Below are 144,179 nucleotides of genomic sequence, written 5' to 3'. Positions count from 1 at the left end.
CTCTATATTTCAAAACTGTATTTATGCTTATCGGGTCCGGGTGAGAAAGCCGCAGGTCCATTTCGGAAGACCTCTACCTGACTGGTTGGATCCATTTGGAATTACACATCACTTAGCAAGCCAGAATAATGTGACTCTCAGGCCTTATGTGACCAGAAGTTATGGCTTAACTATACCCTCAAAGAAAGGCCTTTTGATATACTGTATGTAATGTATTGTATAAAGAGTATAATTAGAAATGCTAATAAGGCTGGTGGAACCGTTCATAGAGACTTCTAGGGAGAACCATTATAGAGGATAAAAGGGTTATTGGTGGAACATTTGTGGGTTCTAGGCAGAATCCTTCATATAGGGTTCTAGGTATAACCATTTACAGGAGGTTCTATGAAGAACCCTTCATAAAGGTTTTTTTGTAGAACCCTCTGCAAAGGGTTCTACATTAATACCAAAAAAGGTTGCCCTATGGTGACAAACAAAAGAACCCTTCATAGTTCTACTTAGTACCTTTTTTCTAGGAGTGTAAGGGATCTTGAAGACTCATTATCCATAGATGTCCATCAGTACCAAATTGACTGCTGGAATGAGTATTTCTCTCTCTCTTACAGACTACAACCTCATTCTTCCTCTGTATTGGTAAAAAGAAATGGGAGCACAGCTAAATTATGCACAATGGGGATATCTATTTTCCTGTTTTCTTGCGAGATAACGGCTTGTTGTTCCATCCTTTGTTATCTATGGTGTTTGCCCATGGGATGATTAGTATAACAAAGGACGGGAGAATACAAACCTGCTTGTAGTTCAAAACAAGTTCTCCATCCTTTTGAAGATGCTTACTCACTCCAGGCAAAAGTGGGCTTGGAAATGGAGATATCTTGACACACACCAGAACAAGGTACTTATTAACCTGTGACCGTTTTGATCCGCAACGTGGTTTTTGCAACACACACGCAATTAGAGCACGCTTGAAAGGAAAAGTGCCTAAAGGTAAAGGTTATGAGAACAATGTTTTGTGAAGATATTTGATCCATTATACATTGTTTGTGTCTGCGCTGGCACAATGAGAATGATAAATGTTGTATTAGCTCTGCGTCCTCTATTTCAGTCTCCTAGACAAGTTCACAAGGTTCTCGACAAGGGAGCCAGGGATACTCCTGCGGCTTCTTCACGTTCTCTTCAGTTTCAATTTCTCCTCATCAGAGAGATCAGTCAGTAAACGCCTAACGTTAACGTGCGACATGTGCACCTTCAGGGAACACTTGCTTTTTTCATATGACCAATAAGCAAAATAGATAAAAAAGTATTTCAAATGGATCACAAGTTTGTTACCTCTCAAGGCATTGCAATTTGAAACAAAGGTGACACTTTAGATGACGTGTTGCTACTACTGTTTACATAATAATAATTACATTGTTAGGTACAGCGTAATCACAGTGTAAGAAAAGCTTGTTATGGTTTTTCGTGACAACTATGGTTGTCACGAATATCACCGAAGATGGCGGCTCCCCTTCCTGTTCGGGTGGCGCTCGCCGGTCTACTAGCTGCCACCGATCCCTTTTTCCCTTTTCGTTTGGTTTTGTCTAATTGTTTTCACCTGTTCCTTGTTGGGGTTTTTGGGTTGGTGTTATTTAAGTTCGATTAGCCCGCTTGTGTTTGTGCGGGCTTGTTGCTGTGTATGTAAGAGGTGTATTGTTTATTGTTGGGTTTTCGCTGTCCGGGTATTACCAGTGGTCCTTGGGTTGTGTTTGCGCCTGTGTTTTGGCTTCACCCATTTGTACGTGTTCCTAGTTTTTCCCTCGAATCTTCTGCTCTCTGCGCCTGACTCCACACCTATCACTCTTCAAGCGTTACAATGGTGAACAATATGCAACACTTTGATTTTTCTAAAAACGTTTAAAATTGAAACCTCAAATTAAAGAAGTAAAATTATTGTTCATGATAATGCATTAAGGTGCCAGTGGGATTGATATGAGTTTACTTAGATAATGAGATTTGGAGGAGTTTAGTGGATTGTGTGACTTTATATTGGATATCCACTCGTGCATCACATGATTGGGTTATGAGTTTAACCCTTGCTAGGTTAGTTAACTGATCATGTGCAGAACAACTCTGAGGGAAATCTGTTGGTATTTTAGTTGAGCTCTTGTTTTATGCATCTGCACTTACAATGTACTATATCATCAATAACTCACTTACTGAAATGAATTGACAATTTTGACAAATAAGCAAATATTTGAAAATGAAATGATCTATTTGCCACTTCATAGTTTTTTTCTTTCCGTGCATTGGCCCAAAGCGTAAAGGGTCATGTTCAAGGTGCAATATATCCAAGAGAAATCCTGAAACCTGGTATTTACACATAATCCTTGACTACATAAGATAAGTAAAATGTAATTTCCCTGTGCAAATATGTGTGAAATTAAATACACAGAAAATGACAGCTCTACAGTACCACACTTGATTCTGACTAGATGTGCTTTATTGCATGTTCAGTTAAAGAGAGAGAAATATGGCAAGTAGGTTTATGACATTTCATATGTGGGTGATATCACGTTTCTGTGTCAAAGCAGCTATGTGAGAGATTCTGCATACTGGAGTCCAGTTTTGACAGCGTCATACTTCTCTATCACTTGGTTAGAGAAGGGTTATGATCTCAACATCTGACAAATCATACTTTTATTTGTTATTTCTTTATTTGGATCACCATTAGCTTTTGCAGAAGCATCAGCTACTCTTCTTGGGGTCCACACAAAACACAGAACATGACAAGTAACAAAACACTGATACACTGATAGACAAGGAAGTCACACAAAAAGCCACTCAAATGTTGTTTGCTCAGGTGAAAATACACTTTATATACAAAAGTATGTCGACACCCCTTCAAATTAGTGGATTTGGCTATTTCAGCCATACCCCGGTTGTTGACAGGTGTATAAAAATCGAGCACACAGCCATGTGATCTCTATAGACAAACGTTGGCAGTAAAATGGCCTTACTGAAGAGCTGAGTGACTTTCAATGTGACACCGTCATAGGATGCCACCATTCCAACAAGTCAGTTTGTCAAATTTCTGCCCTGCTAGAACTGCCCCGGTCAACTGTAAGTGCTGTTATTGTGAAGTGGAAACATCTCGGAGCAACAACGGCTCATCTGCGAAGTGGTAGGCCATACAAGCTCACAGAATGGGACCGCCGAAGGCTGAAGCACGTAGCACGTTAAAATCGTCTGTCCTCAATTGCAACACTCACTACTGAGTTCCAAACTACCTCTGGAAGCAAAGTCAGCACAATAACTTTTTGTCGGGAGCTTCATGAAATGGGTTTCCATAGCCGAGCAGATCACCATGCGCAATGCCAAGTGTTGGCTGGAGTGATGTAACACTCTCCGTCATAGGACTCTGGAGCAGTGGAAACGCGTTCTCTGGAGTGATGAATCAAGCTACAACATCTGGCAATATTTATGGACAAATCTGGGTTTGGCGGATGCCAGAAGAACACTACCTGCCCGAATGCATAGTGCAAAGTTTGGTGGATGAGGAATAATGGTCTGGGGCTGTTTTTCATGATTCGGGCTAGGCCCCTTAGTTCCAGTGACAAGAAATCTTAACGCTACAGCATACAATGACATTCTAGACCATTTTTTGCTACCAACGTTGTGGCAACAGTTTGGTGAAGGCACTTTCCTGTTTCAGCATGACAATGCCCCCATGCACAAAGCGAGGTCCATACAGAAATGGTTTGTTGAGATCGGTGTAGAAGAAATTGACTGGCATGCATAGAGCCCTTACATCAACCCATCGGACACCTTTGGTATGAATTGGAATGCCGACTGAGAGCCAGGACTAACCACCCACCATCAGTGTCAACCTCAATGCTCTTGTGGCTCAATAGAAGCAAGTCCCCGCATCAATGTTCCAACATCTAGTTGAAAGCCTTTCCAGAAGAGTGGAGGCTGTTATAGCAGCAAAGGGGGTACCAACCCAGATGTCCACATAATTTTGGTAATGTAGTGTATGTTGGTCAGGAGAAGGCATGCCCACTTAGACTCATGACCATGCATCACCAATTCAGTTTGTCTTCAGAATTTGTCTTCCAACATGTATTCAGACAACATATACTTTACTTTCAGTTTTCAGACACTGTAAGTGGACTAGAAAACAACATGGATTTGATTACTGTCAATAAAGCAACATTTCAAAATGACAGTGAGTGTGTGTAGCTTATGCTCATTTTCAATACCCATCCCTAGATGGGCTTTTGGGAAGATGACGAGTAGATTTCCATGGTGGATAACGGGTTGGGTGGATAAAAGCAATGCAGTGAAAATGCCCACCTTACGCAAAGCTTCTCTTGGTTTCAGACTCCTAAAAGAGCCGACAGGTGAACTACACAGGCAGACATGCAAGGCAGCTGTGCATACAGGCAGCAGTGCATACAAACATGAATCCAATTAGTAAATGTTTTATTTTATCAACAAATTTACCAGACATCATATCCCAATCAGTTAAACTGTTTCCTTACAACAGTGGTTCCCAACCATGGGTACTAGTACCCCTGGCGGTCCAACCTTCGGTACTAGTACCCCTGGGGTACTTGAGAAGACTCATGAGACCATAGGCCTGCTGGTAAAATGCACACGAGGAGGTACTTCAGGGACACTCTGGGCAGAGCAAAATTATGTTGGTGGTACATTAACTGAAAAAGGTTGAGAACCACTGCCTTACAAAGACCATTCTGGACAAAGTCTACTTATGTATCACAGTGAAGCTACAATCTCTTGGCAGTTATACTGGGAATGTATTTTATGTGAATCCAAATGCCAAAATATGAAATATGTCACAGTACACTCAATTAATAATGTTGTGTGATTATAGACCTAATTTCCGAAGGGATCTTTTTGGAATGGTGTGCTAAGTATACAATTTATGTGATTGATCAGGCCAAATGAAATGCAGAACCAATCAAACTTTAAATGATCTACTGTAATCCTTCCATACAACCTCAAAATCAATATTTCAACCAATGGGTATTCCATCTCCTGTGATATGGCAAATACCTCCTCGATGGAAGCAGCATGCTACTAGTTAACACCTATCCAAGGGGTTTGTGTGTCTAATGTGTGCACCTCGGCACACTCCTCTGGCACTGCTGTGATGTGAGGGTCAGGAGATGACGAATCCATCTCTGCCTAGAATGCCCTTTCTGTCTGACTGCACCTGCTTTAGCACATTAAACAGTTCTCACGGGTTCCTCAGGCTTCAAGCTATAGGCAATTGCATGCTGCCATACACACCAGGCTTGGGGTCCTGCTGCTGATGGAAAGGAAGGTCCAGAGTAATAAAAATGATGTATTGAGTAAAGGTTATTCCGTCTTTAAAATGCTAATTGTTCTGTCAACAGCATTCATTTGCTACGGCTCCCAAAGGGCATGCATCCATTTTGTTTGTTTCAAGCAGATGGAGGGTTTGTGTCTGTGCATGCGTGCCTTCATGCATGTGTGTGTCTGTGTACAGGTCTGCATGTGTGTGATAATAAGACACACCTTGTTTGTCAAAACTGCCAACCAAATTTACAATGGGAGATGATCGGATGAATGGCTTTCACAGCTAACAATAGACAGTCCCTTTGTCACATCAGAGCTGTCAGCAAAGGTACCTTTCCTTGTCTAGAATGTGGCAGTAATGAGGGATAATCCTGCTACTGGGTCCTGCACTGTACATTTTTAAGGTTAAATGTTATGACAGCATTTAACTAAGTGTTTTAGCCTTAAAGGTCAAATTAATATTTTATCCCTGACCATGCTGGATGTATTGACATGTTAATGTTAATGTAAATACCACTACAGCCAAAGCTGCGGGACAGCTTCAGTGAGGGAGCTTTTCCAAAAGGTCATCCAGTCCCCCTCCCACCATCTCTCATCTCCACCTTACATGGCTTATGCAACAATTGTTTGTCACTATGTTAAGGAACATGGAAACACATCTCTTGGGATCTCTTAAAAGGATCTGCCCCTTTTTTTCAATTTTCACCTAAAATTACCAAATCTAACTACCTGTAGCTCAGGAGCTGAAGCAAGGATATGCATATTCTTTATTCCATTTGAAAGGAAACACTTAATAGGAAATTAATATAGGAGAATATAACACATTAGATCTGGTAAAAGATAATACAAAGAAAAAAATATTTGAAATGCAAGAGAAGGCCATAATGTATTATTCCAGCCCAGGCACAACATATATTTTGGCCACTAGATGGCAGCAGTGAATGTGCAACGTTTTAGACTGATCCAATGAACCCTTGCATTTATTTTCGAAATTTGGTATCAAGTCTGTCCAAATGTGCCTAAATGGTTTATGAATACATTTTCAAGTTCATAACAGTGCACTCTCCTCAAACAATATCATGGTATTCTTTCACTGTAATAGCTACTGTAAATTGGACAGTGAGTTACACACCCTGATCTGTTTCACCTATCTTTGTGATAGTCTCCACCTCCCTTGACAGTTATGCATCATTATGTGTAGTATTATTTGTAGAGCATGCACCCAAAATGCCACCATGCCTTTAATAATAAAAATTGATATTTCAACACAGTTTGCAGTGAATACACCTTCTCACTACAACTTTGGAGTATGGACAAGTTTGTCTGGGTAAAGTCCTTCATCTCAAAATAGCTGATGTACCTTGATAAAGATTTGCTTTGATATAGTGTTCATCAACAAATGTGGCGCTTATCAGAGAGCTGCACCTACTCCATCTTAATGACAGGGGGGAAATAATGCCTGCTATTAATGAGACAAAGCTACAATCAATTACCTGTCGATGAAGAATGACGTTACAATAAATAGTTTTCTACCCCTGTTCCTCTAGGCTTTGTGCAGGTTTGCATGACTTGATCTCCTTTGGCTCTTGAAGAGTGGAGATGATATGGCTATGGGTAAAACAGTAGTGGATAAAAATAGTAATGACTTGTGTTTGACATTCGCATTTGTACAATAGCATTCTAATTCCTGGAAAATGCTTGTCTGTTCTCTGTCTCTGTCTCTGTCTCTCTTTCTTTCTCGCCTCGGTTATACCTGGTTGAAATATGTGTCCGGATTGTGTCCACATTTTCAGACATGGTATTAAAATGTGTCTATTTTCCATCCACTATGTCCTCATTGTGACGAGATGAGCTTTGAAAAAGATCTGAAGTGGATGGTCAAAAGACCAATTGGGCTGCCTGCATGTGTAAACGCAGCGATTTAGATCTGATTGTGACGGACCTGGACTGTGAAACCATTTCAATCATAATTATTCTGCCCTCTAAAATCATTGACAGGTGGCACCATTGACTTATGCCATCAATATGTGTCAACATAAATATTATTTTGAAAGAATATCTGTCAAATAACTTACGTAACTTGCCTGTGTAAACGCAGCCAACTTGTATTTTGATTGTCTACACCTGTCTAAAAATGTGGGCATTATCAGAATTTGGCAAAGATCAGGACAAAGGACACATGTTAGAACCAAAAATAAACAGGGCTTCTCTCTCTCTCTCTCTCTCTCTCTCTCTCTCTCTCTCTCTCTCTCTCTCTCTCTCTCTCTCTCTTTGAGTAGTGTCAGCAAATCTTCTCCTGCGCTTCCTCATGGATGCAATCCAGGCTGAAACGCCACATATGCTAGGTGGTTGGGAAAGATGCTGACGGTGGTGTAAAAGCACGGAGCCCTGTAGAGCGCATCTGTGATTTCAGACCTCTCCGAGGCCATGTCACACTGCAAAAAAGTTACCCACTTAAGACAACATGCAACTATATATGCGGTCTTTATTAGTTTGTATGCATTATCAGATACATTTATACATTTTGTTAGTAATGCTGACAGGTTTGAATTAAAATTTCTCAAAGCAAACGTTCAGTGTTAATTGGTTTCTTAATGATTTGATACATGTGTAATTAGCCTATGTATTGTATGTGTTACTTTGATTGTGATAAAGTAAGATAAATACTTGAGATAAATAGTATTATCAGGTGAACAGTGGCTTGTATTCATGAATGCCAAGGGAAGCCAGGCTTCTGCCAAAAAAATGTACCATTACAAAAAGAAAAAACATAAAATAATGTATCTTTCGTCTATTTGTGTTTCATCATTTTCCTTCAATTCGTAAGAGGCTGAATGATTGTATCTCACCAGAGAAACCATCCATACAACCGAAACAGCACCCCTCTTTCTCAGTATCTGTAGCCCGTCTATCTGATGCTGTCTGGTCTAAAAGAGTATGCCAGGGCCTCCCGGTTAGCACAGTGTTTAAGGATGCTGTACTGCAGCGCCAGCTGTGCCACCAGAGACTCTGGGTTCGCGCCCAGGCTCTGTCATAACTGGCCACGACCGGGAGGTCCGTGGGGCAACGCACAGTTGTCCGGGTTTGGGAGGCTTTGGCCGGTAGGGATATCCTTGTCTCATTGCGCACCGGTGACTCCTGTGGCGGGCTGGGCACAGTGCACGCTAACCAAGGTTGCCAGGTGCAGGTGTTTCCTCCGACACATTGGTGCGGCTGGCTTCCGGGCTGGATTCGCACTGTGTTAAGAAGCAGTGTGGCTTGGTTGGGTTGTGTATCCGAGGACGCATGACTTTCAACCTTCGCCTCTCCTGAGCCCGTACGGGAGTTGTAGCGATGAGACAAGATAGTAGCTACTAACAATTGGACACCATGAAAAAGGGGTAAAAAAAAGAGTATGCCATTGTTTGTAGCATTGAATGCAAGTAAAGCCAGTAAGCATTTGGCCTCCCTTTGTATTTTTTAAAACAATGATAGCCAATCAGCATTGAGCTAAACTGAGTGAGCTCAACTGTGAATGGCGCTGGTGCAGCCCAAAAAAAAGTGTTAAGAGAAGCCAGTTTGTATTTGGCTTCACACCAATCACATCAAAAGCAAAATCTAATTGACAGAAAAAACTTGTTGCATCTCGTTGTGTCGTTATCCTCCAGTGGTTCGCTAGCTAACATTGTCCCTTTCCTAAATCATTAATGGAAGGAGATACTGTAGGTATTTTGACTTGTAGTTTTCCTTAATTATCCATACTGGCCAATGATTATAACAGCGATTCTGATCCAACCATAAATTCCTAGATTGTGCTCCTGGCCTGAAAGGATGGAAGTTCCATATGTAGCTATATGTAGTAGGCTAATTTTGACTAGCTGCCTAATCGTTGCCCATGAAAGGAAGTTAGGCTAGCGAGCATTTTAGCCAGGTAGCCTAGGACAACAAAAACTAAAAGCGTGTACTGCTTGACAGAGTCACAGACCATTTTGGCAACATGAAAGAGAGGAGGATGGCATTGCCGTTTCTCTACAAGTAGGGAGAGTCAGCATGTTTTTCTACTTGCACGCACGCACGCACACACACACACACACACACACACTCACACACACACACACACACATACACACACACACAGATAAATCAGGACCATGGACAGCCACATCATATTTAGCTTATGTTGATTGGACTAAATAGCTTTTGGTATCTTTTAGTTGATACTGTATTAGACTAAGAATAAGTGATTTGATGATGTAGAAATGTTGAAGTTGAAATGGTGCTGGAATAGTGCAGGCAGCTCCTGTTTTCTTTGCGACTTATGGTAACTCTACGTGGTTCTAAATCAATAGGTTTTTAGTGGTCTGAAAGTTTCTGAAACATTAACTTGTTTGACCACGCTGTAGGTCATGTAACTGTCTGTTACATGCAATATGTTTTGTGGACTTCACTGGACAGATGTTGCTCTCCGGTTTTGTGATGAAACAAAGGTGTGGTTGAATTGATTCTGTCACTGTGTCCTCCTATTGTCTCGGCCTTAGGCGGCAAGGAATATTAACTAACAGGTTATAGAGCAAACAACACAATTATCACAACACAGGTTGTAGTGCTTTTTTTTCTGCCTTGGCTTCTCCAGTGATTTTACCCACTCACTGCTACTACAGGTGAATAGCCCAACATTTAAATGACACTATAAACCACAGTGGACAAAATGGACCCTGTATTTCACCTGTCTTTCTTAAAGATGCTTTGGCCGCACAGATTCAGATCAATAAGACAAATAGGGACAGTCTGGAAACAAAAAGAGAGCCGCCCGAGAACTCTATGAGCATATTTTTTAACCTGGCTCCATCAATCGAAATAATGATCCTGCAGTGAGACTGAAGCATTCCTGCAGGCTGTGATCCATATGTCTGCTAATACCAGCATGGAACCATGCATGGAAGAAAGGAACCATGCATGGAAGAAAAAAAATCTCTAGGAATGGCTTCTAGTATGATTGACAGATTATTCAGCTGTGCATCTGAATTTCAGGCTACCTTTTGTGTCTTAGAGAGCTTTGGTCAGCCAATGCTATCAGTTATATTTTCTTGAGCATTTTTTAAACTCTTTAGGAATGAGTTTCCCAATATTGATGGATCGTTGGTATTAAAATGAACGATCAACTTAATAATGAACTTGAGCAACATACAGTATGTTAGAGTTGTACAAGTGTTTACTGACAAAACTGGGATTGACATGCTAGTTAAATTCGCTGTTAGACCAACAAGGAATAGAATTGAATGAATTTGTCCAATGCCAATGCCACATGCAACTACAGCCCTTCGGTTAGAGATTTATAAGGTTAATGTTTAAATAAGTCCAATTCAAAACTATGAAGTACCTTCGATTCAAATTTAATAACAGTAGTAAAAAAAACGCACAGTGCAAATATTTCACTTATGCCAGGAGTAATGTGGTTTTTCAGGGAAGACTAAGCACTTCAATATTAACAAATTGAATAAATGTTATTTTCTTCACATCCCTATGAGGAACTAAATGCAGAACTTTTAATTTCACATGTAGCCTTTAATGTAATTGGTTCTCTGAGAGTAGATTTTATATTTACATGTATCATTTGAAATTCAGATGGGTGCATTTGGAAACATGCTGACAAAATTGAAAGATAAAAGTGCAACACAAGGCTGTTTCACCTCATTTAATTAGAGGGAGCAGACATTGAGTGCCTAAAACACATAAGAGAGTGGAAGGAAAAAGTCATACTCAGCTACTTTTTCATGGGGGGGGGGGTTATCGAAATTAAAACCAAATAAGCAGCTTTATCTCTATAATGACACTATCAATTAAGCAGTGGCAAATATCCCATGCTCGCAGTCCCGCACAATTGTGTTGAATGAACAATGCCTCAAACCTAATATAATATCATGGTAGAATGGTTACTGTGAAGGCTTTCAATGATGATTACACTATAGTTCAGTTATAGATTATCCATTTATATACATTAGTGCATAACAAGAATGACAGCAGCATTGCTACATTTGAAAGGAGATTGCCATTCTGTGAAATGTTGCAGTACTGACCATGAAGGATCATTTTTGAAGCTGGCTCACTGATTTATGTCAGTTTAGTCTTGGAAATGTGTCTGAAATTTGTCTGATCATAACTCAATAGGCCTTCAATTAAACATTCAGTTTATCCATGGATATTGAGATGAGAGTTGGTATGCATGTTCCAATATATCTGCATGCTATTACTGCCCGCTAAATCAGTCACAATCAAAATGCACATGCACAGCCAGTAACACTCATTTACTGATAGTACCAAATCGAATGGCTTAATAGTGATTTTGTTCTTTATTAATGAGGCTTTACCTTAGAGTGTGCCGAGAATTTCAGACGTCCTGCCCGCCTCTAAATTGAATTGCAGGGTGCTTGGCTTAAGTTATGTTCATTCCCTCCCTAAGACAAGTGGTCCCACTCGAATAGGGTGCAATAACACAGCACATGCCAAAGACAGACAAACACTTTGCATACTTATCTAATCAGGGGACATGCACTCCAGTTCTCCAGTTCTGTTCTACTGCCTCGTGCACCAATGTCAATTTAGCACATTCCAAAACCATCTACGTGATCAGTTAGCACTTGTGCTGTCTAACTGCCAGGGACACTTTAAGAATGAATCATTTGAGGTCACTATGAATACAATTGAAAGGGGAGAGAACTCATTCTTGAGACATGTTGTTACACTGATGCATCTAACAGTGGTTTGGCTATGCAGTATGTTTAATGTCCTGTTTTTCTTTACAAAGTAAATATACTTTTTCTGCATGCACATATGCACACAACAGACATTTATCGTCACTTTGAATTGGTCTGTCTTGAACCTTCACTATTTCTACCAGTAAATGATAACACTGACTTGTCCTTCAACGGCAGGTTCAGAGAGCAGTCAATTGTGTTTAAGTACAATTTCTGCTCAACATCTGTTTGAAAGATAACTTGCATTTGCAAAACTTTTAAGGACAGACTTCAATTGGGGCTCCCGAGTTGCGCAGTGTTCTAAGGCACCACATCTCAGTGCTAAAGGCGTCACTACAGACCCTGGTTCAATTCCAGACTGAATCACAACCGGCCATTATTGGGAGTCCCATAGGTTGGCACACAATTGGCCAAGCATCATCCGGGTTTGGCCAGGGTAGGGTGTCATTGTAAATAAGAATGTGTTCCTATCTAACTTTGCAAAAGGTTAAATAAAAAAGGTTAAATAAAAAAACAAATATATGTTATCGCAGTTAGTGGACTACTAGTCTACGTGTTGCTCAGGACCCGATAGTGTTCACTTGTTGAATATCTTCTGGGCTAGAAAGTGCAATCCCTGCTTCACCTAACGCTAACATCCATACATACATATTGGAAATCGATTCAACGTGTTCAATGACATCATACTTGAGGATTAATCCCATTGATGTGGCATTTAAGCAAAGAATTAAACCAATAAGCGAGACTAATTGGGTAAAAGAAATCGAAGTGTTAACATACATTGGAGTGGAGGTCTTTGGATGGGGACTGTAGGGAATTTGGGCATAATTGGGAGGAGTAGGTCTGTCTGCATCCGTCAGCCAGCAGCTGAAAGGAGGAGGTAGAGCTCACAGTGTCAGAGGGAAGTGCTGACGAAAGTCCCAGGGTCCCCTGGGACATAATTAGGTCTGAAAGGGCTAATCATCTGATGTAAAATACATTCTTTCTTCCTGTAATACCATGTTAACTCCCCATTCTACATTGGAACAAGGATCACTCAGTCCCACTCAGTCCAAATAATGATTTTGTTCTGAGTCTAATGGGTCTAAAAGGGAGTGCAAGAACATCCCACACCTATTTATCTCAATAAATGATTTTGTTATCCTGCATCACTCTATAAATATTGTCACATTCAAGTTTTTGGAAAGTGGTTGAAATGCTCGCACCGGAGTGAAAATGTCAACGTGAAAAAAAATTGGGATTAGGCAGGTTATTCTACTCCGAGAGCAATAACCTGCCTACGTAATGAGCGGAGGGATATGTTTGGATGTTCTTGTGCGCAAGTGTGCGTAAGTGCAGTGGGTAAACATTCGTGATATTAGCCCACTGCTGAGGCAACAGCCTGGGTTTGAACTGAAATTCTCATGCAGTTTCACAGCCTCCATTAGTGTCTGTTTACGTTGTGGGAAACCTCCCTGATATCTTTCAGTCTGACTAGCTTGGCTTGCGAGCTTGTTCTGAATGCATTTGGACTGAGATCTGACACATCTCTATTTGAGTCGTCCCTCTGCTCCAATTGAAAAGGAAGTATCAACCAATCAGCTCACAGGGGTGTCTTTGGTAAACCTCCCACTGGACATCCCACTTAAAAAATGTATTTGACGGTGAATTCGGGTTGATTAACCTTGATCTTCATCTACACACATTGTTTTAGGGAAATAAAGCTTTCAAGTTGTCAGAATTACCTGTAATGGGATGAAGAGGTACCATATAAATAAGACTTACAACACAAAATAAGTGTACAAAAAAAAAGAGGAACACCTGCTCTTTACGTGAAATAGAATGACCATGTAAATCCAGGCTATCGCTATGAGCCCTTATTGTTGTCACTCAATTGACTTTAATCAGTGTAGATGAAGGGGAGGAGACAGGTTAAGTAATTATTTTTAAACCGCGAGACAATTGAGACATGGATTGTGTATGTGTGACATTCAGAGGGTGAATGGAGAAGACAAAAGATTTAAGTCCCTTTGAACGGGGTATGGTAGTAGGTGCCAGGCACGCTGGTCTGTGTCAAGAACTGCAAAGCTGCTGGGTTTTTCACACTTAATAGTTTCCCGTGTGTATCAAGAATGGTCCACCACCCAAAAGACATCCAGCCAACTTGACATGATTATGGAAGCATTGAACATGGGTCAACATGGGTCAGCATCCCTGTGGAATGCTTTCGACACCTTGTAGATGTGGCGGTTCTGAGGATATGAAAAATGCAATATTAGGAAGGTCTTAGTAATGTTTTGTAAACTCAGTGTATATATATATATATATATATTATTATGATCTTTTGGAATCGTGTGAGAACTCTGTTTCAGCACAGCAGGGCATAAATTGAATGCACTGGCAGTTACAGCTTATTGACTTGTCAAGACACATACCCACTTTGCAATCAATTATCCCCCGCACTCTATATTCAATTCTGCACATTTTTTACTCCCTTGAATGCCAGGGCAAAATACCAACTTTACACTAATGTGAGCTATTTTTTGCAGACATCTGCATGACTTGCAGACAGCGATTAGAACGTGGGACATGTCTGCCTCAATGTCCACAATAGCAATCCTCAGGTTGTAATCTTAAATCTACAACGTGTTATCAAAAGAGAAAGGTAAATACCAGACTCTGTATATTGCCCTTCCTTTCTCTCTCTATTTCTACCTTCTCCCTCTGCCTCTCAAAATACAATATTTATCCCAGTCTGTTTGAGTTCACTCACCCTGATCATTGGGTCTACTCGCTCTGGCTCTCAGGTGGATTAGTATAGGACTCATTGACATTACATTGATCATGAAATATGCATGACCCGATCAACGGCGAGGGGGAGAGTGAGGCTGCATCTCAACAAGACCTCTCAACCCGAAGTTGATGCAACTCATTCAATAATAAAGAACTCGGAACGATGCACTACTATGGACCACACCACAATGTAGCACGATAATGACTGAGCCTTTCTAAATATCAAAAAGGTTAACACACTTTAAAAGGTATGAATTAATTACAAGTGTGGCACAATAACTATTGATTTTGTACAGGGCCTTCAGAAAGTATTCACACCCGTTGACTTTTCCACATTTTGATGAGTTACAGACTGAATTTAAAATAGATTAAAAAAAATATATATTTAACCTTTATTTAACTAGGCAAGTCAGTTAAGAACAAATTCTTATTTGCAATGGCGGCCTACCAAATGGCAAAAGGCCTCCTGCAGAGACGGGGGATTAAAAATCGAAATAAATTCAATTAAAATATAGGACAAAACACACATCACGACAAAACCCCATAATGTCAAAGTGGAATTATGTTTTTAGAAATGTTTACAAATTAATTAAACATTTCAATTAAAGCTGAAATGTCTTGAGTCAAAAGGATTTCAGCCCCTTTGTTATGGCAAGGGTAAATGAGTTCAGGAGTAAACAGTTGCTTAACAAGTCACATAATAAGTTGCATGGACTCACTCTGTGTGCAATAATAGTGTAAAACATGATTATTTAATGACTACCTCATCTCTGTACCCCACTCATACAATTCTCTGTAAGGTCTCTCAGTCGCAAAGAATGGGACCTATTGGTAGATGGGTAAAAAGATGAAATATCCCTTTGAGAGTGGTGAGGTTATTAATTACACTTTGGATGGTGTATCAATACACCCAGTCACTGCACAAACACAGGCATCTTCCTAACTCAGCTGCCGGAGAGGAAGGAAACCACTCAGGGATTTCTCCATGAGGGCGATGGTGACTAGGAGATAGGAGAAAACTGAGGATGGATCAACACCATTGTAGTTACCTAATTGACAGAGTGAAAATGAAGCCCTTACAGAATACAATTATTCCAAAACAAAGTAAAACTGCAAAAAAATGTGTAAAAAACATAATTGAGTACCACTCTTAATATTTTCAAGCATGGTGGTGGCTGCAACATGTTATGGGTATGCTTGTCATCAGCAAGGACTAGGGAGTCTTTGATGATGAAAATAAACAGAATAGAGATAAGCACAGGCAAAATCCTACGGGAAAAACTGGTTCAGTCTGCTTTCCAACAGACACTGGGAGACAAATACACCTTTCAGCAGCACCATAACCCAAAACACAAGGCCTTATTCTTATTATCTAAATTTGGGAGGTGAATTGATGTTGTGCAAGGTTGTAATGTTTTTGTTGATATTTCCTGTTTTACAGCTTCGATGCTCTAGAGCCTGGTGTTGTTGTCGCCAAGGAGCGTTCGGACTCAGTTGGGACCAGGTTTCAGCTGCTGCGCAACACTGACATCCTTCCTCCCATAGATGGTCTGCCTGTACAAGCACCACCTGGACTGGACACAGCTAGAGAAACTTATGTTTTTGAGAAGATATGGGAGTTTTGCAACGAAGAGTCTATGGACATAACATGCCCTGCACCAAAATCAAGGGCAGGACAGAAACAGGCTCTCCGAATATAGATTCACTTGTACATGCGTGGTGTCGGACGGACCAGTCATCAGCACTATCTGCAGTGCCTCTATTCACACGACTCTCTCTTAACACACGTCAAACGTTGCTGCTATTTTTTATCCTGCTGGTCAGCCACTTTACCCCTGATTGTATGCATATAACTACCTGGTCTATCACTAATATTGTTATTGATATTGTTCTTGTACATACTATATATTATTTTATTTATATTGACCACTATCTATTTCTGATATTGCTAATATGCATGTAACCGTTTGGCTGTACTGTTTACACCTTCTGTGGAGACCCATCCACTTGGCAAGATATGTCTGGGGGTTATAGTATTTCTTTCACATGACCCATCAATTTCTGTTTACCTGGAATTTTTCCATATTACAGGCTACTACTTTTACCACTTTTAGTCTTGATTTTACTACACTACTCACTGTTTAGCACATGACCTCACATGTGAATCATTAAAGAGATGGGTGGGGCTGGCTTAAGAGGTGAATGGCTGAATGGCTGTAGACAAAGGAGAGCTCTCCAGTAGTTACCAAAGCATTCAATGGTCCTTTCCTCAAAAGTGAAAGTTTATCAACTTTCAAAATATAATCACTTTCCCATTGTGCCTCAACAATGCAGAGTATGATATACCATTTTGCACCTCTGAGTCTCTACTTTTATTCAACATACAATTTCAAATTTTCTACATTAGACCGATTTGAGCCCGTCGGTCACAAATATACGCTGGAGTTGCGTACCAAGATGATATTGAATGTTACTGAGTGGCCTAATTACAACTTTGACTTAAATATTGTAAGACTTGAAAACAGCTGTCAACAACCAACTTGACAGAGCTTTGAAGATTAAAAAAAGAATAATGCGCAAATATGTACAATTCAGGTGTGCAAAGCTCTCAGAGAAAGACTTACAGCTGTTATCGCTGCCAAAGGTGATTCTAACATGTATTAACTCTGGGGTTTGAAAATGTACAGTTGAAGTCGGACGTTTTCCTACACTTCGGGTGGAGTCATTAAAGCTCATGTATCAACCACTACACAAATTTGTTGTTAACAAACTACAGTTTTGGCAAGTCAGTTAGGACATCTACTTTGTACATGAAACAAGTAATTTTTCCAATAATTGTTTACAGACAGATTGTTTCACTTATAATTCACTGTATCACAATTCCATTGGGTCAGACGTTTCCATACACTAAGTTGACCGTGCCATTGAATATTCCAGAAAATGATGTCATGGCTTAAGAAGCTTCTGATAGGCTAATTGACATGATTTGAGTCAATTGGAGGTGTACCTGTGTATGTATTTCTAGGCCTACCTTCAAACTCAGTGCCTCTTTGCTTGACATCATGGGAAAATCTAAAGAAATCAGCCAAGACCTCTGAAAAAAATACCAAGTCTGGTTCATCCTTGGGAGCAGTTCCCAAACGCATGAAAGTACCATGTTCATCTGTACTAACAATAGTATGAAGTATAAACACCATGGGACCACACAGACATCATACCGCTCAGGAAGGAGAAACGTTCTGTCTCCTAGAGATGAACGTGCTTTGGTGCAAAAAGTGCAAATCAGTCCCAGAACAACAGCAAAGGACCTTGTGAAGATGCTAGAGGAAACAGGTACAAAAGTATCTATATCCATAGTAAAATGAGTCCTATATCGACATAACCTGAAAGGCCGCTCAACAAGGAAGAAGCCACTGCTCCAAAACCACCATTAAAAATCCAGACTTCGGTTTGCAACTACACATGGGGACAAAGGTCATACTTTTTGGAGAAATGTCCTCTGGTCTGATGAAACAAAAATAGAACTGTTTGGCCATAATGACCGTTACGTTTGGAAGGAAAAGGGGGAGGATTGCAAGCCGAAGAAAATCATCCCAACCGTGAAGCACGGGGGTGGCAGAAACATGTTGTGGGGGTGCTTTGCTGCAGGAGGGACTGGTGCACTTCACAAAATAGAAAGCATGCTGAGGGAGGAAAATTATGTGGAAATGTTGAAGCAACATCTCAAGACATCAGTCAGGAAATTAAAACTTGGTCTCAAATGGGTCTTCCAAATTCACAATGACCCCAAGCATACTTGCAAAGTTGTGGCAAAATGGCTTAAGGACAACAAAGTCAAGGTATTGGAATTGCCATCACAAAGCCCTGACCTCATCCTATCGAAAATTTGTGGGCAGAACTTAAAAAGGGTGTGCAAGCAAGAAGGCCTACAAACCTGACTCAGTTACACCAGCTCTGTCAGGAGGAATGGGCCACAAATTACCCAACTTATTGTGGGAAGCTTGTGGAAGGCTACCCAAAATGGTTTACCCAAGTTAAACAATTTCAAGGCAATGCTACCAAATACTAATTGAGTGTATGTAAACTTCTGACCCACTGGGAATGTGATGAAAGAAATAAAAGCTAACTATTAACTACTCTCAACTATTATTCTGACATTTCACATTCTTAAAATAAAGTGGTGATCCTGACTGACCTACAACAGGGTTGTTTTACTAGGATTAAATGTCAGGAATTTTGAAAAACTGAGTTTAAATGTATTTGGGTAAGGTGTATGTAAACTCTGACTTCAACTGTATCTAATCAATATATTTTAGTGCTTTATTTTTCATAAACTTTTTTAAAATGTTAGAATTTTTCTTTCACTTTGACATTACAGATTATTTTGTGTAGATTGTTGACAAAACAAATCAATCAAATCCATTTTCATTGTACTTTGTAAGACAACAAAATGTGGAAAAGTCGGGGGGTGACTACTTTCTGAGGAACGGTATGTGCTTTTTACAGTAAGCTCTTTACTCCAGCACTTTGGATTTTAAATTATATAATGAGTATGAGGTTAAAGAGCAGACTTTGGGGGTATTTTCATCGATATTGGGTGAACCACTTGGAAATTACAACACTTCTTGTACATAGTTCCCCAATTTTAGGCGACCAAATGTATTGGAACAAATTCACTTATGTAGAAAAAAGTTAAGTATTTGGTCCAATATTCACAGCACGTAATGAATATATCAAGATTGTGACTCTACAAATTTTTCCGATGCAATTACTGTTTGTTTATTTCTGTTTCAGATTATTTTGTTCCTATCACGACTTCCGCCGAAGTTGGCTCCCCTGCCTGTTCGGGCGGCGCTCAGCGGTCGTCACCGGCCTAGTAGCCGCCACCAATCCCTTTTTCGTTGTCTGTTTGTTTTGTCTTATTAGTTTCACCTGTGTCCTGTTGTATGTGCTTTAATGGGCTTCCATATTTAAAGTACGTGTACCCGCCCTTGTTTTGTGCGGGATTGTATTTATGTTACGTGTGTGCGTTAGGTAGAGGTGATATTATATATTACTGGACCAGGCACTCTGTGTTGTGGGTGGTCCACATTATTGTCCGCGCCCTGTGTTTTGGGCTTGTTATTTTTTGTGCCACATTACAGTGCACCTTTTCCAGTGGAACTCTCTGCGCCTGATTCCTTCCTCACCCACCTACCTAGTCCCGCGTGACAGTTCCCAATAAAAATGAATGCTAAATAAAGTATTGTGTCAGTTTGGAGTCACTTTTATTGTAAATAAGAGTATAATATGTTTCTTAACAATTCTATATTAATGTGGATGCTACCATGGTTACGGATAATCTCAAATGAATCGTGAATAAAGATGGGTGAGAAAGTTACACACGCACAAATACCAAAAATGCTAACCTCCCCTGTTAGCGAGAGGTTAGCATGTCTTGGGATTTGTGCGTCTGGAACTTTTTCACTCATCATTATTCATGATTCATTCAGGATTATCCGTAATGGTCCCTAAAGTGGGAGGTCTGTGTGCAAAAGTGTTATAATTTCCAAACCGTTCATCCAATATGGATGAAAATACAATTTAAATTAAAGCTGACAGTCCACACTTCAATTGTATCATTTCAAATCCAGAGCCAAAACAAGAAAACGTTTGTCGCTGTCCCAATACTTTTGAAACTCACTGTATATCTGGAGAACTCTACCAGTGTACTTTGACTAGTGTCCCTAGTGTTACCTGGAATCCCATAAAGATGACATAATTCCTTGTCAACCTGTAGCTCTCCGGTGGGGTTTTGTATGATCTTTCTAGAGATAAAATAATTAAAGGTACAATGCAAAGAGAGTGTAGTATTCAATTAATGGTGTTGGATCAATGTCTCTATTGAATCACGGATGGTGTGAGGCATCTTATCGTCATCAAGTTGATAAAATACTGTGACACCAAGATGAACTAAGTTCTGTAAATGCAAAGTAGTATAATGTTCTGCGGTTTGGGCTTACGGACCCACCCTCAGTCATTTAAGGGGCTCTTGAACGGGAGTAAGTGCTGCGGTAGAAGAGCTCTGACCAGACACTATTGATTTCCAGCATACTGCTCTTGTGAAGTGGTCGAGCTATACATCTGACTTGCAGCAAGAACCAAGACTGCTTGCTTTACATTTCTCCCCATCTCTTGTAGATTCGATCAATTCGTAGTTTTGCTTAGGACCTTCCCATGTTTGAGCTAATCAAATCAAATCAAATGTATTTATATAGCCCTTCTTACATCAGCTGATATATCAAAGTGCTGTACAGACACCCAGCCTAAAGCCCCAAAAAGCAAGTAATGCAGGTGTAGAAGCACGGTGGCTAGGAAAAACTAGGAAGAAACCTAGAGAGTTTGGCCAGTCCTCTTCTGGCTCTGCCGGGTGGAGATCATAACAGAAAATAGCCAAGATGTTCAAATGTTCATAAATTACCAGCATGGCCAAATAATAATAATCACAGTAGTTGTCGAGGGTGCAACAAGTCAGCACCTCAGGAGTAAATGTCAGTTGGCTTTTCATAGCAGATCATTGAGAGTGTCTCTACCGCTCCTGCTATCTCCAGAGAGTTGAAAACAGCAGGTCTGGGACAGGTAGCACGTCCGGTGAACAGGTCAGGGTTCCAAAGCCGCAGGCAGAACAGTTGAAACTGGAGCAGCAGCACGGCCAGGTGGACTGGGGACAGCAAGGAGTCATCATGCCAGGTAGTCCTGAGGCATGGTCCTAGGGCTCAGGTTCTCAGAGAGAGAGAGAGAGAGAGAGAGAGAGAGAATTAGAGAGAGCATACTTAAATTCACACAGGACATCGGAAAAGACAGGAGAAGTACTCCAGATATAACAAACTGACCCTAGCCACCCGACACATAAACTACTGCACCATAAATACTGGAGGCTGAGACAGGAGGGGTCAGGAGACACTGTGGCCCCATCCAATGAAACCCCCGGACAGGGCCAAACAGGAAGGATATAACCCCACCCACTTTGCCAAAGCACAGCCCCCACACCACTATCTTCAACCACCAACTTACCATCCTGAGACATGGCCGAGTATAACCCAGTCTTCAATATGAGTCATCCATACATCAATTGTCTTAAATCATGTATTTATTTCTAAGTAATTCAAGCAAATGCATAAACAAAGTAAATATGGTTACAAGAAATGATAGGAGAATGTGCCCTAGTGGGCTAAAACGACATGGCAGCTTGTTAGACAAAAGGGTTGTGGGGGTCACCTGAGAAGTCACTACAGTGTTGATAATTATAACAATTGAAATACTAATCCTTTGCACATGAACGCTCACTCATTCGGGAACAATTGCAATCAATATATATATTTACGCTCAGTGTGTCGTCTTGATCACTGTTGAAAAGTTTGTTTCTTTTGTAGAATTGTCCGCCTCTCTCTCTCTCTGTCTGTCGTGGTTAGAGGGGACAGTTCAGAGCGACACTCATTCATGTTGTTGTAGAATGTATGTTTCGGCGGTTGTCATTCTTCACTTTCAATGATACCGAATTGCTAGCTGCAGACTAGTAATTAATATCAAAGACTTGTTCTTATTCTGTCGGTATCGATAGTCTAAGAGTTTAACCACGTGGTATGGTTAAAAGATTCAGCAATGGTCTGCAACCTTTGTCCCCTCGTAATGGAGAAAAACATGGTCTACTGGGAATTTCTCAAAGTTGGGGTTTTATTCGGAATTGCAGAAAAGGGCCTGTCCCAGGATGTCTGACCCTAACTGGGCTCATGGGCGGTCCTCTGATTTAGTTCAACTCAAAAGGAAATTGGTGTTTCCTTCATTAAACAGTCCAAAATCACATTACACAATTTTGCAAACAGTATCATCCTCACTCATTCATCTTATACAACAATTAGATGTAAACCTCATATCTGAGGCTATTATATAAACAGTGTTGTGATAATGTGGCCGCACCATCTCCCATGAGCTTCATTAAAATGTAACAAACGGGTTGTTCGGACCTCAAGTTCTGTGAGGTGGATGAAATTTCTTTGTTCTCTATGAAAATTCACTCTGTCTCGAAACTGTGGCCATGAGGAGATAATCTCTTCAAGGAATTTACGACCTCTCTGACCACAGCAGCCTAGTTGTAGGAGGCAGGGAGAGGCAGGGAGAGACAGGGAGAGGGGGATAGGGCTTGCTGTACCCAAAGAGGGCAACGTCATGACACACACTTGCTCCTTACGGTCACAAACTTATCTGTCATGGTTTGCAGATAGAGGTCTTGAGTACGGAGCGAGAGATTCAGTGATGAGATTTCCTCCTCTTGCTTAGAAATCAATATTTCCATCTTCATCACATGAGTTCTCTCATCATTCATTAGGTCAGCGACTTCAATGAGTTCTGCTGATTTGTCATCCAACTTTGTCATTGTGTTGATTAACTGATCGTCTTTGGTCTGCAGCATTTTGAGTAGAACCGTGTTACTTTGAGTAGTGTTCAACAAAACTGCATGCATGTTATCAAGTTGAGCGCTCTTGTTTGTAGATAACTCTTCAGATTTATCTAGTTTGGCGTGGACACCATCATATTTAGTTTTGGCTAAATCGAGATGTTCCTGTAGCATATGATTTTGTTCCTGTAGAAGACGATTTTGTTGAAGAGCTTGTGCTTGTTCATCGTCATACGTTTTTGCAAATACATTTAATTGTTCAGTTTTCAAGTGCAGTTCCATAACTAGCAGAATTTTTCCCTTTCCTGCATTTGTCATTGGTTTCCCGGTTCTCTCCACCTGTCCCTTTATGTCTACCATTACCTGCTCGTGCTTCAGCTGTGCACTGCGGTATTGGACAGATGCCAATCTCGGGTGGCAAGACATCAGGGCTAGACTGGAGAGAACCTTTACGAGGCCTGCACCCGATAGTTGATTTTGGAAAGCGTTGTTGTCTGCTTTTCCACTAATGGCGTAATTAGGGTTGGTATCGCTGCTGAGGTCAGAGATCAATCCATTTGCAGGTGGAGGTTCACTAATTAGTGGGTGAGTGGGGACTACCCCCTCTGATAGCTTGCACATTGTTAGAACATTTGAAAGAAAAAAATGTTTTTCCTAATTTTCCAAAGTTTGGTTTTGCAATATATTGGGAGCTGCAAAGACGATTTTAATCTATTTATAGATGTTTATGAATCATCAGTACTGGACAGTACTGTGGAAGTTGGACGTGAATGAATTTGCAAAAGCAAATTAAATTAATCAATGATAATGATTAATCATACCTGGATAGGCTGTCGGGAATTAAACTTGAAATTAAAGTTTTAAGGAAGTTGGGAAGTTGGTTCATCTAGGTTACTATTGCAAAGTTTAAGGTGTCTCATTTAACTGGAAGAACCTAGAAAGGTATGTTCGACAATTTAAATAAATAAATTGAATGAGACCCAAGCAATTGAGATTGCAGGATTATTTTCACGTGATCCACGTTTGGATTTCCAACACTTCTTTTAAGAGATGTACTTGCGATTCTTCACCACCAGTGATGCAGAATGCTGAAATCAAATGTAAGTACAAAGGGCGGGACTTCCGTCGAGCAAGGCGCAGGAATTTAAACGGAACACAGGAAGTGAAAGATTTTCCCTCTCTGTTAGCTTAGCATCCCGTGCAAGCTAATTCTACATTGTTCAGAAATATCACTTCTAAGCGCAAAATAGGGTCCTCTCACCATGGAAAGGGTGGGTTTACTAGTGACGTCTCACATTAAACCATTCGGCATACTTTGCTAGCGTTATGTTGACCTGAGCGACACGGTACATAAATACAGATATGCCTGTAGTCAGTCCACACTCATTTAGTATGGTAGGCGGACAAAATACTTCCACTCGAACACCGAAGATCTATCCTCTAATTCCAAACCTTACTGGCTCTCTGCCCTTGCTCTAGAAGTTAATATTGACTGACAGAAATAGTACCGTTTGGCCTAACGGACTAAATCTGGAATTTATCACTCATTGCTCTGACGCTAACGACCACTACTGGAGGCGCTCTGTAGCCTCTTCAAATGGGAATACACGCACACAACCAATTTGAATGTATACAAAGCAGTCTGTTTGTACAATTCTGTTTGCACAATTGATATATAGAATTCCACAGCAAAGTCTAATTATATTTTTGATTCCTCTTACGGGGGCGTCATATATGTCGTGTCTTTACTGTCATTAAATGAAGACATTTAGTTTTATCAAAGATTCTCTGTAATTAGTATTACGCGATTAAACTGATTAATCATGTAACTGTAATTAATTATGAAGTCGGGGCACCAAGGAAAATATTCAGATTACTAAAGTAATTTCCTAATAACTTTTCAGATATTTTATATCTGATCAATTAGTCTTCGAATTAAGGAATTATTTACTTTACCTCACGTTAGACTCATTCCAAACGTCGTAAATTGTTGGTTATCTGCACAAACCCAAATCAAAATCAAATCAAATTTATTTATATAGCCCTTCGTACATCAGCTGATATCTCAAAGTGCTGTACAGAAACCCAGCCTAAAACCCCAAATAGCAAGCATTGCAGGTGTAGAAGCATGGTGGCTAGAAAAAACTCCCTAGAAAGGCCAAAACCTAGGAAGAAACCTAGAGAGGAACCAGGCTATGAGGGGTGGCCAGTCCTCTTCTGGCTGTGCCAGGTGGAGGTTATAACAGAACATGGCCAAGACGTTCAAATGTTCATAAATGACCAGCATGGTCAAAAAATAATAATCACAGTAGTTGTGCAAAGCTGTCATCAAGGCAAAGGGTGGCTACTTTGTTAAACACTTTTTTGGTTACTACATGATTCCATATGTGTTTAAATAAGTTCAGAAAACGTATTTGTACACAAGTGCAAAGTGAACTGCCAGGACTTAAGACTTGGGGTAATTTACATTGTCGAAAGGGCACAAAGAGCAAAGAAGTTTGAAGAAACTGTACGGGTATCTTTTAAATTAAACCAGAAAGTGTGAGCACCCCAGATTCCATCATTCTTACGGTGAATGATAGGGACTCTCGAAGAGAATAGCCACTGCATCCAAAGTAGCCAGATAGTTTTCAAGCAGGTCACTGCAGCAGTGACAGCAGTGCACGGTCCAAACGGCAGGACATCCAGTTTCAGCCGTGCTATCCGCCAACAGAGGTACTAATTAATGCTAATTACACGAGTGTGTCAATTACGCACTCCACAGTGCAGGATCAGTGCCACTGTGTTACGGCATTACCAATAACCACAACCATGCTCCTAAAAATAGATTCAATCAAAACATTCAAATTAAATAATACATTAAATGAGAACATAACCAAAGGTAAAATGCTCTTAATCATATAATGACTGCCACAATTTAAACATGCAGCCACCACCTACTACAGACAGTGTATGCAGCCACCACCTACTACAGACAGTGTTGTTTGATGTTGTGAGACTGTTGATATACAGTAATCATTAATTGGCTTAACATGAAACCACATTACCGCTCTGGCCTAGGTGTCTGCTGTGACTACACTGTCTATGAATGAGCCTTTTCATATTTAGTAATAAATCCATCCTGTGATTGGATCTGTTCTCACATCCAGTGCAATCCAGTCACAGTAGACAGGATCTGCTAATATCACCTTCCTGAGTTGGGCTAGGAGGCATTTTGGTCATTATACTGCCAAGTGTAAAGAAACCAGGGATAAACAGAATGGTAGTGATGGTATTGATAATATTAGTATAAATGTGGTCTATGGACAGTCAGACAGAAGGGTCATGATAGACAGATGGATTGGTATATTTAAAAATGCAAAACACACTATCTAATTCAAACTGCAGTCTAACATATTCCAACATTTGCATGTGCTGATGTTTTTGTGATGGAGGGCAGCACTTTAGGCAATGTAATTACAGTTTCCCCACACCATCAGGTGCCACCAGACAGTATTTAAACTCAGTAGAGAACATGTACAAGGTTGTCACCAGAGGGGCACTTCCATTATGTGACAAAATAGGGAAGATAATTAGATTTGCTGTTTAGTTAAGCAGCCTCTGTCAGACCTACAGACAAAACATAATTGTGACTGCAGGAACAGACTGCATGAACTGTGACTACATGAACTGTGACTGAAGTGAGCCAGTTGGTCTGCCGGGGTCACACAGGTTGGATTCACATTTCTACGGAGTATGTCAACACTAAGAAAAACAAATCAAGGAGACAAACCTCGTTCTAAATACATTAAACCGAAATATAAACACAAAATGCAACAATTTCAAAATTTTTACTGAGTTTCAGTTCATATCAAAAAATATGTAAATTTAAATAAATTCATTAGGCCTTAATATATGGATTTCACATGACTGGGCAGGGGCACCAATCAGAATTTGTTTTTCACCACAAAATGGCTTTATTGCACAGAAAAACTCCTCAGTTTCATCAGCTGGTCTCAGACGATCATGTAGGTGAAGAAGCCGGATGTGGAGGTCCTGGGCTGGCGAGGTTACACGTGATCTGTGGTTGTGAAGCCGGTTGGATGTACTGCCAAATCCTCTATAATGACGTTAGAGGTGGCGTATGGTAGAGAAATGAACATTAAATTATCTGCAAAAGCTAGATAATCTGTGGCATTGTGTTGTGTGACAAAACTGCACATTTTACAGTGGTCTTTTATGGTCCCCAGCACAAGGTGCACCTGTGTAATGGTCATGCCGTTTAATCAGCTTCTTGATATGCCACACCTGTCAGGTGGATGGATTATCTTGGCAAAAGATAAATGCTCACTAACAAGGATGTAAAAAATGTGTACATCAAATATGAGAGCTTTTTGTGTGTACGGACATTTTCTGGGGTCATTTTATTTCAGCTCGTGAAACATGGGACCAACATTTTACATGTTGAGTTTATATTTTTGTTCAGAATAATTTGCAGTAAAGTATACTAGTATTGCAGTATTTATGTGGTTTGAGTTAGCTTCATATTTAATGGTGAACTACTACAGTATATCCACATTTTTAACCGCCTATGAAGAATATAGGATTCAAATAAACAAAGACAAAAATAAATGATCCCCCACTCTCTTTCTGTGTAACAATATATAAATTAATTCAAGCACAGTCAGTAATTGACAAGATCAAGTTATTTTGCTATTCATGAACAGTCGTTGCAATATCAGATAAGATTGAACTCTAATCTTTCAGCAGGATTAACCACGAGAGAAGCTGACGCTCAAAATAAATCTCTCTTTTTAAGAAGATGTGAGTAAAAAAGGGAAAATTGCAATGCCTCTAAGCCTCTCTTTTGTTGTTAACACAATGAGGGACAGACTATTATTACTATATAACGCAGAGTTATAAAATGGAATTCAATTTCATTAATGTAATCAAGGTCTATTCATTCCATGAGGAACCTTTTTACATGAGTAGGTAACGTTCCCGAGATGGAATGATGATGGGTTTACTTTCTTTGAAGAGAAATGAGTGGTGAGAGGGTACACATAAAGAACATCTGTTCAGTCTAATTGAAAAACATATTTGTTTAACAGACTTCACAATATTTATTTGCAGGTTGACGGGCTTTGGCAGATATCAAATTGAAGAAAATGGTCTAATGGCCTTGCATGTTCACCAAAACAGCTTTTTGAGACTGTCATTTTCATTTGAAATAATACATATTACACATATAAAATACATATTCAATTGACCTATATGAGACATGAATAGGGGCACTTACTCATAAAAGGAAATTAGTTTAGTAACCATGAGATCGCACAGAACAGACCTAAATATGTTCTGCCCTCTGTTGCTGATGGTGACAACCTTAAATATCTGTATTCATACCTGAGTAGTCCTCTACACATTGTAATGGGACATGAGACATTTTTTTCATTGTAAATAGTTGAGAACATGTTGTGCAGAACTCCATTAGTCGCTTTTCTATGTAATACCATATCTCAAGCCCTTGGAGGGATCTTTGTTATGGAAAGTTTCATGTTGTACCGTTGTTCAGAGCTGAGTTACCCAGTCTGACAATACAAAAGCTGTGAAGTTTACTTTTGGTTCCCATGTAAGTTCGTCACATTCAATAAACAAGCAAGTTATACAATGTATGTGATTTGTAAAGTTAAATCGACTTCATTCCATAATGTTAAACTGATAAAGTACTTATTTAAGACAGTATAGGTTGAGAACAATCCCAGGATCTTATGTGGATAAACACAGCATTTTTTAAAGAAAAGCTACTAGGAGCAACAAATGATAAGCAGTGACATTTCCTGTTTTTTTTCTGCCTGCCGTTTACAATTTAGGTTCACAGTCAATAATCTTGATTGTAACATACTTTACTTTACTGGCTCAAATGTCAATCTTTTTTTCTTTCCAAGCAAACAGCAAAGACAGAATTCCTGAGGAAACACAGTCAGGCCCAAAATGACCAGGATAAAGATAATCAAAATGACTGCATGAAATAAATAATAAAAATACTGAGTTATATGGTATTGTCACGTTCTGACCTTAGTTCCTTTATTATGTCGTTGTGTTAGTTTGGTCAGGGTGTGAGTTGGGGTGGGTAGTCTATGTTCTTTTTTCTATGTAGTATTTATGTGTTTGGCCTGGTATGGTTCTCAATCAGAGGCAGGTGTCGTTCGTTGTCTCTGATTGAGAATCATACTTAGGTAGCCTGTTTTCCCCATTTCAGTTGTGGCTGATTGTTTTCTGTCTCTGTGTCTTTACCAGACAGAACTGTTTCGCTTTCGTTCGTTCTCCTTGTTATTTTGTTTTTGGTGTTCAATGTTAATAAATTATCAACATGGACCACGCTGCATATTGGTCCGATCCTTCATACTCCTCGTCAGAGGAAGACGAATATCGTTACAGGTATGCATTTTTGGGGGGGTGAAAATTATATTATTTTGTACTAATATAATTGCTCAGAGAAAAAGATTCTGTATGCATTGCCAAAAAACTCTATTTTCATGTCATCCAACAAATGTAAACGCCTGGACATTGCTAAATGTCATTGGCACTTGGATTCGAAACATGTGCTGTGGACAGATGACGTGAAAATAGATATATTTGGCCAGGCACACCAGTGGTGGGTTTGGCATCGAAAGAAAGATGATTATGAAGAAAATAACCCCATGCCTACTGTATGGTGGTGCTGAAGGAGATGGCCGCCGTTTTACGATCCCGTAACCAATTGTGCTATTGTGTATGTTTTTTCAAGTTTTTTGTAACTTATTTTGTGTCACGCCTGCTTCCGATCTCCCCCCCCTGGAGCTCGAGGGCACCAGGCTGCCCAGCTTTCTGCGCTCCTGCCACTATCATTACGCACACCTACCTTCCCTCGTCATGAACAAGACTCACCTGGACTCAATCACCTGTTTATTACCTCCCCTATTTTTGTCAGCTCCCCAGCTCTGTTCCCGCTGCAGCATTGATTGTCATCTGTCTTTGTGTTTCCCAGTTCTGACGCTGTTCCTGTCTTGTTGCATGTCTTTTTCAAATTAAATGTCAACTCCCCGTACCTGCTTCTCTTCTGCAGCGTTGTTTCTTACAGAATGCAGCAGCCCTCAAATGAAGCATCGGTGAGTGCTGGCAGTTCAGTTGGTGGTGACGTCGGGTCCGGGGGGTGCCGCCGATGGAACCAGGGGTGCCTTAGCTGGATCGTCGGGCTTCCATTCCCTAGCTGGCTCGAGAGGCTTCCTTGCCCCGGTTGGCTCGGAAGGCGCCCCTCCCACGTCAGGCCCCAGCCGGACCATCAGGTTTTTAAGCCCAGACGGCTTGTCAGGCTGCTATGCCTCAGCCAGATCATCGGGCTCCCACAACCTCAGCGGGATCGACAGGCTTTCACATCTCAGCCGGATCGTCAGGCTCCTATGCCTCTGCCAGATTGCTAGGCTCCCACGCCTCTGCCGGTTCATCGTGATTTTACACCCAGCATTGCTGCCCAGCTTTTCGCATTCCTGCCACCATCATTACGCACGCCTGCCTTCCCTCGTCACGCGCATGAGCGATATTAGACTCACCTGGACTCAATCGACTGTTTATTACCTCCCCTATACTTTCCAGTTCCCCAGCTCTGTTCCCCACTGCTGCATTGATTGTCGTCTGTCTTTGTTTCCCAGTTCTGACTCTGTTCCTGTCCTGTAGCATGTCCGTTCCAAATTACAGTAACTCTCAACTCCCCATACCTGTTTCTCTTCTGCAGCATTGTTCCTTACAATTTTGTACATAATGTTTCTGCCACCGTGTCTTATGACCGAAAAGAGCTTCTTGATATCAGGGCAGCGATTACTCACCCAGTACTGGAGGAATTCCTCTTCAACGAGTCAGACGGGAAGGATTTACTCCTGACACCCGACAAGGCCCTCATCCCTGTCATTCGCAGGAGGAAAAGACAGATGTCGTGGACAACGGTCCGGGTGTCTTGTAAGGATCCGTCGCCGAGAGGGTAATCTACCTTTGCCATCGGCCTTATTAGCCAATGTACAATCAATCGATAATAAAATAGACAATTTACGAGCATGTATATCCTACCAGCGGGACATTAAAAACTGTAAAATCTTATGTTTCACAGAGTCATGACTGAACGACGACATGATTACCATACAGCTGGCAGGTTTTACGCTTTTTCGGCAGGATAGAACAGCGGCCTCTGGTAAGACAAGGGGCGGTAGCCTATATATATATATATTTGTAAACAACAGCTGGTGCACGAAATCTAAGGAATTCTCAAGATTTTGCTCGCCTGAGGTTTAGTATCTCATGATAAGCATCTATATTTTTTGTATGTGTCTATATACCACCACTCCTCAACACTGGTGCCCCTCAGGGGTGCGCGCTCAGTCCCCTCCTGTACTCCCTGTTCACTCATGACTGCATGGCCAGGCACGACTCCAACACCATCATCAAATTTGCCGATGATGCAACAGTGGTAGGCCTGATCACCGACAATGATGAGACAGCCTATAGGGAGGAGGTCAGATACCTGGTCGTGTGGTGCCAAGACAACAACCTCGCCCTCAACGTGATCAAGACAAAGAAACTACAGGAAAAGGAGGACTGAGCATGCCCCCATTCTTATCTGCAGGGCACTTTGGTTTCCACATTTTTTTTCTTAAATTAATGTTGGTTAAGGGCTTGTAAGTAAGCATTTCACAATTTGATTTGATCTTTGATGCTATTTTGCTTCCACTGCTCCCGGGGCCCTTGTTAAGCCCAACGCTATCATGGACTTTACCCAGTACCAGGACATTTTAGCCAAAAACCTGGTTGCCTCTCCAGGAGGTGGAAACTTGGCCACAAGTGAATCTTCCAGCAAGACAATAACCCTAAGCACACACCAAACTCCACAAAGAAATGGTTAATTTACCACAAAATCAACATTTTGCAATGGTCATCTCAGTCTCCCAATTAAAAACCTGTGGCTGTCCATTCCATAAGCGCAGACAAAGGATTTCAAGGATATGGGCAGATTCTGTATAGAGCATTGGTCTAAAATCCCTTCCAATGTGTTCTCCAATATCATTAAACATTTTAGAAAACATCTCAGTGCCATTATCCTCGCAAGGTGAGGTATTTAAAGGTAAAACAAAATCTCTTTCCCTGAGCAACTGTATAGTATAGAAAAGACAAAAAATACCAAATCAAATTTTCCCCCAAAAATGTGCATACAATATAGCTCAGTATTTGTATTATTTATTTTATACAATGTTTTTGGCTTATTCTATGGAAGCCCTAAAGCAACATTGTTATTTTTTGAATGACTTAGTCATTCAAACAAGATACTAAGTCATTCGAGATACTAAGTCATTCGAGATACTAAGTTCATCCTTCCGAAGCTCGCATGTTCAATCCCAGTGGAAGACACTTGTTTGATGTTTTTGTTTGAACCCTATCCCAAACCTTATCTCTTACTTTAACCATTCAGAATGAATGCCTAAACTTAAGTGTAGTTTTTTTGTTGTTGCCCTATCCAAAAATGTAAACCTTAACTTAAGCATTGAGAATTAATGAAAGATGATGCTGAGCAACTCCAAAACGTTTGGAGAAAAGTGGATAAACGTCAGAATCTGAAGTCAAATTGGTAAAACGTGGGATCTTGTTTTCCCCACTTACAGGCCCTATCAAAGAACTGTCAATGAATAATCATATCAGTGGATGGCATCAGTAAATGAATGATTGCAGCAAAGGACAAACACAACTGGCCCTGCATCACAAAATGAGGCCTAATTAGACAATAACAATTAAGTCGTTCAAATTAGATACTAACTTGTTTGAACAAGATACCAAGGGTGCCAATAATTTTGGGTCTGACTGTAGGTTTTAAAACCAGTCAGTGCATCCACTGCCAAATAAATTCTTCCTAATTATAAGATATGTGACATGTTGACATATTGATATTGGTACTTCCTGTAGCACAATGACAGACATAGATAATTCAAGTAGGAACTGTGCAAAACTCGCTTATTCCAACCATCTTAGCTGCTGAAGAAAGCCAAACTCATTCAGCAATATTTATAAAAATATATTTCACAAAGTAGGAAACAATACAGGGTATCTTAGATTACATTACAGGGAGTAAATAATTAAACATACACATTTATAAGCGTTAAAGCACAGTAGAAAATATGATCTGCATGTAAGACTATTTCATATATATTATGAAGTCTACTGAGAACTGCCATATACTGTATCAGTACAAATTGAGTATGCACGCAGCTGTAGTGCCATTTTAGATTCTCATGTGCAAGAGCTAACGTGCATAGACAAAACCTACCACCTCAATGAAAGTTGAGGACATTATCAGTAACTCTATGTACATGTATTTTTTGTATAATATCATACAGTGTAGCACAATATGCAAGAGTCTGTATTTTATTTTTATGGGTTTTGTTACCCGTGGGTCCTAAATAAAATTGAGGGGTCGAATATTCACATCAATTAAATTATCCCAGCTATTGTGCTTATATGGTTACTGGTAACTCTGTATACAGAATAATGATAAACAGTATACATTAATTGTATGTGTAAAAGTTCCCTTTCCGTCCAATATTTTACTATACAGTAATTCATGTTCTCTGTATACTATATTAACAGCAATATCCAAACAACAAGTTCAGCTGTGATGAAATAGCTTCAGTGGTGGAAAGAAAAGTTGAGAAAAGGGATCATTCTAAACTCTCACTCACTTATAACCTGTAGCACAGAAACAAACGCAAATAAGAACAGATATATAAAACAAAAACAAATCATACAACGATAATGAGGAATCAACGCGATCATTTTCAAAAAACATGTGGATACAATTGTATTTAATGCTTGCTTCTGTAAAAAGAAGGCCTCAAAGTTTCTACATTTCTCTTTTTTTGTCTTTCGCTTTAGTCTTTTATAGGCTAATAATATTTGCAAACCACACTTGGAGCGTGTAAATACAAATAGTTGTATAAAGCAAGCCGTCTGGCTCAGACAGTTTATAAATGTGGCCACCTGGTATCAAATGATATCTAAACTAATTAATTTTGAAGCCAATATTGTAGTGGTTCTCATTTCGCTTTTTCAAATCATACATACATTCAACATTGTAATGTCGATCAAATATTGCTTTTTCTTTTAGTTTCCTATTTTATCTTTGATTAGCTGGGTGGTGGGTAGAGATCTGAGATGAGGGCCAATCAGTAGTGCCATTGTTCTGTGGTTGAATCTCCACGTTGTCCAAGAAGGCTGTAGATCACACAATCCCTCTCTCTTCTTTCATCAGGCAACTACCAAGAATCCAGGTCTTTATGCTTCTGTCAGTCACAGCAAATGACAAATACCCAAAATACTGCTAGACACTCCACGACGGAATCTAAGTTACACTCCACAAGAATCATAGACCTCCTAATATAGACATTGTTAAGTTTGGCTCAACAATACAAAGCGCTTGATGTGATAGATGATGAACGTTATACTTCAATCTAAGAGTACGAAAGGTGGCCCCCTTTTTTAAACAGCTGTTTCTAAAAGCCGGCAAACCCTAGCATAATACACAAGTATGTGGACAAAATCAAAGGGTCTCTACAGATCAAAGGTCAAGTCTCCTTATCACTTTCACCCACTGAGTAGAGTTCCCCAAGTCTTCTGAAACGCGGACCCCACTCTCTGAGGTAGTCATAGTTCTGGTCTGAGTCTGAGGACGCAGTCTCGAGGGAGCTCAGAGACCCAGCAATGGAGCCCCGGCCCTCATAGCCATAGATCTGAATGGAGTCGTAGGGAGGGGCTGTGGGATCGTTGTCCGCCTCATGGAGTCTGACATTGATGAACTCATCCACGTCCACACCGTTAGGGCCACTACTCTGCCTTGGCATGAACTGCAGGTCCGGCTTGATATCCTTGCGGGGCAGGTAGCCATTGATTCCATCAGGGTTCTGCAGTGTGGCAATGTCAAAGGCCTCAGTGTCTTCTTCTCCACCCCCCTCATCGTCATAGCGGATGATGTTCTCCCTCACATCTTCGTCATCTTTGATGATAAGTGGCTTGTTCTTGTGTCTTCTGAGCGTCACAAACAGCACCACTATAACTGCCGAACAAGAGGACATGTCAAAGTCATGTGCTCACAAAGACAATGTTTGTAGAAGTTTACCAGTGTTGCACGTCTGTATTTTTCAGATGTAATCAAATGGCATAAAGTATCAGTATTATCTTACCTAAAAGTAGTATTATGCAGGCCAGAATGGCAATCAAAGCTCCCATGCTGAGGCCAATGGGTAGGACATAGGCCTCCACGTTGCATGACTGGACTATTCCCTCCCTGCTGCATCCACACACCCGGATGGTCAACGTGTTAGTGCTGCTCATTGGAGGATTTCCATTGTCAGTCACAATTATGGGCAGGAAATACATCTCCTGTTTCTGGCGCCGGAAGGTGTCATGCTTGGCTAAAACACTGATGGAGTTGTCTGTGGGGAGAGAAAGCAGTTGTAAACAAAAAAACATCTAGCAAATTAGCTTCCGTTGAGTAAGAGAGTGTATTTTTGTAGTGACAAACCAAAATGTTTTGCAATCCAGTAAAAATTTTTATTTATTTTATTTATTTGGGCAATTCCAAATTGACGATAGAAAAACAGCATGTTGCATTGGCCTGCTATTTGTTTTGTGGTCTCACGTGTATACTCTGCTGATGGCTTTCAGTCACCTTCCTCCTCACCATATTCTAATAGCAGAACTCTGTAAGCGATTGAATCCTATTCTGTCAAACCCATATTAAGATGTGGAAATGAAGAGAGGTGAGTGCGGCACTGACTTAGAAGATGGTACAAGGCAACTCCGAGAGGTGCCAGGGACTCTTTGATGACACTTCTGTGAGCTCTGTGTTCATTATCTAGCTAATAATATCCACTCACCCACATATTGTCAAACACTTTTATTCCTGTAAGAGTCTACTCAAGTTGGTGTACCGAAAAAAAAAAGCAAAAATGATTTCACGTGAAGGTTCACATTTGAAATCATGTGAAAACGTGCTTTTGGAACACATTTTCTTTTTACACGTGATCACATGTCAGCACGTGTAGTTTCATATTATCACATGTAGCCTTTACATGTTGCCAAATGTTATCACAATAACTTCATATGACATCACGTGATCACATGAGAACGTGTTTTTGGGAACACTTCACGTGTTCACATGTGAAATGAATGTGCTTTCTCCACGAGGGCAGTTCAATTGTCTACCCTCTGTCTGAGCATGCGTGACAGAGAGACGTGAAACATTAGCAATCAAGCCTGAAGGCCCACGTCGACTCCGATGCTTCCTACAGTCATGTTGGCTGGATGTCCTTTGGGTGGTGGACCATTCTTGATGCGCATGGGAAACTGTTGAGCATGAAAAACCCAGCAGCGTGACAATTCATTCGGTTGGACAACTGACTAGGTATTCCTCTTCCCCTTTCCCTTTCCTTTATTGACCCACTCAAACAGATGCATCTGGTACCCACTACCATACCCTGTTCAAAGACACTTCAGTCTTTTGGCTTGCCCATTTGCCCTCTGAATAGCACACATGCACAATCCATGTCTCAATTGTCTCTAGACTTTAAAAAATCCTTCTCCTCCCCTTCATCTACAATGATTGAAGTGGATTTAACAGGTGACCTCAATAAGGGATCATAGCTTTCACCTGGATTCACCTGTTTTGTACAATCGGTGTATGTCTCTGTTGGTAGAGCATGGCACTTGCAACGGCAGGATTGTGGGTTCGATTCCCACGGGAGACCACTACTGTAAGTTGCTTTGGATAAGAGTGCCTGGTAAAATGCTGGTTCCTATCGTGTCAATCTTAAGTGCACAGCGGTATCCCATTTATCACATTAGATACCTGAACATTTCTCTGAGGTATTGGGTTAAAGCCTGAACAGCTTGTGTGCAGTAGGATATCCTAGCTGGCTGACCCTGGCCCTGGCTAACCCTATCCTCTCCACAGCACATATCCTCTCCACAGCACATTCACTGCAATTAGAGTCACCGTCACAAACAAACCAGCACAAAGGGTCAAAGTTCAAAGGGTCTGCTACTCTTCACTGGAGTGGCTTTGCCTGCTCTGTGCAGGTGGAAATAGTCATACAAGTGCTGTGCCTATATTTCTCATTTAGAATACTGACACTCCACAACAGCTAGATGTAGACATTTTTTAAACATTTGTATTTATTTATTTATATTGTATGTATTTATTTCATTGAATATCCAAAACATACAATATACTTGCAGTGAAGCTGCTCAACAACTACATGATACCAGTCATCCAACAGACTCCCATTCAGAGCGACACACAGAAGCAATGCCCTGCTCAAGGGCACGTTGACAGATCTCCCACTAGGCCAAAAAACGTGAACACGAACCCTCCAAGATCCCCCCCCCACAGTTCCCCAATAGTTGTCCCTCAACCATTCGAGACCCCTCCCACAGCCCCCCAAGAAGAAAAATAATAAATACAAAATTTAATTAATTCCATTCCCCACCCCCTAGAACCCCCCCAATGCTCCAACAACCAAGAGAATGAGGTAAAGAGAAAAAAGAAAAAGACAGAAGAAAACAGCAAACAATGCAAAAAAAATAATCTACAAAAACATTCTAAAACAAAGGACATCAAGGACAACTAAAATCATAACAGCAATGCCAACTGTATATGTTTGTGTGCATGTCTGGCACTATTACATGTGTTCTTGTATGCGTTTATTTGAATGAGAGTGTGTGTATATGCATGTGTACAAACACCTGCATGGCATCAGCCTCAGGCAAACCGGCATTAGCTGTAAAAACACTGCTCCTCAGTGTCATTCAAACTGACTTTTTATTATGTTTTTTTAAAACAAAAAAACATAACTTTTATCTTTGACCATCATTCTATCTCCCGCACAGCAACTTCACTCCCACTTCCAATTCCACATCCCAACCCTCAGCTTCCCTCAGCCCATCCCATCTATCTCTGCTGGCCACCCACTTTGTTTTTCTACTCAACACATACCATTCAACTATGCTGTGATGTTTAACGTACAATTTCAATCTATCTAATCGAACAGAATCCACAGATTGCGAGTTGAAGATAAATACTTTTACCTTTTCAAACATCTTTCCCATAAATACAGGTATTTTATCAACCAGCACATTTGAGTTCAGCCATAATATTTGTTGTAATATTTGTTCTATCTTTTCAGATGGATGAATTTGAAATTGTAGCCAGCTCTTCAATGCTTGTTTGAAAAAGAGAGATACTTTGGAAAAAAAAGTATAATTTACAATTAATCGAAAATGAGACATGGCAATCTGCACAAAGGCAAAATGGCAATTTTTAAACAATGGATGAGATTTTCTTAGTAATCTACTTGAGAACCATTTAGGGTTTAAGTAAAACTTTTGAATGTAGACATTAACAAGAAGAGTGATTTCTTACACTATCAAATTTTTGCTGAGAAAATTTGATTAAAATGTAAAAACCTGTTTATTGTTATGGATAAGTATATATGTCTATTAGTTGTAGCAGTTGAATTAATATCATAATGCTATCTACATGTGAAAATGTTGCTTCAATGTTGCCTGTGGTTTCTTATTTATAAATTCCTCTAGATTCAACAACTTTTCCTATTTGTCTCTTAATACACCTGTTTCCATGGTGGCAGGTTTCCATTTAGATAAAGAGGCTGGTGCATTTAATGTCCTTATTCTATATTTTCATTTTACTAACAACTAGACACAGCAGTTCCTCTTGCCTGCAGCCTTCGCATCAAAACAGTTGGACAGAACCAGATGAAGATTCTTTGCCCCAAGCTCTTTGAAAACATTACGCAACAACTTCAGGATGAGCGTGGGCTCTTCAGTGAGAGTAATGGAAAAGAGAGCGGGGGACGGGGGGACGGGACGGAGGATGGACAGAAAGCCTGCTAAACCAATCACCGTATTTAGCAAACAAATGTAGTGCCATCTGCCATGCAGCAACAGCTCAAGAAGTCACCCTACAATGAGCTGCAAGACTACCCACAGACGATTTGGATTCAACTAATTTACTTCCTTTCAAAATGCACTAGGGAGTAAAGAATAGCTGATGACCAGGCTATTGCGCATCTGCTAACCACTGGGTCCGGTAATCCAACTTGATTTCATCTTCAATTGGACAAATATGCTGCAGGATATAAGACATTTTTTGTCATTCTAAGTCACATGTTCTGTCCTTACCTCCGTTGTTTTTTATCGTGAAATTAGGATTGTTTAACATCTCTGGGATGAGGCGGTATTCAAAGTAGTGTCCCTGTATTGGGTCATCCTTGTCGACAGCACTGACTGTCTGTATCACCTGTGGAAACACAGACAGAAAGAGAGGAGCCCAATACCATTAGAGAGATAGGTCATCCATTACTTTTTTTGCCATCACAAAAAGCCTGACCGTGACATTGGCTAAGAGAAAATGAAAAATATCCTCCATTCATTCCAGGAATTTGAGATTGTTATCAATGTGGTGCTGTCTCACCTGGCACACTTTTGGTTTCTGGGTTCATCTATTTACCTGCCATCATAGTTATTATCAAGCTGTATGTCTGTGATTGATTAGAAATGAGAATTCAGCTATCTCGGTCATTGGTCTTTTTTTATTTATTATTGTAGTCGTCTGAATGAATAGGATTGATGTGAAGGAGAATGCAAAGCACTTGTCCAGAATTTTGGCCAGAGATCCATTGTGCCATCTGGAGGAGGACATGAAAGACAACTCTGAATTATGATTCACTCTGATCAATTCTGACTGCTCTCATTTTCCCTCCGTCTCTATGTGCTGTGTCAGGGGAGGAGAGTGTCTCAGAGAAAAGCCACACTCCTGCCTCTGTACTTTCCCAGTGAAATAAATAGGCTATAATTCACCATGGCTGATCATTACGGAGGAGATGCAGGGGGAGACGACAATAGCAGCCTTGATGAATGCCCCCTACCTGGCCAGGTTTGCCATTTTCACAGAGGAAAGCCTCGTATTCCGTCGCAAACTCTGGGGCGTTGTCATTTATGTCCAGCACTCGGATGGCCACGGTAGCCCGTGATATCTGGCTGTGGTTTCCTGATAAACAAAAAACCCAACAACAGACAATGAATACAATGACATTGGATACTATATACAGCGGGAAATTAAATCCCAGGTAAATTCCGTGACCCAGATGTTTTTTCTCCTTCCTTTCTCCGTTATTTAAAAAAAAAATCCCCTTGGCTGATAGAAAGGCAGATGAGAAGCCACATCAATCTGAGTTTTAGCTAATATCAAGAATGCAAAACAGAAGTGGTGAGAGAGAAGAAAAAAAACACATTCAAAGTGCTTTTGAAATCCCCTGAACACGCTCATGTTTCATGCATGAGGGTTAAAAAAAATGCATATTAATGAATCAACGGCAGCAGAAGTCTAAAAAGATAATAAAGGGCAATTTAATTAGATTTGATTTTTATTGGGATTATTCATCGCCCATAATTGACAGTCCCTTTTGAGATAAATGATTGTGTTTAATAAGTGTTGCAACCACTAACTTGTAGCTAATAATTTGGTCCATGGAGCAATAGATGTCGTTCTGGCTGTTGACATCTTTCCTCTTTTTGTATGTTTGTGAGACCACATTCAAAGCTAACAGAGCTAACATTCAAAACAATGATGTGCATGATGCATGTTGTCACATAGAAAACAGAAAAACAGAAAATGGTTTTGAGATTTAACACTGCAGCAATTGGAGGATTTTACACTTAAGAATGCTTCAGGACAAAATGCCCAGTGGTGAGCATAAGAGAGGAGAGAAAGAGTGGGAAACAGAGAGAAACTAAAATAGACAGTTTGCTAGAAGGTGATAGATGGACAGAGTGGGGGAAAAAGAGAAGTGTCCACATTTTCCTTGTGCTCTGTTAAAGTGACTTTCACTCCACCGCAGCAAGAATTGCAATCTGATTAGTCAGATGTCAACTGGTGCAAGCAGTAGAACGCGACACCGTTTGGGTGGCAAATGGCAATGGAATTGGACTGGGAACACATTTCTTCCTCTTCACGCCAGAGAGGATTCCTGCTTGGCTCCAATCCACCAAGAATAGTAAACAGACATATTTATTTTGGTCAATTTCGATTAAGTGCGTTCATTGATGCTGCTGTCTTGAGTCACAGTCACTTTAGCATAAGTCATGAAAGGCACAGTGAAATGTCTAACACCAGACATGACAAAAACTAGCATGAATATCAACAGAGACGCATTGCATTTACAATAACATGCCATGAATGTATGCTCTATAGCATAACTTTGATATAAAAAACGGGGATATTTTTTATATTGCTGTGACAATTAGTGTTTCTCTTTGATTAAGAAAGGCGAGGGGAGCAAGTTACAAGTATTTTACATTTCTCATTTAAGGTGTGCACTACATTTTATAACAACATGTAGTCCCCCTGAAACAATCTGTTATGCAAATAAAGTTTTACATATGGTTTGAGTTGTTTATCGTTCTACCTCGAAGATGTTGTATAGTCAGTCAGTTTCCTGGATCACAGATGTTCCTGTATCCGTAATGGATGCTGGCTTTGGTGCAAACAACGTTGGCGTTTGTGTTTACAACTGTTAATTGGATACTTCTTAATGTACTCGCACTTCCACAAATTGACTACTGAGCTGTATCACACTCTATGGTCATCAACATGAGATAGGTTACAAGTGCAGGACTATTTTATAGAGGACTAGGAAGGCCGGTCACTCCTTTGTTGGAGGCAAGAATGAAGTTGTTCAAACTGGGTTCGTAAACAGATCTGAATGTTCACAAGCAGCTGTCTCCCCCCCCCTGAGTTGACACTCATCCTTCATCATTGCATTGATATGAAAAGGATATTGCATTTCGTTAATTATGTAGTAGACCACAAACAGTGTAACAATTTCTATTGGAAATGTTACTTACTGATTTCAGTGGCTGTTACTGTGATGTTGTGCCACATATCTGTCTCTCGGTCCAGTGGTTTGGCCAACGTGATCTTCCCATCGTCTACGTTAACATTGAACTGCCTCTCCAGATCGGTGTGGCGATCAATAAAGTACCTACACAAATAGAGAGAATCATCAGAAGTTCTACATACAGCACACAGCTAACCGTTCTCGACGATGCCTTGGGTGCACTGACTAATGGAGACGTATCCATCAAGAGGTTCCTGTGGATGAATGTAAGTGAAAAGCAGTAGGAAGTCAATAATTATAATCGAAGAATGAATTACAGGTCTCAGATTAGCAGGAGAGGACATTCAAGCCGCAATACGGTTTAGGAGGTTCTTTAAAAACTAAAGTGGACGTGAGTCCGGTTTAGTCTCCCAACAGTGGCTCCTTAATGTCCCCCTCTATACAAATATGTCATTAGTGACACTACCATCCTCCTTAACATTATCTCCTTTCCTCGTGACTTTACCTTGACCTCGGTTGAAAAACTTCACAGGGGTCATACTAAGGAGGGGTGGGAAAATCACAAGATAGACGGGGTACAATGTAATGTTGCGTTTAAATTCAAATCCAAATCAACCATCCTCGTTCACGCTGATGTCCCTGTTCTGTGGATTGAAGCAAGACAGAAGAGCATTTCAAGGGCAGCAACCTTATATATAATTCAACAACCTCACCAATAGCAACAACATGATGACACATTGACCATTAAAAAGCCTCTTAAAGGTCATATTTATGTGCATTTCCAAAATCATTGTGACTGCAGAACTGGCTTTGTCACAGTGCATTGTGGGGTGCCAATCCCTCAAACGCTTTCAGAAAGGACACCGTGCACACTTGGCATGTGAAAAACATGTTATTGGCATGGAAACGGTGTTATTATTCATGTTTATTTGAATGCATACATTCAATATTTTTTACGCATTCATTGCCACACGTGAAAAACATGCCATCAACAACTGTGAATTGCCCTAAATTAAGGCTGCCAGTTAGAAACATCAAAGTCCCCAAGAGCAACAAGGCCTTTAAGGTAAATCATATGCATGTGAATGCATACATTCAATAGTTGAATGCTCTCAATGCCACACAGAACATACATGGATATTCCTTTAAACTAAATGCCCCTCCCTCTAAACATATCTTCGTTCAAAGCAAAATCCAAGTCAAAAGTTTAGCCAATGCCTTGCTTTTTCACTAATCCAATTCCCCAATGGTCTTTGCAATCCTCCTCCACCCACCCTCCCAACCCCATCTCCCTTCACACATGACCTTGGGTCTCATCCTATTTCACTGTGGAACTGCTCATCCCTATCAGCACAGACCTGTTGACAGACATGCATTTCTGCATGAGAAAAATGGGAGAGAAAAAAACAACAATGACAAAATAATAATGAAAACAAAGAGCTTACAGGAAATGAAATAAATAAGCCATTGCCCTAGATTCCAACTGTGGGAGACGTATTGAGCCATGACATTTAAATTTTTTTGGGATGAAATGGTGTAAATCCTCAGACGGCAGGCAGGAGGTCCAGGAGGACTCCTCCACAGACGCAGAGCACTTTCAAGACAGGCAGACAGTCCAAACCACCTGGGAGAATTCTCCAGGAGACGGAGTGGATTCCAGTCAGGCTTTGACAGCTTCACGTGGAGGGAGACCGACCCTGAAATGTTCTGCCACGTGTCAATCAAACTGACAATGTGATGTGAAAAGAATTAAAGCAAACACAATTATCAGATGTTCCATGCAAGAGATGGGTGCTGACTGTCAAAGGTGTGAGGATGTGTTTGGGAGCGGATCATTGGATGTGAATAATTCAATGCCGGGAAAGGACGACATAAAATAGCACCTCATACTTTCCACTCCTTCAATACCTGACTCCAATTACATTGGGCAGCTCTCCACCTAAAAACATATTTCTTATTCAATCATATGTCATGTATAACTTTTACACACTGTGTCAATATTATTTTTTGATTTGAACACTTACATTTACTAAGCTGTCATCTGGGTCACAAAAAGGGGATGTTAGAAGTGATAGCTATAATTAGTGTTGGCTATAAGCCATAAAGCCAGTAATATGAGTGTGAGACAGAGAACAAATGCATTCATGACATTTCTGTCTTATATAAGGTCAGTAATTCTATTGGGAGGATCACAGATGTAGAACTAATTTCTCTGTCCTCCGCATGCTAACCAGCTCTTTGTAAGGACACATTTATTCCCGTTTTCCCTGAACATGTCCTGAACCTGTTTTCTACAAGAAAGCCTACTTGACATTACATTTTACATTCATTTTTCATAATCTCTTTTACATGACTCCTCGTATTAACATTTGCAACATGTCAGCTGTCAAGGTAAGTAAATGATGTAGCGGGGCCTGAAGAAAGGCAGACAAGCTTACACAGTCACCTGACAGACCTGGCTCTCATTACCCATAACCTTTTGTAGTCCTATGATCCTCTTCTAAACCCTCACCGGGTTCAGTGTTGTGTGCATGTCCCACTCAACTCCGTCAATGCGCAAATGTTTCTCTACATGGTATTTAGGGCAACTTCCTAGGTTAGCCATAACGTATTATTCAAAGGCATCATCAATACCAGGTACTGGAATGATACCCTTGATTGGCTCTTACTCTAGCCTTCAAAGCTATGGTGTAATTCCCAAAGTCTTGAGCATAATGATCATTCAAGATTAAAATCATATTCACAGAGTATGGGAGGACACTGAAGGAATTGTGTTGCATTTTATGAAGTCCACCTGAAACCTTGGTTGAATGCATAAAGTATAGCTTGAGGGTTGAGGTCTAAGTGAGGAACCAGCCCTAAGCCTTTGAGTCATCCTGGTCAGACTGAGAGACAGTGAGTCATTTCGGTGTGAGGGTGTTTACTCACCACCTGGACTTAGCGGTAGACATAACATAGTAAATATAAATCTGTCCTCCCTCCATTCAGTATGCTTTGTTACATTTCATAAGGTATGTATACATTTGTAGATGTCCATCATCCATTTCATATGATATATGAATTGAATTACAAATTGTATGATATGTTACAAATTATAATTTGTACAATATTAAGAATTTGCAATATGTTATGATATGTTACCAATTCTAATGTGTTGTTGCTAACGTTTGCTACAGTAGGTGGTTAGGTTGTTAACACGAACGTTAGCTTAGAGGATAATGTTATCTTGGCTAGGGGTTGGGGTTACGATTAGGGTTAAGGTTAGGAATTAGGTTAATGGGTTAAGGTTATGATCAGGGGAAGGGTTAGCTAACATGCTAGTAGTTGCAAAGCAGCTAAAAAAGTAGTAAGTAGTTGCAAAGTTGCTAATTAGTAAAAATGCTAAAGTTATCCGTGATGAGATTCAAACACACTAGACATTTGTGTTTACCTGGTTACATCTAGTCTTTCAGATAAAGCTAACAGTGTTCACCCTATAACCTCTGTGATGGTCACAACATTGCTTATTATCACTCCATAGAGATGCACTCTATCCAACATCATGGTATGTCAAGGATAACATTTGTCTGGCCATAAAAACAGTATGAGACTTCCATTGATTGTCTCTTCATGAGGTCTCTGAGAGACTACATACAGTTCTATGATGATGCATTATTACATATTCAAAATCACACACAAATAATATAAATAGATCCTAATTGTCAGAAATTATTATATTATTACAAGAAACTCAAGGAGATAAAATTGAAGACATTACAGAATAGAAGTTACATTTTATAAAAGTAATACAAGAAACTAAACTGTCAATGGCAATATTGTATGTCATGTCATGTGTGGTGAAAAGCAATTGCCATACAGGCACATTATATATCTGACACATTGTGAAAACATACAGGGAAAATGTCTTGACTTAAAGAAGCAGTGCAGTTTCCACACTAAGAGGTCGAAATAACATAGAAATTGTGAAAATTATGAAAATGCCCTTTTAGTGTAACAGCTCTTGAAGAAATAGAAAAAGGTCTACAATTGTACCTGTCAAATGATTTAGAACACCTACTCATTCAAGGGTTTTTATTTATTTTTATACTATTTTCTACATTATAAAATGCTAGTAAAGAATTCAACTATGAAATAGCACATATGGAATCACGTAGTAACTAAAAAAGTGTTAAACAAATCAAAATATATTTTATATTTGAGATTCTTCAATTAGCCAACCTTTGCCTTGATGACAGCTTTGGACACTCTTGGCATTCTGTCAACCAGCTTCATGAGGTAATCACACGGAATGCATTTTAATTAACATGTGTGCCTTTTTAAAAGTTCATTTGTTGAATCTCTTTCCTTCTTAATGCGTTTGAGACAATCAGCTGTGTTGTTACAAGGTAGGAGGTATACAGAAGAAAACCCTATTTGGTAAAATACCATATTATGGCAAGAACAGCGTAAATAAGCAAATAGAAATAGCAGTCCATCATTACTTTAAGACATGAAGGTCAGTCAATATGGAAAATTTCAAGAACTTTGAAAGTTTCTTCAAATGCAGTCGCAAAAACCATCAAGCACTATGATGAAACTGGCTCTCAGGAGGACCGTCACAAGAATGGAATACACAGAGTTACCTCTGCTGCAGTGGAAAAGTTCATTAGAGTTACCAGCCTCAGAAATTGCAGCCCAAATAAATGCTTCACAGAGTTAAAATAACAGACACATCTCAACATCAACTGTTCAGATGAGACTGCGTGAATCAGGCCTTCAGGGTAGAATTGCAAAAGGACACCGATAAGAAGAAGAGACTTGCTTGGGCCAAGAAACATGAGCAATGGACATTAGACCGATGGAAATTTGTCCTATGATCTGGAGTCCAAATGTGAGATTTTTGGTTCCAACCTCTGTGTCTTTGTGAGATGTAGAGTAGGTGAACGGATGATCTCTGCATGTGTGGTTCCCACCATGAAGCATGGAGGAGGAGGTGTGATGGTGTGGGGGTGCTTTGCTTGTGACACTGTCAGCAATTTATTTAGATTTCAATGCACACATCTGGTTCAGGTTTAGTGAGACTATCATTTTTTTCAACAGGACAATGACCCAACACATCTCCAGGCTGTGTAAGGGCTATTTTACCATGAAGGAGAGTGATGGAGTGCTGCATCAGATGACCTGGCCTCCACAATCCCCCGACCTCAACCAAATTGAGATGGTTAGGGTTGAGTTGGACCGCAGAGTGCAGGTAAAAAACAAGTGCTCAATATATGTGGGAACTGTTGGAAAAGCATCTCAGGTGAAGCTGGATGAGAGAATGCCAAGAGTGTGCAAAGCTGTCATCAAGGGTGGCATTTGAAGAATCTCAATTATAAAATAGATTTTTATTTTTTGGGTTACTACATGATTCCATATGTGTTATTTCATAATTTTGATGTCTTCACTATTATTCTACAAAGTAGAAAATAGTCAAAATATAGAAAAACCCTTGAATGAGTAGGTGTTCTAAATCTTTTGACCGGTTGTATATATATATATATATATATATATATATATATATATCTCAATTTAACCCATTTTAAATTCAGGTCGTAACACAACAAAATGTGGAAAAAGTCAAGGGGTGTCAATAGTTTCTAAAGGTGCTGTAGCCACAATTGGCTTAAATAGTCAAACGTAACGCAATATCTGCCTATTTATTTCCATCAATATTGATCCTGTATATCTGTTAGACATAATGGGTAGAGAGAAAGAGTTTCCCTAAAACATTCTCATGGAAATGTTATAAAGTAAACTAGAAAGTAGGCTCAATTATTAAGAATTATATAATGACTACTTGTATCAATCATGTGTCATGACATAATGCACCAGCAAAAACATCACTAGACCAGCACATTCCTCTCCTCTAAAGGGGTATTACATTCAAAAAGTATCTTCTGATGTGAATTAAGCATTGACATGGACTCACAACACCCAATTTCATTGTTTCTCTATGGATAATTGTAATATTTAGAGAGAAAAACTGAGAAAAAAAATCCCAAACCAGGTCAATTAGAAGCGAGAAAATGGATTTCGGGAGAATACCAAGAGTGCCTATTTAAAAGCTAGGAAAAATGTATGAGTAGCTTGCGACATGCTTCATAATTTAAAAGTAGCTCTCATGCTTGAAAAGGTTGAAGGCCCCTCGTCTAGACGATCCTATCTGCCAATCAGGGCTGTGTATGTACAGTACCTATATTAACATGTGTGTCAACACCACACGATCAGACTGAGAATTTTAATGACGGCTCATGGAAACAAATAATAACAAATATTTGGGGAATTATTTTCATGAAATTTCATGAAATCACACATTGTGATTTATTAGAAATTAAATAAAAAGACTGCATGGGGGCATTAAAGGTACAGTACATTCAAATCACATTTTATTTGTCACATGTGCCGAATCCAACAGGTATTCACCTTACAGTGAAATGCTTACTTACTTATTTAACCAACAATGCAGTTTTAAGAAAATACCCCCAAAAAAGTAAGATTCCATCTTGCAGCAATTTATCAGTATTGAGAAACAACACAAGATGGCATGAACATCTCAAGCTGTTTAAGAGCCATTCCCTTCCTTCCCCTAAACAGAATGGCTTTACTGTTGAATGCCTTCCTTGACATTGGCAGACATGAGAAGCAATGTGACATTAACCACTTACGTGCTGAATATAATTCATTTTTATCCGGCTCCAAACTCTTACAGCCTCTAAGTAGGTTCCGTAAAGCTTCCTTTAACTCTGATTGCTTGAAAGCTTTCGGACAGCCTTACATACACTGGCATAATATCCTTCAGCCTCAATTCACTTATCGAAATCTGTAATCTTATCCACAAAATAGTAAACACATGAAGTGCTCTTTCATTTAAAACAGAAAACAAGGAATCAGAAATATACTTTCAATGAGAAAGTCCCGAGTGGAAAAAACAACCTAATACATCATTACACTGAAAAATATTATTCCCAAATGCCAGTCTGACATGTCAATATAGTACAACGGAGTACCGTTTATGACAATTATTTTGGCCACTTGGATAGACATGTTCACATAAAAATGAAATAGGGCCGTGCTTATCACACATAGATCAACAGCATAATATAAAGCACATGTCAATAAATATGCACAGCACAGCACAGTGATAATGAAAAACGTAGTGAAAGTGCAACATAAAAGAGCATTGGGGTCACAGAAGAAGAACTAAAGAGACACACAAACATGAGAACAGGTTACGTTATCTTGGTATGCCTATTTGAATTTTTTTTAATGAAGATGGAACCAGGTTGAACTCCCCTGCTTTGGCAATAGCCAAATAATGATTACCAGCTTGCACTCTGTTCGCCATGAAATTACACAACCTGTTGAGTGTTGTCCAGGTGACGCGGCAAGTCACTGGAGAATTAATGAAATGCCAGGGTGGATGGAGAGAAATTGCCTGTATAACCTATACAAGGTGCCCTTGTGGTATTTCCAAGAATAAGTCACACAACTGAAACGCAGCAGGCAAAGTCATCACGAAGAGAAGTCTCCCTGTGCTGTGCTTTCAAGTTTACTACACTGTGGTCCTAAGGAAACCAGGGCAGCCGTCGGCTCACATTTCACCTCCAAAAGGAACATGCACAGAGCAAGTGGCAAGACTATGTTTTGAAATGCATATGATTCCATGGCGCAGTCCTTATATGGGTGTGAAAACAATAAGGTAAACAAGTGTTGGGTGAAATGAGGTTGTGAATAACATCTTGTTTCTTACCTGACCAGACTGCCAGTGACATCAGGATCGCGGGCTGTGACCGTTCCTACAACCGTGTTGATGGGGGCATTCTCGTCCACCTGCAGGACAAATGTGGGCTTGGAGAAGACAGGGGGTTCATCTGAATCTTCCACTGCAATCTTCACCGTGGCTGTATCTTTGAAGGGGGCGCCGCTGTTGGGATCAAATCGAATGTTGGCCGCCTCCACCTTCAGTGTATATGACTTTTTAGTCTCGAAGTTCAGGGGCTGTACAAAATGACAGAAACACATGCCTTTCACTGATGTCCAAAAAGCAACAGGGGAAAATGCAGCTGATGTCTGAAGCATATCTGAGTTGAAATTCAAAAGTGTGATCTCTGATGCTATCAAAACATGTAGGGAAATAAAACAAACACAGGGTGGAACAACATTTGTAATTATTAGCAATAACCACAATCTCACCTCAAGTAATCCATGTGTTGGCAATTTGTTTTGTGACATCTGCTCTAGGATAGAATACGGCTGTAAATAAAGTTAATCTAATCTGATATCACACCGATCTGGTTCAAATGTGTTAGGCAATAATGAAAATAATGTTATTTGTAGGTTTGTGCTACCTGAAAATATAATTTTGAGGACATGCATTACCATGATGATAACACTGGTATAAGATTATTGCCACAATCATTTGAAGGATAGCAATTATTGAGGCATTATCATCACTTGAATAGAAGTGGATGTGTCGTCAGGAATTCTAACACAACAATGCAATTTCCTAGGGAGAATTGCATACCTACTGTATGTGTACTTCAGTGAGAAGAAACATACCCCTTAAATAACAGTTGGTCTCATTCCTATTTCACAAGGACATTGAGAAACAGTCCAGTACTTTTTTACACATGCTCATCATTGAATATTTGCAATATGTAAAATCATCGCAATTAAGTCTCTGGCGTCTCTGTAGCCATCCTAGACACAATTGTATTTTGAATCACCTCTGGCAGCTCTTATAGTACTATTTTGAATCACCTCTGGCCTCTCTTATAATACTAGAGTAATGGGACCAAGTCACTTCCACACTCCAAAACCAGGATTTATAGGGAAATCAAAACTGGGCCTTGCCGCTTGAGGGGATTTGAGTTGGCTTTGGGAATGAGAGGGGTTCACAGAGGGATCAAAAAATGTATTCCAGCTTTTCACACAAAAAAAATTAAAGAATCCAGTGGTCCCCTAGGCTGGGTTAGGCCAGTGTTGGGGTAGTGCCGACAGCAGGCCCAGCTGTGAGAGAAAAGCAGCTGGGGACGGGGACTGACAGGGGGCTTTGAAGTCCACACGTCTGGCATCAGGGCACCCGTATGGAGAGGGCCCTGCAGCCCAGTCTTCCGCGGGTCGAGAAGCTATTTGGACCATTTTCATTATTAACCGCTCTTCCTCTCTCTCTTCTCTCCCCACCTTCTTCTCCTCCTCCTCTATGCTGAGAGGAGTGAACAGCTGGACCAAGAGCAAACATTGGTTTCAATGGATTCCAGCCTAATACCAAGTATAAAGGAGCCCAGGGCTAGAAGTGGACAGGGGTCAATTGTCCGAATTACACCACAGACAAAGGATGGAATACCACAATAGTTAAACTAACTACTCAGCACTATTTCCTGATCACCTCTATTCTGTTTTTGTATTTGATTTACAACAACAATTAACAAGTCAGACTCCTTGAATTGGCCCTCTATGCCACTCTGCCATTACTCATTGTTTTGGGGGAGTTCAATTCATGCAGCACTTGACTCTCTGTAATCCGGAGAGCAAGCACTTTGGTTTTCATATTGATGGAACATATGCTTAGTGAAAGTGTCAGACCGGCTTGTGTTGCTACAGTATGTGCATATGAAGATGGGACAGCTTTTTCACTCCATTTTCCCCCATGCTTGCCCCTTGCTGACATCCCCACCTCAGAGCCCTCCTGTGCCATGCTTCAAATTCCCGTAAATCTCAGCATAGGATCTGTATGTATACATATAGGCCATTTAGAGACATCAAAGTTCAGGGCTGGCTGGTGGAGGAAGCAGAACTTCCCACTAACATTCCCTGATAGGCCTGAGGGTTGGAAGATAAAAAGCTTAAACCCAAAACAACAAAGCCACTTCTTAGTTTGTGCTTCTGCAGTCGTGTTTAGATCAATATTTTGTAACCTTGCCGCAAAGAACCTTTAATAATTTGCACTTGGTATTTGACAGTAGTTTACAAAACTATTTTTGTTTTTGGGAGTGTCGTGGTGCTATTTGCTCCATTTAATCCGTTGTTCTTCCACATCGGCTAAGAAAAACTCCACAAGCTGGTGCAACAGGGCTCTGAAACCAAGAAAATGTTGTTCAGAGTACGGAACGGAAGCAGAAATACCAGTTCTGCTAAAGTAATCTGAACTTCACCATCTGGAGATGTGGAGGTGAGAAGAGAGTAGGCAGTTGATTTCCTGTTTTTGACATGCAATCTCATCCATCATGCTATTAGCAATGCAGGCAACAGATTCCAAGCCAAGTATACCGGAATAAAGTGATGAGGCAGAGCCACAGCGCTGCTGTCGCTGTGAAATACTAGAGGGAAGTATGTCAAAGGTCTTATTGATCATGTCTAGTTTGTTCTCAAGCTGTCTATTTTGTTTAGTAGAGTATAATCTATTCCAGGCAGATCATCAGAAAAAAATATGATTTCATTTCATCCAATAGGAAGTCACAGTGGATGTCCTAACGTAATGTCATTTAGCATCCAAATGCAGTGACATACAATCACGTTTGAATGATCTATAGCTCTAACTCCAGACATTAAACAAACCATGAGTCAAGACTTGAGCACACATCCATCAGTTATGCATACACTTCGATACTTCAGGCCTGAAGTAGCTTCTTCTTCTATCATCGCAGTTCTACGGAAAAACGGTGACACTCCATATGGTTGTGTAATCGTAAATATTTAGATTGCTGGAGGCAAACATGCCATATAATTTGTTTTCCCTTTTGTACATTTAACCATCTACTGAATCAACAGTGTTCATTTTGGTAGTTGTTTTTGATATAGTCTTACAGATCAATTCAATGGCGAAGGTGCGTTAAGGTGGAGGAATTCAGATGATGATGTCTTTGTTTGCGCACTATCCACAGACTTTTTAAACTACGGCGTGTGACATGGTTCAATGTGCCTAGAAATCAGCGCAATCACATTTTTTTATTTCTTAAAATTTCCAAATTGCTAGAATTGGGATCATGTATACTGTGCTAATGCCAACACCACTGTACAATACGGCGAACCTAGCAAATGAGGCGTTTGTGGTAAGTACAGTACATGGGGGGCCGCCATCTTTCTGCATCTTCGCCATTGAAACTGCTTTGCAGTATATATGTAGTATAACAGCATTCCCCCCCCCCCATGGTCAATCTAAATTAAATCAGTCTACATATACAGCTCTGACCTGTAGCCTGTATGAACGACATTCCTCCTTTGATACCCCATCTTGCAACCAACTATTTGGTCCTTGTTTAAGTTGAAGCTGTTAAGGATATCAAGTGGTTGTTGGTGGAACCCTAGGACAGGGCAGTTTGCGTCAGGTCCTTACCTTCTTTAGCCGAAGGATCCCCTCTTGAGTCTGGGCATCTGTAGTGATCTCGAAGACATCCCTCTCATCACCGTCAATGATGTTGTACGTTGATTTGGCGTTCTCTCCAATGTCCCTATCATTTGCCTTTACCTTGCCACCAGGTTGACCAATGGCAAGGTCCTCTGGGATCACAAACTCGTACAGACCTGAAGAATAGGACGTCATGATTATTTCACCCTAACAGTAGATGTTGTACCCTTATCTATGCATCTATATAACTAGTACAATTATGACTATTTTGAAAATTCATTAAAAAACATTAGGCGGCAAAACAACAACAAATACATTCAGATTTACCAATGATGGGTTCTAACTATAGTATATGGAGAGAGAATTGGACATTTTGTTTACTTTTTGAGAACTTCGGAGGGTTATCGTTGACATCTGTTAGTGTGACAGTAACTGTTGTTGTCCCTGACAACCCTCCCATATGACCACCCATGTCTTTTGCTTGAATGACGACCAGGTACTCCTCTCGCATCTCTCGATCCATCCCATGTAAAGCAATTTTAATGATTGCTGAAAGCAAAAGAATTAACACCAAATGTATTGTTATTGCAAAAAGTCAACATACACATAAATAAAAAAGAATGGGGTATGCAAAGGCATTCATAATGCTTGACAGGATCGCTTCATTGCCCCTTTAAGAGTGTTGCAGTATCCTTCATAACAACCTTTCTTAAACAGAGGTGGAATTTCTGACAGAACACCTGGAGAGAAGCTCTAATCCTGTGGATGGCATTGCAAATCAATGTCTTTGTTTGCTGGAGTGTCTGCAAGTAATTTGTGTTCTGATTGAATGGGAATTATGCCGTCCAGGTGCGTTATGCACCCCGAAAGTCTGAGGGGACACCAAGTACGTGAGGATGGCTGGGGGGTAGAGAATTTAGCATTTCTCAAACACCTGAAACTATTTTCTCCTGCAATCTAGAACCATAATTAATATGCTTAATTTTACGTAAAAAAATGTGTTTATTTTTCTGCATATCTAAGCATACCTCTTGAGCTGTCTGTATCAGACTGGTGGTTCTTTAAAAAAAAAAATCTAACTATGATTCTCTGCATCTCTGCTAAAATCTGGGTAAAAGATTGAAAGAAATGTGTCTTATTCAGTGCATTTAGTATTTTGCTAGCTTTTCTAAAGTCTACCAACCTTGCCAGCAGGCATGCAGGCTAAGATAGTTAGACAAGCTAGCTGCTCTAACTTGATTGTGTAAGAACCGAAGCTGATGAGGAGAAGCAGGTATGGAGAGTTGAACATGACAGGAACAGCGTCAGAACCAGGTATACAAAGACAAACAAACATTAATGCAGAAGCAGGGAACAGAGCTGGGGAACAGACAGATATAGGGGAGGTAATAACACGGGTGATTGAGTCCAGGTGAGTGTAATGAATCGCTGATGCGCGTGACGAGGGAAGCAGGTGTGTGTAATGATGGTGGCAGGAGTGCGTAATGCAGGGCAGCCCGGCGCCCTCGAGCCCCAGGGACATTGCTAAGTAGGTAGTATTATTACAGAGAAGAATAAATACACAGTTCCAGTCAAAAGTTTGGACACACCTGCTCATTCAAGGTTTTTTCTTTATGTTGACTATTTTCTACACTGTAGAATAATAATAAAGACATCAAAACTATGAAATAACACATATGGAATCATGTAGAAACCAAAAGAGTCTTAATAAACAAATCAATTTAAAAAAAATCATTTTAGATTTCTTCGAAGTAGCCACCCTTTGCCTTGATGACAGCTTTAAACACTCTTGGCATTCTGTCAGCCAAATCAAATCAAAATTATGTATTTGTCACATGCGCCGAATACAACAAGTGTAGACCTTACCTTGAAATGCTTACTTGCAAGCCCTTAACCAACAGTGCAGTTCAAGAAGAGTTAAGAAAATATTTACCAAATAAAGCTAAAGTAAAAAATTATAAAAGTAACACAATAAAATAACAATAACGAGGCTATATACAGGGGGTACCGTTACCGAGTCAATATGCGGGGGCACAGGTTAGTCGAGGTAATTTGTACATGTAGGTAAGGGTGAAGTGACTACGCATAGATAATAAAAAGCGATCAGCAGCAGTGTACAAAACAAATGGGGGGGTCAATGTAAATAGTCCGGTGGCCATTTGATTAATTGTTCAGCAGTCTTATTGCTTGGGGGTAGAAGCTGTTAAGGAGCCAATTTGTTTCTAGACTTGGTGCTCCGGTACCGCTTGTCGTGTGGTAGCAGAGGAAACAGTCTATGACTTGTGTGACTGGAGCCTCTGACAATATTTTTGGCTTCCCTCTGACACCGCCTATTATATAGGTCCTTGGATGGCAGGAACCTTGGCCCCAGTGATGTCCTGGGCCATACGCACCAACCTCTGTAGCGCCTTACGGTCAGATGCAGAGCAGCTGCCATACCAGGCGATGATGTAACTGGTCAGGATGCTCTCAATGGTGCAGCTGTAGAACTTTTTGAGGATCTGGGGGCCCATGCCAAATTTGTTCAGTCTCCTAAGTGGGAAAAGGCGTTGTCGTGCCCTCTTCACGACTTTCTTGATGTGTTTGACCAATGATAGTTTGTTGGTGATATGGACACCAAGGAACTTGAAACTCTCGACCTGTTCCATGACCGCTCCGTCGATGTTAATGTGGGCCTGTTCGGCCCTCCTTTTCCTTTAGTTCACGATCAGCTCCTTTGTCTTGCTTACATTGAGGAAGAGGTTGTTGTCCTGGCATCACACTGCTAAGTCTCTGACCTCCTTCCTACAGGTTGTCTCATCGATGTCGGTAATCAGGCCTACCACTGTTGTGTTGTCAGCAAACTTAATGATGGTGTTGGAGTTGTGTTTGGCCAGACAGTTGTGGGTGAACAGGGCGTACAGGACAGGATTATATACACACCCCTGAGGGGCCCCAGTGTTGAGGATCAGTATGGCAGACGTGTTGTTGCCTACCCTTACCACCTGAGGAGGCCCGTCAGGAGGTCCAGGATCCAGTTGCAGAGGGAAGTGTTTAGTCCCAGGGTCCTTAGCTTAGTGATGAGCTTTGTGGGCACTGTGGTGTTGAACACTGAGCTGTATTCAATTAACAGCATTCTCAAATAGGTGTTCCTTTTGTCCAGGTGGGAAAGAGCAGTGTGGAGTGCGATTGACATTGCGTTGAGATGTTGAGATGTGTCTGTTACTTGAACACTGTGAAGCATTTATTTGGGCTGCAATATGAGGTGCTGTTAATGAACTTATCCTCTGCAGCAGAGGCAATTCTGGGTCTTCCTTTCCTGTGGCAGTCCTCATGAGAGCCAGTTTCATCATAGCACTTGATGGTTTAAGAGACTGAACTAAAACGTTAAATGTTCTTGAAATTTTCCGCATTGACTGACCTTCATGTCTTAAAGTAAAGATGGACTGTTGTTTCTCTTTGCTTATTTTAGCTGTTCTTGCCATAATAAGGACTTGGTCTTTTACCAAATAGGGCTATCTTCTGTTGACCGCCCCTACCTTGTCACAACACAACTGATTGGCTCAAACGCATTAAGAAGGAAATAACTAACTAACTAACTTTTAACAAGGCACACCTGTTAATTGAAATGCTTTCCAGGTGACCATCTCATGAAGCTGGTTGAGAGAATGCCAAGAGAGTGCAAAGCTGTCATCAATGCAAAGAAACGGTGGCTTCGTTCAAGAATTCAAATATAAAATATATTTTGATTTGTTTAACACTGTTTTGGTTACTACATGATTGCATATGTGTTGTTTCATAGTTTGATGTCTTCACTATTATTCTACAAATAGTAAAAATAAAGAAAAACCCTGGATTGAATAGGTGTGTCCAAACTTTTGACTGGTACTGCATATATCGAAAATATTGTACACAGAATGAACCTTATCGACTGCAGTGGCACGGTGCAGAAAATGAAGAGCTCAGGGCAAGGATAATCCGCTCAGCAAACAGAGGCCGGCAGGATAATCAAAGAAATAATCAACACTTAATAAAGGCCTGACACCCTTGGTCATACTATGCCTGAGACAATGCACTGTTCTTACCTGTCTGAAGCAGGTAAGAACAACTCTCCCTAAAAGAAGTGCACACACAAACACACACACACACACACACACACACACACACAAACTCACATGTACTCACGCACCACACCCACAGACACACATGCACACACACTTCAGTTATCCTCTGGTACTCACTCTACTGTCATCTCTGTTGATCATCGTTAGCTATTCAAATTAATTCCTCATCACTGAAAAGGGTGGAAAGACAAACACTAATTTCCATAGATATTCGGTAGGATTTTTTTTTCTACCGTCCATTAACCAAGTGATGGATTGGAGCATGATGTTTATTTATTTATCAAATGCATTTCATTTCCTTCATGGTGTTGGAAGTGTCAAATGGATAATAATGTTTGTTTTTCCCTTACTTTTTATTTGTCATTAACATTCATTAAAACAGCTGGCTCACTTGAATGAGCCATCTGCATTTGCTCAGTAATCATGCAAAGCGTACACGCTGATCCTCAAATTGTCCTTTCATAGATTCGCTATACCTTCTCCATTTTATTGTGGTAGAGGTGAGTGATATAAAATCATAATATAGTTGAGGTGGAAACAGGGTTTCTACAGTATATGTAGAAATGTGCCTTCATATGTATTATGTACATAGGGTTTGGACGTTCTTGGAGCTTGTTTATTATATGTTGTTTTTCCAAATTGTGAGCAGTTGATTTCCATCTCATTGCTTATTAATGTAATTTCACCATTATTTAATCATGTTGCTTACAGACACACTGTTAACAAGTCGGCTGAAAATGCAATTAGGAAAACAGCAGAGTCAAGGTTGAAGAATAAGCGGACGGCAGATTGAATAAAAAAAGACGGCACTGTCTTTTAAATGTAAAGAGTCCTTGAATATCTTGTTGGGAGTTATATCCTCAAAACGGAACTATAATTTGTATGCTGAGTAATTGTCCATGTATGGATTTTATGCATTCAATCTGTACATTTCACTGAAACAACACTTGTTTTGACTGCCACCAAACCATACAGGAAGGAGTGTATCTGTTCAGGCTCAACAATGTTACATGCCATGATCCTGAATGTTACATGTATTTTGCACTGTTGAGGAAAGAGCTGCAAGTAGGCATTTCACTGTACTGTTTACACCCGCTGGATCCTGTGCATTTGATTTGCTTTAGTATTTTACCATGGCAATCCACTCACCAGTGTTGGGGTCTATGGAGAAGTATGGCTGTCCTTCCAGTATGCTGTACACAAGTTTAGCACTGTTTCCATAGACTGGGTCATCTGCGTCTGTTGCCGTCACCCTAGTGACTGAGGTACCTGTATATGAGAAAGGGCATATAATTAAAAAGAGAGTGGACTTCTGACACCCATAATAACTCCTTACAGCTAGCTTCTCCCCCTGTAATCTTCCTGGTCCCACTATAAAGCCAGGGGTACTTATTGGTAAGGTTAAAGACAACATTATTGCCAGACACATGAATGACACAGCATACTGTGCTACAACGTCCCAGCAGAGAAAACAATTGTACAGTGAAAGCTTTGAAAAATGAACAATAAAGAGCAGGGCTGATGCTGATGCCCAACTCATCATTAGTCTGTGGTTCAGGTGGGAAGAGAATAAAAGGAGGAAAGCTGTTCGCAGAGGCAGCAACTTGACAGTACAGATGGTATGGTAATTTGTTTTGTAAAATGTGTTCTCAGGTGTTCTGACAACATCGGTAAATGTTCATGGTTACAGAAGGCATCAGGCCTAGCCACAGGTATCCAGGCCTGCTGACTGCAGGAGACATAATGGGTCATAGTGGGGGACAACACTAGTTAAGGCCACCTCTGTGCCGGCCATTAGGCATGTGCCATTAATCTGGCACAAACAGAGTAATAACACCAGGCCAGTTTAACATGGTGCTTCTCAGTTTTAATATAAGGATGCTAACTCTTTTCTATTCTAGTAGATTTCTCTGCTAATTGTTGTTAGGACCATTAAAAGAAAATGTGTGGAATAAAGGTGGAGATGTTTCCCTTATGCAGCTGTTGGCAGGGAACAAACAGTCTGTTGTTCTAAACCCCTCTGTTCTGCCTTGTATCACCTGGCTTTGGGGCTTGGCAAATGGTTTTGAGGCAGAGAGCATGAGTTGTGCCTTTGTAGATACAGACAATCTGCAGTTCAGAATATGTGGTGCTCATCATCTGTTTTACAGGTACACTTCTCTGGTAGAGTTCAGTGTGTCAAATCGGAGGGCCTGTTGTCCAGACCTCTGGCAGTCTCTATGGGTGTGCCACAGGGTTAAATTATCGGGCTGACTCTCTTCTCTGTATACATCAATGATGTCGCTCTTGCTGCGGGTGATTCTCTGATCCACCTCTACGCAGATGACACCATTCTGTATACTTCTGGCCCTTCTTTGGGTACAGTGTTAACTAACCTCCAGACGAGCTTCAATGCCATACAACTCTCCTTCCGTGGCCTCCAACTGCTCTTAAATGCATAAAACTAAATGCATGTTCTTCAACCGATCGCTGCCCGCACCTGGCCGCCCGTCCAGCATCACTACTCTGGACGGTTCTGACTTAGAATATGTGCACAACTACAAATACATAGGTGTCTGGCTAGACTGTAAACTCTCCTTCCAGACACTAAGCATCTCCAATCCAAAATGAAATCTAGAATCGGCTTCCTATTTTGCAACAAAGCATCCTTCACTCATGCTGCCAAACATACCCTCGTAAAACTGATCATCCTACCAATCCTTGACTTCGGCGACGTCATCTACAAAATAGCCTCCAACACTCTACTCAACAAATTGGATGCAGTCTATCACAGTGCCATCTAGTTTGTCACCAAAGCCCCATACACTACCCACCACTGCAACCTGTACACTCTCGTTGGCTAACCCTCGCTTCATACTCGTTGCCAAACGCACTGGCTCCAGGTCATCTACAAGGTAAAGCCCCGCCTTATCTCAGCCCACTGGTCACCATAGCAGCACCCACCCGTAACACGTGCTCTAGCAGGTATATCTCACTGGTCACCCCCAAAGCCAATTCCTCATTTGGCTGCCTTTATCTTGGCCAGGTCGCAGTTGTAAATGAGAACTTATTCTCAACTTGCCTACCTGGTTAAATAAATAAAAAATAAATAAACGGTATAATATTCTCATGAGCCTGTTCATATGACATGTTACAGAATTTCAAGATTGTTTCATGAGAGAGGGTCATTAAATATTGTACATGAGGGGAATGCATTTCCTTTTTATACAGCCAAAACATGTCTAACAATGATTAATAGTAACACTGTCCTCCCTTTTACAAAAACAAACATATAGACCACCATTGCACTCTGACTAAAAACCTGCTTTGCTATTGCTACCCAATTATTTAACATAGAGAGCCTCAAGTGGCCCTTTGAGACGTGTTTGTTAGTTATTCATGTGCTGTGATGACCCTTACCGTTGCCAGGGCTTACCAAATCACTCAACAGTTTCACGTGCTGTTACAATACCAGCACTTTAGTAAACCTAGATTATTTGAAAGTGTCACAAAGTCCTCGTTTAGGGATCAGGGAATGTAGGGAAATAATACAAATGAGTTACAATTGAAGTACTATTGATGTATGCAACAATAAAAATGTGTCTATTCCTGCAACGCTGGTTGAGAATAATGTACTGTATATTGTATCTGCTATAGGTATTTGCCAATTGTCAAATGAAATTAGGACAGGACAGGAAATTGCTCCACTTTTCAGAGATAATAAGTCTTATCTGCCTAAAAGTTAAATTGCTAATACTACAGTGGCAGTGGGAAAATGGAGCCATATTTGCATTTAATTATGAAAGCACCTTCATACCTCTGATTCCTTGAAAGGTATGTCTGCAGCAAATAGCAAATCCAAACTATGTGACAATACATAGGGATTGAAGTGTGGAACAAAACAGTGGAACTAGTGGGCCATGAAATAGCCCCCTCTACCTTTTTCTTTTCAGAGGGGTATATTCTCCACTCCTCTGATAAAAAAAAGGTGAGGGATTAAAAAAGCTTCTGTTTGGCACTGTTTCAAATCAGTACAGATTAGCTTGTCCAGCCTGGATATTGTACCGAGAATTCGGGGACACTCATGACTGCAGAGTTGGATGCACCACTGGGCCCTTGGTCGAGGAAACTCAATTGTGGGAATATTGTCTCTGGTTTGATTTGATGCCTGTAGCCCACCGGTGCAATTACAAATATGTAACACCTATAAACTTCAGGTGATGAAAAATAACAATTTCTTATACAAATGAAATTCCAAAGCTGATTTGGGTCTGTGACAAAACCTCTGCAGGTTTGAGGCCTAAATCGACTGACGTGTGCAGTCACACTACTGACGTTAATTGTCAAACAAATGTCACTTACAGTATGTGGTAGTTTCTGAACTACTTTTGTGATGGATGAACGAATCCATGCTATCCCCCTGTCTAAAGACATGAGTCATGCACTTTTTATTTTGTTCCAGCTGTCCACAAACACCCAGAGATGCTACAGATTGTGTTCCTATGGTAAACCTAATGTAATCTCATTAATATTAACTAGAGTACTGTGGACTTATTGCTACACAAATTATAAAAAAACAAATGTTATGCCCGCAGGTTATGAAACTATTAGGCAAATAGGAGTTATGGTCATGGTCTTTATGGTGCAAAAGCTAGCGTTTCAAGAGCGAGGGCGGGATAAAGTTGTTGGGGTATATCCCTTTGTCTCATCAGATGAAAAACTAAGAGGGCACTTCCCATTTATTGTGTACATTCCTACAGTGATAGAAAATCAATAGGAATCTTCCTTGAAAACTGGAGGGGATAAATCCAGGCTTAGTGATGTCAGTTGGGGCACGATGGCAGTGGGAGTGGGAACTCTTTGTTAGTGCCATGGCTTTTGTTTCCCAGTGTCATAATTGTCTCTGGCTGATGCTCCAGTGTTGCCAGGGGCCCATGGGGCTAACAGGACCTCAGACGGGCTATCCTGATTGGCTCGCCACTGACAGTAAGGGAGAATGGGGCTCTGTGACCACAAAACTGACTATCCTACCGATCCTCGACTTCGGCGATGTCATCTACAAAATGGCTTCCAACACTCTACTCAGCAAACTGGATGCAGTCTATCACAGTGCCATCCGTTTTGTCACTAAAGCACCTTATACCACCCACCACTGCGACTTGTATGCTCTAGTCGGCTGGCCCTCGCTACATATTCGTCGCCAGACCCACTGGCTCCAGGTCATCTACAAGTCCATGCTAGGTAAAGCTCCGCCTTATCTCAGTTCACTGGTCACGATGGCAACACCCATCCGTAGCACGCGCTCCAGCAGGTGTATCTCACTGATCATCCCTAAAGCCAACACCTCATTTGGCCGCCTTTCGTTCCAGTACTCTGCTGCCTGTGACTGGAACGAATTGCAAAAATCGCTGAAGTTGGAGACTTTTATCTCCCTCACCAACTTCAAACATCAGCTATCTGAGCAGCTAACCGATCGCTGCAGCTGTACATAGTCTATTGGTAAATAGCCCACCCATTTTCACCTACCTCATCCCCATACTGTTTTTATTTATTTACTTTTCTGCTCTTTTGCACACCAATATCTCTACCTGTACATGACCATCTGATCATTTATCACTCCAGTGTTAATCTGCAAAATTGTAATTATTCGCCTACCTCCTCATGCCTCTTGCACACTTTGTATATAGACTCCCCCTTTGTTTTCTACTGTGTTATTGACTTGTTAATTGTTTACTCCATGTGTAACTCTGTGTTGTCTGCTCACACTGCTATGCTTTATCTTGGCCAGGTCGCAGTTGCAAATGAGAACTTGTTCTCAACTAGCCTACCTGGTTAAATAAAGGTGAAATAAAAAAATAAATAAAAAATTTAAACTCAGCAAAAAAAAGAAACGTCCTCTCACTGTCAATGCCGTTTATTTTCAGCAAACTTAACATGTGTATATATTTGTATGAACATAACACGTTTCAACAACTGAGACATAAACTGAACAAGTTCCACAGACATGAGACTCACAGAAGTGGAATAATGTGTCCCTGAACAAAAGAGGGTTCAAAATCAAAAGTAACAGTCAGTATCTGGTGTGGCCACCAGCTGCATTAAGTACTGCAGTGTATCTCATCCTCATGGACTGCACCAGATTTGCCAGTTCTTGCTGTGAGACGTTACCCCACTCTTCCACCAAGGCACCTGCAAGTTCCCGGACATTTCTAGGGGGGAATGGCACTAGCCCTCACCCTTCGATCCAACAGGTCCCAGGCTTCGCTGGCCATGGCAGAACACTGTCTTGCAGGAAATCACGCACAGAACGAGCAGTATGGCTGGTGTCATTGTCATGCTGGAGGGTCATGTCAGGATGAGCCTGCAGGAAGGGTACCACATGAGGGAGGAGGATGTCTTCCCTGTAACGAACAGCGTTGAGATTGCCTGCAATGACAACAAGCTCAGTCCAATGATGCTCTGACACACTGCCCCAGACCATGATGGACCCTCCACCTCCAAATCGATCCCACTCCAAAGTGCAGGCCGCGGTGTAACGCTCATTCCTTCGACGATAAACGAGAATCCGACCATCACCCCTGGTGAGGCAAAATCGCGACTTGTCAGTGAAGAGCACTTTTTGCCAGTCCTGTCTGGTCCAGCGACGGTGGGTTTGTGCCCATAGGCAACGTTGTTGCCGGTGATGTCTGGTGAGGACCTGCCTTACAACAGGCCTACATGCCCTCAGTCCAGCATCTCTCAGCCTTTTGCGGACAGTCTGAGCACTGATGAAGGGATTGTGCGTTCCTGGTGTAACTCGGGGAGTTGTTGTTGCCATCCTGTACCTGTCTCGCAGGTGTGATGTTCGGATGTACTAATCCTGTGCAGGTGTTGTTACACGTGGTCTGCCACTGCGAGGACGATCAGCTGTCCATTCTGTCTCCCTGTATCGCTGTCTTAGGCGTCTCATAGTACGGACATTGCAATTTATTGCCCTGGCCACATCTGCAGTCCTGGTGCCTCCTTGCAGCATGCCTAAGGTATGTTCAAGCAGATGAGCAGGGACCCTCGGCATCTTTCTTTTGGTGTTTTTCAGAGTCAGTAGAAAGGCCTCTTTAGTGTCCTAAGTTTTCATAACTGGGACCTTAATTGCCTAACATCTGTAAGCTGTTAGTGTCTTAACGACCGTTCCACTAGTGCATGTTCATTAATTGTTTATGGTTCATTGAACAAGCATGGGAAACAGTGTTTAAACCCTTTACAATGAAGATCTGTGAAGTTATTTGGATTTTTACAAGTTATCTTTGAAAGGCAGGGTCCTGAAAAGGGGATGTTTCTTTTTTTGCTGAGTTTATATATATATATGCAGTCACGTAGACATCAGGAAAGTAGTATCCAACTCTACAACCTTGGATACACCCGTGCTATTTATCTCACTGTGTCTGCACTGTGGAGTGCACATATACTATAGTGTCTGTCTCCAAGAACACCATGTTCAGTGGTTAGAATAGCAGTATTATTTACTGTATGTCTAGCCTCATCTGAGATTGCAAATAGTATACAAATAAATATTATGAAAATAATGTCCTTGAAATAATTGCTATTTTCTATCTTCACCTATTTATACTCAAATGTATTGAAAAATACCGTATGTGAATTAATTTTCAGTGACTCATCATGGTGATGAATGGATATTCCCCGGGCCCATCATCTCCTCTGGTTTCTAGGTCAAATCAAATGAGTGCCAGTCCTCAACTGGCTGACCGGTAGTGAATGGTCTATGAATGCACTAGCCTTGAGACAAGAGAATGACCACATATTAATGATCATCAGATAGATGTTGGCACTGTTATCTTTTCTGGCTGTGCCACAATAGAAAAACTGCTCATGGTCAGACTAAGAGACTCATGTGGATTGGCTTACCTTGCTGTAGTGAATGTGGCTGCTGTATGACCCTGTTGATTGAAATGCATAGACTGGGAAACACATTAAGCAAAGTCAGGACTGTGTCACATGAAAACAGCAGGCCAAAACTCTTGACCATAGAAATAGGATAAACAAGGTTCAGTAAACAACCATGTACTGTAGGTGCAATGCCATATTTGGAATGCTGCCAATGTATTCTCAGGGTTGACAACCAGGTTCCATATGGGTTACATATTAACTTTGATGAGGCAGATGGATCTGATGGAAATTCTGAAACAAATCAGTATGGAAACAACTTGAAAGAGTGAACTTTGTCATCTACCACTCAACATGGCAGTCCAATTTCACAACCAATGTTCAATCCAGTATGATTTACAACTAGCACTGTCACTGAAAATGGTGTTACATTCCATATTGCTCATGAGGAGACAAGAACATGGTGTAAAAGTCTGACGAGAAATAATAATCTGTCAGTAAAGCATTCTCTCCCTCAACAGATCACTCTTCATAACCCAGGTAATGCATACCCATGCTTAACATTGTGTGCGAGTAGGGCTACTTCAATGGATAGGAGAAAGAAATGAAAGACAGTATGGCCAGGGCAGTCTGAATCTGAGATGATCAAAATGCATGTGTTTACATCAAAGATACTTTGTGATTAACGACTCATGGTGTAATCACAACAAGATACAGGAATTCAAGTCCCTCTGCTCATCCGATCTAGAATGAATTACAATCAAGTGCCGGCCATTTTACCTACCAAGAAAATTCTTGTCATTTATAGTCATAGCTGTGTACATTCCCCGTCAAGCAGACACCAAGATGGCTATCAAGGAACTTCACTGGACTATACGCAAACTGGAAACCATACACCCTGAGGCTGCATTTATTGTAGCTGGGGATTTTAACAAAGCAAATCTGAGAACAAGTCTACCTAAATGCTTCCAGCATATTGACTGCGCAACGCGCATGTGCAACACCCTCGACCACTGCTACTCTAACTTCCGCGATGCATACAAAGCCCTCCCCCGCCCTCCCTTCGGTAAATCCAACCACGACGCCATCTTGCTCCTTCCGTCTTATAAGCAGAAACTCAAACAGGATGTACCAGTGACGAGAAACATGCCACGTTTGAAGGACTATTACGTATTACGGAAGCCACGCTTCAAAATGGTTTTGATCGGACTGGAATATGTTCCGGTCAACCTCAGAGAACAACATCGACATATCCGCTGACCCAGCGTTGGACAGACCTCAGCGTGGGAGCCTCTTGTTTTAGTTTCTGTCTGTAGGCAGGGATCAACGAAATGGAGTCGTGTTCAGCTTTTCCGAAAGGGGGGCGGGGCAGGGCCTTATATGCGTCGCGGAAGTTAGAGTAACAATGATCCAAGGTCTTTCCACCCCTGGTTGCGCAATCGATATGCTGATAAAATTTAGGGAGTCTTGTTTTCAGATTAGCCAGATTAGCCTGATTATTATTATTATTCCCTACACAGGGCAATCTAACAAGCTAAATGCCAGTACAGGGACAAGGAGGAGTCGCAATTCAATGGCTCAGACACGAGACATATGTGGCAGGGTCTACAGGAAATCACAGACTACAAAAAGAAAGCCAGCCACGTCATGGACACCGACGTCACACTTCCAGACAAACTAAACACCTTCTTTGCCCGCTTTGAGGATAATACAGTGCCACTATCGCGGCCCGCTAACAAGGACCACGCCCCCCACCCTCCTTCTCCGTGGCTGACGTGAGTAAAACATATAAAGGCGCTAACCCTCGCAAGGCTGCTGGCCCAGACAGCATCCCTAGCCGCATCCTCAAAGCATGCGCAGACCAGCTGGCTGGTGTGTTTACGAACATATTCAATCACTCCCTATCCCAGTCTGTTGTTCTCACATGCTTCAAGATGGCTACCATTGTTCCTGTACCCAAGAAGGCAAAGATAACTGAACTAAATGACTACCGCCCCGTAGCACTCACTTCTGTCATCATGAAGTTCTTTGGGAGACTAGTCAACATACTGCACACTGCCCTATCCCATCTGGACAAAAGGAATACCTATGTAAGAATGCTCAGCATTCAACACCATAGTACTCAACCCCACCCTGTGCAATTGGGTCCTGGACTTTCAGACGGGCCACCCCCAGGTGGTGAATGTAGAAAACAACATCTCCACTTCGCTGACCCTCAACACTGTGGCCCCACAAGTGTGTGTGCTGAGCCCCCACCTGTACTCCCTGTTCACCCATGACTGCATGGCCATGCACGCCTCCAACTCAATCATCAAGTTTGCAGACGACACAACAGTGGTGGGCTTGATTACCAACAACGACAAGAAAGCCTACAGGGAGGAGGTAGGGGCACTCAGAGTGTGGTGTCAGGAAAACAACCTCTTACTCAATGTCAACAAAACAAAGGAGATGATCGTGGACCTCAGGAAACGGCAGAGGGAGCACCCCCCTATCCACATTGAAGGGACATCACTGGAGAAGGTGGAAAGTTTGAAGTTCCTCGGCGTACACATCACAGACAAACTGAAATGGTCCAATCACACAGGCAATGTGGTGAAGAAGGTGCAACAGCACGTCTTCAACCTCAGGAGGCTGAAGAAATTTTGCTTGTCGCCCAAAACCCTGACAAACTTTTATAGATGCACAGGCGAGAGCATCCTGTCAGGTTGTATCACAGCCTGGTACGGCAACTGCACTGCCCTCATCCGCTAGGCTCTCCAGTGGGCGGTGCGGTCTGCACAACGCATCACTGGGGGCAAACTACCTGCCCTCCATAACACCTACAACACCCGATGTCAGAGGAAGGCCAAAAAGATCATCAAGGACAACAACCACCTGAGCCACTGCCTGTTCAAACCACTTACCATCCAGAAGGCGAGGTCAGTACAGGTGCATCAAAGCTGGGACCGAGAGATTGAAAAACAGCTTCTATCTCAAGGCCATCAGACTGCTGAACAGCAATCACTAACTCAGAGAGCCTGCTGCCTGCATTGAGACCAAATCACTGGCCACTTTAATAAATGGATCACTAGTCACTTTAAACAATGGCATTTTAAATAATGCCACTTTAATAATGTTTACAAATCTTACATTACTCATATCACATGTGTATATAGTGTATTTTATACCATCTATTGCAACCTATACCGCTCGGCCATCACTCATCCATATACTTATATGTACATATTCTCATTCACCCCTTTAGAAATGTGTGTATTAGGTAGTTGTTGGGGAATTGTTAGATTACTTGTTAGATATTACTGCACTGTCATAACTACAAGCATAAGCATTTCGCTACACTCGCATCTGCTAACCACGTGTATCTGACAAATAACATTTGATTTGATTTGAAGACCTGTTGAATATCAGATACTGTGTTCCTGCCTAGAATATCCAGAATACATAGTTGTCAGTATCACAAAAATTGCTCCCCTGAGCCATTGCTTGATCGGGGACATCAGGCATGTGAAGTGTAAGTAACTGTCACACATAACCCCTTTGTGGTCATTGTCATTTTTGCAGTACAATTCATTGCCTTTTTTAAGATACAGCATTCACTGAGAAACTGGAAGGGAATGTGTGTGTGTGTGTGTGTGTGTGTGTGTGTGTGTGTGTGTGTGTGTGTGTGTGTGTGTGTGTGTGTGTGTGTGTGTGTGTGTGTGTGTGTGTGTGTGTGTGTGTGTGCGGTGTGTGTGTGTGCGTGTGTGTGTGTCTGCATGTGTGTGTGTGTGCATGTGTGTGTGTGTGCGTGTGTGTGTGTGTGCGGTGTGTGTGTCTGCATGTGCGGGTGTGTGTGTTGCAGGAGGAGTGACAAGGAAAACTTACATAACAAGCAGGCTGTGGAGTGTGAGCCGTGACAAGCCGTTTACAGGAACCACAGGAACAAAACAATTAAGAGTGTCCTTTGTTCACCGCTGATGGCTGTGACATATGCCGCCATTTTGAAGTGTTGTGTCATTGATTCACTTTAATTAGTTCTCAGGAAATGTATGCAACATGCAGATAGTTTAGGGAAGGAAGTTAGAGACAGAATGGGACACTTCACATATTTAATTGCTCCCAGGACAGTTATAATGGCTGGGCAAAAACAAATAAAAAACATTGGTATATGCTCTTATGAATATATTCGTCCTGAGTAAGTGACCATAATGGTGTTCTTCTAATACTCTAACAGCAAGGAGTGTAAATATTTAGTACACATTATGTTTTTGAAAAACAAGTAACAATATGCTGTAGGAACTGTTCTGGAAAATGATAGTGTGGTTAAGGGTTATTCAATAGACAGAAGCTGTCCATGGTCAACAGAGACTTGAAACCAAGAATGACTGTGTTACAATAATGACCAATGCCCTACGCTGACATAGACAAATGCACTGTAGCACATTGTTTTTAACATAACTAGATTTGCATTGTACATTTTCTTTGCATTGGAAAATGTATCCAAATGACCCAAACTGCAAGACTGCAGTCAAAGGTCCCATAACCAGGGGGCAGCAGCCTGAGGGTGAAACAAGGGAAATGGGGCATAGGACTTCTGAATATCACATAGGACCAACTACCACAGGTATTACCTTTTTTTAACTAGGCAAGTCAGTTAAGAACAAATTCTTATTTACAATGACAGCCTACCCCGGCCAAACACGGACGACACTAGGCCAATTGTGCGCCGCCCTATGGAACTCCCAATCACGGCCAGATGTGATGCAGCCTGGATTCAAACCAGGTACTGCAGTGACCTAGACCACTGTGCCACTTGGGAGCCCGCTTTGACATTGGTCAGACACCTACTAGAGAACTGAATCAAAACATGCACCCTGTACTCAGAGGAAATGTGAGGGTAGGAGGGAACACCGGAGAACTTAGCTGAACTGCCATCAGATACAAGATCGTTGAGTCCAAAGGGTCAACACGATTCCCGGAGGAATCTGAAAGGTAAGACCAAATGCACTGTACGTGACTTGGGACTCAATGCATCAGTCAGGCATACCGAGAATTCCTACTCCCTCCTGACGAGCAATCCATCATTGGGAACACACAGGAGCTTGTGGTCACTTACACTATGTCCCTATAAAATTAGAGCGCACGCACGCATCTGATGGATATCACATAGAAGAAGAGAGCAAATACAATGGCTTGGGCCTCCAAACTCCAAGTCATCTCCTGCTTTGTTTATCCTCTTTGAAGTGAGTTGAAATTTTAAAGGGCCATCTCTGCACTGTGTTGCAGAGCAGATTTAGCCAATTACCCAGAAGCGCTGAAGTGACATAGTCAACCTGTTCACTGACTGCTGCTGCATAGGCTACTGTGGACACCAGCCTATGACTGTGGAGAAACCACAGACTGGTTAAATCCATACTCCGGCGTAAGGAACAATGCAACTATCAATATTTCACTAACAGTGAAACTAGAATAAGGCACTGTGCTGAAACAAAACAAGCCAAATACCAACATGAGCAGAGAGGTGAAGAAAAACACTCCTCAAAGAATAATCATCATCTACAGAACATGTAACAGGCTGAGTGCTGTTTAATGGTTTCCACACACAGGTTAGAGAAGTGGTTAGAGAAGTGTTGGAGAAAGCATGAGCAGAGGCAGTGTAACAGAGCATTGGCTTTGGTTAATGGGACAGGCATCTGTGAGGATCACAAAGGCTCCACATACAGGAGATTTACCACTTGATCTCACATTCTTATCTGTTCCTTTTTCAAATGACCTTGCTGCATGGACTTTTATGCCTTCCCTTTATTCTCTGCTGTGATTGGATGGGCCTCCTTGCTCAAGTCTCTGCCACCTTGATGAATGTTTTTCCCTCCCATTTATGTGTCTGTGTGCAATTCCCGCCACCAGCAGTGCCACATGAATCTTCTGCTGGGCCCCTTCGGGAAATGTTAGCATAGCAGTGACACTCTCATGCACAAAATAAAGCCTCATCCCTGTGTTTACTGAAGTGATACCCAGAAAGCTTTTTACTTTTGTGCGTGTGTTCTTCACTAAGGAGATGCATACTTAAGCTACTGTGGGTAGAATCATGGACCTTTTTCTTCTCTCGTAAGTATTTACTTGGTGTACTGCCTTTAGTAATTTGAAAATGCCTTTTAAAACAACTATAAAGATAACGTTTTTTTTTTTCTCTCCACAGGATGCAATCAGTGCTTTTCATTTGGGAGAGCGCGGTTGGGTGCCTGCGGGGACCAAACAACAATGGTTTGTACCTCTGACAATTAATAATGCAGACAGAGAACGATGGGAGGGCATAGGATCCCGCACTCACTGCTGAGTACTCTACAATCACCAGGAGCAAGAAGAGCACGAGCATAGACAACTGTTCCCCCAACGCATCCTCCCACACACTACAGTCCTTCAAACACACACACATAGGAAAGAGTTTGGGGGTGAAAACAAGTGAAATATAGTGAGAGAGATACACAGAGATAGTGGGGAAGAGAGGCAGGGAGTAAAAAGAGGGAGGCTTGCAGAGCAGAAGCGAGAAGGAGAGCGGCAGAGAAAAAGCCTCAACGCAACACTACATATCTGCAGCTCTCCTCCTGCATAATTAATGGGATGGAGCAAGATATTTTGAACTGAAGAATGTCTGTGAGAAAGCAACCTGGCATCCTATCAGATATGAATAAGCGTTGCCAATGCTGGGCTGCGAATTAGAACACTTCAGCATTCAGAAAACACTCCCCGCCTCGCTCTGTGCTCATTTACAGACCTCCCACCCATCATGCAGCCTTTGGGTTTCCCTGTTCACTTCCAATCAATTCATAATGGGGTTGGAAGGTATCCAGATTTTTAGACCTTTTCATACCGTTTCTGCACTATACACTGCACTATAAGGTATTACCTAATGTGCACACAAGGGGTGTTGTAAGCCTGCCACACACACTATACGATACATTTATTAAACTTAAGAATGAGTTTGAGTTTTTGTCACAACCCGGCTCATGGGAAGTGTAAAAAGAGCTCTTATAGGACCAGGGCACAAATAATAATATAATAATAATCAGTAATTTTGCTCTTTATTTAACCATCTTACATATAAAACCTTATTTGTTCATCATAAATGGTGAATAACTCACCACAGGTTAATGAGAAGGGTGTGCTTAAAAGGATGCACATAACTCTGCAATGTTGGGTTGTATTGGAGAGAGTTTCAGTCTTAAATCATTTTCCACATAATTTGTGCCTGTACTTACTTTTAATGCTAGTGAGGGCAGAGAATCCACTCTAACATAGGTACGTGGTTGCAAAGGGCATCAGCGTCTTAACAACGCAATTTGCCAAGGCAGGATACTTTGAGCGTAGCCCTATCCAGAAATCTGGCAGTGGCTTCTGATTAAATTCAATTTTCACAGAACCGCTTGATGCAATTTCGATGAGGCTCTCTTGTTCAGATATCAGTAAGTGGACTGGAGGTGGGGCATGAAAGGGATAACGAATCCAGTTGTTTGTGTCATCAATTGTGCACCCAACTCACTCAGGTGCTTCGCTATGTCATATTTTACATTGTCCGTAAGCTTAAGTTCATTTGCACATAACAAATCATATAATGATGGAAAGACCTGTGTTTTGTCCTTGTTAATGCAGACAGAGAAGAGCTCCAACTTCTTAATAATAAGCCTCAATTTTGTCCCGCACATTGAATATAGTTGTGGAGAATCCCTGTAATCCTAGATTGAGATCATTCAGGTGAGAAAAAACATCACCCAGAAAGGCCAGTCATGTGAGAAACTCGTCATCATGCAAGCGGTCAGACAGATGAAAATGATGGTCAGTAAAGAAAACTTTAAGCTCGGTCTCTCAATTAAGGATCTGCCCCTTCTCTTCAATTTTCGCCTAAAATGACATACCCAAACCTAACTGCCTGTAACTCAAGCCCTGGAGCAAGAAAATGCATATTCTTGGTACCATTTCAAAGAAAACACGTTGAAGTTTATGGAAATGTGAAGGGAATGTAGGAGAATATAACACAATAGATCTGGTAAAAGATAATACAAGACAAAAACAACTGTTATTTTGTATTTTTTTGTAGTATCATCTTTGAAATGCAAGAGAAAGGTCATAATGTATTATTCTAACCAGATGCAATATAGATTTTGGCCACTAGATGGCAACAGTGTATGTGCAACGTTTTAGACTGATCCAATGAACCATTGCATGTATGTTCAAATTTTGTATCAAGACTGCCCAAATGTGCCTAATTTGTTTATTAATAACTTTTCATGTTGAAAACTGTGCACTCTCCTCACACAATAGCATGGTATTCTTTCACTTTAATAGCTACTGTAAATTGGACAGTGCAGTTAGATTAACAAGAATTTAAACTTTCTGCCAATATCAGATATGTCTCTGTCCTGGAAAATATTACTGTTACTTACTAACCGCTAACTGCATTAGCCTACATTAGTTCAACAGTCCCGTGGAAGGGACACCGATCCCGAAGTTGTAAAAAAATAAAGTGTCAATACCTTGCCCCTTGATAACCAATGCATGCACTTCTGTATGTTGTTGAAGCGTTACATGGTCGCTGCCCATATCATTGCATAATGCAGAAAATATACGAGAGTTCAGGGGCCTTGCTTTAACAAAGTTAACCATTTTCACTCTAGTATCCAAAAAGAGCCTCTCGGTGGATGCTGCAGTGTGCCAAAGTGGCGTCGGGAGCAACTACTTGCACATGGGTTACCACTCTACTATGTCTCCCTGTCATGGCTTTTGCGCCATCAGTACAGATACCAACACATATTGACCACCAAAGTCCATTTGATGTCACAAAGCTGTCCAGTACTTAAAAAGTATCCTCTCCTGTTGTCCTGGTTTCCAGTGGTTTGCAGAAGAGAAAGTCTTCCTTAGTTGACCCCTCATAAACGTCACAGACCTATACCAGGAGCTGTGCCAGGCCCCGTGCCACATCTGTTGACTCATCCAGCTGTAATGCATAGAATTCACTGGCTTGTATGCAAAGCAGAAATAGTTTCAAAACATCTCCTGCCATGTCACTGATGCGTCATGACACAGTGCCGATGTAGTACTGCTGGTAGTAGCAGAACTACCAGTAGAGCTGGTACGTGTCTCTATGGACGCAGGCCTTACTTTTTTAAACCATTTATCAATTTTCGAGCAAACAGAATGAGCAGCAGCTACGTTTGGCTACATACTGACTGTTAGCTAAATTCCTGCGAGAGAGTAACAATTAATATGATTGGATGTTAATTATTTGACTAGGCTACCTGTATTTGACATTGTGTTGTTATTTCACTGAACACTAGATGTTTTAATTTTATTTTTGGCAGTGAAACGAGGCTACTCAGGTGAGAGAAAAAAAACATCACCCAAATGTATAGCCCTGTTGAAAAATCTAAATGGACTGTTTGAAATCACATTTTTATTTGGCGTACCCCCGACGGCATTACACGTACCCCAGTTTGGGAATATCCGCAGTAGGGGATTGAATGTCTCTGCTGTAACCAAGAACCTTGATCTTGAAATCTAGCCACTAGCTAGCAAGTTAGCAAACCAAATGCATAGCTGGAGCCCTGAGCTGGATATAATCTGAGCTGGATATAATTTATCTTAGATTTCTTATATTTATACTTAACTTAAAGTTAGATTCAATGGCTTTCTCCTAAAACCGAAAAAATGTAAACATATATACGGTTTTAAATCATACCAACAGGATTTCAAAATTCCCTGGCCGGTATACGGTACAAACGGTATATTACCCAGGCCTAAATCATAATATGCTTTATAACACTTTGCTCATGTAAAACTGCATTCTTACATAGTCATCTATTCCATGCAAATGTCCATAATGTTAATTAACACATCAATATATATATATATTAGGAAGGTGACTTGAGCACCTCACTGTGTTTTTACATGTGAGAACTGAACTACGCTTGCCACCTAAATGAAGTATGTAAAAAGCTAGGCAACATAAAGTGTAACACCCTGATCTGTTTCACCTGTCTTTGTGTTGTCTCCACCCCCCTCCAGGTGTCGCCCATCTTCCCCATTATCCCCAGTGTATTTATACCTGAGTTCTCTGTCTGTTGCCAATTTATTTTGTTTGTCAAGCATACCAGCGGTTTTCCCCTTGCTGCTGTCTTTTTCTAGTTCCTGTTTTGACCATTCTCCCTGCCCTGAGCCTGCCTGTTGTTCTTTACCTTGTTACACCACACTTGATTATTGACCTCTCCCTGCCCTGACCCAGAGTATGCCTGCTGTTTTATACCTAATGGACTCTGATCTGGATACTGACCTCTGCCTGCCCTTGACCTGTCGTTTTGCCTGCCCCCTGTTCTCGTAATCAACTTTTGTTACTTCGACACTGTCTGCATTTGGATCTTCCCCTGAAATGTGATATAAAGGTAATATCAATGTAAATCGTATGTTGGCAGCTATACACTGGGCCTTTATTAGGCTTGCAGTACCACATATAGCATGTTCCACTCTCGGGATGCTCTCCATCCCTCCCGTCTCCATCATGAAAGGGATAATGTCAGTGTCCAGCATTGTACTGGTTACCCTGTCAAAGGGGATCAGTCGCATCACTCCAGCCGACACAATGCTGCCCAGACTCATTAGCACTGGCCTTGGGTGTTTATGTACCTTCCTCTCACCACAAGAGCTGCCCAGACAAAAACACACTTCAGCTCATTCATTTCCCTGTCTTTTATCACGTTGCCTCTTATCTCTTCATTTTTTGTGGGCTTCATGGCCGCCACGAAAAGGGTGACTTTTGAAAAGAGCCAGTCGGGGGTTTTGTCCTTCGTTTCATTGAGCTCTTTACCATTCATCCGTAAGAGCCAATCTTATGCAGAACATATTGAAGGGCATCGTTACCTGGGAGCCTGTAGTTTTTGTTCTCTCTTCAAGGAAGTCCAAGCTGAGGTATTAGAGAGGGAGAGTTCAGGCTCAGCCACACAGGGGGGCAGGACAAATGACAGGCACCAGCAACCTTGGAACTGCAGAGTACAATTGTGTTAATGCACAGCTAGGTATGTTATGTGTGCCACAGAGTGCATGCTACATAGAAAGCCTACATACTGTATCCTACGAAGAATAAATGCCTCAGGAGGCTTTGAAGGATCAGAGACTGATCATATTACATGCATAATTCAGAGTTACGCCGGATAATAAATAACATGTGATGAATAAGTAATGTGTGAGTCAGTGTGTGTGTGTGTGTGTGTGTGTGTGTGTGCGTGCGTGTGCACTTTCATTATTTTGGTACAACCAGACAGATGCGTCAGCTAGGTGATTGATTAAATTGAATGATGGCAGAACCAGTCCAGACACGCCCGTTGTCTCGGCATATTCACACTGTTTGTCTGTCAAAACAACACATTCCCAAAACTTGAAATTGTTTTCTATCATCCAACAAGCCATATCAAAAGGCTGTATCGAAAGACGAATCTAGATTTGTACATAAGCATAGGCACCCATATAGAGGGAGAAATAGCGAGAGAGAGAGAGAGAGAGAGAGAGAGGACTCTCCAAATGCAGAATGAGGTGAAATAGAAGGAGCAAGTTATTTACAGCTAGGCCCAGCTTGTCTGTGAAATCTCCTCTGCCTTGGACTCCTGTCCTGTCCCTATTTAGCAGCACCGAAAGGGCTGGCTGGGCTGAGAGAGTCACATCAGGTTCACAGGCCTAACCCCTGCCTCAGCTGAGGCCATTGGCCTTCTACAGCACCGTGCCTGGCCTGCACGGCAGATGTGACTCTGCGATGGTCCAGCTGCAGACAGTGTTAAAGGCCCACAACCTCCTGCCTCCCTGCCCATCTGCCAGAACCTAGAGTCCTGAATCGGAGAGGCGAGTCGCACCAAACAGAAGCCCTCCACCAACGTTCTCCACCAAGTTGTTACAGTTGAAGACCATGGTCTAAAAATGAATGTTTTCAAAGTTAAGACGATGACCCTCAAATTAAGCTACAATGTTCCCTTTGCCACTGCTCCAAAGCCACGGTTTTGTTCAGAATTGACAGCAAGATCAGCGTTAAATTACAAAGACCATATGTTCGATGAAATCAAGGCAGTCAATGTATTGCACATCTGGCCTAAATGGAGCGTGGAAGGGTATCAAAAATAGTCCAGCTGTCCTGTAATGTGTTGAAGTATTGTGTGTAAGATCATCTCACAGGTGACTAATGTGGCCCATATCTGAGTTCACCTGCGTCCCTTTGCTTTTTTGTAAAAAACGTGTTATGTTTCACTCTGTACATGTTTAATTTATGAAGGTGTGCTAATATTAAAATGAGGGGTCTAATGTACGTATACTGTAAATTGGAAGCCCAATGGATGTCTGCATGTAGCACTCATTTCCATATGTCTCTCCTTGATCAAGTCAAAATCAATGATGACAACTCTTTACTTATTTCCCAAGCTGCCATCATTGATCAGTGCATAATCAAAAATATCATTAGAGCCACAGACCGTGCCTGTTAGTCCTGTTACCGATGTTCATAATAACTCTCAAAATGCAAATGAACTCCAGGTAATCTATTAATGTCACTTCAATTTTATGTCTGCGCTCCAATTTAGCAGATCCTGACACGTTTGCACGCCTGGTGCTTCTGTACACAGGCTCATTTTACAGGGGGGTTGAGAGCGGCCGCGCTGCGAGGAGAGGAGGGCTGAGGAGCGACATGCCATCTGTCTCTCCACCAGCTTTATTAATCGCCTTGATAATGAAGCAGGCTCAGGCAAGGCTCCCGAGGCCTCACGTTGGAGTTTGAGACGGCAAAACAACTTTCCAAGTTTATTTCTCTGTGTAGCAATTATTGTCATTCACACCCTTTCTCTGGTAGAGAGGAGGGTCGGACGACCTGATTCTCATTACCTGAGTCGTCACTTTAAGCAGACTCTGTAATTTAAACTACATCACAATCCCCTTGTTAGCTCCAGAAGGCAGGGAGCTCTATAATTCCGGCATATGGTTGAAGGACCTAGTGAGGGAATTTGCTTGCTTGTCTTGGCCTTAAAGTCAAAGACCCCATTAACAAGAGAACGGATCCAATAATCCAATGAGATTTGTCCAATCTGTGCAAATGATACATAATTCCCCTTGTAACAAACTCATTTAGAATTTAAGACCACTTTAAATATATAAATATTGTGAATATAGATACAGCATTTTCAGCTGTCCAGTATCAAGAAATGAATGGATGAGTATAGTGTATTAAATATTAATATATAATCATATAAAACCTTTAACAGGATATTTGGTGCTTGTTTGATTGTTTATTTGCCCACACTCAAAGGTTAATATGAAGATGTAAGCAATATTAATATGACAAACACCCCAACAACTTCCCATTTGAGATAATGTTGAAGAAAAAAATGTTTAATGCTCTAATGTCCTCTTAGAATGAGATCATTAAGTGTTACAGTCAGGGAATGAGATCAGAGTAAGATAAGAGGAACATCTCCTGTAGGTTGAATGCACATCACCAAGGAAGTAAGTAAAATAAATGTCATGACATGTACTCTGCACTCTTACGTCTTCAATGGAGAATGTTTATAAGGGCACAAGGCGAGATCCAAATGCAGACACAGGAGGCATGGGCGCCGATATTTATTACACCAAGAGGGGTAGGCAAAAGACAGGTCGGGGACAGGCGAGAGTTCATAAACCAGGTCAGAGTCCAAACAGTACCAGGGGATAGGCAGGCTCGAGGTCAGGACAGACAGGGGTTCAGTGAACAGGTCCGAGTCCAAACAGTACAAGGGGATAGGCAGGCTCGAAGTCAGAACAGGCAGAGTGGTCAGGCAGACGGATTCGGCGTCAGAACAGGCAAGGGTCAAAACCAGGAGGGCTAAGAAAAAACAGAAACTGGGAAAAATAGGAGCTAGGAGAAACGCTGGTTGACTTGGCAAAACAAGACAAACTGGCACAGAGAGACAGGGAACACGGGGATAAATACACCGGGGACTGATGGGGAAAACAGGAGACACCTGGAGGTGGGTGGAGACAATCACCAAGACAGGTGAAACAGATCAGGGCTTGACAATGTCAGTACACCAATAAACAAAACCCAAACTGTAAATGGCTTTATTTGATTTGTTTTTCAATAAATGACATAACATGAAGTGAACAAAGCCACGTTTCTTATCCAGCTCACCTTCAGAAAGAACAAGGCATTCTCAGGCATGTTCTATTAACCTTTGTGCTCACCTGCACACTGGAAACATGAAGCCCTTACAAGCACATGTCACATATTTTTTTCTAGCGGTAACTGCCTGCCAAGGTAGTGATGACACACTGAGGCATTGTCAAGCCTGTGTTTCAATGTGTACTATGAGAGGCATGTCAGCCCAAACATGTTAAAAGCTCACCTTTGTTTGTTAAAGCTCCATATAACAGCTTCCGGTTTTTGAATTTACTTCAAGCCCTTTTTAATAGTTTTGAGTTACATGTTTTTGTCAGAAATCCAACAGTCTATGTTCATAAGAGTTTCTTTTCCTCTGTTTTCGCAGTAGACGTTATTGGAATTTTAAAGCACAATTAGAAAATAGAGTATGAGTTCTGTATGAAATCTTATTTTAGTGTGATAGAAATGAAACGCAAATGATTTATGAATATGAGACGGGAGATGAAAAAAGACTCCAATGTTTGTTTGTGTCTTTATGTCCAGAGCTTTTGATAGCGCCACAACACATAAAAACTTAACAAGGCCAAAACAAGTCCTTTCAAAAAGCCTTTCAAGCTAACAAGAGAACATTGGTGAATGTTTAATTAATCAGCAGTGACAAAGCAACAATCACAAAAGCCAGAAACTTCAATTTTTATATTGCATTCCCTTTGCCAAATCCCAGTCTCTGCAGTCAACTAGCACTTTGCTTTTCAACCCACTACTAACAATTCCCTTCACTTCACTGTCAACACCCTTGGATAAATACAATGAGCATTTCAATTGAGAACAACACACTAAGAGAAAACTGCAATGTTGGTGGCTGCAATATGTGTTTGCAGTCATAGTAAAATCATATCTGACTTATGTCAGCATCATGATAGGGAACAACAGTACCCAACAAATAACCACACCACTATATGCCTCTTTCTGAAGGCAGCATGTCAAAAAGATGAAGAGATGCATCCTGCTCTCCCACTTGTTTCTGATTTTCTACAAAATACTCACAGTTAGGTAACCATTCCAAGGTCAGTACTGAGACCCTCGAAATACATGAGCCGATTCATTTTCAGGTACTGCTAACTGTGTGTGCTATATTTGAAATGTGTGATCAGGCACCACTAATTTGAATGCTTGGCTGAAATAAATATGTGAATATATGAATATATTAACATACTGTTACATACAAAAGGTTTTGTAGTGGTTATATACAATATTGTTAAGGAATATGTCAAACGTTGTGTTGAAAGCATATATGCTATCCCCTTGCAGGAATTGTTACTACTCAACACTGAAGACCATACTTAATATTAGGGTCGGCAAGTAGCCTGGTGGTTAGAGCATTGGACTAGTAACCGAAAGGTTGCAAGATCGATTCCCCGTCCTGACAAAGTAAAAATTTGTTGTTCTACCCTGAACAAGGCAGATAACCCACTGCTACTACGCTGTCATTGGAAATAAGAACGTGTTCTTAACTGACTCCCCTAGTTAAATGAAGGTTAAATAATAATATGACAACATGGAATTCATGATGGTAACATGCAATTGAAAAGTCAGGAAAAAAGTGTGTATTCCAATGATGACCAATGTTATCAAAACAGAAATGTGGGTATTACATATCACAACAGTTACCCAAATACCCTACAATTACATGTAAATAAAGGTTCTATTTTCAAATGATGTAGAGGTGAGTTTGTATGCCCGCAGAAAGAGAAGTTGAAGGCCTTCACTTGACTTACCCACTTGAGACGTCTCTGGGACAGAGGCCCGGTAGGGGCCTTCAACGAACTGTGGCGGATTGTCGTTGATATCCTGCACCTTTATGATGAACTCCGAGGGCGGTTCCAGGGGTTGATCGGTGTCTCTGTTCGTGACTTGTGCTGTAAGCGTGTACTCTGCCTTCTCCTCTCTGTCCAGTCTCTTCATGGCGTGAATATCTCCCGTAATCTCGTTGATGGCAAAGATGGTACCCGCCCCCTCGCCAGCCAGGACATACTTTATTGGTGTGCTGCCAACATCCAAATCTGTGTGTAGCTGGAAAAAAAAGGAATGAATTGGTAAGCGTCACAATGTATTCTTATATCACTGGCATAATCTTTTAAGTTAATTGATAAGAGTTTTATGAATGTTGAAAACCAATGTTGGCGCGACTGGGGTAGTTATAAATGTTTTTTTGTACATATTGATAACTGAAGCCCACTGAGAACAAAGTTTACGGTGAACTGATACACTATAGAAAGTGGGTCATGTCTACCTTATTATCTTATCATGAAGCACAGTATACAAATAGTAATGCCAGTACACATTAGTGCGAATAACACTCTATGGCCAGAGTTTTTTTTCTTTCAAAACAACCTCAAACACTTTCATTTCCTATAAATCCGTGGTGTAAAAGTACTGAAGTAAAAATACTTTAAAGTACTACTTAAGTCATTTTTGGGGGTATCTGTACTTTACATGACTACTTCTATTATTGACAACTTATAGTTTTACTCCACTACGTTCCTAAACAAAATATGTACTTTTTACTTCATATATTTTATCTGACACCCAAATGTACTATTTAAATTTTGAATGCTTAGCAGGACAGGAAAAGTGTCTAATTCACAGAATTATCAAGAGCACATCTCTAGTCGTCCCTAATGCATCTGATCTGGCGGACTCACGAAACACAAATGCTTTGTTTGTAAATTATGTCTGAGTGTTGGAGTGTGCTCCTGGCTATCCATACATTCATAAAACAAGAAAATCTTGCCATCTGGTTTGATTAACATCTACTTGAACTTTTGATACGTAAGTATATTTTAGAAGTTACATTTACTTTTGATACTTAAGTATATTTAAAACCAAATACTCTCAGACTTTTACTCAGGGAGTATTTTACTGGGTGACTTTCACTCTTACTTGAGTCATTTTCTATTAATGGTGTCTTTACTTTTACTCAAGTATGAGATTTGAGTACTTTTTCCCATCACTGCCTATGTATAGAGTCACCTGTCAAGGTCTTTGACACTGCCATCTGGCAAGCGAGCACACATTGTGTGAACATTAGCGGATTCAAGTACAGACAACCCTTTTCATGTTTAAAACGACTAAAGAGATTCATAGGGAATAAGATGATAAGAGAACTGGAGCTCCACGGTAAGAGACAGTTGGAGGTTTTTTTCTTCTTCCTCAAATGAGGAGCGGATATGGCTGGTTTTATTCTATCCATATATTAGGATCTTGATCCCAAAGGTAAGTAACTAAGGATTGTAGGGGGGATCTTAAAGTAGAACATTTGCAAATTGGACAATGTTCAGCATTGGTCTGAAACATGGCCAGAAGAGGTCCTCTTTCTAATTTGTATTTTTGTAAAGATCTTGCGCCAGAACATCCTATTCAGCAACTTCCATTTCATTTTCTGCCCTGAAATTTGCCAGAGGTATTCCTTTGAGACCATGTTTGGGGACAGAGTAACAAGGTAAAATGTGTGTACAGAAATCCAGACCTCTATAAAGCCTCCACGATTGTTTTATAAACCCGTTTTTATGCATATACTGTCTCAAACGTGCTGTTCACAGACACTGACAAAGCATATTCACTTAAATTGTCACACCTTGCACTTTTGTTTTCCTAATTGTGCCATCATTTCACATGAAAGATGTGGCTCATTAACACAACAGCTTCACAACATTCCACACACTACGAAACCTCTTAAATGAGCCCAAATGAATGCATGTCGGTTTACTTGGAGGCTGTGTGTGTGTGTGTGTGTGTGTGTGTGTGTGTGTGTGTGTGTGTGTTAAAATACAAAGCCAGCAAAGAAGAACCATACATGGAACCATACATGAAGTCTTCTTGGTATAATTGTATCAATTATTCTAATCATGGAACAAAAATAAATATCAACCCCCCCTCCCCTCATAGTATGTATGTACAGTAAACTGTGAGAAACCCATTCTCACCAGAATGTTTCTAGATACAGTGCATACTGTCCAGTGTAAATGGTACCTCTTTCCCTCTTGTAGGATGATCTTTTCACCACAACCTTAACCTTTAACCTTAACCGTTTTGTGTTCATTAAAACTGTTCTGTCCACATTCGCAATTGCAACAATAACGTTATATGGTACAGACACTCAACCACTCAAACCCTCAAACTGCACTTTGAGTTAAATGAAGTTTAAACCAAAAAATTCAATAAAAAAAGACTAAGTCTGCACTAAATAAGCATAAGTAGATTAACGACTGGAAAATAACCCAATAGCAATGTCACAACCGCAGCCTTGCATGATAATGAAAACTGCTCACATATCCGGACTTCCCATCATGCATCTATGTATCTATGTTTATTAGAAACCCCTCTACATGTAAGAACTCAGACATCATGCTTATTGGCCTGCGTTATAGTTCACTGCTTCATTGTGAATCCCAATGCACAATGAGGGGAATCAGACCCCCTTCCCACTGTACCCTCAATCACTGCCACATGTGGCTGCTTTTACTGTCAAGCTCAGGAGAAAACATGCCACTCCATACTCAAGATGAGCTTTCATAGCAGTCGCTGGAACAATAGTGCATTCTAATGAGGAATATTTCATTCCCCTCGGCCTCAGGCTCCACACTTAAGTGTAGCGTTAAGCCCTACATGGCGAATTAATGATTTTGCTCCTTGTCAGGGCAAGTGGTGGAGAGGGCATGTGCTGCTCCTCTCTGCAGGGTGAGGGAGTGTGAGGGAGAGGGGGCCCTGTCACCCTGTAAGGCTGGGTGTCAGCTGGCGTCTAGCATGTCAGAGCAGTTCCCCATCTGAATCTCATCGCAAGGCTCAATTAGCCAGGGTTTCTTTGTGCAGTTTGCCCTGGAAGCTTAAATCCTTATATGCTGATTTGTGTGGTGAAATTCATCCTAAAATACTTGCTTTTTACATCCTAAGAAATTTGGATGTGGGCTATCTGTGTGTGGTTCACAAACTGACATGAAAAGCAACATATGAGCAAGTATGATCAGACTGAAACCCTGTTTACAACTGGTAAGATAATGAGAATGACTATTTCCTATACGTTCTTATTTGATTAGATCACGATCAGATAAAAGGTCAGATATGATGTCCATTGGTCACTGTAACAATTTCTCACTGTATTAGGTCACAGATGCCATCATAGGGGATGTAGTTCTAAAAACATGGCATCATATACAGAACCAGTCAAAAGATTGGACACCACTCATTCAAGGGTTTTTCTTGATTTTTACTATTTTATACATTGTAGAATAAAACTGAAGACATCAAACAAATCAAAACATATTTTAGATTTTTCAAAGTATCCACCCTTTGCCTTGATGACAGCTTTGAACACTCTTGGCATTCTCTCCACCAGCTTCATGAGGTAGTCACCTGGAATATATTTCAATTGCCTTGTTAATTTGTGGAATATGTTTCCTTCTTAATGCATTTGAGCCAATCAGTTGTGTTGTGACAAGGTAGGAGTGGTATACCCAAATCACTGAAGCTGGAGACTCATATCTCCCTCTCTAACTTTAAGCAGAGCAGCTCACAGATCACTGCACCTGTACGTAGCCCATCTGTAAATAGCCCTTCCAACTACCTCATCCCCATAGTGTATTTATTTTTTGCTCCTTTGCACCCCAGTATCTCTACTTGCACATGCATCTTCTGCACATCTATCACGCCAGTGTTTAATTGCTAAATTGTAATTTTTCCGCCACTATGGCCTATTTATTGCCTTATCTCCTTTATCTTACCTCATTTGCACACACTGTATATAGACTGTTATATTGTGTTATTGACTGTATGTTTGTTTATTCCATGTGTAACTCTGTGTTGTTGTTTGTGTCGCACTGATTTGCTTTATATTGGCCAGGTCGCAGTTGTAAACTTGTTCTCAACTGGCCTACCTGGTTAAATAAAGGTTAAATAAATAAAAAATGTACTACATAAGATATCCCTATTTGGTAAAAGACCAAGTACATATTATGGCAAGAGCAGATTAAATGAGCAAATAGAAACGACAGTCCATCATTATTTTAAGACATGAAGGTCAGTCATTCCAGAAAATGTCAAGAACTTTTAAAGTTTCTTCAAGTGCAGTTGCAAAAAACATCAAGTGCTATGGTGAAACTGTCTCTCATGAAGGACCGCCAGGGCAAAGGAAGACCCAGATTTAGCTCTGCTGCAGAGGATAAGTTAAGTTAACTGCACCTCAGATTGCAGCCCAAATAAATGCTTCACAGAGTTCAAGTAACAGACACATCTCAACATCAACTGTTCAGAGGAGACGGCGTGCAACAGGCCTTCATGGTTGAATTGCTGCAAAGAAACCACTACTGAAGGACACCATTAATAAGATGAGACTTGTTTGGGCCAACAAACATGAGCAATGGACATTAGACTGGTGGAAATCTGATGAGTTTAAATTTGAGATTTTTGGTTGATCTCTGCATGTGTGGTTCCCACCGTGAAGCATGGAGGAAGAGGTGTGATGGTGTGGGGTGCTTTGCTGGTGACACTGTCAGTGATTTATTTAGAATTCAAGGCACAACCAGCATGGCTACCACAGCATTCTGCAGTGATGCGCCATCCCATCTGCTTTGCACTTAGTTGGACTATCATTTGTTTTTCAACAGGACAAAGACCCAAAACATACCTCCAGGCTGTGTAAGGGCTATTCGGCCAAGAAGAGTGATGGAGTGCTGCATCAGATGACCTGGCCTCCACAATCACTCAACCTCAACCCAATTGAGATGGTTTGGGATGTGTTAGACCGCAGAGTGAAGGAAAAGCAGCCAACAAGTGCTCAGCATATGTGGGAACTCCTTCAAGACTGTTGGAAAAGCATTCCTCATGAAGCTGGTTGAGAGAATGCCAAGAGTGTGCAAAGCTGTCATCAGGGCAAAGGGTTGCTGCTTTGAAGAATCTAAAATATTAAATATATTTTGATTTGTTTAACACTTTTTTGGTTACTACATGATTCAATATGCATTATTTCATAGTTTTGATGTCTTCACTATTATTCTACAATGTATAAAATAGTAAAAATAAAGAAAAACCATTGAATGAGTAGGTGTTTCCAAACTTTTGACTGGTAATGTATATATAAAGCATATTCCACTTTACCTTAAGGCTACGCTAAGGAATTACTTACTGTAGTTACTTGATTCTGAGCAAGAAGTCTACCAATTTATACAGACAGTTTTTCATTAGAAAGATTTAATTTGTTAATTACACCTACATGAATAATCTGTAATTCTAAATATTGCAATAACATTTGAATATAAGGAACAGATGGCTCGATGCATGATATATGATACACTTAGCTATTCTTGGGGACAATTTTCCCTGCAGTCCATCCCATGAAAGTACCATTTTAATCAAATCTGCCAAAAATGTCCTCAGTGAGAACCACACTACTCCAACAATGAGTTACAATAAATAAAGTCAGATCCACTGTCTTGAATGGTGCAACCTCTCAAAGCAGAACCCTATTGAGGAGGAGAAGAGGAAGAAATGGCAACCGTTGTGTTATTGTTGGGCCAGACTATTGCTTCTCAAGATTAATTCAAAGGCAAAAGGATCACAGAGCAAATGATTTGGCTACCTTTAGTCTAAGAGGCCAATGCAATTAGATGTACTCATCCATGAAAATATGTTGTTTGTGAGTGTGTGTATGTGTGTGTGTGTGTGTGTGTGTGTGTGTGTGTGTGTGTGTGTGTGTGTGTGTGTGTGCGTGTGTGTGTGTGCGTGTGTGGTGTGTGAGGAGGGTGTAGTGTGAGTGTTTTGTGTGTGTGTGTGTGTGTGTGTGGTGTGTGTGTGGTGTGTGAGGAGTTTGTAGTGTGTGTGTGTGTGTGTGTGTGTGTGTGTGTGTGTGTGTGTGTGTGTGTGTGTGTGTGTGTGTGTGTGTGTGTGTGTGTGTGTGTGTGTGTGTGTGTGTGCATGCATGCGTCCGTGTGTGTGTGTGCGTTCGTGAGGAGTTTGTAGTGTGTGTGTGTGTGTGTGTGTGTGTGTGTGTGTGTGTGTGTGTGTGTGTGTGTGTGTGTGTGTGAGAGAGAGAGGAGGGTGTATTTCAGGCTGACTGCCTGCTGAGAGAAACTTGGAAATGGAAAATGATTTTGCAGTACACTTTAAAGGCCTTACACGCTATAGTGAGGGAATAACCTTTGGTACGTAAGAAACTATCCCTATTGTGTCATTCCCACTGTTCATTTAATTTGTTACAATTTCCGAACCTGAGCCAATCAATCTGCTACTGACGCCTTCACAAGTGTGCTATAAAAATATTTAACTGTAAAGTCAAGTCAATGCACTTGACGCAATGAGTATATCTATCCATTGTATCGCCATTCCATATGCATTCTCTGAGATTCTGTGTAACAAGGTCTTAGCCCGGGCAGAAACCTCTGCATTATGTAGAGTGCAGAGACAAAGGAGCCGCAGCAGTAAAAATTCATTAGGAGATGGATGCTGTGCGGTCTGTTAAACGGGGGTAGGTTTTTAGCCTTAACCTCCTCCACAGTATGATTATCCTACCTATGAGCCTAAATATACACACCACAGGCTAGGGGAGAAGCCAGAACCAAACAACAATAATCAAGGAGCAAATTGTTTTCTTTTTTCCAGGCAGGTGACCTACTCAAATCAGAATGAGATTGATTTCGCAAGGTACAGATGGAACCTGTTGCAAGTGTAATTTGATGCATCATTTCGTTATGATGGATTGTTATTGTTGTCCAGATGGCGCTGCTTGGGTTTCTAATTCATATTTCAACCATCTTTTGTTTTTTAAATATTAAACAACTGAATGAATTAGTTAGAAGATAGAAGATAGGCATCTCATTCTCCAGTACAACATGCAATGTGATCTTGTAAATGACACCACTGCAAAGCAACACATTTTTAAGGGTTGAGTGCTTATCGGAGTCCAAAAACGCATACCACACACCAGTGTTCTTGAATATTGGACCGTTAACTTGAATACTTTTCAAATTCTTGCACGTCTCAAGCCATTTCCCCAACCGCCGCCACGTCGGTTAGGAATGTTGGGGAGGTGCACGGTCGCGGCTGTGTGTCTAAGCGAATGGTGGTTGCAAAATCAAATGGATTTGTTACAATGGACCACAGGGCAAACCACAGCTTTGGATTCTGAATTGCCCTTTAGACAATGGAGCTGCTGTTCTTCATGTTGGACTGTTGAGTAGAAACGTAGCTGTGGCCTACTCTAATTTACAGAGTATTATACAGGATTTTTTGTTTTGTAACTTTCTCCCCAAACATGGTCAACAGTTAAACACACTATTATTACGTGTGTCAATTAAACTCAGAAAACTATGTTTTAAATGCTCTTCCAAGGTTTTCCAGCACATAGCTTTGACCTACTACAGTAGCTATGTTGGTCTATTGTACTTCAAAGAATGTGTAGGCAGGTTGCTTAGGATTCAAACCTTCTCAAACAGCCCATCGAACAGCCCATCAACCTATTGACGTGACTATAGGCTAATGATACATTTATCAGAATAACAATTCCAGTAAAATTAAAGGATGTTAATCTAGGATAAATTGAACCAGTACACTTCTAGGGGACTTTAACCCCATGTTCTGTACAATGAGTCATGTCATACATTACCAACCACTAAGAGAGACATGCAGTGCAACAACTTTTATTTAGGGCTCCCTCCCACGGGGGGGGGGGAGTCAGAACATTACGCAAACATTTCAATGATGGAAGAACAGACTTTTGAGTCCTTGACCAGAGGCGTCATGGACAACTTGAGTTAAAGAGTTTTCTCTGTCGGGAATAAATTGTACGTGTGTCCTACTGAAAAAAAGTAGGCCACAAGTGCACTAAAAACATGTATCTGTACCCTGTGGCGGGCTAGCAGGAATATTAAACTAAGTATGCCAATCCAGCAATAAACACACAGCAACACCTGGATTTCATATAGAAACAAGGCTTGCGTATCTCTCCATTGGGATATTGTACAGGTATCAGAGAGAAATGTATCTACAGGCATGTAAATACATCTAGAAATATTGCTGTTGTTGGTTAGATTTATATCCCCCGCCCCCCTTAATTAAGAAGCTTAGCTTTTCGACTCTCATTAGATATGCAAATAACAGCATCGTTTTATGTTCTTGGATGGAAAACCCAAAAAAAGGGATGCTTTGCTGTAGCGGAAAACAGTTAAGCAGTGCTCTTCACAGCAGCAGCTGGCAGCTCCCTTCAGATAGCTAGGGGATGGAAAAGGTCCCTCGATTAGCACCGTCAACGCAGGTCGTCGAGTTGGAACGTGGGATTACAAAAACCTGTGTTGGAAGACGTCACGTCACTTCCGAGTGGACGGCCGCTTACAGGCTGAAGCACTGTCTGCGTGAGTCATGCTTGTGTGCGTGTGTTTCACACTGCTGAGAAGAAGGAACCATTGACCAGGGAAAGAAACATCACCATACCCTCCCACAGACAGCAGTGATGCTGTTTTTTCTTCTTTTTTTGGGGAGAAACTCAGCCATCTAAGTACATTATCGTTGTAGCTCTGAGACACAGTTCAGGACCTATCCAAAATTACATAACTTTATCCCAATGCAAAACGGCTGACCTTTTACATCACACTGCACCACTCAAAAGAATGCAGCAAAATAACAGACAAGGTCCTGAACATTCATATAAAGTGCTCCCATTTTAGTCCAGCACTTCAGTCGAGATCATTTCAACTAAATATTGTTATATGCTACAGAAAGAGAGCAATTTCTTCCTCCCTACGGTGCCGAAGAACGTAGAAATTGCTTCATGTAACTCATCTCCCTAGCTACCTCACTTCATTTTAAAGTTATCTGCTTTTCTCTCCCCATCAAATCTGGGAAATATCTTAGTCTGTTTAAAAGGTTACCCAGGAAAAAATAAGAAAACGGGTTAGGTCTTTGGGGTATTGTAAATGTAAGAACGAGCAGGTAAATTAGGAGTTATTTTTATAACTAGTTACTGTCAGGGATGGTGTCCTCAGTTCTGGGAATGTGCAGATGACAGCTGGTAAATAGGAAAAAGTCGAGCCTTTTACTGTAATTAAATTCAGTTCCATAGTGAAAGAGACAGGAGTCAAAACTGACTTTTTGAATTGTTCATGTGTCTTTTTTTCTCTCTCTCTTTCTGGAATTGCCCATAAGGTAATGTCAACAGAGATTTCACGGCACACTGCTGGTACATCAGCCAGGCTCAGGGTCCCCTTACCTGTGATTTACATTAGAGCTGAGCCACAAAGGGATTTTCCATGCCACTGACAGGACAACACTCCAGGGCTCCAGAGTTACACACCCGAACAATGCTGTTCGGCCACAAGGCATAGAGCTGTTTTTACCACCAAGAGAGACAGTCTACATGACTGCAATTAGTCATTTTATTTACTACAGTATTAAATGACTTAGATATGATCTGCTGAAAGTACCCTATGAAACAGAGCTTGTCTAGTAATGTTATCTTGGGATAAAGTACAGTACAGTACATTTCAGAAGATACATGCATTACCGTATTACCTATTCATGGAAATACATTACATCACCAAAAGTAATGTGGACACTCCTTCAAATGAGTGGATTCGGCTATTTCAGCCACACCCGTTGCTGACGTGTATAATATCGAACGCACAGCCATAGACGAACATTGGCAGTAGAATGGTTCACACTGAAGAGCTCAGAGACTTTCAGCGTGGCACCGTCATAGGATTCCACCTTTCCAACATGTCAGTTTGTCAAATTTGTGCCCTGCTAGATCTGCCCCGGTCAACTGTCAGTGCTGTTATTGTGAAGTGGAAACGTCTAGGAGCAACAACGGCTCAGCCACAAAGTGGTAGGTCACACAAGCTCACAGAACGGGACCATCGAGTGCTGAAGCACGTAGCGTATAAAAATAATTTGTCCATGGTTGCAACACTCATTACCAAGTTCCAAACTGCCTTTGGAAGCAACGTCAGCACAATAACTGTTTGTAGGGAGTTTCATGAATGGGTTTCCATGGCCGAGCAGCCGCACACAAGCCTCAGATCACCATGCGCAATGCCAAGCATCGGCTGGAGTGGTGTAAAGCTCGCTGCCATCGGAGTCTAGAGCAGTGGAAACACGTTCTCTAGAGTGATGAATCATGCTTCACTATGGGTTTGGTAGATGCCAGGAGAATGCTACTTGCCCCAATGCATGGTGCCAACTGTGAAGTTTGGTGAAGGAGGAATAATGTCTGGGGCTGTTTTTCAGGGTTCGGGCAAGGCCCCTTAATTCCAGTGATATGCTCTACCAAGATTATTCTGCATATAGCTTTGCCTACTACAGTTACTATGTTGGTCTACTGTACTTCAAACAATGTGTAGGCAGGTTGCTTAGGATTCAAACCTTCTCAAACAGCCTATCAACCTATCGACGTGACAATAGGCTAAAATACATTTATCAGAATAATAATTCCAGAAAAATTAAAGACTGTTATTCTAGGATAAATTTAACCAGTACACTTCTAGGGGACTTTACCCTCATGTACTGTACAATGAGTCATGACATACATTACAGAGCACTAAGAGAGACATGCAGTGAAACAACCTTTATTTAGGGCTCCCTCCCACGGAAAAAAGTCAGACCATTGCGACTGCAGACGCCCACCTGTGCAACCTCTCAATAAATAACAAAAGAATAGACTTGGGTTTGGCGGATGCCAGGAGAATGCTACCTGCCCCAATGCATAGTGCCAACTGTAAAGTTTGGTGGTGGAGGAATAATGGTCTGTGAAGGGAAATCTTAACACTACAGCATACAATGACATTCTAGACGATTCTGTGCTTCCAACTTTGTGGCAACAGTTTTGGGGAGGCCCTTTCCTGTTTCAACATGACAATGCCACCATGCACAAAGTGAGGTCCATGCAGAAATGGTTTGGCGAGATCGGTGTGGAAGAACTTGACTTGCTTGCACAGAGCCCTGACCTAAACCCCATCGAAAACCTTTGGGATGAATTATAACAGCGACTGTGTGCCAGGCCTAATCGCCCAACATCAATGCCCGACCTCACTAATGCTCTTGTGGCTGAATGGAAGCAAGTCCCCGCAGCAATGTTCCAACATCTAGTGGACAGCCTTCCCAGAAGAGTGGAGGCTGTTACAGCAGCAAAGGGGGACCAACTCCATACTAATGCCCATGATTTTGGAATGAGATGTTCAATGAGGAGATGTTCACATACGTTTGGCCATGTAGTGTATATTTTACTACACTATGGAATCAGTGTAGTTACTTGAAAGCAGCAGTCTTTTACAGAGAAAACGTGTCAGAAAGCATGCCATAAGTCGTCCTAATCATATAAGAGAGCAGACCAATAGACTACTGGAAGATACTGAAACAAATAGAGTCCTTCCTGGAATGATGGCTAGAACAGGAAGGGGGAGGGGGTTGTCTCTGTATGAGTGTCCCTCCCTATTACCCCTGACTGGGAGATGGATTCTGGCTGTCACACCTGCCTGACTCTGTTCCTGCCAGATGCGGAAGGGTCACAGGGAAAACACCCAAACACTCGTCAATCTCACCATTGTCCAATGCTTCTCTGTCTTCTATAACAGGTTCCAATATCCAAGTCGCTCCAGATGCTTACAAAAATGCTTACATGCACAGAAATGGGGTGATGAAATCTACTGACCTGTAATACCTGTACGGGAGGATAAAAAAACAAATATGGAGTTGTACATAGAGGGAGAGAAAAGAAGAGTTACATGCCATATCTTGATACATTTAGAGCAAATAAATGGAGATAGAGATACTTCTTCCAAGACATTTTAAAGCCAGAAACGATCAATTCCAAGTATTTTAGGTCAAAAAACAGATCTTATTTGGGGCCTGTGTGGTCATAATCGACCAAGAACAGCGTTTCCTTGTGCGGTGTATAATTTGTCTAACATTGTTACTGCTGTAAAAAGGCTCTGCAACAATAAAACATGAAAATATTGCATTTTTCCCTCTCCCCACCCTTCAGTTCCCTCTCTTCCTTTTTAATTCTCTCAACTCCTAGCTCTCCTGGGGTTGAGAATAATGTACACAAGCACAACAGCAGAATTGAGAAGTGTTCGTGTTGTTTGTGCCTGGTGAAAGAAATCATCACAGCATGCATTTTTTTCCCACACAGACTTAATTGCAGAGAATCAGAAAGTTGGAGAATTCCCCCAGTATGCAGATCCACTTTGATGCTGTCACTCACACTGTGGAGCTTTTGATTAGCCATTGTTCAAAACAGCCTGTTCATGACCATGCACGGTTACCAGGCGCCCGCCATTAAACTAACTTACAGTAACTTCATGCCTTCTCTAACTGGGGCACCAGCTAGACCTCAAACAGCTTGTTATTGGAGGGATCACAACATAATACTTATATTCAAGGGGCAAAGCTGGTAGAAAGAAAACTAGCAAACAAACTGGGATAATTCAGTCACAAATGGGAAACCAATAGGTTTCTGGTGCCTACATGAGGCATAGCTTTAATACATGACATACAATAGATACAGTCAATTTAGTTGAAGTTACAATGGGGTAGATCTCCTCATATCCTATTCAGAAGATCAGAAGTCAATATATAAATTCCCCTGACAACAAATCAACAAATCCACGCACAAAATCTGCAGTGATTTGTTGAAAATTGATTGTTATTTTCGGAACTTGCTGTATATGGCAGATGGTGCTAGACTAACCTCGTCTTCGTAGCCACCACTCTATGTACCAGTGTGTGTGTGTGTGTGTGTGAGAGAGAGAGAAAGTGTGTTTGCGATAAAAAGAGAGGAAAAGAGAAAGCCCATGACACTTTCCTGCTAACACCTACTCCTCATGCTGTACAGAGGGAGTCCTTGCCTGAGGACAACCTTTACAGTGTCAGTGTCAGAGCAGACGGATTACTTGTTCTTCAGTGGCTTGCTAGTCCTCTCAGAAAGTGAAGTCACACTGCCTGGCATTCCCAGAGTTGCTTGCCAGAGTGCCTGGCCCGACCCAGCTCCCTGATTTACACACATCAGAGGGCTAGGTCAGTTGAGATCGTCACTTTACACTTTAACTGCCTGCAGAAGACTTCTCCCGGCTAAGTGACTAACTCCACAAGATTGGATTCATATGCTAAAGGTCAGGACAGTAGATCATATGGCCTACATGGTCTGAGCCGGAAATGAATCCCAAGGCATCAGTAGCATGTTAAACGAAGCTATACCGAAATGTGTTTTATTCAACACTTAATTACTACCACAAAACGACAAGTGAATCGAGAAGGAAATGAACAAAAACTATTGTCTAATTAATGTGTTTTGGGGGATGGAATTTGTTTTTGCTAATTGGCATTCACATTTTAATGGGACACTTTTTGCTCATGGTGACAAATGGCTCATATCACAATGCTTCCTAAGAGGATACTTGTATTATTTGACAGATTCTATCTTCTATATCCAACCCTTCCACACATACAGAGGCATTTCCGCTCCAATTAAATATGCAAAGAACTGTAACTGTGCAAAGACACTATAATTAACAATATTGTATATTTTTTTGCTAAAAGGCAATATTTGTTTTCAGATATACTTTTCTGGTCATTGAACAACGACGACAAAAATATGATTTGTCCTGAGGCACTAATTGTATGCCTTCCATAACTTTCCCCACTAGTCATTAAATACATCAGTAGTTGTAACCAAAGCCAGACAATGATGATAAGCAGCTCACTAGTGTTTGTGCATCATAAGGATTGGGGTTTAAACAGGAAAACAAAATCAGACATAAAACAAATGCTGCCCCAAGACAGAATGCAACAAACAGAATATTCAGACACAATGGATGGGGATAAAAATATCTTGCCTGGAGAATTCCAGATTTGCCAATATACAACAAGCACTCTATAAATCAAAGTTTGCCACCAATTTGCACTTGTTCAGATATCTGGGGGGAACTATGTTTGTTTATTTTCCCCTCAGAGTCTGGCAGTTAACCACTCGAAATTAAGCCTGTGACAAAACACAGAGATGTATTGTATGTGAAAGCAGGCATGTCAGCTTTGGAGAACACCATTTATACTCATACATTATATTCTATTTACAAACCGCATTAACACCCATGGCAAAATCCCCCTCTCCCATAAATCTAGAGTATCCCTTCTCCTCCTAGCATCTAACGGGCCCACAGTTTTCAATTTCTGGAGCAAGAAAAGGACAGAGGTATAAAGCTCTTTCGACTGTTACATCTGTTCTACTTTATTACCAGTCTTTTGGGAAAAATCGGAGGGCAAGCTTTGCAGCCAGCGATCTGTTTACATTTTCTCTACAACACTGTATTGGAAATATAATTGTGTTCTATGGTGCCTTCTTTTGGTGCATAGGTCTGTTTAAAGGTCCTTTGGTCCAAGAGAAATGAAGAAAAATGAAACCCTTTTTGAGGGATTCGATTACTTGGTAGAAAGCGCAGCTGCACATATTTTTCTCTCTCTATCTTTCCTCGTGGTGCTACTCTCACGGGAAGGATGATATTAAAGGGGGAATAGGGCTGATGCAAACACATTGAAAATATTTCGCAAATTAAGGCTGATGCAGACAAAGGAAATGTTATTATTGATGGAGGATTATGAATGGGATAATTACAGTGGATCTAATGTCCACAGTCACAATTCTAAGTGCCTGACCAAAGTGATATTAATTGCTTATTGACTTTCGTGACTCCCAATGTTCAAGGTTACAGGGGGTCATCGTGTTCAAGGTTACATGGTACATTTGGTTGGCTAGAGTTGCCTTGGAGTCCAGCCATCACCAGATTGGATATGTGGCCCTGGCAAACATGCCTTAAGACATTGGTGAATAAAACAAACATTATTTTGTGCGCATTTTATTGTCCCACATTTTAGTCTCGATTGTTCATAAAGATTGTATGCATGTTAGGAGGTGGAGTATCTTCAGTTTAAAGTTTGACTTCACTTGTGAAACAGTGTTACCAACCAACTTTGGCCTGCAGTTGAAGGTGGACGGGATGCTGATAATGATGATGAGTCTCAACACGAGGTGAATCTGAAGCAGCACAAAGTTAATTATCCAGTCTTGATTGGCAGTGATCTCTCTCGCAACTCATGTCCACCTATTGATTAATCAGAGGTTTTCAACTTGGCCCCGTTTCCACCTCATGTTATAATTTCCTCCAAAATATGAGTCTGTCAATAAGTAATTACTTGCTTGGCAAGTTGCTATGCAAAATGTTAATCTGACAGTGGAAGATCCATATCAATTGTTCATTTACATATGCAAATGAATCTAGCAGGAGGAAAACCAACAACAGTGATATCGACACTTGAATGCGAGAGCTAAAAATCCAAGGTGCTGCAACAGAGAAAAACAATTGTCTGCAGAGTGAATTTGGAGAAATGTCAAAAGCCTGAAACTTATATCAGGGTGGAACAAATGTGTCCAGATTTGATGACTCTTGTAAGCGGTTCCGTATGTGTGCTGTGCATTAGTGGGAGATGGACTTTTAGCTGCTCCATTAGTCTTCCCCAGATAATGCAACACATTTTAGCCCCCCGTTTACTTAACATTCAGGATCCGGCCCCTCTATTTGCTCTAATCAACTGATAAGACGGAAGCCCTTTCTCCAACCCCTGGAGGGTGAAAACTGAACTCCTAATGGTCATTAGTAGTAATTATGTTCCGTAACTGGCACATCCAGCCCCTTTGCTGTGTTGATCCCATTCGGGCACAAGGGACCCAGATAGCTGATCCAAGGCACTTCTGGGCATGTCGTTATCTGCCAGGCCAACCTCAGCTTGTATGATAAAAGTCAAGTTAACTTTCCGATATGATGAGACATACTGTGTTGTTTAGGCCAACGTGATTTGAGCAACCCTGTTTCTTTTGTTTGGGAAAGTGTGCGGAGGTGTGTGTGGGTGTATATGGATAGATCAAGAGGAAAGATCTAGCACTGTATCACCATTGTATGAGCTAATTGTTGACAAACGTATCCTGAGGACACAATAAGCTAGGCTAAGTCCAGGGCTGGGCATGTGACAATATCCTCAATCAGTTGACACAGCCTTTTTCAAAATGGATTCAGTGGAGTTGTGATTTTATGCAAACCGTTTCCCTCTCCTCTCTCAGGTCAAGCGCCTCTGCCCTAATCCCAAGAGCCGAACCTGCAGAGTGTGATCCTTATCGACAAGTGCAAAGCTAGTACAGACAGAGTGGGATTCAATTACATATGCACAGACCTTTTTTGGAATGCAGCATCCTTGCTACTAGTGATGCAACAAAGGATGGAATCTCCCTTCTATTCCATTGTAAATGTTTGATAATCCAATCCAAAAGACTCATCCCGATTCTTCAAAGGTCCGACCATTCAGATGTGTTGACACGAACCTGTCGATGAGCAGGCTACCTTGCAATTAGTATCTCTCACTAAGTACATTGTTGAAAAGGTAATTGAATTCGTAGTTTAATGTCTGAACATCATCGCCATGATTAAATGAAAAGAACAGAAACTAACATGAATAATACAACAGCCATTGTCAGCTAGTCATAACCTCAGTGTTAATTGGCTTTGCCTTTATCCTACTTGATATTAATCAGATGCAGTGATAGAGCTGTATGATTACAACGTCCACAAGTTCTATTGTGCCCTTATTAATGAAACAAGACGAATATATGTAACTCAACAGCCCTTAAAGTGAACCTAAATCTAGGCAGAATGTGTCCCACTGAATATGCATCTTTAAGCAATAGCTTAATCGAAAGCCCTCGAAGAGAGGACGACATACGGGGGATCATCTTTGTATATACAAGACAACACGAGTGCGTTTCCTACCCGCCGGCTGTGACGAGGCAGGCCATTGTCAGAAAACTAATAAAGAGGCTCCCGTGTGTTGTAGTGCGGTAATTACACAGCCTGGGATATCAGTACGCTATTTATGAAAACATTGTGCATCAACAAAAAGAAAAGGTCATCAACATGGACACACCCCCAGCATTAGCATTTTCACAGCACACACACTGTGTATCTCCATAAATGGGAGATAAGAAAACATGACATTCTTTTCTTGAGTGCAAGAAAACATTGATAAACGTGGCACATTTTAGCAGTGGGGATACAGGCTACTGGGATTCAGCAAACATCACCAGGCAGGGGACTACACAAATAGTGAGAAATACGGGGCTGTGTGGCAGCATCGATCCAGAGGTCGCAATCGGTTTGCTAGGTCATCCCCTATGAGTGAGTGTGATACATTTTAAGATCAATGAAGATATGAAGTGACGAAACTATCACAGCAACTGTACATACAGGTACTGCATCCCCAGGTATCTGTTCCTCATATGTCGATGATCAATAAACATCATACATCTACAATATTGGGGCAGCAGGTGGTTAGCGTTGGGCCAGTACCCGAAAGGTTGCTTGATCGAATCCCCGAGCTGACAAAGGTAAAAATCTGTCGTTCTGCCCCTGAACAAGACAGTTAACCCACTGTTCGTAGGCCGTCATTGTAAATAAGAATGTGTTCTTAACTTACTTGCCTAGGTAAATAAAATAACAGAAATATGAGTAGTTCCAAGAAGATGTATCTGTAATTGACATTGGTCACGCTATTTAAATGATAATGCACATGAGGTGCATTATCATTTAGTTCCATTTCTCAATATGTGGTGGAGCAGGTGAACTCCTTGATGTTTGTTTTCAGTTCCAGGGTAACCAGATGAGCTCAGGATATGGGGGTCAAGATAAACATCAGTCCACATGGACAGTGATGCAGAATAATGTCAACGGACTTTAAACATATGAACATTTGATCATTGGACTCTCTACTATTGATAACAAAACTGTATGCTACAACGGTAAAGAATGAGGAAATAAAAAATAAAAAAAACAATTTTCAGACTTTCACCATCATAAACTCAGCAAAAAAAGAAATGTCCTCTCACTGTCAACTGTGTTTATTTTCAGCAAACTTAACATGTGTAAATATTTGTATAAACATAACAAGATTCAACAACTGAGACATAAACTGAACAAGTTCCTCAGATATGTGACTAACAGAAATGGAATAATGTGTCCCTGAACAAAGGGGGAGTCAAAATCAAAAGTAACAGTCAGTATCTGGTGTGGCCACCAGCTGCATTAAGTACTGCAGTGCATCTCCTCCTCATGGACTGCACCAGATTTGCCAGTTCTTGCTGTGAGATGTTACCCCACTCTTCCACCAAGGCACCTGCAAGATCCCAGACATATCTGGGGGGAATGGCCCTAGCCCTCACCCTCCGATCCAACAGTTCCCAGACATGCTCAATGGGATTGAGATCCGGGCTCTTCGCTGGCAATGGCAGAACACTGACATTCCTGTCTTGCAGGAAATCACGCACAGAACTAGCAGTATGGCTGGTGGCATTGTCATTGTGGAGGGTCATGTCAGGATGAGCCTGCAGGAAGGGTACCACATGAGGGAGGAGGATGTCTTCTCTGTAACGCACAGCGTTGAGACTGCCTGCAATGACAACAAGTTCAGTCCGATGATGCTGTGAGACACCACCCTAGACCATGACGGACCCTCCACCTCCAAATCGATCCCGCTCCAGAGCACAGGCCTCGGTGTAATGCTCATTCTTTTGACGATAAACGCGAATCCGACCATCACCCCTGCTGAGACAAAACCGCGACTCGTCAGTGAAGAGCACTTTTTGCCAGTCCTGTCTAGTCCAGCAACAGTAGGTTTGTGCCCATAGGCGACATTGTTGCTGGTGATGTCTGATGAGGACCTGCCTTATAACAGACCTACAAGCCCTCAGTCCAGTCTCTCTCAGCCTATTGCGGACAGTCTGAGCACAGATGGAGGGATTGTGCGTTCCTGGTGTAACTCGGGAAGTTGATGTTGCCATCCTGTACCTGTCTCGCAGCTGTGATGTTCAGATATACCAATCCTGTGCAGGTGTTGTTACATGTGCTCTGCCACTGCGAAGACCATCAGCTATCCATCTTGTCTCCCTGTAGCGCTGTTTTAGGCATCTCACAGTATGGACATTGCACTTTATTGCCCTGGCCACATCTGCAGTCCTCGTGCCTCCTTGCAGCATGCCTAAGGTATGTTCAAGCAGATGAGCAGGGACCCTCGGCATCTTTCTTTTAGTGTTTTTCAGAGTCTTTAGAAAGGCCTCTTTAGTGTCCTAAGTTTCCAGAGCTGTGACCTTAATTGCCTGCCGTCTGTAAGCTGTTCCACAGGTGCATATTCATTAATTGTTTATGGTTCATTGAACAAGCATGGGAAACGGTGTTTAAACCCTTTACAATGAAGATCTGTGCAGTTATTTGGATTTTTACAAATTATCTTTGAAAGACAGGGTCCTGAAAAAGGTCAGTTTCTTTTTTTGCTGAGTTTACATGTCCTTTTCAGTTGCATAACCAAACTGATGATATACCATTATAGCTACGCCCCAAGAACAATGCATTTCACTGTACGCTAAGTCATAGCTTTTCACACAATTGTTGGCTTACTCCTATTCCTCCCATCCCTCTTGCTTACTATCAGCCAAGGGCACATGTCTGAACAACACAATACAGTGAAGAGATGGATAATGGCATGTGTGTGTGTGTGTGTCTAAAACAGAAGCCCATTACCAACACAATTGGCAGCTAACAAAGAAAGCCATCGTTCTTTGAGCACAATTCCAAGACCCTACATGTTCAGTCCTGATTTCCATTAAGGATTCATGACTCATCTGGATATTATATTACAACGTTCTGAATTTATCATGCATGCACCCACCCCCGACCCCCCACCCCCATCCCCTCATCCAGAACTGAAAAATCTGCAAATATTGTGTATCCATAGGTTTCACACATTAAGCCTGCATTGCCACCACATGAGTAGGGCCTTTCTAAATGCTGGACTTTTTCAGTTGTAAGGCTTTGCTGTTGAGTCATGGACACGAGTATGAGTTTGTGTGTGCACTGGGTTGTTGAGAAAAGTATGCTAGGTTGCCCTTTTAAGGTGTTTTATACTTTCAGCAATTATTTCAGCTATTTCTTTCTTCTCGCAAAAGGATCATTAAACAGAAATAATTCATTTGGGATAAAGGTCAGAGGCACAGTCTGTTGGCTGAGGCAGTTTCGCCGAGAAGTGCCTGGGCCATTGATTCTCCATGGATACTTTCTTTCACAATTTTTCCTGCTCAACTCACCATAATAGCGACAAAACAGTGATTAAGGTTAGCACCCTTTCTTCCTTTCCCTCTGCTATGATTACCATCATCTTCACTAGTGGAGATTGGTAAAGAAATGGATCCTCAAGCAAATGTCAGCGCCATTGTTCATTTCATCTTTGTTGTTGTTTTGGATCATGAGGGTGAGATGCGAGGAGGAAGGGGGGTGGTTGCTGTCATCTTAAAAAATTCCAGAAATAGGCTTTCCACCCACCCCTTCCCATATTGTCTTCTTCCGGCAGCCCACGTGTACCCCTAGCTAACCATGAAGCCAAATGCACAATAACAACATCCATTCTTAACAAGATTACTTTGTAGTCCCAGTTTTGCTCCTGGGCTGTGTATGGGAGCAGAGGCACAGGGATAAGCTGTGATGCCTGCAGCTACTCAGGCTGAGGATGCCATCCATAGGAGAGGGATGGCGAGCTGAGCCAAACATCTACTGGCTCAAAGGGTTTCTTAGCTGCCCACGATCACTGCAAGAGGCCAATTAATAGGTTTTAGATCATTATAATCGTAGATTTGAATAATTTGTAATTATGGCAAATTGATCCTGTCTGCCCAATGTTTAGCACATGTCTTGAACGAATATAGGCCCATATTACATTCACCCATAGAGGGTGACATAAAGGTCATGTCCCAACATGTCACCATAACGAGCTCTCTATAGTGGTACACATAGGGCGCATGTATAATATCCCCAGAATAATTGGGGTTAGTTAACTGGTATATCTAGAAGACAATGAATGATGGAATGTCACTAAAAGACTGTGAGACTGAAAGCATTAACCCTGTTAGGATTAAACAAATGGCTTTTTTTTTGGTTTGAGGAAAAGCGAACAACCCAAAAAAGGGACGATTTAGCCAAAGCAATGCACAAGCAAAGCATTAGAGGTGAACTACTTCATTCCAATGATTAGTTTGAGCAGAGTTCACGGCACTTTGCCAGCCAACTCCGTTGAGCCGCTCAATGCACCAGCACCGCAACTTCAGATCGAGCCGAGGCCAGGACGCAGGAAGCAGAGCCGCCAGTCGCTAGAGGAGAGGTTAACACCACATATTAGCTCGCAAACACTGACATGGGAGCGCTAATCACTGCAAGCCTTTCCAAGGTTACATCACAAATACCCATTTATTAGGAATCAGCACTAAACCATGAAAATACCCATGCACTCACTAACTCAGCACCTTGGTGTGAACAATGGCAACCTTGTTATATCCTCAGGGTTTCTGTGGCAACAGACCTGGACACCGGATGCATATACTGTAATATTTGATGCATGTATAGGGAATTAGCCTATACATGACCTTAAGAGTATATCTCATAAGCGTCTGTATCACTGTGTCTGAGGGATTGTGCCTTCTCCTACGTCTGACGATAAATGTACGGCCAAAAGGTAACAATACCTGGAGAGAGGAAATGGAGTATGTGCACGTACTGTATGTGGATTTGAACATTATGTAAGGATAGAGGATTTACACAGGCAACATCTCAGTGTTACTGCCATAAAACAAGGTTGAGGTGAGAGAGAGAGAGAGAGAGAGAGAGAGAGAGAGAGAGAGAGAGAGAGAGAGAGAGCGAGAGCGAGAGCAAGAGCGAGCATTAAGAGAAATAGAACGCCAGCATTTAGTTGTTTAAATCCTGCGCTGTATGCATTTTTAATGATACAACACCTGGTCAAAAGCATTTGCAATGGGATTTTTGCAATTGCACTCATGACCGTGGAGTTTTAGATTATACTTCCTACTCATTTTTGGTTTTGTCCCTGTGCCCCTCCACACCACACACATACACCTTGTTAACGGGGAGCAAGACGACAACACAGAGCAATAGACAACCTGTCAACCTCTTCCAAGGAAGCAATAATGTGATCCCACAGCTCAATCAGACTGTTTTATTACAGTCACTGTAGAGAGGGAATGGGGGACTGTGCTCATGTTCCAATGATATAAAGGCCTCCATGATATATACTAGCAGTAACATAGTAAGATAACACACAGAAGAGAGATACTACAAGGAGAAAACACCAGGGAGAGCCCAGGAGAGGCTGTGAGGAAGAAGTGGATTGGAACTCAAACCATAAACGTCAAGTGACTAATTTTCAAATGGTTAATGCTTAAAACGTTGTACCTACATTAGTCATCAATGTTAAACTTAGGCTGATTCTGTAGCCAATACCTATCATTTCAGTCTCAACATTAGCTTTCATAAATGCAGAGTAATACTCTTGTTAACTCCCACTACGAAGCCTTCAATCAAGGGCGAAGCTCGATATCCACTAGAACCTGCGCTGACTCTGTCCTAACCTTAGCAAATGCAGATTAACGCGTGAGATCTTATCAGATCACAGTGCACTTTGGCAGGGCTAAATCGAGGTGGGATCAGGAGGAGGACCTTTGATCTACCAAAAAAAAAACCTTGTCAAGAAGCTCCAAGGGTGAAGTTGTCTACAGCAGCGCCAACACCCACAGAGAGCTTCGCGCCACGCATTATTGAAGTTGAATACGACGAAATTTGACCGCTGTCGCCCCCCACTACATCGCCTCTTTAGGACAAGCTTTCCAGGACTCAAGAGTCCCTCTCACTTTACTAACTATATCATACAGAAGGAGAGAACCAAGCCCCCAGCACTGACAGGCGTATAGGAGTATAACTTCAGTCAGCTCCTTTGTACTCTTATGGAATAAACAAACATCTGGGACTTGACTGGATAGCTGATGGGTGTCTCTTCACCTGTGAGGAGCAGTGCACGAACAGTTGTTGCCCGAAATGAAAATATATTCCATGATAATATTTCAAAATGACAGTGATGCTGAGAAGCTGTTGGTGAAACAGTTAGCATCAATACAGTGGTTCCTCTTTTAACCCTTGTGTTGTCTTAAGGGTAAAAAAATGACCCGCCACTATGTTTATCAGCAGAGAAAACCTCCTAAATTATGTTTTTTCAACCTGAAATTTGATTACTTTTCCTAGAGAGACACCGACATTAGAAAAAGTAAAACATCGCCTTTGTTCATATTTCCATGAAAGCTGTACACCACCGGGGTACAAAGATTGTCTTAGGGTCATTTTTTAAATCATTTACACGCCACAAAAATCACAAAGACACACACACACAGATACACACACGAGAAATTGAGATTATGTGTGCTACGGATTGAACTTACCTCCACGACCCCACACATGACTCAAATTCACAGACAAAATAAACAACATTTCAGACAAAATAAGCACCATTTCAGACAAAATAAACAGTTCTTGGAAGCATTGTTTACTAATGGGGAATGCAGTTAGAGGCTATAAAGGTGCCCAGTTCTCTCTTTGCTGAAGCCATGAGTGCACGTTTCAGTGCCCAACAGGTCATATATCTTATTCTTTCTGATGTCCAGGAGGGACAAGAAAACAATGATTTAAAAGAGGAGGAGGTATCTGAAGAAGAGGATGGGGAAGAATACAACCCAGAGCACGACGCATCATCTTCCGATGAGCTGAAAGAGAGATATGTTTGTCAAAGAACAGCAAAATAACATGGTCCTTGTCACCATATGACAACCAGGGCAGGATGGCAGCACAACATGTCATAAGGATAACCCCAGGGCCCACAAGACATGCAGTTGCCCATGCCCAGGACATCGCCTCAAAATTCAACATGTTCACCACACCAGCCATAGAAAAAAATCATCCTGGGTTTCCGTAAATATGGAGGCATCTGGAAAAGGATGGATGAGATTGACCTGCGTGCCTACATAGGGCTGCTAATCTTAGCGGGTGTGTATAGGTCCCGAGGCGAGGCTAAATGTAGTCTCTGGGATGCAAAGAGTGGAAGGGCAATTTTCCGTGCCACGATGCCACTGAAAGTCTTTCACACTTTCTCAAGAATACTACGATTTGAGTCACAGTGAGTCAAGACCTGCAAGACATGTGAGAGACAAACTGGAGGCCATAAGAGAGGTCTGGGAGAAGTGGGTGGAGCGTCTGCCATACCTCTACAACCCTGGGCCTGAAGTAACAGTGGATGAGCAACTGGTTCCATTCAGGGGTACATTTTTATGTTCATATCTGTAATATAAGTGCTTTTCACTGTTAAATTATATTATGTATTGCTGTAATATCATTGATTTATGTGATTGTTTTCTGTGACACTGATACAAATTACTGATAGTAATCTCTTTTGTCAAAAGGTCGCTGTCCTTTCTGGCAGGATATGCCCAGCAAGCCAGAAAAGTATGGCATCACGCTTGGAAGATGCAAGTCTACACATGGAAGCCAACCAGTGGAGGCCCAGAGAAGAACCAGGGGATGCGGGTTGTGCTTGATGTGACAGATGGACAAAGGGGGCCCAATATCCCGTGTGACAATTTCTTCACCTTTTATGAACTCATCCAGCAGCTCCTGAAGAGGAAGATCAACATGGTTGGCACAGTTAGAAAGAACAAGCCTGAGCTCCCCCACCTGCACTCCTCGCAACAAGGGGGGGGAGAAGCCTTCTTATTAAAGTTTGCCTTCACCCCCACCACCATTCTAGTTTCTTACTACATCCCAAAGAGGAACAAGAATGTGGTCCTCCTGAGCACACTGCACAAAATGTCTGAGTTCAGTCATTGTGAGGACAGGAAGCCAGCCATCATCATGGACTACAACCACAGCCACAAAGGAGGCGTGGACAAGCTAGACAAGGTGATTGGAACTTACAGCTGCAGGAGGATGACTGCACACTGGCCGCTGATCATCTTCCATAACATCCTTGATGTGTCCTCATACAATGCCTTTGTGATATGGAACAAGAGGAGGGTGTTCCTGGAGCAGCTGGGAAAGGCACTTGTAACCCCGAAACATTCAAAGAAAGGAGCGCCTCCTCCGCACAGCAGCCTCTGCAGCGCTTGTGAAAGCTGTTCAGAGGACTGAATCTTGTCCTGATCCACCTGAGGCTGCAGCTGGGGCAGGCAAGAGGAGGAGATGCCAATTCTGCCCCCCAAAGAAGGACTGTAAAACAAATACTATGTGCTGCACATGTGAGAAATACATCTGCAAAGTCCATGCACTCAAACTTGCATACTGTCCTACATGTGCTAATTGGAGTTGATTGATTTATGTTCTTCACTTTTTCATTTTGTATCTATTATCTTATCTTATTTTATTATTATTTATTGTTGTTGTTTATACACTTTGTGGGTAGGGGCAATGGTAAAAAAATGCGAGAAGACTATTTTGTAGTTGAATTCCTCATTGTACAGTATATAAGAATATACTGTATCATTATGTCGCCAAAAAAGTTCAAGACTGTTATCGTTTCCCTTCAAAAAGATTGTTAGGCTTTACAAGTGCTATCTCTTGCAAAATTATATTTACACCTATGCAGTACCTTTAGCAATAATAATAATAATGAAAATAAAAATCGCATTGATTTATCAAGACCAGTCCCCATGCTTGTCTCAGCGCAATGTGAAACGATGCTGAAATAGCTATTGCTTCAAATCCAATTGCTTCTAATTTCAATATGCTTTTTAAATAAATAAGACCTACATTACTTTTAACAGCACATTACTCAACAATAGTGAGACTCATTTCGCCTACAGTAGGCCTACAGTATATCGAAAAATATATCATTTTTTTCAATGATGAGATTCTCCGCCAAAAATTACATTTAGAGGATTGGAGGATTCTAAATGAATATCTAAGGGGAATTTTTCGGTATGGCAAATCTGGTCTGTGAGAATACCGAAGGGGCTTTTATTTCATTCTAAATGCATGAATAATAATAATAATCACTTTGTTTAAAAATTAAGAATATTTTGGAGATGATTTCGTTTTCATTTAACCTAGAGTGAGCAAAGGCCATTCTTGAACAGGGGGTAAGACATTCTCACTAATTTGTTAATAAAGCGACCCTCATTCGTCTCGAACCAGCATCTGTAGCAACGCAGTCTGCACTGCGATGCCGTGTCTTACACCGCTATGCCACTCGGGGAGGACCCATTCACAAAGTTTTTAATGCAGATCAATTGTCTTGCACAAAGTATCAAAATACCGAAAGGTGTTGGAAAAGGTATATTGTCCTTCTAATAGCCCATAATGTGCTATTATAATGCTTTACATTGTGTCCAGGTCCAGATAACCCAAACATTTCTTTATTAAAGACTGTCAAAAACATTTGTTTCTGTTTTTAGAGAGAGAGAAACACTGGGGCAATTGTGCACTGTCCTAAAGGACTCCCAATCACGGTCGGAAGTGATACATAATAATAATAACAAAAATTATAAAAAATGTTTTTTTATCAATTAGGATATTTGAGTTTAACCACAATGTTTGTTGTATTATTTGTTCTGTCTTTTCTGGTGGATTAAACTGAAAATGCAACCAATCACGGCCGGTTGTGGTACAGCCAACCTAACTAAGAAATACATTTGAAGAATTCTCCCCCTACCCTCCTTCTAGGCAAGTTGATTGTCCTGCTAATAGCCATAATGGCACTGTGCAATGTGACCATGTGTGTTGGAAATAGTATTTTCCAGTAAGCAACAATTTGTTTATCTTCATTAGCCTACTATGTTCCAATATTTCTGTCATTCAGTGATATTTATTCCCGTAGTAATTCCAAAGTTTATCCAACATTTTGAGGTTTCATGAGCTTGCCCACACGCACTTTAAACATTTAGATAATAAAGCATTTAACAGCATTTGTTTATTAGGCTACTGTGCAGTCTGACAAGTAAACATAGCCTACAGTACATACTGTAGTTAACATGGTAAAGTGTCTAATTCCTTACATAAGGGAGAGCAGGCCATGTCCAGACGTTCTCGTGACCTCAAGAACTCATTAACTCTGTCTTTAATGCTTTTTTGGATTGTATCAGACAGAAACGTCTGAGACACAGTACTAATGAAGAACATCCGGAGGTTCACTGGTAAGCCATATCTGCCACGGGATCCATCCCAGTTGGTATTCTGTGTCCACTAGTGGTATCTCTTCAGTTACACATCCTTGGAATAGCAGAACAGCATAACGGTCCGGATGGCCCTTGCTGTGCCTGGTGAGTAGTTAGTCAAGATCTGTTGTCAGAAGAGGAATGGAATTGTCAGGGTGAACCAATGACCAATGACGAACCCGCCAGGTATGTTGACTCTGCCTGTCGGACATAGAGTTTCAGAGCTCACAGGTGTACCTCGCATGGATTGTGACTCCATCTCGTTCCTCGCCTTCTTCAACGCGTCATTCTCCGCCGGACTCTCCGCCAATGACGAGTGACTTTCTGCCAATACCGCCTGGCTCTGGACCAATACATCAGTTGTCACCCGTATCTCTGCCCTCATTATCTACTGTTTCTCATTCTGCTGGTCTGCCTTCAATGACTCGATCTCGGTCTTCAAAATTTGAATCTGATCCATGTGCGCATTCATCAGAGGAGCAGAACGGTACCGCCCTGAGCCCCCATCGATTACAATGGCCTATGATAGAAACGGTAGATGTTCAACGGAATGTTGTCGGCATGGCTGTACGCTCTGCAAAAACACATTAAAGGTTTTACAACACAATATTTTTGTAAAAAATGTTTTTATTTAACCCTTATTTAGTTATCGATTATATTACATAATATGCCTTGATAGGCTATTTCATTTTTTTAAAGAAAATTCACCGAAACCAAAATACATGGTTTTGGTGATCCCCTCATTCAGGCTCATTTTCAAGTCCTCTGGTGGTTATGGTCCGAACCCTGGAACGGGTAGCAGCATAGAAAGAAGCTGGCTTACTGAAAACTATGTCCATTTTGTCTGTTCTCTTTAGTCGAAATGTCTTTTTTTTTATAGATTAACAGCTCGTTTTTGAATGGCAACTGTGTTTAAGGTGTTACAGGTGGAGTTTGGGGCAAGGTGAAGAGTACTGGAAAGGTACTACAGTACACTTGTGAAAAACAAATGCATCCAGCTGTCCATCATTACTGTCGTTTACATCCTGTTTACATTGTTTATTGCAACCACAATAACACAAATAATTTGTATCTACCTTTCCAATTACTTTTAGTTTGTTATTACAAATGTGCGCTTTTCATGTCATTTTTTGTTAAATCCAGTTCGGATTTACAGTTGAAGTCGGAAGTTTAAACACATCTTAGCCAAATACATTTAAACTCAGTTTTTCACAATTCTTGACATTAAATCCTAGTAAAACGTCCCTGTTTTAGGTCAGTTTGGATCCCCACTTTATTTTAAGAATGTGAAATGTCAGAAGAATTGTAGAGAGAATGATTTATTTCAGCATGTATTTATTTAATTTCTTTCAGTTTACATACACTCAATTAGTATTTGGTAGCATTGCCTTGAAATTGTTTAACTTGGGTCAAACGTGTCAGGTAGCTTTCCACAAGCTTACCACAATAAGTTGGGTGAATTTTGTCCGATTCCTCCTGACAGAGCTGGTGTAACTGAGTCAGGTTTGTAGGCCTCCTTGCTCGCACACGCTTTTTCAGTTCTGCCCACAAATTTACTATAAGATTGAGGACAGGGCTTTGTGATGGCCACTCCATTGCCTAGACTTTGTTGTCCTTAAACCATTTTGGCACAACTTTAGAAGTATGCTTGGGGTCATTGTCCATTTGAAAAACCCATTTGCAACCAAGCTTTAACTTCCTGACTGATTTCTTGAAATGTTGCTTCAATACATCCACGTAATTTTCCATCCTCATGATGCCATCTATTTTGTGAAGTGCACCAGTCCCCCCTGCAGTAAAGAACTTACTTTGGTGCAAAAAGTACAAATCAATCCCAGAACAACAGCAAAGGAGCTTGTGAAGATGTTGAAGAAAACAGGTACAAAAGTATCTATATCCACAGTAAAACGAGTCCTATATCGACATAACCTGAAAGGCCGCTCAGCATGGAAGAAGCCACTGCTCAAAAACCGCAATAAAAAAGCCAGACTACGGTGTGCAACTGCACATGGGGACAAAGATCGTACTTTTTGGAGAAATGTATTCTGGTCTGTTGAAACAAAAATAGAACTGTTTGGCCATAATGACCATCGTTATGTTTGGAGGAAAAGGGGGGAAGCCGAAGAACACCATCCCAACCGTGAAGCTCAGGGGTGGCAGCATCATGTTGTGGGGGTGCTTTGCTGCAGGAGGGACTGGTGCACTACACAAAATAGATGGCATCATGAGGCAGGAAAATTAGGTGGATATATTGAAGCAAAGTCTCAAGACATCAGTCAGGAAGTTAAAGCTTGGTCTCAAATGGGTCTTCCAAATGGACAATGACCCCAAACATACTTCTAAAGTTGTGGGAAAATGGCTTAAGATCAACAAAGTCAAGGTATTGGAGGGGCCATCACAAATCCTATCAAACATTTGGGGGCAGAACTGAAAAAGCATGTGCGAGCAAGGAGGCCTACAAACCTGACTCACTTACACCAGCTCTGTCAGGAGGAATGGGCCAGAATTCACCCAACTTATTGTGGGAAGCTTGTGGAAGGCTGCCCGAAATGTTTGACCCAAGTTAAACAATTTAAAGGCAATGCTACCAAATACTAATTGAGTGTATGTAAATTTCTGACCCACTGGGAATGTGATAAAATAAATAAAAGCTGAAATAAATCATTCTCTCTAACATTATTCTGACATTTCACATTCTTAAAATAAACTGGTGATCCTAACTGACCTAAAACAGGGAATTGTTTGTAGGATTAAATGTCAGGATTTGTGAAAAACGGAGTTTAAATGTATTTGGCTAAGGTGTATGCAAACTTCCGACTTCAACCTTATATTGTCCTGCTAGAAACGCTGTTTGCAGAATTCACAGCCTGCTTCTCTTGTGAAAAACAGTGTTAATTAATATATCTGTGAGAATATCCAAGGGGTTTTATATCATTCTAAATTAATTAACAATAATAATAATAGCTTTGTTTTAAAAAATAATAATATTTTGGAGAATTCTTCAATTTCAAATAACGTAAAGTGAGTGAGAAACTGGACATTCTTGAACATGGGGTGAGACATTGTTACTAATTTGTAAATGAAGCCAGTTTGTTATTTAGAATGATTTATTTCTGTTTTTAGAAGGAGAGAAATCAAAAGCCCGGTCATGGCCAACACAGGTATTGAACCAGCATCTAGTAGCAGCGCAGTTTGCAATGTGATGTGTGAGACCGCTACAACGCAACCATTCAGGAGTAGGCTACAGTACTACAGTAAGAGAAAAATTATTACATTTATTATTTAAACATTTCCACAAAATAATTGGTCTATGTTTCTCTTAGAATAAAAACCTTATTGTAACAACAGTTTTAGTAAGTAATACTGACGAGTAGTTACAAAAAAAACAAGTGTAGTTTTCCTGGTGTGCGCTGTAGGACAGCGGAATAGAAATTCTTACTCTATTGATCTAAATTCAATCACCTTCTTCATCCTCATCATTCAGTTCATTGAAATTCAATTTTGAAGTCATTCACAATTATCAGTTTCCCTGTGGCTTATGTCGCTCATTCATTGCTAGTTAGAGACACAGTAGCGCTTTGGAATCCAAAAGCATAATCAGTGCTCTAACTCCCCCTTGCGCTGGTCTGGAGCAATGAAGTAGGGATGCAGGGTACCGTAATAAACCTCAAACGACCTCTAAGTCCCGCCGCATAATCGCAGAACATTTAGTGAAGCAATATCACCCACTGTATATGGGTGATATTAATCAAATCAGTTGCTATTGTATTGTTTATTGGTGATAAAGATCATTCTCCATCTAACTAAAGAGAAGGTAGCAGGGATGTGAGAGGTACGGGATTTATATCCAAGCCCACACTATTGCAGGCCTTGCATGCTATCCATCTTATGGTGTCAGATATCTTGTTTTCGAACAGCAAAAGGAAACATTTTCTGCCACCAAAAATATATTCAATGTTTTTTTTCCCCCCCCTGCATTAATAATCAAAGGCAATTACTCTCTTTATTACTTGCGGTCCTCGCAATCTTAGTAGTATGAATTGTTGAATATGAATGGCTTATTATCAATTCTCTTTGTGCAAAACACACAATTGTATCAGAGATAAAAGCATCGGACAATAAGAAACAGGATCAGTCAGGAGCTGTTTCATTTGGATACATCTGCACCTCAATGGGAAGAATGGAGTCCATTCTTAAAAGCATTATAATACATGAGATCAAAAGGAAAGGAAAAGGAAAGTTGCATCAGTGTTATGTGAGATACAACAAACTGTGGCACAGACTATAATCAATTTGACCCTTTACAAACAGAGTCTAATTTTGCTTAGGTTGGGAGAAATGTTGATTTGTTGAATATGTCTCTCTCCTTTCAGTGTGATTTCAGTGTGATGTTTTGTTTTGTTTGGTGGATGACAATGAATGTGCACTTTGTAACATTAAATAATTAGACTCACAGAGAGTTAAAACTAAGGATGAAAAGTAGAAAAAGTAATCATGGAAACGTACTATCCTGGATTAGACTAGGATTTGTGATGAATTCAGACAGTAGTATGAAGAAGATTTAGGAAAATATATATATATATTTGTTTTAAATTTAAACGTCATGCCAGAATATACACTTTATGGCTTTAATATGACATTCTAGAATTCTAAATCTAATCTCACACCTGCACTCACATTGCTCTTAATGAGTCGTTATTTTTGGAGACATTACTCAGTCACGGTTAATCTTAAAATCCCCCGCACACCACTTCTACATTGGAGCAACAAGCTTTCACAGCTGTCTCGTCAGCTTCAGTTTTACAGGTACTGCATTTCCTTCAAATGGGAGTGACACAGGGTGACGCAGATCCAGCTCAGTGAATCACAATGTCAGAAGGGCGGTGCTGTAAAGAACAGCAAGGATGACGCCGTCACGCATTGTGACCATCTCACACTCCCACACCGCCATGCTCACTTTTGCATTTATGCTAATAGTCTCCTTCCAATGCCAGCAGGAACTCAAGTGGAGCTCGGTCTCTGACAAGACAGGAGATCTATGTATAATTAAACATCAGAGTGCCGCACAATGAAATGTAAAGGATGGAATGAGTCTAATCTTGGCCTGGGGTTCCCTGATAATCAACCCACAACCACAGGCTGCACTGAAAAACTGAGATCTGTATGACCCATTTGAATCACACCTCCCACTTCCATTTGATCATTTTTTAAAATTAAGCGTGAGAAAGAGAGAGACCGAGTGAGAGTGAGAGAGCGAGAGAGACATCATACATGTGTAGGATCTTAATTTGACCAGTTTCTCACAACAGGAAAATAATCCTGCAGCAACAGATTCTAATGTGAATTATTGGGTGGATTAAAATGAATGGACATTCTTGTGGAGGTTGCTGCATTTTTCGTTAGGAAATTAAAACATGTAAGAAGCCTTTTTAAACCTTGAACACACTACAAGTTAGCATTTCTTGCCATGCAGGACATTTCTTGCAACAACAGGGTGATCAAATTAAGATCCTACACCTGTATCTTACTGCAATATCGAACTTATCTTTGCTCTGCCAGCCATGCTCATGAGTACTTAACCTTATGAATAATAATGCAACTCATCAACACTGTCTTTCAAATGCGAGACAAATCCATCCTTAACCAAACTAACTCCTACAATCCTTGCAATGTCCTTCAGCCTACACATGCTAATTATTTTGAGTGACAACGGCTAAATATTCTTAAAACAATCCCCGACCAAGAACAGAGGCTTCATGCACACCTAAAACCAAACAGATTTGAGTGCTATCCTTATTTTCCATGAACCCTTGTGACAATCTCTCTCCAGCAGTGAGACCAACTCTATATGCATGCCAAAAGCTAAATCAGTCTATCTCAAAGATACACCTAGGAGATCATTACAGCGATACAGTGGTGTTTATTTCGGCTCTCTGACGAAGAGCCATTGGAGGATCCGACAGAGGCCGTTTAATTGAGACTCGTGAAATATGAATGCTGCATTTAACGACATTTGTGTGTTCGTTTGGTATTTGGAAACACACAGGTGTAAACACTGCATGAGAGCATGTGATTTATTGATATACCTACGTGACAATAATCCCCCAAAGAAATCAAGTTAGAGTGCTAAGTTATGTGACATTCTGCCAAACTTTGGGCATTCAGGCAGTACTGTAGGGCTCCATTTTCCACCTCATGAATATTTAGAGACTTCTACCTATCCATGCTTTATAGTACCATGGCGCCATAAATTACGATCAGCATGAATTCCTTCTTTATCACTGTTATGTTTGGCAATGATTGGACCTGAAATGGTGTGTTTTACATACTGCAATGGTGGGATAGGGATTGAGATATAGTTGCAGCAATCATTCAAATGATATAATAGCTGCCTCGTCATGTCAGCTTGCCTCCAACTACTAGTTGTAAATATCATGACAGCATTAAACTACGAAATATACAGCAAGAAATAACCTCGTCAATAAATAGATAACTGCTGTACGGTATGTGTAAATCATGCTAGTGTGAGGTCAAATATTATCCTTGATGGCATATTCTGGTGCATGTGCCAGAGTGGTTGGGTAATGGTCAGAGGTAGTAGCTGCCAGGTTGAGACACCCCAGGTGCGTTCTTGCAATGAGCTGTGAACAAGCTGCTTTGGCTTGCCTTATCAACAACCCTCACTGGGCCCCGGGCCCTGGTCCTTGGCCCTGCCACGTCTACACAGGCCAGGTACCAGGTGTCCCTTGTCCTTTGGATTATAGGGCTCTATCAAATTCTCAGCAATGAAACGTAGCCAAAAATACCTCTTTTTATCCTTGTGTTCCTATGACAAATACTTCAAAGGAAAACTACACCCAAAACCCTGGCCAACAAACAAAAGAAAACACAAAATAGAAAAGAAAGGATAGAAAAACACAATGCGTAGATATTTCCACTGTATATATGGTTGTACTGTAGGTCATTCCACTGCAATGTAACGCATCATTAGTTATTCATTTTCACTCTCTTATTCCATATTTCAGGGACACGACACAAAACGCCTCAGCGCAGAATTTGGTAGCTGTGGATTTATATTTTCTCTCCAAAACCCTGCATGAGATCAGGCCAGTGTCTGTCTCTCTCTCAGCACTAAAACCATCCCACAAAAATGTTTTTTTGTTTTTTTAATGGTGGAGCATTCAAATGGCTGAATTAATGTTTCCAAACGATAAGCAAGCTTAATATACAGCTGACAATTACAGTACTCACCCTGCCAACTAGAATTGGATCTGGTCCAGAGAACTCCTCCAACACAAACATTTGGTTCCAAACCCATCCTCTCTTGGCTCGACTAAGTATTCTTTGTCCTTCGACGAGGCCACGTAGGAGCGCAGTGGAACCCGTTTGTAAACTTTTGGACTGGCTGCTGATGGGGGTCATGGATGTATAAGGGACACACGTAATCCACACAAGCATCAAGGAAGTCCACACGTCTGTCAGCATCTCCTCGGACCGTTTGGGCATTGTTATGACACTTATTTTCCCAAGATCAACAGCTCTCCCTTAGATGATAAACAGAGGTTACTTCTTACTTCTTTGAACGTCAGAGCTTGCATTCATTGTCTGATAAAGGTCACTCACATTGCTTCATTTGCCTCCATTGCAGATGGTGAGGAGATGTAGTACTCAATACACCATCCATTTGGTGTTCCAGCAGTGTGAAAGTTCTACAAGAGAGCAAACAGAGGTGATCAGTATTAACCATATAAATTATAAGCCAAGTGCAGAATTCAAAGGAAGAAACCTGGGAGAGCAAATCAAGGTCCTCACTTTAAATCAGTGGAACCTGACTTGTAACACGATATTTAAGGAACCAACTCATGCAAACAATCACTAGATTTAGTTGATGATAATCAATGGATGATCCCGATGATATCAACCATTTATCAACCAAAGGAAATAAACACATTGCTGTCTGTCATCTCTATGGCGATTTTGACAGGAGCAGGAAGACTTTAAGAGTCAGTCCTCTTCATTACAAATGGTATGAAGCAGCAGAAAGCATTACCCTGTGTGATCCATTATCCTGTGATTCTATTCGACTGCTACAGTGTAGGGTAAACGATTGTGTCTCTGGTCTAATACATCTGGTCAAGTCTGATACATGAGATTGCCTATCTTTAATCTGATGTTCTGGAGATTATCCTAGAAAGATTTGGAGCAATTACATGTTGGTTATGATTATTGTTTTCACGTTACTTTGGATAAATGTATTTACTAATATGCTTTTCAGCAAATACCCTCGCCATATGAAGCAAATGTCCCACATGTCACTGTAATTGAGGCTTGGAAAGATCCCACAGACCAGGTATTCTATTTCAGCAATGCTGCAAGTACTTATATTCCTGATGAGATCATGATTGGAGTAATATGATATAATCTTGTTTATCAACTCATCTATAACTTCTATACAACCAGTGATTGAATGAAAATCAACTATTATTCTGACTGTGAGGAGAGAAATCAGTGTTAGCATTGTGGTACACAAACTATTTTACAAATATACCATTCAGAGTAATTAAATCTAATATACAAGAAACATCTACATATATTGATGTTAATTTACTAGGAAAAGTAAAAGAGTGGCATGTTGCAATGTGCATACAGATGCCAATTTTAGTCCTGCAATCACAGAATTCATAGGATTTTAAATGGCCTATACAGACCAATGAGAGAATCTTCCACATCATGTCAATTGAAATGAAAGAATATGAAATGGTAAAAGACCAATCATTCTCCTCATTAATAAAATAATTGTAAAAATCCCGCGGTTAAATGCACAACCTCAAACACGGTCTGTCCATTTATCAAAGTTGGTCAAGTTAAAAGACAGCAGTGACAGCATTGGAGTTCATACGGATTTCTTGATAAAGGTCTATGTACGACATAGCTATTAGATATTACTAAAATCAACTGTGATAAACAAGCCAGGCATAAAAGCAACGCTGAGTCAAATAACGACATTCACAGACAGTAGACAGACATAATCCCTCTATGAACTGGACGGATTTCATATACCTACTGTTAGTGCCAAGCAAAACATCACAACATACCCTGTGCCAAATAATAATTGAAAATAGTCAACCGTGGTTATTACAGTTGAATATATATATATAAATATATATATATATATATATATATATATACTGCATAAACAAACTTGCCATGTCGTCTACATTGAAACATGCTTATAGCTATGTTAATTATTCACCCGAGAAGCCTAACAATGCATCTCTATGACTGCTGCCTAATAACGTTCGCTTGCTGTTATTGAAATAAAGGAATAGAAATATCAGAAACATCCAAACATTGATATGGTGCTTAATAATGATGACTGAAACTGCATTGAATTACATGGAGACCGGTGCCGTATTAGCTCGTTGCCGGTTGGTTTCAGCACCACTCGGAGTGGATAGCTCCATATGAGGTAACGTTGGGCTACAACTAGTAGGCTACACGTAGCTTGCATCGTCGAGAAACAGATTAGGCTACAACGCGTAGGCAATAAACAGTTCTGCATAAATGTCCAAAGTGACAACATAACGCCTGGTCAACAATGTATGATTGTCTCATTCATTTGAAATGGTTGGCAACCACAAAAAACGAAGACAAGTTGCTAAGTTAAACTACTTACATACTATGAAAATGGGCAGCGTGTCGTCTCAAATGCATTGCCTGGTAGGAAGTTAAGGTTTCAACAAATGTAGTTTGCATTTCTATACATCAAAGCGAGGGAAAAAAACACGGAGCTGAAAATAGGCTACGATATTGGAAAGCTGCACTTCCTAAATAGTTTTCACATAACGTTAGATAGTTAGCCGGTCAGTTGCCAACCTTTCTTTCGACTCAGTTCTCGTGCACAAGCTAATCTCTGGGTGATTTTGATATGCAGAACGAGATGTAAACATGCAAAAGAAAAATCAAACAAAAGCCCCGTTCTCTCCCAAACATGTTCATGCACCTGTTAATACATTTCCGCGTTACTTACTACAGTATCTCGCATCCTTGTGCTTGCACCATTTCACCCTTTCAAAAATGGATTAAATGCATTGCAATTGCTTTTCTCTTTTCATTCGAGGAGAGACGTTTATAAATAAATAAAAAATGAGCAAAAAGTGTGAAGACACGGTGGAAATCCTTGCTGTTTAGCAACCCCGCAGTGGCACTACTTATTGTAGCTCCGACAGGCTTGCTTGCTGACTGGAAAAGTGAGGAGATGGAGGAGAAATGTTCGGTGTGAAGAGCCTCCCCTTTTACCGCGCTCATTGGACTGATGAGGAGGCAGGTCAACAGCCTCGGAAATTAATGCACGCGATCATATACTACACAACTTTAATGGTCGGCCAGTGGTAGAGTATTGTTTCAAAGATACACTCCATAACCAAAAGTATGTGGACACCTGGTCGTCGAAAATCTCATTCCAAAATCATAGGCATTGGTATGGAGTTGGTCCCCTCTTTGCTGCTACAACAGCCTACACTCTTCTGGGAAGGATTTCCACTAGATGTTGAAACATTGCTGCAGGGACTTGCTTCAGGAGCATTAGTGAGGTCGGGCACTGACGTTGGGTGATCAAGCCTGGCTCAATTCCTCGTTCCAACTCATTGCCACAAAGTTAGAAGCACATAATCATATAGAATGTCATTGTATGCTGTAGCGTTAACCGGGACTAAGGGGTCTAGTCTGAACCATGAAAACAGCCCCGGACCATTATTTCTCCTCCACCAAACTTCACCGTTGGCACTATGCAGTGGGGCAGACCCATATTAGTCCGTGGGACTGCCAGATGGTGAAGTGTGATTCATCACTCCAGAGAACCTGTTTCCACTGCTCCAGAGTCCAATGGTGGCAAGCTTTACACCACTCCAGCCGAAGCTTGGCATTGCGCATAGTGATCTTAGGCTTGTGTGCGGCTGTCTGGCCATGGAAACCCATTTCATGAAGCTCCTGATGAACAGTTATTGTGCTGACTTTGCTTCCAGAGGCAGTTTGGAACTCGGTAGTGAGTGTTTCAACCTGAGGATAGACGATTTTTACACGCTACGCGCTTCAGTACTCGGCGTCCCGCTCTGTGAGCTTGTGCGGCCTACCACTTCTCGGCTAAGCCGCTGTTGCTCCTAAATGTTTCACTTCACAATATCATTCAATTGGTTGCTTTAATTGGTTGCTTTACTTCAGTTATATGAGCTTTTGAAGCATTTGTTATTGGGTTTTCCTTCCCCCATACGTTTTATTAGTGAAATTAAATATTTCAATTAACCTGGCTACTCATTTAGGTAGGCCGGCAAGGTCACCTGATACCCAAACAGTAAAAGTGAGACTGAGAAGTGCACTTTGAAAATGTGTATCGTGAAAATGCATTTGGCCAAATACTTCTACTTTTTAATTTAATGGAAACCATTTCCAGGGACACGTTTGTATTTTCCATAATGTGGGCTTACTGCTGTGTTTTGCCTCAGTTATAGCTGATTATATAGAAATGTGTTTATACAGACAATTTACTTAAAATGCTAATTCATGTCTAAGCCACACTTTCCTTTGACTAAAAACACTGTTCCCTTCAGAAGAAAGGTTACTCCCTCTCAATTATTTGTAGCCAGAGGTGCTGAAATGATGGAGAGAAAACAAGATTTCTTATATTGTTCTGCAAAAAGTTCTTCATCAAAGTAACTTAAACAATAATTATTTAAAAAAAAAACTTGATCTAGATGATATGAGCAGGCTATAATAAAAGGTATATGCATAAATATGTTGTCAAAGAATATGTTTTCACTGAAAAGGCCCTCTATTTGCTTGACTAAGGATGAAATAGTCGCTGTACTCACACAATGCAACACACAAGGGATAGTATTGCAATTCTTGTTTCGTGCAAAGCTATTGTCGCATGGAGATAATAGCTGAAGGGTAAAACAACAGATAAAATATTACCACTGCTAACTTAACCACAACTTCCATGATTACTGGTTGTGGTAACGCTGTAGATTCTAATATACGAATGCTCCATGTTTAATGTGAGATATCGGCCTGTGCACCAGCAGAATAGGTCTGCAGTGTAGTGTCGAGGGGAGAGCCCTCTAGTGTTCAGCAGCATGTTAAACTGCAGCCTTGACAGAGAGACACAGACCGATCAGTCCTTCAGGCCTTCAGGGAATGGGCTTTATTAGTCAGAGAGGATGGTCAGGTTCAACAGACTCTCAGGGACGCATTTGTGTTTTTCAATTGTGAGACCTCCTTATTAAAATCTGTGCTGCACATAATGCATTAACGCTGCATAGGCCCTACTGTTCCTCTGATATTCATGTCAGGACTGGGATTACATTAGCTCTATTTCCCAGTCTCATTTAATATCATTTATCAATATTATTGGTTCATACTTAATAATAATAGTAGATGGAATAGCAGCAGTAATAGTGGTAGAAGTCAATCTATATTTTACCAGACATTAACTCAAAACGTTTTACACTACATAATTTCTCCTTATCCACTAAAAATGTTCCCCCTGACTCACTACTTAGGGCCTTTGACCGAGATGCCATAGATCCCAATTAACAAAGATATCAACTCTACTATTATTTTTTCTGAGCCATTTAATTTCCCACCCACTTTGATGTTGCAGCATATTTCAGATGGGTATTCAAAAATTATATTTTTAAGAGCCTCTGCTATGTAGGAATGTTTTCCTTATTTTATGTTCAATCCATTTGCATTTAATCTGCTTATGCTACAGTATGTAATTAAACATTGGAGTGTCTATTTAAAATTAAGAGTAAAACATCTTTATGCTTATCCAAAGTTAATACATCATTTTCTTACTAAGCAGAACTTTAGACTGATTAAACTTGTTTGGGACCAGAGAGAGGATGAAGTTTTGGTGAAAGTATTCAGACCCCTTAACTTTTTCCAAATGTCATTACGTTACAGCCATATTCTAAAATGTATATATAAAAAAAATCTGTACACACAATACCCCATAACGACAAAGGGAAAACAGTTTTTTTTTACATTCCTGCTCATTTATAAAAAAATATATATATTTATATATATATATATTCAAAAGTATTCAGCCCCTTTGCTATGAGACTTGAAATTAAGCTCAGGTGCATCCCGTTTCCATTGATCATCATTGAGATGTTTCTACAACTTGACTGGAGTCCACCTGAGGTAAATTCAATTGATTGGACATGATTTGGAAAGGCACACACCTGTCTATATAAGGTTGACAATGCATGTCAGAACAAAAATCAAGCCATTAAGCCTAGGGAAGTGTTCATAAAGCTCCGAGACAGGATTGTGTTGAGGCACAGATCTGGGGAAGGGTACCAAAAAATGTCTGCAGCATTGAAGGTCCCCAAGAACACAGTGGCTTCCATCATTCTTAAATGGAAGAAGTTTGGAACCACCAAGACCCTAGACCTGGCCGCCCGGCCAAACTGAGCAATCGGGGGAGAAGGGCCTTCGTCAGAGAGATGACCAAGAACCCGATGGTCACTCTGACAGAGCTCAACAGTTCTTCTGTGGAGATGGGAGAAACTTCTTGAAGGACAACCATCTCTGCAGCACTCCACCAATCAGGCCTTCATGGTAGAGTGGCCAGACAGAAGAAATCCTCAGTAAAAGGCACAACAGTCTGCTTGGAGGACAGTCTGCCAAAAGGACTTTCAAACAATAAGAAACAAGATTCTTTGGTCTGATGAAACCAAGATTGATCTCTTTGGCCTGAATGCGAAGCGTCACGTCTGGAGGAAACCTGGCACCATCCCTACAGTGAATCATGGTGGTGGCAGCATCATGCTGTGGGGATGTTTTTCAGCAGCAAGAACTGTGAGACTAGTCGGGATCGAGCAAAATATGAAAGGAGCAAAGTACAGAGAGATCCTTGATGAAAACCTGCTCCAGAGCACTCAGGACCTCTGACTGGGGCGAATGTTCACCTTCCAACAACCCTAAGCACAGAGACAAGACAGCGCAGTAGTGGCTTCGGGACAAATCTCTGAATGCACTTGAGTGTCCCAGCCAGAGCCCGGACTTGAACCCAATCGAACATCCCTGGAGAGACCTGAAAATAGCTGTGTATCGATGCTCTCTGTCCAACCTGACAGGGCTTGAAAGGATCTGCAGAGAAAGAAAGGGAGAAACTACCCAAATACAGGTGGGCCAAACTTGAAGTGTCATACCCAAGAAGCCCCGAGGCTGTTATCAATGGAAAAAAGGTGGCTTCAACAAAGTACTGAATAAAGAATCTGAATACTTATGTAAATGTTATGTAAATATTTCCGTCTATTATTTTTTATAAATGTGCAAACATTTCTTACAAACCTATATTTGCTTTGCCATTGTGGGGTATATTGTGTAGATTGATGAAGGAATTTTTAAAAATCAATTAAAAAATATATATTTTTTGTAATCAATAAAGTAAAATACAAAAACAACTTAAGTAGCATTTCAAAGTAGTTTTACTTAAGTACTTTACACCAATGGCATTTACCCAATATTTTTCTCCACACTTTGAGTGAAGGTCATGATGGTTTTAAATAAGATTAACATCCTACACTTTTTTACAGATAAAATTTAATATAATGAAATAAGTGAACATCATCTCAGAAATCACTAAAACGCTGTATACCATCTAAATGCGGACAGGCTCTTGCTCAGCTTTAAATATGTGATTAATTATACTGACATGGCCCTAACTGGTGATCAAAATATCAGATGGCTTTGAAAAAGACAAAGTAAGTGAAGGGGAAATGGTCTTTAGCACCCGGGCATTCTCAATCGATCATTAGTTACTGCTTTGTCAGAGGAATTAATTACAGAGCCATTGTTTTGTGTACTACTGGCATCCTAGACGGGGACTTTAGCATGTCACCACTGCAGGCCTTAATTGGGAGGCTCCATTAGCACACAGGAAACAAACCATTCTTTGATTATCAAATCAAATACATTTTTATTTGTCACGTGCTTTGTAAACAACAGGTCTAGACTAACAGTGAAATGATTACTTTTGGGGGCCCTTCCCAACAATGCAGAGAGAAAGAAATAGTGAAATGATAGAAAAGTAATAATACGTAATAATTAAAGTAATAATAAATCCACAATTAGTAACGATAACTTGCCTATACACGTAGTACCAGTACCGAGTCGTTGTGCAGGGGTACAAGGGAATTGAGATACCCTCTATAGTGCCTTGAGATGCCAAGCAGTTGCCACACTGCGGTGCCGCATGCCAGCAAAGATGCCCTCAGTGATGCAACTGTATAACTTTCTTAGGATCTGAGGACCCATGACAAATCTATTCAGGCTCCTGAGGGGGAAGAGGCATTGTTGTTCCCTCTTCATGACTGTGTTGGTGTGAGGGGACCATGATAGATCCTTAGTGATGTGGACACGGAGGAACTTGAATCTCTCGATCCAATTCACTACATGCTGGCTTTGAGGGAGAGGTTGTTGTCCTGGCACCACACTGTCAAGGATCTGTTCTCTTCCCTACAGGCTGTCTCATCATCATCGGCGATCAGGCCTACCACTGTCGTGTCGTCAGCAAACTTAATGATGGTGTTGGAATTGTGGGCAGCCACACAGTCGTGAGTGAACAGAGAATACAGCAGAGGACTAAGCATGCCCCACTGAGGGGACCCTGTGCTGAGGGTCAGCATGGAGGATGTGTTGTTGCTTACCCTCACTACCTGGGGAGGTCCATCAGGAAGTCCAGGATCAAGTTGCAGTGGGAGGTTGTTAGATTAATAAACAGCATTCTCACGTACGTGTTCTTTTTGTCCAGATGGGAAAGTGAAATGTGGAGCGCAGTAGAGCTTGCATCATCTGTGGATCATCTGTGGATCTGTTGGGGTGGTATGTGAATTGTAGTTGGTCCAGAGTGTTGGTATTTGTGAGCAATGACCAGCCTTTCAAAGCATTTCATGAATACAGATATGAGTGCTACGAGGTGATAGTCATTTAGACATGTTACCTTGGAGTTCTTGGGGACAGGGACTATGGAGGTCTGCTTGAAACAAGGTACATTCAGGCTTGGTCAAGCCGAGGTTGAAAATGTCAGTAAAAACACTAGCCAGCTGCTCTGAGTACTCATCTTGGTAATCCATTTGGCCCTGCGGCTTTGTGAATGTAACCTCTTTACAGGTCTTTCTCACATCGGCTTTGGAGAGAGTGATCACGCAGTCATCTGGAACAGCTGATGCTCTCATGCATGGTTCAGTGTTGCTTGCCTCAAGCGAACATAGAAGGCATTTAGCTTCATACGAGCATAAGTAGGAAATCGATCTTATTCCTGTATTGATGCTTTGCCTGTTTGATGGCTTATCAGAGATTGTAGCGGGATTTCTTATGAACACCTGGATTACTGTCCGCTCAGTACAGATGTTGAAGGTAATCCATGGCTTCTGGTTGGGATATGTACGTATGGTTACCATAGGGACGACATCCTCAATGCACTTACAGTATTAATGAAGCCAGTGACTGATGTGCTAATAAACACATCGGATAAATCCCAGAACATATTCCAGTCTGTACTAGCGAAACAGTCCTGCGGCTTAGCATCTGCTTCATTGGACCACTTCTGTTTTTCAAATGTGCCAGTGGACTTCTGGCAAGTATTCTTTAGTGAGAATGTGTTGGGATCAGGTACAACTAGGTTTACCCACCCACAAAATGAAAATTGATGAGCATTTCCCCCCCCACCCACAACTTCTCACCTTAATGTATTTTTATGTTATTTGAAGGGGTTGGGTAAAGACTGAAATTGGGGTTGAGAGTTACCCTTTAAGTATATTTGATCAATTACATTTAGACATTTACTAAAGTAGTATTTTACTGGGTGAATTTCACTTGAGTCATTTTCTATTAAGGTATCTTTAGTTTTATTCAAGTATGACAATTGGATACTTTTTCCACCACTGAATATTTTTGCCATCGTTTCCTATGACCAAAAAGAGCTTCTGGACATCAGAGCAGCAATCACTATCATGGATTTGGATGAAGATTTCTACTTAAATGAGTAAGTAGCGCATGACATAATGCTCACCCAGGACCAGGCCATAATCCCAGAGAGACGGAAAAGGATCAAATGGAGTAAGAGAGGCCGACATGTGGGAACCCTGAAAAAATTATGTTGGCTAATAAATAAACAATGCAAATAGTCCGGGGAGTCATTTGATTAGCTGTTCAACAGTCTTATGGCTTGATAGAAGAAGCTGTTAAGAAGCCTTTTGGACCTAGACTTGGTGCTCCGGTACCACTTTCCTGCAATTCGAGGCGTTCCTGCATGTGGGCATTCTGGAATCTGCAGGAAGACCCCCCTCGAGCATCCCATTGGTTCCTTCATGAAACCCCCCCTCAAGCATCCAATTGGTTTTCTGCATGAACATCACCCCTCGAGCACCCCATTGGTTCCTGCATGAACGTACAACATCATCATGCTTGTGACACATTTGAATTTAGGTCAAAGGGGAGTTTAGTTTTTTCAGCCCCTCTTCCCAGAGTTCTCCTTGCTAAACACCAGTAGACAGTGTCATTCGCTCCCGCCTGGGAGAGCACCTGCTCTCTCCGTCGTTAACAGAATTGTGGGAGAATAGTGCCCGATAAGAGGGGGAGAAGGACATTGTCTACTGGCTAGCACAGCAGGTCGGAGGCTAGGGCGGAAACCTGTGCCAGCTAACTAGCTAGCTTGTTAAATGACAGTGTCCCTGCCTCCCATCAACTGTGTACCAGACTAGCTGGTTAAGCTAGCACACAGTGTCCTTCGCTCCCACCTTTCGAACACCTGCCCTCGCCGTCGTTAACATAACTGTGGGAAAACAGTGCCCAACGGGCTGGGACGAAGGACACTGTCTACCGGTGTACGGCTAGCTAACTACCGCTATCGCCCCATCTTCTGTGTAGTTCATTGGCGGCTGGCATCCAACGTTATTCTGCATTAACGCCATCTACTGTACTGGAGCGCCCCCACCTCCTAGCTTAAAAATGTACCAATAGAAGTATAAAGAGAGGTTCCTGCAGATGCAGGAATGCCCACATACAGGAATGCCCCAAATTGCAGGCTGCAATTGCACCCTTCTCCACTCCGCTACCAGTGATTAATAGATTAAATGTCAACGATTTCTTGTAATGATGGATGTAGCTATGAATATGAACAAATAATCCTCATAGTCTACATGTTTGTTTTTTTCAACTACCTCTTTCCCTATTGTATTTAATTTATTTATTTATTTTGCTCCTTTGCACCCCATTATTTTTATTTCTACTTTGCACATTCTTCCATTGCAAATCTACCATTCCAGTGTTTTACTTGCTATATTGTATTTACTTTGCCACCATGGCCTTTTTTTGCCTTTACCTCCCTTACTCACCTCATTTGCTCACATCGTAAAAAGACTTGTTTATACTGTATTATTGACTGTATGTTTGTTTTACTCCATGTGTAACTCGGACTGTGTCGTTGTATGTGTCAAACTGCGTTGCTTTATCTCGGCCAGGTCGCCATTGTAAATGAGAACTTGTTCTCAACTTGCCTACCTGGTTAAATAAAAAAAAATAAAAAAATATTAGGAAGGTGTTCATAATGTTTTGTAAACTCAGGGTATATCACTTTTGCAACAAACTGTCAAATGAATACCAGAATTGACTTGAACAGAATTGAGTGTTTCACATCTGCTTTCCAATAATTTATTTGTATCTTCATGAAAGTTACTCTTTAAGTATCAAAAGTAAAAGTATAAATTATTTCAAATTCTGTATATTAAGCAAACCAGACGGCACCGTTTAATTTTTATTTACAGATGGCCAGGGGCACACTCCAACACAAACTTTACAAACAAAGCATGTGTGTTTAGTGAGTCCGCCAGATCAGATGCAGTAGGGATAAGTGCATGAATTTGACAATTTTCCTGTCCTGCTAAGCAATGAGTACTTTTGAGTGTCAGGGAAAATTGTAAAAACTAAATACTAAAAAGTTCATTATTTTCTTTAGGAATGCAGTGTAGTAAAAGTTGTACAAAATGTAAATAGTAAAGTACAGATACCCCCAAAAACGACTTAAGTGGTACTTTAAAGCAATTTCACTTAAGTACTTTACACCACTGGAAACATTATGTACAAAAAAAACATTAAAATCAGGGCTTAAAAAGGAGCCCGTAAAACGGCAGCTATCTATTGCTGTGCCATTTTGTCACCATGCATTGCTAACTAATGTAATACTCCACATGTTGCTTGCAGGTTGTTGAACCATGTATAAACCATGTATGTTTCCTACCAACCTTACCCTCGTTCTTTAGATATTTTCTGCTTATTTGTCAACATACGTTTCAGTGCTCGGCACTGCAACTTCGAATATTGAGTGTGAAATGTGAAACCGCTTTTGAAACTCTTATTAGTAAACATGGCACAATGTGCTCAACAAGTCCCACTCAAATCACTCACATCATTTTACCCATTAACCTACCAGTGCATAGTGCCAAATGTACTCTCTATTTCACCTGACCCAAAACAAGATACAAAAAACACCCAATCGAGAAAGGGAACACTGCATGAGAGTAATATTTATGCTAGTTGAAGTGCCTCCCTCCTACACACATATCTGCATTTTCACACAGAGGGCTTTTGGGTGACGTGCATGTTTTAAAAAGCTGCGTTGGTATAGCATAATGCTTGGCATATTAACATTCTTAAAAGTCACATTTTAATTGATAGCAAATTCAAATTAATTGCTTTTGCGTTGATGGTTGTAAAGCCCCACAGATAATTAAGTGCAGTGTTGAGATTTTTGATAAGATGACATTTTCGGAATGAACTACCTGTAATGTAAATGAACAACATAACTAACATCTTAATCATGCAAATTGAAAAACACAGCAGATTTAATTATCATGGGTTTTTAGGTTGGTCCCCATATTAATTACATGTCCCTTATTTATTAATACCCACATATCTATTCACTTATTTCCCAATTATGTGGCCAACATTGACTTTCCTATCTGTCTCATCAGTCAGTGTACGCTATTGTGGCAATGAGATGACATGTCTACCTACTGTAATAACATTAACAACCCACTATTGCAAATGATCATGAAATAGACACAAATTACTTTTGCAAAATTTGTGACAGACACGCAAAAAAAATTATAATTAATGTCCACCACACGATTTTGTAGACGGTGGATTTCAATGACAGATGAAAGCAGTAGGATACTTATTAAGACAGAAATGATAGGAGGGAGGTTGGTCGGGGAGGATGGGTGGGTGTATAGCGCAAAGGTGTAGCAATTAAAACGTTACGTGTTCGAATCACATGATGACAACTTTAGCATTTTAGCTAATTAGCAACTACTTACTACTTTTTAACTACTTAGCTAGCATGTTAGCTAACCCTAACCTTAAACCTTTAACTATTTAGCTAGCATGTTACGTAGCCCTACCCCTGAACCTAACCTCTACCCCTAACCCTCATACCTAATCTTAACCCCAAACCCTAACCTTAACCCCTAGCCTAGCTAAAGTTAGCAACTTATATAACATAGCTAACGTTAGCCACAACAAGAAAATTGTGTCCTGGACTCAAATGAGTTCAGAAGAAGATGGTGTGGTGGACATGAAGAATAGTTTACGGGACATGAAGGCATTATTTCAAAAATCGTGTGGTGCACACGAAACAATTTACTTTTTTTGTGTCTATTTCATGATCATCTGTGATAGTGTGTTGCACAATAACTAATATGTAGTTGCATACTATTACGCACGCAAACTGTTACCCATCAAATGGTTTCTATCGAGGTGCAGTGTAAGAGCTGTATTAGACCAAACCTAAAACCAAAACACACTGTGCTTTGGTTTGAATCAGATTAAAGACTAGTTAAAGTGGGCCTTAGAGGTACATATCCATGTTAAAATCTGTCTTTTGATGAAGATGACAACCTACTGTACAGCCTACGGTTACAGAAGTCAGATTTAGGACTTAGGAAGTAATTGGACATTCATATATGGTAATGGGGTTTTATGTGACACTGAGTGTTGAGATTTGTTCTAAAAGTAGACATTGATGGTCGTAATAAATAGAAGAGGTTCTGTAATAACGACTTGCGTTACCTTTAATAGCACTCATTAAGAGAGACAGTCACTCGATTATGGAGGATGGGACGTGTCTACAGGCAGTGCGGGAGATTATTGTCAATTTATTTTGTGGACAAAAGCTGAAAAAGAAAGGTGTGGAAAATGGTGAAGCTTTTTTTCTCCAAAGCAATATGAACAGTGACAAAATACGGCACAGATGTTAACAAAAAAGCCTCAAATGTATAATATCCAATTTGGTTGAATTCTGTAACATTGAAATTAATTACAACTAAACTAAACTAAACTCAGCAAAAAAGACCCTGTCTTTCAAAGATAATTCATAAAAATACAAATTACTTCACAGATCTTCATTGTAAAGGGGTTGAACACTGTTTCCCATGCTTGGTTAATGAACCATGAACAATTAATTAACATGAACCTATGGAACGGTCGTTAAGACAGAAAAACAGCTTGCAAGCGGCAGGCAATTAAGGTCACAGTTATGAATACTTAGGACACTAAAGAGGCCTTTCTACGGACTCTGAAAATCACCAAAAGAAGGATGCCCAGGGTCCCTGCTCATCTGCGTGAACGTGCCTTAGGCATGCTGCAAGGAGGCACGAGGACTGCAGATGTGGCCAGGGCAATAAATTGCAATGTCCGTACTGTGAGATGCCTAAGACAGCACTACAGGGAGACAGGATGGACAGCTGATCGTCCTCGCAGTGGCAGACTACGTGTAACAACACCTGCACAGGATTGGTACATCCGAACATCACACCTGCTAGACAGGTACAGGATGGCAACAACCACTGCCCGAGTTACACCAGGAACGCACAATGCCTCCATCAGTGCTCAGACTGTCCGCAATAGGCTCAGAGAGGCTGGACTGAGAGCATGTAGGCCTGTTGTAAAGGCAGGTCCTCACCAGACATCACCGGCAACAATGTCATCTATGGGTACAAACCCATCGTCGCTGGACTAGACAGGAAAGGCAAAAAGTGCTCTTCACTGACAAGTCGCGGTTTTGTCTCAGCAGGGATGATGGTCGGATTCGCGTTTATCGTCAAAGGAATGAGCATTACACCGAGGCCTGTGCTCTGGAGCGGGATCGATTTGGAGGTGGAGGGTCCGTCATGGGGCGGCAGGGTAGCCTAGTGGTTAGAGTGTTGGACTAGTAACTGGAAGGTTGCAAGTTCAAACCCCTGAGCTGACAAGGTACAAATCTGTCATTCTGCCCCTGAACAGGCAGTTAACCCACTGTTCCTAGGCCGTCATTGAAAATAAGAATTTGTTCTTAACTGACTTGCCTAGTTAAATAAAAGAAATGGTCTAGGGTGGTGTCTCACAGCATCATCGGACTGAACTTGTTGTTATTGCTGGCAGTCTCAACACTGTGCGTTACAGGGAAGACATCCTCCTCCCTCATGTGGTACCCTTCCTGCAGCCTCATCCTGACATGACCTTCCACAATGACAATGCCACCAGCCATACTGCTCGTTCTGTGCGTGATTTCCTGCAAGACAGGAATGTCAGTGTTCTACCATTGCCAGCGAAGAGCCCGGATCTCAATCCCATTGAGCACGTCTGGGAACTGTTGGATCGGAGGGTGAGGGCTAGGGCCATTCCCCCCAGATATGTCTGGGATCTTGCAGGTGCCTTGGTGGAAGAGTGGGGTAACATCTCACAGCAAGAACTGGCAAATCTGGTGCAGTCCATGAGGAGGAGATGCACTGCAGTACTTAATGCAGCTGGTGGCCACACCAGATACTGACTGTTACTTTTGATTTTGACCCCCCCTTTGTTCAGGGACACATTATTCCATTTCTGTTCATCTCATGTCTGTGGAACTTGTTCCGTTTATGTCTCAGTTGTTGAATCTTGTTGTGTTCATACAAATATTTACACGTCACGTTTGCTGAAAATAAGCGCAGCTGACAGTGAGAGGACGTTTAGCTAGCTACCTACTAGCTCACAACATCCAAGTCTATGACCCTGTATAAGTGCCTGCTTGATCTCCAATCAAAATGCAGTTGAAGACAAGCTCAAAGATAGGTCACGGTTGCACTCAACAACACACTATTACTTATGTATAAAACCGCAAAATGTTTGTATGCCGAGCTCATGGTGGTGCTTAAACCAAATCCTGCATTTGAAGATTAAACTTATATTTGCTTGGTATCTGGGGGATTGCATATCTTACATTCTTACCAAGAAGTTATCCCAATGGGATACCACCACTCTAATTAATAATTGGTGTATGTGTATGACACCCCAAAAGATTACTTGAAGTCATTCGAAAATACACCCTCAATCTCATATACAGCTAGTATGAAGGAGCCCAAGGGTCCAGGGAGATTGCACCACCGCACCTAAAGTGTTTTGTTCTGGAAATGTAATGACACCATCTACAAACGTGTTCCTGTGAGTATTACAATATAATGATTCTGTTCTAACATGAAATTAAATGGGGAAAAAAGCTTTTCTTTGAGTTGAGATAACATTAATGGAACAACATTATAAAGCTCATAGTCCTGCTTTACTTTGAGTCTTATATAAATTGTTTGATGATTGAAAAAAAAAACACTGTTCTTGACTTTCACTCAAATGCCATCAGTACCTCAGTTTTTGCTTTCTGCTAGTGTTCACTTTTGAATGCTATTCATCCTTGCCTGCATTTAAACTTACATTGTGGTTTTCATCGGCAAGAATCATAGACACAAACATTTCCAAGAGGAACCATGCAGCCAAAATTGCTGAAATAATTTAGGCATATGATGAATAAGTGTCTGCACACAGTACACATACTTATAATAGCATTCCTTGAGGAACAGTCACTGTTTAACTAACAATATGAATTCATCCCATCATTATACATGTTGGACATGAAATGTCCAAGTAAAATATTCCTTTAAAAACAAATGGAAATAATTGCTCTAGCATTAATCTTTACTGTGGCCATTATATCACATCTAGGCCTTGTGCCATGTTTGATACATAAACCAATAATTATAGCTACATGCGGATGGGAAGAGATAGGAGTTTACTATGTGAACAAATTAAGATAGCTTGAGAAGAATAGAAAGTGCTAGGACAAACAAATCCTAGATATTGATTTATTGGGGGGTATAGTCTTAGTGACGGGAGCAAGATTGATCAAATGGAAGGTTATCCTTACTCACAGAGGCAAGCTGTTTGCCAATATCCATCACTGAACATTCAAAATGGTTAGAATGGCCCTTGACAATCCACCACACTAATGAACAAGTAGTGGACATATAAAGAGGTGGGAACCTGATGGTCTCAACTACAGACACAGGCAGATTTACACCCATAAGCTCTAACCTACACAATATGATATCTTTCACGGGAGCGAGATTGAGTTATGCCAAGGACCCTGTCCATTCAACCGTGTGCGCCTTTGATGGAGCACTGCTTTATTATAAAACAAGTTTCATTATAAAAAGAGAAACATGAACTCAAACGAATATGATGTTGTGTTTCAACACATCAGTCCCTTCACGTACATATGTACTGCATATCTGCTGAGATAGAGGCACGTAGATTTGTCTTTTGTGTATTTTATCTTTGTTGTGTTTTTGCCTCTAGGCGAAGTTGTCATTGCAAATGAGAATTAGTTCTCTAGTGACCTCTCTGCCTGTTCTCTCTAACAAAGTAAAGGTTAAATAATACAAGCAGTATGATATTTACCAAATTATGTTATGCTAGGAAGTATGAATAATATGAATATACAGTAAATGCTAATGTATATTTACATTAGTACCGAATATGAATTTAAATGCTAGCTGTGGTAGCTACATCTCCTGAGAAAACTTCTTTATAAACAGTAGATCATGCAGAAGGCATCAGGGGGCATCATGCATTGCTTTGGGGCAGTATCAGACAACTAGCATCTATATAGTATACACACTGACACACTGTCACCACAGTAACAAAATGTGAAGAAGAAAAAAACAATGAATATCTCAGAGCTAAACTAAACCAGATTCTGACCATCTCCTTCCTCTGCCCAAGTCCAGAGACATCTTCTCCGGTCGAGATTGCTTGTTGAAAGTCTATTAATTTCCCTCTGTGTGTGTTGACAAAAATTGCCACCAGGTTTACGGCTGTGAATATCTCATCTGTTAGGGGGAGCAGTAAAATGAGACATAATTAATCCCTGTGAACCAAAATCTACTTCATTCATTAATCTTTTATTGTGACGGCGTAAAGTAATTGAGGCAGCGGCAGGTTTTCAGGGGAAGTGTGATACTAAGGGAATGCACTCTAGAGGCCTTTCACTGAATGAGCATTACATATCTAACAAACATAAATTATCCTTCTTAATTTTCTTATATTTTCTATCATTCTTAACTTTAAGGGATTTAACTGCAGTGCCAGTGGCATCTCAGAGTATTGCTCAAAAAGAAGAATGGACTCTCGGTTGATAACTAAGTAATGTGTTTAATCTTGGCCAAGTATTTAGTAGTGTTTTTTTTTGTGATCCTTTATCTTGATCTATGTATTTCCTTATTATTGTTGGTTTCTGTACAGCACTTTGAGATATCAGCTGATGTACGAAGGGCTATATAAATACATTTGATTTGATTTGATTTGGTTACATCAGTACTATTCATGGTGTCGCACCTGATTCAACTAATCATCAAAACCCTTTGATGTTACTACTTATACTGTTAACACCTGGATGCTAAGGAGTTTTGAAGAACAAAGTGTTTAAAAGAACAAGTGTTTGTCTCAGAATTGTGAAAAACTCACAACTGATCAAGCAAATGGACTCTATCACTGCAAATCTAGACCCCTCCTATATCAATATTATTCCAAGGTTAGAGTGTTGTTGACATTTTTAATTGAGCCCTTTACGTTGTGTGAGGTACAGTGTAAGATAAGCAAAATATGAGTTTGTTTTTTTGTATGAAACTTTTTAGAAAGAAAAAGGAGGAGAATGACATGGGCATTGTGATGTGGGCACTTATTCTTCAGATTCCTTACATGATATGTTATCTGGGTGTCAAGGGCATATCAGATCCAATACTAACATGGCTCAGACTGCAGGCCACAGTGTCATGCTGATCATCCTTGACAGCTGTTAAACAGTACCTCAATTTGGTCATTTGAGAGTAAATGGTGCAATTATTGTTGACCAACGTACTGACTATAATGCAAAATGATTACATCTTGCATCATTTATCTTTATTAAACTGTCACTTAGCTATCTGTATTCAATAATCTTGTTAATCATTTGGGATTATAGAACAGGGCTATTTAAATTCAAATAGTCAGTACAGCAAGGGGTTAAATTTATGAAGAACACATTCCATCACCTGAGGAACGGAGACCACAAACAGTAGTAATCATTTTGTAGAATTTAAATTACTGTAGAAACAACCATGAGAAATTCAACCACCCACATAATTCCAAATGAACAACAGAATACAAAAAATTAACTGAAAAAAATGAAAAATAAAATGAATCTTCCCTTTCTTGTCTTACTAGCACTGAAATTGCAGATAGCTACTTATTGAGGAAGATGTTTTGCTTACCACTGTACGACTGTGATTTGCGGTTGTCTCTCTTAGCTACCTTAAGGTAAATGGACTAATTAGTTAATCGCTCTGGATAAGAGCATCTGCTAAATTACAAAAATGCAAATGCAAAAATGTACCGTAGGGTACTGTTTTCAAAGAATCGGTTATACTACCATTCCAATGTATGTTTCTTTAGATTTTTTGTGACAATGATTGAAATACATGCTTGTTTGGGATATGGAGGATGGTGTTACGTTTGGATTCAGGCTATGTTTGTTTAGAATGGATGAACATTGAGGTCATAAGTGGCTTTGGGGTAAAATCCACTCTCCCTTATTCCTTCACACTTTACTGCAAAACTGGCCATTTCTGAGATGTGTAAATAATGTGTCTGGACTGGTTCTGGCCTGCTCAGTTTATGGCCTGCTCAGTTTGAGTGGCGGTTGTCACAGACAATTTAAATCATGCTTTTATTTTTATTTTTTATAATTAAAAAAATACTTTGAGGGGACAATGATTTTGTTAGAGAAACATTTACAATAGTAACTGTAATCCATATGGATGTATAATTCCTAATTGCTCCTGCCACACCATTGTTGTAAAATCCTGTTTTATATATATTCCTTATGCTTCCTTGCTTCTACATTAATTTAAAGTCAGGGTTTTAAAGTATCATGGCTGTGCAACACTGTGCGATACACACATACAATATTTAAGTTAGTATACAACCTCAGCAAGCATATGTGACTTGTATGTCGCGCATCATTACTTCACCAGAGAGGCATTTGAACATAAATATATATATTTTTTAAAATCAAAATGTGTTTTTTTTATAAAAGAGAGCCTCACACTCTAGGAGCTCAGATGCAAAAGTGTAATTACCAACGTTTCGACAGCCAGGCTGTCTTCATCAGGGTATAATCACAAACACTGCGGGATGACTCGTTTATATAGTGTCAAAAGACACAGGTGTCTGTAATCATGGCCAAGAGTGGCCTAATATCATTGGTTAATTCTCAAATATTAAAATGGCATACAAAGAACAGCATACAAACAACAAATGGATAGCATACGATCATAAATTCATTTTCGACTACACAAGCTTACAAACAATTACAATGGCAAAGTCACACAATTTCAAGTTTTCTACTCCGCTAGCCAGCACCTCGCCTAATAGGTGTGCATTTCTTTTTCTTCTAGAAATTCCTTCTGGAACATGTGAACTTTCATGTGCCTTAATAATAAACGTGTATGCCATCTGTAAGTACAAATACAATTAAGAGCCTAGTTGGTTTAGCGACAGAAAAGACAGGAACCTTCCCGCTAGCCGTGATTGGCTGAGATAATGGCTGGGCAGGACATGCCATGAGATGAGTTTGGATTGGTCTGCCATGTAGCAGTCTTCTGTCTATAACATGAGCTCCTCAGTATGTGTAGGTAATCCTTTCTAACGCAGCTTTTTTGAAAGATATCATAAAGAACTGCAAAAGTGTTGCTAAACCTCTCCAATTTCTGGAGAACAGAGTTTGGAAATCAGTGGAATGGAGGAGATGGAGAAAATTCTGGTGTTTGATTGCAAATATGCAGAGGGAGTTGAAATGAGAACACTCAGAAGGCTGTTGTATAAAACACCTGTCTCCGAAATTACATATTCAAACTAAGGGCAATCATGGCATCCGTGACAGAGAGGGAGGAGCGTCCATCCATGTATACTGGTAAGAGTCTAGCTAGCTACATTTTCAAATATTATACATAAACATTTTTGCCATTGCAAGTTAAAGTGTACTATTTGCTAGCTAGCAGTGGTGGAAAAAGTATGCAATTGTTATACTTGAGTAAAAGTAAAGATACCAAAATGAAAATGACTCAAGTAAAAGTGAAAGTCACCCAGTAAAATACTACTTGAGTAAATGTCTACTAGAATTTGGTTTAAAATTTACTTAAGTTTCAAAAGTAAATGTAATTGCTAAAATATAATTAAGTATTAAAAGTAAAAGTAAAAGTATAACTTATTTCTAATTCCTTATATTAAACCAACCAAACAGCACCATGTTCTTGTTTTTTAGTTTGTTGTTTTACGGATAGCCAGGGGCACATTCCAACACTCAGACATCCTTTAAAAATGATGCACTTGTGTTTAGTGAGTCCGCCAGATCAGCCGCAGTAGAGATGACCAGGGATGTTCACTTGATAACTGTGTGAATTGGACCATTTTCCTGTCCTGCTAAGCACTCAAAATGTAACGAGTACTTTTGGGTGTCAGGGAAAATAGTATGGAGTAAAAAGTACATTACTTTCTGTAGGAATGTAGTGAAGTAAAAGTAAAAGTTGGCAAAAATACAAATAGTAAAGTAAAGTACAGTTACCCAAAAAACCTAAAAGTAGTACTTTAAAGTATTTTCACTTACAGTTGAGGTCGGAGGTTTACATACACCTTAGCAAAATACATTTAAACTCAGTTTTTCACAATTCCTGACATCTAATCCTAGTAAAAATTCCCTGTTTTAGGTTAGTTAGGATCACCACTTTATTTTAGAATGTAAAATGTCAGAATAATAATGGAGAGAATGATTTATTTCAGCATTTATTTATTTAATTTCTTTCAGTTTACATACACTCAATTAGTATTTGGTAGCATTGCCTTTAAATTGTTTAACTTGGGTCAAACATTTTGGGTAGCATTCCACAAGCTTCCCACTGTAAGTTGGGTGAATTTTGGTACATTTTCCTGACAGAGCTGGTGTAACTGAGTCAGGTTTCTAGCCGTCTTTGCTCGTACACGCTTTTTCAGGCCACTCCAATACCTTGACTTTGTTGCCCTTAAGCCATTTTGCCAGAACTTTGGAAGAATCATTGGGGTCATTGTTCATTTGGAAGACCCATTTGCAACCAAACTATAACATCCTGGACTGATGTCTTGAGATGTTGCTTCAATATATCCACATCAGTGCACCAGTCCCTCCGGCAGCAAAGCACCCCCCACAACATGATGCTGCCACCCCCGTGCTTCACGGTTGGGATGGTATTCTTTGGCTGGCATGCCCTCCCCCTTTCCTCCAAACATAACGATGGTCATTATGGCCAGTTTATGGACAGTTCTATTTTTATTTCATCAGACCAGAGGACATTTCTCCAAAAAATATGATCTTTGGCTTTTTTATTGCGGTTTTGGAGCAGTGGCTTCTTCCTTGCTGAGCGGCCTTTCAGGTTATGTCGATATAGGACTTGTTTTACTGTGGATATAGATACTTTTGTACTTGACTCAAATTATGTCAATTAGCCTATCAGAAGCTCCTAAAGCCATGATATCATTGTCTGGAATTTTGCAAGCTGTTTAAAGGCACAGTCAACTTAGTGTATGTAAACTTCTGACCCACTGGAATTGTGATACAGTGAGTTATAAGTGAAAAATTCTGTCTGTAAACAATGGTTGGAACAAATGCTTTTGTCATGCACAAAGTAGATGTCCTAACCGACTTGCCAAAACTATTGTTTATTATCAAGAAATGAGTGGAGTGGATGAAAAACTAGTTTTAATGACTCCAACCTAAGCGTATGTAAACTTCCGACTTCAACTGTATGTAAGTACCTTACACCACTGCTAGCCAGCTAACGTTAGCTAATGTTACGTGTATGATTTGTGTAGTAATATTATTCGTATTTCAGAGCCAATTTCATTGCTAGTTATAGCCTAATGTTAGCTAACTCGCTAACATTGAATCTAGTTGGTTAGCTTTAGCTACCTGTAGTGTACTGTTTACACCTTCTGTATCCTGTGCATGTGACAAATAAACTTTGATTATATTTCATATAGTGTGTATTTACCAGAGACGGTAATGCGAAGAAGAACATGACCTGCACCAAAGTCAAAATAGGATATAATGTTAGGCCGATGAGACAGTGTCCAAGTTAAAAAATTCTCCAGTAGAATGCCCTTCTTTTATTTCATCACACTCACAACAGTAAGATATTTTCTGTAACTTGCTCGCCATTATCTTGTAAATAATGATCATGTTGTGAGTTTATTTTCCTGTTATAATGAATAGAAATAAAGGTTAAATAAGATAAATACAAATTAGCAAACATTAAGACTACTGTATGTCAGCTATAGGATATGGTCATTATTTGAACTGGCTAGCCAGCTAACTTTACGATAATTAACTCGCTAACTCGCTAGAAACTAACCAAAACATTGTTTAGAAAGTTGCTTTTAGTTGCCTGGTTTGCTAGACTGACATATACCAACTTTCATCTTTAAAGTGATTTGTTAATTGGTGTTAAAATAGACCAGTTATGCTATTTTGGACCACCACTTTTTGTGTTTATACTTTTTCATAACGACAATGACAAGTTTGATGCCGGATGACAATAGAATGTTCATGATGTCACAGAGACAAATATCTACAGACATGTTGATAGTCATAGTATCAACCAGCCTTTAGTCTTGAAATCTTTGATTGTTTAGTACACTACCGTACTCACTATGTTTAGCACATGGCTGTGTGAACAATGCTAATTGGGCGTAGACAAAAAATAACTCTCCAGTAGGTACCAAAACATTCAAAGGCCATTTTCTCAAAAGTGAGGTTACAAGTTTAGCAACATTCAAAGCATAATTACTTTCCCATTGTTCCTCAAATGCAGTGTATGATATGCTATTTTGTAGCTCAGTGTCTGATTTTAATCCAATGTAAAAAAAAACTCAATTTCAAATGTTGCTACATGATCCCAAATCGAGCAGGTCGGTCACATATTCATATGCATGGTTGTATATGAAGTAAACGGAGTACATGTAATCAGTTACATGTTAGGGATAACAACAAAAAAGATAACTGTAATCCATGACGTTACTAGTAAAAATATTGTAATCAGATTACAGAAATTTCTGAAAAACTAGATGATTGAATCTATTCTGAATGTAATCCGATTCTGTTACTGAGTTTGGGTAATGCAAAAGTTACGTTACTAATTACAATTTTGGACAGGTAACTAGTAACTATAACAGATTACATTTAGAGAGTAACCGACAATACCCTGTTCATATGCAAATGGGTACTCCTACACATTATGAAATGTGCACACTATGCTAATGCTAGTACTTTTTGGGATATTTAGCCGAACATTATTTATTTTATTATTCTTGTATAATGGAAATTGCAGCGAAAACAAACTGTAAGCAAATCACAATACCCCGCTGGAACATTTGATTAAGCACCCTACATGCAATCTGACAGGCATCACTGAATTTGAGCTCACCATGCCAATGCCTCCTAGACATAATACAGAAGAAATGGATGTTGTAATTGGCTGTAAGTGTTTGCTTCTGAGACCCTGTTTCTGTGGAGGTTGTTAATGTACTGCTCACATTCAGCGCCAACTTTAGCATAGCCTGCTTTGAGTCAGGAAATATTGCATGGAATTATCTCTTGTTCATACAACTTTTTCACCCATAGGCGTATGTACCGTATGCCTTAAGATAGACTGTTTTCACCCCTTAAACCACCTGTTTCCACCTCCCAACACGTTCTCAACTGAGTTATACAGTCTTCTTTTTACAGATGTATTGATTGTGGAAATGTATAAAAAATTCTATGATCATTTACATCTCAATTTGATGAGATGCCGTTATCTGACTGTTTCCAGCTGTCTACTTCATTCCTGATCATGATTGATTTACATCCTACGAGTGCCTATAAACTGAGAAGACAAAACAACTAACTGACATTTAGATTTGGCATCTAGAGGAAAAGGTCAACCAAACACAGAAGTATTTATCTTCCTCCTCATCCCTTCTTCTTCACTCATCTAAGCTTAACCAACATGTAGGGACACATATAAGATCTCCATATATTCTGGCCTGAACCCCAACTATAAGTTCAAAGTTGTTCATTCAATAGCACAATTAATTATAAAGGAGGGAACCTGGCTCTCTCCACAATGAGATCACGTCTATGTTCATATTGACCGCTAACCCTCTTCTCTCCGACCATTACTTCTCCTCACCTACTAAGTTACATCAACCCTTCAGCCACCCCTCTCTCTCAATGTGAAGAGTGGGGTCTTTGTTGTTCATTATAACAGAGACAACACTTATTATCTATCTAACACACCACCCTCTTTGTCTTTAGTTTTTACGTACAGAATAATACAAAATGCTCTGAGACCAAGTTGGAAATATGCACCTTAACATATCCCTGTCCTCTCTGTGTCTGACCTCCTCTGTTTGGACTACTTGCTCTGTGTTAAAAGGAATAAGCAATGGAGTGTGCTGGGGTAATGATGCTGTAATGAAGATAAGTATTCAGGTGCTTTAGAAAGGTTCCTTGAACACTTCCCAGCCTGCACTTGGTTGTCTCAGTCAAATTGGCAGCAGGATGAGGGGAAGGTTAGAATCGGGAAATAAGGGTAGCAGATATGCTTGCATGCACATCAACACACACACCTCGCTCACAAACCACGAAAGCTTTGTGCTTGATGAGAGATCAGCTCAAGTAGCCCCACCCTTTATTCAAATTAAGTTAGATGGGTAATGTCTCATTGGAGTTGCAAGAGAGTGGAGAGAAGGGAAACTATGAATATAAATAAAAAGGGGAGATAACCCGAAAATCTGTGTTCAGAAATGAATGTCCTTCCATGTGCTGTTAGTGTCCAGAACAACACATTGGCCATGACTGTGAGCCATTAAAGCCAGGTGAGGGGGAAGAGAGAAGCTTGTGCTAATTAGAAGTGTCGAGTTTAGATGTGAGTAGAGCGGCAACGAGCAGCATATTCTTCCACACTGTTGGAAAGGAAAGCTTGTGTGTGAAGTAGAGACACACATTTCTTTTCCTGACAGACAACCACACTCGTTAGTATGGCTGCTCCCAAAGCAGGAAAGCAATCCATAAATTGATTTGTACTGGAAACAACTCCAATGCTTTTAACAAGAGAGCTGTTCATACTGTATGGTTGGCATTGAAAGGATCCAGCATATGGAATATTGCCACACAGTGATGGACCTCCCATAGTTCCACCTGCTACACAATTATATAAAATTTGAATGATTTTGCAGTAAATCAGTGTTCTACCATAACCACTCAACTGAAGGATGCTATAGACTATGGGTCATAGTTAATTAATCATATGAATGATACCACTTTTCTGGATTAAAATATTAAGAGAAACATGATTACATAGCGAAACATTAAGAGAAGGCACGTGTACCAATGCAAGCAGACACTCCTCACTTGCTACCTTTTAAACTTCTCATCTTCGTCTCCAACAGTGTTACTGTTAACTGCTGATCCAGCTCTTGGGGATGAGAGGTTGGGAGACTTAGCTTTTTTTGTTGGCTCAGCATTTCTGTGGAGGGAATTGGCAGATTATTTGGTCAACCTCGATCAGTTCCACCACAGCTTATAAGTATACATGCTCTCTGGTAAATAAAGTCCATCAAAGTCAGAGGGCTTGTCCCCTCTGAAACTCAGGTTCCATCAAGCACTAGCAAGCCAAAATGATCACATCCAAACAGACAGATATGTCAAACAGTGAAAAAATAACTACTAAAGCATGTCTACTGATAATTTTGAAAGACTGCTCTAATGAAATGCAATTTCTTTTCTCCATTTTACCATTGCCAAAATAAGAGTGTGACATTGACTTTAAATGCTTTAACCCGAATCTTCTAAATCCCAATCTACAACGTCAATGCTTAACATAATGTAACAAAGAAAGGGGGTTATTCTACTGCATGGACCCCAAATTGTTTAGAATTAAACACATTCCTGCTAACCCCCTTGATATTGTGTCAATTGCAAAGGGATATGTGTCCAGTGAAAAAGATGAGAACTCAAAACATATCAAATGTGTCACTCTCGTCTAAGAAACTAGAATATCCTTACAATTGCTAATAGTCAATAACAATTAACTCTAGGGTTGCCTCAGGTAAAGAAATTATTCTTCCTTATTTTGAGATTAATGTTTTATGTCAAAGTTCAAAGTAGGGGACATTCATTAAACATGCCATGGAGTCTAAATTAGTGATGTATGTAAAAAGCGTTCTAAGCACCTGTGGTTATGGGAGACGATGCTCTAGCACTCTATATTTCAGCTATGTTCCCTTTTGAGGTTTTATATATTTAATGCATGGGCATTTCTGCATTCCTGCATTAGGAGAAAAATGTTTACTTCTTCTGGTAAACAATACAATATATGCCAGCTGCAAAGCAACAGGCTACCTGTCATTGGCATCTGGCTCCGACAAGCATTCCTCGGAGACGAGGCCATACCCCAAACTATTGAATGAAATTCCATATTGCATTCTGTCTGTACTCGACTGAGCTATACTTTTGATTTCATGGATGGTCAGTCATTGCATCCATAGCTTTGTTTATGATTTTGAGAGTGGTTAGATTTCTCTCATCTTTTTTTACACTCACACACCCACTCCCCACTTACACTGCTGCTATATTGATTATAATGGATTATTATGCCATTATTATCTATCCTGCTACCCATCACTTTATATCCTTGTTTGTATGTACAAATCTACTTCAATTACTCCAATACCCCTGTACATTGCAATTATGGTACTGGCACTATATATAGCTTGCATTTGAATGCTTTTTTTCTTCGTATTTTCATGCTTTCTTGCTTTATATTATTACTTCATTTTATTTGGTTCATATATTTCCTCT

The 144,179-nt window shown here is 40.7% G+C and overlaps 1 protein-coding gene across 2 annotated transcripts; it reads right to left on the bottom strand.

Annotated features, from left to right (window-relative positions):
• Positions 1 to 33,316: 33,316 nt before the first annotated feature.
• On the bottom strand, positions 33,317 to 119,094 carry LOC112263537 (cadherin-8-like). Of its 2 annotated transcripts, none has more exons than XM_024439934.1 (12): positions 118,890 to 119,094; positions 116,111 to 116,568; positions 81,474 to 81,768; positions 58,848 to 58,967; positions 53,977 to 54,144; positions 53,584 to 53,771; positions 49,999 to 50,246; positions 42,235 to 42,371; positions 40,257 to 40,378; positions 39,511 to 39,628; positions 35,493 to 35,744; positions 33,317 to 35,365 (listed from the first exon to the last, which is right to left on the bottom strand). In XM_024439934.1, exons 2-12 carry the CDS (start codon positions 116,363 to 116,365, stop codon positions 34,878 to 34,880), a joined length of 2,391 nt encoding a protein of 796 aa, XP_024295702.1. In that variant the 5' UTR covers positions 116,366 to 116,568; positions 118,890 to 119,094; the 3' UTR covers positions 33,317 to 34,877. The 2 variants fall into 2 exon arrangements, with proteins under 2 accessions (XP_024295702.1, XP_024295703.1); XM_024439935.1 differs by having other exon boundaries at positions 33,317 to 35,359.
• Between the last annotated feature and the right edge of the window lie 25,085 nt (positions 119,095 to 144,179).

This window comes from Oncorhynchus tshawytscha, linkage group LG12 (genome assembly GCF_018296145.1).
Source record: "Oncorhynchus tshawytscha isolate Ot180627B linkage group LG12, Otsh_v2.0, whole genome shotgun sequence".
NCBI lineage: Eukaryota > Metazoa > Chordata > Actinopteri > Salmoniformes > Salmonidae > Oncorhynchus > Oncorhynchus tshawytscha.
This window is presented reverse-complemented; position numbering and strand designations above follow the sequence as displayed.

What these genes read in the sequence shown, in the direction of transcription:
- LOC112263537 (XM_024439934.1), bottom strand. Translation starts at nt 116,365, where the DNA reads ATGCCCAAACGGTCCGAGGAGATGCTGACAGACGTGTGGACTTCCTTG. An exon ending in CCCAGAGACGTCTCAAGTGG is followed by an intron (nt 58,968 to 81,473) that starts GTAAGTCAAGTG and finishes TCTCATATACAG; the next exon opens with GTACCTCAGTCACTAGGGTG. An exon ending in AAAATGGCAAACCTGGCCAG is followed by an intron (nt 39,629 to 40,256) that starts GTAGGGGGCATT and finishes GTGTTTCCACAG; the next exon opens with GTGATACAGACAGTCAGTGC.